This window comes from Phodopus roborovskii, unplaced genomic scaffold, assembly GCF_943737965.1.
Source record: "Phodopus roborovskii unplaced genomic scaffold, PHOROB, whole genome shotgun sequence".
NCBI lineage: Eukaryota > Metazoa > Chordata > Mammalia > Rodentia > Cricetidae > Phodopus > Phodopus roborovskii.
In genome coordinates, this window is record NW_026126599.1 from 10,591,160 (window position 1) to 10,735,338 (window position 144,179).

The following is a 144,179-nucleotide window of genomic DNA, read 5'->3' on the forward strand; positions in this document are numbered from 1 at the left end:
GGTCCCTCCACACTTTCACACTATGTATTTTGGTCTCTCTCCTCCTTACCCTCCTCCATTTCCCTCCCAACTTCCCCAGCTCCCCCTCCTCCCAATATGTCCCACCACCCTATACAGTAGTTTTGATCTTGTTTAGTGTCTCACCACGCCTCACCGGGGGCCCTCTGTGGGTTGAGTTTGTAATGAATCATCAGAGCTGGGTGGGCTCATCAGTGGACACACAACTGGACAGCAGCAAGCCTCCACCTCCTCAATCAGAACTTGTCCATTGCTGTTAAGATGGTCCAAATGTTCTCCCAGAGCCAGCACACACAGCTGCTGTGAGTTCAGGGTCCCCATGTCCTCGCCTGACCTTAGAAGTTGGTATATTACAGCCCCTGTCTCCAACACTTGTCCCCCCCCCTCCACAATGTTCCCTAAGCCTCAAGAGCGTAGTATAAGTGTCTTAGGTTTTTCTTACATTCAAGGACTAGTTTAAACCAAACAGATAAAGGAAAGGGAAAGGGAGACTTTGTTAGGTAACCCAGAGGGCTAACGCCATTAAGCAAGTCCCATTGAATAACTGATAGAACATATTTGCTTAATTAATATAACAGGCTCGGATGAAAATCTTGCTAAGATTAGACACTGATATGCCTTTCACTGCTGTTCTGCCTTTTCCATCCACCAGCCACCTCCAAAGTTGTATGGCCATACTTCAAGCTTTCTTGTGGTTGTGGGCTTAGCTGAGATTTAGAAATTATTTATGAAACTTAAACACTTGCTCCAGGTAGCAAATGTATGATGTTGCATTTTTTTTTTTATTTATTCATGATCCCACTGCTGTCCTTAAAAACTTCCCCTGAATTATTCAATTCACTTCCAATTTCAATCAGCCTCATATAAATGATTGAGTAATGTATGTCTGAGGAGGGTGTAGCCACTTAAGCATGGCAGGCATGGAGGCCACAGCAGAGGGGTGGCTCTGTCATCAGATCTCAGGATTACAGCTGAAGTGAAACCCGGATTAACACTGTGACCATTCATAAAAAAAAAAACTATAAACATTGTCTTTAAAAAGCATGAACACACATCCTTATATACACTTATAGGGATAAAAGCATAAATCAAATTATCTTTGGTATGCTACAAACTACATAATATCTTTAAAAATAAGGCAATTACAGCAAGAGTGTTGATAACAGGTCATTACAAGGTAATTTTGGGAACCTAGCTTAAAAAATCATAGCTCTCTGGGTGGTGGTGGGGGACACCTTTAATCCTAATGCTTAGGAGGTAAGAGGCAGGTGGATCTCTATGAGTTCCAGGCCAGCCTGGCTGAGTTCCAGGACAATCATGGCTACACAGAGAAACTATATTGAAAAACCAAAAACAAAATAAAACAATCATTTTAAATTTTTCATACAGAACATTTCTAATCTAATTGCCCGCACTTCAGAGAGGCAGGTGTTTGGGACCAACGATAGAAGGCATAAAAGCCACATGCCAAGAGGCCCAGACACCACCGCTCTTCACTGCCAGCATGCATGCTCCAGCTGTCTGAAAATCAGAAACGAGACTCCAAACATCTGGTTTTCACTAGATGGTTAAACCAAAGTTTAAACGTGAAAATGGCCAACACAATGAACTAATACAGCTAATAGCAGTCATCACAGTGGCCGAGTGAAAACCAGCCAAAAATCCAGTGCACACACGGGCTCCAATACTGCCTGCAAGCGTCTTCCTGCCATTTAGCACCCAGATGTCTACCTGGAGATGCACTAACGGACTCCACTCACGAAAAATAAAACATGCTACCAAGGAGTGCTCCTCCTCACAGCACACACTTGGCCTTTCAAAGACAAAGTCAAAATCTTACAAGCATGCCATTCGTGTTTGAAATAGAAGAGGGTAAACCGCCAGACTCTAAGAAAACAGGGTGTTCCAGAGCTGTGGAACATAACAAAACATGGCTGGTTTGTTTCTAGTTTTGTTGTCAAGAAGGAGTTCGGCTCATCCATCAAAAAAAAAGCAATTACCAAGCCCTACAGCTGCTGAGCGTTCCCCAGCCTGTCACTGCCTTATCACCAATCCTTCCAGGAATGTCACCGTAGGGAAAACTTGGTGGCTCAGACCACAGTGGACACAGATGGCATAACCCCGATTCTCACCAAGCTCGTAAAGGAGGCGTCCTGCAGTCACGTGCTTTGGAAGCATGTGACGGCCGCATGGCAGACCTCCAAGTCCATGTGATGATTTCACATTTCTGTTGTCTTCCATGCTTTCTATTTGACGATGACACATTAGCAAAGTTCTGCCCCAAGAGACTGGAGAGAGACCCAGCACAAGGAAGGGAGGGAGGGAGGGAGGGAAGAAGGAAGGAAGGAAGGAAGGAAGGAAGGAAGGAAGGAAGGAAGGAAGGGAAAGAGACTCTTATTCTCTCCATGTGCACGCTTTCAAAGCCACATTTCCTCCAGCCACAACCTGCAGCCCAGAGACTGACAGTGCTCGTTCGAGAGGCAGCGCCACTGCCTGGCAAAACCCTGCAACTGCTCTTCCCTTGATTGGTAGCCATGGGGTGAGGACGAGGGGCTAATTTGTGAGGGTCTTGCTAATAAGTCACTGTATTTTAACTTATGCCTCACTAATTATGGTTTTGTCTGAAATTGATAGGATGCTGGGGAAAAAACAGAAAAGCCTTTTAAAATGTTTGTTTTTATTATTTAAATTGTGTGTATGAAATTTGTGTGTGTGTGTGTGTGTGTGTATTGTGGTGTGTGGTGTGTGTGGGGGTGGTGTGTGTGTGTGTGTGTGTGTGTGTCTTCATGTGGGTCTGTGAACCCTCAGAAGCCAGTCAGGGTGTCAAATTTCCACTCCCCCTGGAGCTGACCGATGTTGGTGCTGGGAACAGAACTCAGGGGCCTCTGGAAGAGAACTGTGTGCTCTTCTCTGCGCACCAATTCTACAACCCAGAAAGGCCTTTTTTAGATTGGGGTTTCCTCCATAGCTTACTAAAACCCTCTTTAAATGGTACATAACATCACAGCCCCTCAATTATTTGAAAGTAGGGGGAAGCTCTAGAGTCATATGAACTTCATTCTAGGAAACTGGGTTGAGGATTCATGGTCTACAAAACTCTCTCTTGCCTGTGTCCTGATTCCCCAGAGGCTTACAGGACACGGTGCACCAACATACAACATACTTACCTCTTGGAATCTCACTGTAGATAATGATAAATTATTATTATGTATTTACCTCTAACTGTCTCATTCTAAAAACTCAGCTGAAGCATCTCACTATGAATTCATCATAAATATCCCACCACCTCAAACCCACACTGAGCTCATCTAGTGTCCAGAACTCTCAAGATTTAGTTTAGCTCAAAAGATTTTACTAAACTTCTAGAATATTCTGTTCCCTCCAATTTCTGTCCTCCTACGCACAGCACTGCAAGAAACCGGGTTCTATATTTAGATTATTTCAAAGAGAAAGGAATGGCTTCCCCATGTCTTGTTCAGCACCAAAGGGCTCTGCTGGGCTGGTTCCTGGTGCTCTTTGCTATACTCAAAAAATGGCCTGATGGAATTGTTTACATCTTTCAGTGTTTTCACAGACATCAGGCCATAGATTTTAAACACACTAAGGGTAGATTGATATGGAAATGACCAGCCTGGCAGTGGTATCTCACACCTTTAATCCCAGCACTCAGGAGGCAGAGGCAGGCAGATCTCTGTGAGTTCAAGGCCAGCCTGGTCTACAGAGTAAGTTCCAGGGGTGCACAGAGAAAACCTGTCTCAAAAAAAAAAAAAAAAAAAAAGACAGAAAAGCTATCAGGCTCATGTGGAAATGACCCAACAGAACACAGAGGCCTTACTCTGTTATGTTACGGAAGCCCCTCCTCCCATCTCTCCCTCCCTTTTCCTATCCCCTTCCCTCTTTTGGTTTTTTAAGACAGAGTTTCTCTGTGCAGCCCTGGCTGTTCTGGAACTCACTTTGTAGACCAGGCTGGCCTTGAACTCAGAGATCTGACTGCCTTTGCCTCCTGAGTGTTAGGATAAAAGCCATGAACCACCACCGCTTAAGCCAAGGCTTCTGAGTCCCAGGGAATGCATTGGGGCTGACAATCCACTCTATATTCAATCAGATCTGTCTTAACAAGACCTAATATGGCCTGCAGCACCTGGAAACATTATTCTCTTATTAAAATTACCTCTTTTCCTCTCTGAAATGCCCATCCCAGGCAACTGTAGGAAAAGATACACTGAGTTTATGATATACATTCCCCATTAACACTTTCAACCCTCTCAAATGTCTTCAGTCTTGGACTGTATTAGGGTCATTAAAGAGTGGGCACAAACCCAGGGACAGTGTGAGGCCTACACACTGTCTCAGGACAAGAGTCACAGAATCAGATTGTGAACTGTGTCAAACTCACTTTGTGTTCCTGTGGACCAGACGTGACCCTCAAACTAGCAACAAATTGTCACTGATGGTAAGATTGCTGGTAACCTCAAAGGTCTGACTCAGAAAAGGGCCTGGGAATTGTACTCAGGAATGACATGTGTACATGTAGCTTGAGTTTTCTTGTCCCACCAAGTCCTGCCACCCTTCTCTGCCCCAAAGAAACACACAAGATGCTATATTCATTATAAAACTGTTGGTCAATGAGTAGGGCTTCTTATTGGCTAGCTCTATCTTAATTATTAACCCATTTCTATACATCTGTGTGTTTCTACTTGGTCTTGGCTTACCAGAGAATGCCCTAACTTGTCACTCCTTTGGCACTATATGGGGTCTCTCTGTGGCATCTCTCTGTGGTGCCTCTCTACCTACCTTTCCCAGAATTCTCGTCTCTTACTCCTGCCTTTCTTCCTGCTTCTATTGGCCAAACAGATCTACTCCAAGAACACAAGAAGCCTCAGGTAAAAAGAGCAGGAAAAAAAAAACAGGAAAAGAGACATTGAACCCCATGAGCTTCAGGGGACTTGTTGGCTAAGGATGAGGGAGGCCCTTCATGGCCTTCCTGCACACAGCTCAGGAGAGAGAAGGGAAAGGGTTCAATAACTGGCATATGTTTACATTTTCTGTGTTACGTTCCTGTTCTCCCTTAGCAAAGTAATGATAAATATTTAAATATATACTGAAAATTATAAAACAAATAACAAAATTGCAGCATACTTGAGAAATGGAAAAACACTCAGAAATTTTCACCCTACTAGGAAATATCTATGATTATAGTGTTTTTATTTTCTTTTTTATGCACATTGAACCAAAGTCATGTGTATATAAAATTGTGATTCCTGTTTTTCAGTGACTACGTCCCAATAGGGTTTTTTTTTTTTCCTATGTTACAATTACCTTCAAAAGCATCCCTTTTGGTGACTAGGGAATAAACCCAAGGGATGTATCCAGCCCCCGAGTTTTCAAAACTCATGGCTTTCCACCCTTAGAAATAAGCCTACAAGCAAGAACCTATGTGCAGAAGGGTTTCTTTCCCACCCTACACTGGAAGGACAAACCCCCAGCAGCAGGACAGCAGGACACAGGGTGTCCCCACACTTGCTGATTTTCCTGGATACCTTTCTTGCTTTTCCAAAGTCCCCCAAGCATGTTGAGTATACCTTTTTGGTTTTCTGGTTTTTTGTTTTTCTAGAACAAGAACTGTTTTCATTTTTCTTCAGATTCAGTAGGCAACTTCTTCCCATTTAGTATTTCCTTCAGAGGCTAGCCTGTTCTCTGGTGTTTATCAGTTATATTCCTCACACTGCTGCATGTTCTTTGGCCTTCCTCAATTGAAGCAGTGTTCACGTGATTCCTTTGCATCATTCGCAGCAGGTGAATCTACCTACATTTTGTTTTCTAATCAGAGGGGATTGCTTTTATAGAGCAAAATTCCTTGATTACCTCAGCCCTTGGAAGGGATCCGACCTCCGAATCTCATCAGCTTGAAATCCTATTTTCTTTCCCTTTTTTTTTTGGGGGGGGGGGAGGTGGCATTTCGAGACAGGGTTTTTCTGTGGCTTTGAAGCCTGCCCTGGAACTAGCTCTTGTAGACCAGGCTGGTCTCGAACTCCCAAGTGCTATGATCAAAGGTGAGCACCACTACCACCACCACCACCACCCAGCTCTCTTCACCTTTTCTTGGATTCAGTCACGCTGGTTGTGTTTTTGTTGTTACTCATTTTTAGTCACATGGAAGTTGGGACTATCCCATTAGGCATCGCCCTCCAGATCAGCTACTTTTCTGTCACTGTAATAAAATACTAGGACCAAAAACAACTTATGGAAGAAAGTTTACTTTGCCTTATGGTTGAGAAAGGGGAAGAGTCCATTGTGGGAGGGAGGCATGGCGGCAGACAGCAGGCATGGTTGGTGGTAGGGATAGGAAGCTGGGAGCTCAGGTCTTGAACTGCTAATGTGAGGCAGAGAGCAAACTACATGTGATGAAGGTTTTTGTTGTGTTTCGAAGACAGGGATTTTTGAGTGTGTGTGTGTGTGTCTGTGTGTCTGTGTGTGTGTGTAACAGCCCTAGCCGTCCTCCAATTAGCTCTGTAGACCAGGTTGGCTTTGAACTCACAGAGATCTGCCTGTCTCTGCCTCCCAAGTGCTGGGATTAAAGGCATGGGCTACCACAGCCAGGTGTGATAAAGGTTTTAAGTACCCCCAGTGACATAGTTCCTCCAGCAAAGCCACACCTCCTAAAACTCCCAGACATTTTCAGATGGGGACCAACTGTTCAAATGTTCAAGACTATGCTGAACATTTCTCATTCAAACCATCACACACTTAATAAATATTTTCCAAATTTCAAGCCAGTTATGTCATAAATAGTGTTGAATGACTCCATCAGACTACGTTGTACTATTTCTCTTTTCATACTCCTGAACTACATGACTTTAAACTCTTAGAAAGAAGGAGAAGGAGAAGGAGAAGACAACAAATGACTCAGACCATCAGTATCCTACATTTAAGAATATCTACTTGTCTTGTCTTCTGGAGCTATGGTCTTCCCAGCTCTTCTCAGCTCATGCACATTCCCTAGGAGTGCTTCTACAGAATTCTACACCCAGAATGACCTTTTGAAACTGCATGAATCTGCTACTGTCAATGAAAACTAGACACTCATGCCAAGGTCTTCAAGCAAGCCAGGCATGTGGCCATATCCCGAGAAACATCAGCATCACCCTGGAAGGTCAGTGTCTAAGCCACTCAGCAGCTCCAGGATTTCAGAATTTACTTCTGGACCATTCTGGGCAGGGCAGTGGTGGTGCCTGCCTTTAATCCTAGCATTTGGGAGGTAGAGGCAGGAGGGTCTACAGAGCTAGTTCCAGGACAGCTAAGGCTGTTACACCAAGAAACCCTGTCTTTCCAAAACACAAACAAACAAAATGTTTTTTTTTAATGCATTCTGGCCAGGTGGTGGCACATGCCTTTAATCCCAGCACTTGGGAGGCAGAGGCAGACAGATCTTTGTGTTCCAGGCCAGCCTGGTCTACAGAGTGAGTTCCAGGACAGCCAGGGCTGTTATGTAAAGAAACAATGTCTCAAAATAAATAAATAGAAGATAGATAGACAGACAGACAAATAGATGGATGATAGACATAAACTTGCTTTCTCAGCCAAAATGATAAGGTTCTGTTTCAGCTCTGTCTCCTCTCAGCGGTGGATCTCTGGACATGCTATTTACAAGAATCTCAGCATCTCCCACCAACACATTGGACTCAATACTGACTAGGTCACAATGAGAATTAAGTGAGTTGAAGCCTATGAGCATGAAGTAGGATATCTAATCCATGACAGGGTTCTCTTTCTTAATGAGTGCCTTTATTAGTGGGGCATGTTTTAGGTTTAGAGACAGAGGTATTTTAAGTTCCTCTGATTCAACTCAATAAGGATCAACAGTCAGGATATAATTACAACTTTAAAATCCTAGCAAAGAGAGGTATTCTACCTGGTATTCTTTGCGGAATAGAGCCCTTACTTAGGTGTTTTCAGTTTAACTCCTATGTTAGCCACTTTATGTTACTGTAATGCAATGCCTGAGGCTGGATAATCTTATACAGAAGACTTTATTAAACTAAACATTCCTGAGGCTGAGGGGCTGGTGATTACCTTCTAGTTCCTAGATAGTACAGCGCTTCACGTGGCAAGAAACCAGTAACCCCGATCCCCTCTCTCCCTCTTCTTATAAAGTCCCCAAAACTCAATTATGAGGACTCCACATAAAGACCATATTTAATTCTCATCACTTTTCACAGGCCCTATCCCTCAACACCACCAATTAAGTTTTTTCACCATCATAACAGAGATTAAATTTCAGCATATAAATCCTTGAGAAACCACAGCAACTGGGTAGCAATAAAAGTGCCTTTTAGTATTCAGTGGACGATTTTCTCAAAGAGATTTCCCCAGACAATCGGCACAGCTCCAAAGCAAATGGCAGATGCACACAGCTGTAAACATCAGCATCGTGCTGCCTGTGCCAGAAGGGGAGAACAACAGCCCTTTGTGCTCATCACCCAGACTGCTTGGGCTCCCAAAAGCCACTCTGCTACTCCATCCATTCTGACTGCTGTCAAAGGTCCACATCCTTGGAGATGTCCAGCGCAGCCAGCTATGGACTTCAGCTTCAAGATGCATCAGGTGGCTTCGTCTCACTAGTGCCTCACTAGTGCTACAGATTTCCTGGACAACCTGGGAGTCTGGTACACAATCAGCATCCATTCACTCAAATGGTATTTAGTATGTGTGGATGTGTAATGTGCTCACTTTGCAATGGAGCAGTCTGCAGAAGGCAGCTCATAAAGTGATGGGGAATGTCCTTCTGTATGATGTGAATATATGTGTCACGTATTGGTTGACGAATAAATGCTGATTGGCCTACAGTAGCCAGACATGAAGTATAGGAGGAGTGAGTAGAGTAGGAAAATGCTGGGAAAAAGAAGGAGAGTGTGAGTCGCAAGAGGAGATGCCAAGTATCCTCCAAGGGGTAACATGCAGGAGCATTATGGGTAAGCCACAGCCTCGTGGCAATACATAGTTTAATAGAGATGGGTTAATAATTAAGAGAGAGCTAGCCAATAAAAAGCCTGAGCCATCGGCCAAACAGTTTGTAATTAATGTAAGCCTCTGTGTGTTTATTTGGGACTAAAGAGCTGAGGGGACCAGGTGGGACAGAAACTCCATCTACAGTAAAGCTTTTGTAAAATATTAGTTTTAGGTGTTAGAGAGCTGGCTCAACTGAGGGGACCAGGTGGGACAGAAACTCCATCTACAGTAAAGCTTTTGTAAAATATTAGTTTTAGGTGTTAGAGAGCTGGCTCAGAGGTTAAGGGACCTGGCTGATCTTCCAGAGGACCTGAGTTTGATTTCCAGCAACCATATGGCAGTTCACAACCATCTGTAACTCTAGTTACAGGTGATCTGACGCCCCTTCTGGCTTCCTTGGGCACTGCATGAATATGGTATACAGACATACATACAGGCAAAACAAACATACATATAAAATAGAAACAGGTATTTTTAAAGATACTCATTTTAAAGGAATCAGTTTCCCTGTCTTTTAATTGTGCTTTTCCCCCAAATACTGTTCTGCCTGGGAACATTTTTTTCCAGCATTTTAACCCCAGCCCTCAGGAGGAAGAGGCAGATGAATCTCTGTAAGTTCAACAGCCAAGTAAAGATGCTCACACAAATGGCATTCACAAATATAACTTAGGATCCTTCATTAATCATTAGCCCTACACTGAGATTACACAAATAACTAACAGGTATCTTATTCTGCATCAGTCCACTCTAGTTATGATTTTATCACCTTTCTCTATTGCCTATGTTACTGTACAGATGGTGGGGGAAGCCCAGAAACAGCTCTTTGGGACACCTCATGGCCCTTGGGGGACAAACAAGCTTCAGGCAAGAAGAAACTTCCACCTTTCCAGAATACATTTTAGTTTGCAAATATATGACCATCCTACTTAGTAAAGATATCCCCCTTCTCTCTGGCAACAGGGAGATACATTCAGATGTGGACACACACAAAACAAGGTAATTGCCATCTAGAAATATGATGGGTAGACAGGCAGCCAAATGTTCTCCATGCAATGATCTCAGAAACAGCAAACAAGTCATCATGATAATGATGATGGGTAGAATGACAAAAATTTAACACTCAGCATGGGGTTCTTTAATTTTACTGTATCTGTCTGCATTTTCTGCTACAAAATGAATCAATTGTTTAAAGTCTCATCTCCAAGACAGAGTGGAGACATCAAGGGATACCACACCAAGAGGAAATGTTCTCTGGAACAAAACAAAACAAGCTTCATTTTTCCGTGTGTCACATTGTAACATTATGAACAATTTATACGTTTAATATTGTTTTTGTCAACAGAGCTGATCAAAACCCACTACCACTGGGAATGCCAAACAATACTGTAAAGTTACAAGCCAAACCTGGGGACAGGCTCCCTGGTGAGACCAAAAGAATGCCTGGCCTGGTGAGGCTGTCTGAGACCAGTTGTGAGCTTGGCACTTCTAGAGGCAACCATTCCCTCTGTGCTGTCCTTGGACCTTGGAAAAACAAAGCCTGCCTTGATTTTACCTGCATCCAAACACTGGGATGGAGACCCCATGCAGAGCAGACCTCATTAGCAGGGTCTCCTGTTCACAAAGCATTTCGTTATCTTCTGTCTCTCCCTGTGAAGTTTGTGGGCATCCTAGCTTCATTTCTGTCCCTGTGATAAAATGCCTAACAAAAGGCAACTCGGGGAAGGAAACAGCTTCTTTTGGCTCACAGTTCCATTATTGTGAGGAAGTTAAAGCAGCAGGAGCTTAAAGAGCTGCTGGAGACCAATCCACAGGCAAGAGCAGAGAGAGATGAATGGTGCTCTGCTCACCTTCGCCCTCCCCCACTAATACACCAGGGGAGCCCAGCCCAGGAAGTGGCATTGCCTTCAGGGTGGGTCTTTCCACCCCAGTTAAGGAACTCCCTTACCGGCATGTCCACAAGGTCACCCTATCTAGGGCGTCCCTAGCTGACATTCCCTTCCCAAGTGACTCTGCACTACCTCAAGTTGACAATTAAAACTAAGCCTTACAGCAGGCACACTAATGCCCCTTTCAGCCTCCTGCACTGTCAGAACCATCACTCTCACACTAGGGCAGAGGACTGTGAACACACCCTGGCAGGTGTAGCAGGCATCCACGCAAGGGCAGCTGCTGGAAAGAAGAGGGATGGCTCTCCAATCCCCACTGTCTGCTCCAAAAGACCACCAAAAGATGGGTTTATCCCTGGGCCGTTGTTTAAGCAAGTGCTCTGCCACTTAGCTACAGGCCAGTTCCACACCTGAGGTTTCCACAGCACAGTTTCTCCTGGTATTCCTTTCTCTACCCACCCCTCGTTATTTACACTCCACCTCACAAGGTACTAATGTTTGTCCCTGTAAGCCATCTACCACCCACAACCCTGCAAGCCCAAACAACAAACCAGAGCAGAAAAATGGGAGGACCTGCATTGGGGAGGATTTCTAGGGAGAGTTACACAAGGGACAAGGGGCTAGAGCTGCAACCTGGCAAAGAAAGCCCGAGGCATGGAAGAGAGCTTTAAAAAAAAAAAAAAAAAAAAAGCTCTGGACAGAAGGTGATGAGCAAACAGGAAGAGGCACCATGGTGCACTCAGAGAAAAGTCTGGCCACAGCAGAGGCTTCGTGCAGGGCCATGGAGGACAAGGAGAAAATGGAGAAAGGCTGGCATGAGCGTGGGAGTGACTCTCCCCATCAGAGGGGCAGATGCAGCCCCCCATCCCCACCCCCCACCCCCAGCAGAGAACTGGGTTGTCTGCACTTGCTCAGCTTGCTCCATGGCATCAGGTAGTGCCTGGGCATGGGTCCTGCTATCAGCCAGCTGAGCCTGCATTTCCTCCGAGGACTCTGTCAGGCCTGCTTCTCCTATTATAGGTTTGTGTTGAGTGTGCTTTTCGGCACAGCTGTTTCCTTCATAGAATATTCCTCTGTGGCTGCAGCCCTTGTGGGCTTGCAGAAGCATCTGCTCCATTTCTGCGAGATCAGCTTTTCCGAAGAAACTGATGCCAGAGTTGACTCCAGCACTTTCTCGCGTCCCCCTTTGGAGAGAGAGCAGGTGCCTTACTTTTTACTAACCTAATGCTTGCTTAGAGTCTTCGAGATGACTCTCAGAAACCTTGGCAGCAGCAACTGTGTAACTGTGAAGTATGAGAGGAGTATCTGGAAAACAAACAAAATACTACTGTTTCCAGGAACATAGCAACGGTAGGTTTGTATATTCCCACAAGTGCAAGTGAATTGTGGGTTATATAACAGAGACTGCCTGATCCTGGGATGCGTTAGTAAAGTTCTCAGAGACACGCTAAGCAGTAATCAAAACAATTTAACTTACGGATTAATAAATAACAACAAAGGTGTTACAAGGAGAGAAACCATACCCCAGAATCCAAAATAAAACAGGCAACAGAGAAACTCAAATACATGCTCCTGCTTCCCCCACCCCTGTCACCTGCCCTTCAGCTCCTTTTGTTCACAGTCACTGCCGGTGATTAACACTGACAATCAATTCTAGGATCTAGCATCTCCTAGCACAGAAACCTCTGAACACATCTGTGTGGGAGTTTGTAGAGTTGGTTCGCTGACAAGAGAAGACCCACCCTAAATGTGATGGCTCCATTCCACGGGCTAGGGTCCAGGACTGAATAGAAAGAAGAAAGTGGGTGTTGGAGAGATGGCTGGGCGGTTAAGAGCGCCAGCGCTCCTGCAGAGGACCTGCATTCAGTTCCTAGCACCCACGGGCTACTCACAACCAGGTGTAACTACAGTTCCGGGGAAATCAGATGCCCTCTTCTGGCCTCTGTAGGCACTGCATGCTTGTGGTGTGCAGACAAAAATGCATGCCATAGACAGACAGATAAATAGATCTAAGAGGAAGACATTGAACTGGGCAGAACTGGTCTCTCTCTGCTTCCTGACTAGGGACACAGCTGCCTCACACTTCCACCCCTGTGTATGCCCTGGTGACCTACTTAATAAAATCTGGCCTCATATCAAATGGACCACAGAATTAATCCTTCACTATGGAGGCTAGATAGCAGTACAGAGGCAGCTGTCCTAGAATACAATACTGCAGAGTCCCCTCAAACAAATGGACAACAAAGAGGCTTATATGACTGCTATCATCTTAACAAAATTGACTGTATGTCTTCCCCACCCCAACAACCATTTCCCAGCATTCCAGGCCCTGCAACTATGGATTTAGATATTCACATGTATTTGGTGTTTTCTTCTGCATTTTCATCCTAAGGAATAAATGTGTTAGAAAATCATTGCCCTCTCCCTCCCTAAACGAATGCTTTCTAAAAATCTGGTACATCTAACTTATTCCTGAGAGTCATTTTATGTTGTTTCTTTTAATTGTATTTGTTTATTGCCCATGTGTGGTACAGGCTTGCATGTGAAAGTCAGAGACAGTATGTGGGAATGGGTTCTCTCCTTCTCCCAAGTAGGTCCTGAGGAACAAATGCAGATCATTGGCCTTGGGATCACACACTTTGATGCATTAAGCCATCTCACTGTCCTCCTGAGGGTTATTTTAAAGCAGAAAATGAGACTTACATTCCTTATGCTCCAAAGATGAAGCTATTTCAGTCACATTTGGCATCTAGCTATGTCAGAATCAGAGTAGAGAATCAAAAACTGAAAATTGTAACAATTTCTGAGCACACTGGGAAGCAGGGTCACCAATAGGTGCCTCGTTTGTCACTTATTTCCAGGATGTCCCTGGTCTTGTTCGCCTTTTATCCTCTAATGAAGGAATAGTCTGCTACATTTGGGACAAGACAGGCTAGCCTGAAATGCATAGGACCACAGAAATGATTTTTGACCTTGTCCTGGCAAGCTTGTCAACTTGACAGAAGCTAGAGTCATCTGAGAGGAGAAGACCTTAACTAAGATCTAGCTGAAGGCAAGCCAATAGGGCATTTTCTTATTTAGTGATTGATGGGGGAGGACCCAGCCCACAGTGGGTGGTACCACCTCTGGACCTTATAGAACCACCTGGGTTCTATAAGAAAATAGACTGAGCAAGCCATGAGGAACAAGTCAGTGAGCAGCACCCCTCCATGGCCTCTGCATCAGCTCCTGCCTCCTGGTTCCTGCTCTGTTGGCGTTCCTGTCCTGACTTCCTTCAGTGATGACCTACAATGTGTTAAATATAATTGAAGTAAACTCTTTCTCCCCAAGCCACTTTTGGTCATGGTGTTGCATCACAGCAACAGAAATCCTAAAAGGCAAGCAAGCCTAGCAGAGAGGAGTCTGTCCAAGATCCATGCATTTAGTCAAGACAGTGGTACCTGGAGGCAGCCCCAGTTCCGCTCTCTCCACTCAGGACACATCACTGAGTGTTGTGAGAAACAAACACCATGACATGTGTTCTAGGCCCAGCATGGCACTGAGAAAAGTGGCTTCCCTTCCTGTAGGGGTCCTGACCACGTGGATGGCGTAAGATCCTTCTGACTAAGTATACCAAGCAGAGGACTTCAGAACCCAATGGTCCCACCACAGGACAGCCCACTTGCTTTCCATTCTTCAAAAGCTACCCATCCTGGTTAAATCTTAGTTCCTGCCAAAGATACATATCTTTACACCATTCTCAAACCCGACATCCTCTTCAGAATAAACGGCCCCATTATTTGGACACACAGAGATAAGACACACCCCACCATCATCGGGAGATCTAGCATCCTGTTTCATTTTAACATGCATTAAGCTGCTGTTGTCAAACATTTCCCTTGGTGTTTTCTACAAGCAAATGATCATCCTCCCCACTGAGAGATGAGAAAAGATGAAACACAAAATGATTAGTTCAATATCACAGGTGCCACACATCAGCTCCAAAAATGTCTTCATTTTCCTGCTCTCCGTGGTACGTTAAAGACAAAGGAAAAACTAAACACCATAACTCCAGGATAAGCTAAGAAGCAATTTCCAGAGGGGGCAAGTAGAACCTTCCTGGCTCTGTCTCTCTGTCTCTCTCTGTCTCTCTCTGTCTGTCTCTCTCTCTCTCTCACACACACACACACACACATACAATTATATGAATTATCTTTTCTTCAAAATGTTGATTATTTGTGTATTGAGAGGGCAGGGAGATTCCAGACATACAAAACAGAAATTCACCCCAAAACTCACGGATTCTCCTAATTACCTTCCTCTGCTTCTGTATTTACAGTACCAAGTCCTACACCCTGCAAAGGCAGGGACATGGGTCACAAGAATAACATAGGAATGACATGGGCATTCACAGGAATGAAGGCTACTGCCCAAGCCTGTTCATGGTTATTCTCAAGGCAAACTGTACAGATAAGCTGAGAAAAATGTCACTGAGAAAACTTCTTTAGAGTCCCCATCCTGAGGGTCCCTGGGTTTCCAATCCCCAGGGAATCAAAGTTATACATCTGAGGCCACGTACTTTGTATGTGTGGTCTGATGTTCTTTGTTTCAGCAACTTGTGTGTACACATGCACGTGCACAAGGTGTGTGTGGGTATGCACACATGTGAGCACATGCAGGTGAAGTCCAGACATCAACCATGTGCTCTCTATCACTCTCCATCTTATTCTTTGAGACAAGGTCTCTTGCAGAACCTGGAGCTTACCAGGTCAGATAGACTGGCTAGCCAGTGAGCCCAAAGGCCCTTCTGTCTCCACCTGCCCCCAATGCTGGCATTACAGATGTGCACCCCACTCTTAGTGTTGGTGCTAGAGATACTAACACAGGTCCCCATGCCTATATGGCTGGCTGAGCCATCTCCCCAGCCTCTCTTAACAACTTTCTAATCACTAATCTTATGTTCCTACCTTCTACTCCATATCTGGCCCCAAAGCTCTGTGCCCATCCCCTGTGTCTTATCTATCAATATCTATACATCAACACTGAGATAATAGCTTTCAATTACATCAGAAGATCGATTATGAAAGCTTGCAAGTAAGGAAGGGCTGGTCATTATGAACTCAACATCCTGGAATCAACTCCCTGGTACTAAAGAAAACATGTGTTCCAGCAATCTTTGAAAATTAAAGTACCACACAGCTGGCAGCCTAGCTAAGCAGCAAGCTCACTCGACTAGAATGTACCTTATAACACTTTCGTCCTTTGCTTTCTGCTGCTGTGCTGAGACACTCACCAAACCCAGGGAGGAAAGGGTTCATTTCAGCTTATACTTACAGTCTATCATCAAGGGAAGGCAAGACAGGAATTCACAGCAGAGACCACAGTTGCCTTCCTTACACATCTCAGGCCCATCTGCCTAGGGATGGTGTTGCCCAGAGTGGGCTGGATCCTCCTACATCAATCAGCAGTCAAGAAGATTCCCCATAGCCAGGCTCACTCACAGGCCAGGCCATCCCACAAAACAAGGTCCCTTCCTATCTAGGTGTGTCAGGTTGACAATCAAGCATGGAATTACAGGGACTAGCCAGAAAGTTCATTTAAGAGTTTCCATTCTCTTGGTGGCAAACACATTTATCCCAGTAGTCAGGGGCAGAGGCAGGCAGATCTCTGTGAGTTCAAGACCAACCTAGCCTACAGAGTGAGTGAGCCCAGGACAACTAGGGCTGTTATACAAAGAAACCCTGTTGAACACTGCCCCCCCCAAAAAAGTTTCCATTTTCTTCCCTAATTTTACTATCAGAAAGATCAAACTACCCCAAGCCTATAGAAGCTTCTACACATCTGTTAAATTCTTTTCAAACCACCTAAACTGCCAATAGAAGCCATGCACCAAACTCCTAATTCTATCCTCCATCTCCTATGACCAGAGCTTAACAAAAAGCTTCCTTCCCTGAATTAGGTCCCAGCAAGGCAGAACTGCCCTGCAGAGCATTCAAACTGCACTGCAGGAAAAGACACACATAGGAGGCACTGGCTACTCACATGAACATCTCAATTATCTTTTAAATTGTATCTTCCTTAAAACTTGGATGCATTCCTGATAGGTAATTTGACTACTTACATTATCATTTTCTAGCATATGGTAATAAAGTGTCTTTTTCCAACAATCGGTTTAGTTCAACAAATTTCCAATTTAGATGGGAATAAAATGTCATATGGAAGGAATGCTTTTGTCCAATTCTCACAGAATGCCATATGGGCTAACCATCCCCAACTCCCGGAAGCGTTTCTCAACATCTCAAACTCTCTGTGGCCGTGGCTGCTCACTATAGCTTCCCCTCTTGGTTTAGTAGGTTTTGTTTAAAGAATTCTGCCCCTGCCACCCATGTGGCTTTGTTCCCTGAGGTTTGGGCTTTTTTTTTTTTCTTCATCAGTTTCTGTTTTTGAGACAGAGGTAAAGCAACTCAACCTAAAGTTACTATATAGCACAGCTTGCCTCCAACTGGCAGCAATCCTCCTGCCTCTGCTTCTAAGTGCTGGTTCTGCAGGTGTGATCCACCAGGCCAGCTTGCCCCATTTCTGTCAATGGATGTGACTACAATAACAAGAGAACCTTTTGTTGCAGTAGAAGATTAATTACCACTAAGAAAGAGATGTCTACTACATCTTTAAAATCATTAACAAAACATGAAGCATGAACTTGAGTTGCAATTGCCACCTGAATGAGTTCACACTTGTTTAAAAAAAAAAAAAAAAAAAAAAAAGACAAAGTGAAAGAAGCTTTCTCGGGAGAATTCATTTTTTGTTTGTTTGTTTGTTTGTTTTTTGTTGGTGGCTTATTGACCAAATGATACAAGTTACAAAAATAAATAAATAAAAACAGTGGTAGCTATTTGCTGAGATACCAGGAAGTGGGAAGGATTCAAGAGGTAACTGCAGACAGAATAACAAATCAAAGGGGAGTGTATGTGAACTCACCTTGCCGCCCCAAACAAGCCTCCAGGTCACTGGTGACAATCTGGTCTAGCAGACAATCCAGCTGTGGAAAAATGAGGAAGAAAGAGAGAAAACACAGGAGAAAGGGTCAGCAATCAATAGCGTTGCGGTAATGCATAGTGTTGGAATGGAGTCTATGCTGAGCCCTGTGCAGTAATACACAAACTCCTCCCTTGGATGCCATCCTGTGAGGCACCCTATGGGCTAAGCCTAGGATCTGGGGGCTACTTAATCTTATTTTCCGATTAATCCTCTGTGGATTACAGAACTGCAATTTCTCTCTGTCTTCATCCCTTGAGTGGTTAATGATCTGAAAAGTGATCATAAAAACCCCCCACAGAAATGAGTATTTGAAGAAGTTGACATCCTTTCTGTCAGGGGAAAGATACCTCTGATGCATGGTGATTGTGTCCACATTTATTTTCTTCTGGATTTATTTTATGTTACTTTTGGAGAAGTTAAGAACCAATCAAACTATGAACCCTACATCCTTTAAAAAGCTATTTTAAAAAAAATACTTTTCTTTTTCCCAATTGTACAAGAATATTCACTGTTAAGTAGTGGAAAAGACACAAAATTCCTACCAAAATCCTACTGGGGTAGATGTCACAAAATTTTTGCTATTCTTGGGTTGAGTGACACAAGATTCAATTTCAACCATTTTCACCTGAAAAATGGAAAATTCAAAATTCTTCTGGAAAACAAGGCAAATTTGGAGGGTTGCTATTATAAACAATTAAATATTCAAAACTATTAATTGTTCAAAATCAATCAATTGTCTCCTCATTGTCAATGGTTTAGATGTTTGACCCATCACCAATGGTGCCCAAAAGATAATAAATGAATAAATGCAGCTTTTCAGTTCTTTCTCTCCATCCACAGGAGAGAATGCCTTCCCAGCTTCCTCCTTGCAGTGCAGGAGGTCTCCCTCAGAGCAAAGCTGTGGCCAGGAGGACAGGCCTGGGGGAGGCAGGGCCTGGGGAAAGAAGTGCCAGGCTGAGAATGGACACCTGGGGATGGAAACAGGGAGCAGGTGCCCACGTGGGGACCACACACACCACACTGAGGAGATTAAGCAGGTTCAAAGCCAAGTCCAGATGGAATGAAAAGTATTCACTACTGCCTGATAATATATTAATAGCCTATCTATCTTAAGAGCTACCACTTTGACACCCACCACGCCACTCTTAACCTAACCCATAGTATACACAGCACTGTTCAACGCAAAGCCAACAGATGAGAAGCCGTGTGATTCCCTAGGCACCAGAAAGTCAGCAGCCTGGTCCTCCAGTTTCATCTCCATGATTTTCACGACGTTTGCATGGAAGAGCACCCTCCTGCCAAATAAACCCACTGATCCCTCCAGCACCAGTCTTCTTCTGCCCCTGATTTCTAAGCTGATAAAATATAAGATCAGAATACAATGCCCAAATTGCCACTGAAACTCTGCAGAGCAGTGAAGGAGTCTAAGTTGTCGAGCCAAGGAAAACCAATCATTTCTTTCACATTCAATCAGAATTCTCAAAGAGGTTCATTAAAGGAGATGCACTGTAAAAGTGGTATTCAGAGGCACTCCCTCTACAGTGTCCCTGGACCGGCTTTACCTCAAAATAAATGCTTTGTGATCTACACTGACCACGCAAAGCTGGAAGTAAGTCTATCAATGACAACAATGGTTGAGGGGCAGCCCTAATGATCAAAGAGAAAGCGGGTATTGTTGATATTGTTGACCACAAAGAGCAACCAGAAATGAAACAGTTCTGACCCATCTGGAATTACACAACTCATGGCCAAGAGATGATCAAAAGTGATTGTTTACTAATAAAGAAATAGGGACTCAGAAGATAGCTCAGTTGTTAAAGGACTTGTCACACAGAGCAATACGACCTAAGAAATCCCTATCACCCACATAAAGAGTTGGGTGTAGCTGTGACCCATAAGCTAGGGAAACCAAGATGGGTGGAGCCTGAGCTCACTGGCCAGCCAGCCTTGCATAATTGGTACATGATGGGTTCCAGTAAGAGACCCTTTCACAAAATGCAAGATGGATGACTCCTGTAGAATAACACCACAGGTTGATCTCTGGCACACATATATGTTTCATGAAAACATGTATGTAACAGTAGGGACGAGGTTAAGCTGGTCTGTGAAGATTATATATGCATAGCTGAAAGCCAGACTAAATAAGGGCATTCTGTGGAAGACCACAGGCTGCCTAAGAAGCAACTGGTCAACCTCATACAGAGAAACCTGGGCACTGGGAATTACCACTGTGGCCAGAGTGGCATCTACAGAACATAAGCAGAAACAGAACATGGAAGCTGAGACTCATATAGAAAAGGAGATGGGCTTTGCACATTGGTAAACAACCAAAAACAGGTGTCTACACACACAAAACAAAACACTGAAGGAATTTCCAGGTGCCAACCCTAAGCTTGATTCTTATGCTCTGTCTTGGGGATTTTATTGCTGTGAAGAGACCATAACCAAAAAGCAAGCTGGGGAGAAAAGGGTTCATCACCGTAGGAAGTCAGGACAGGGCAGGAAACTGGAGGCAGGAGCTGATACAGAGGCTACAGGGAAATGCTGCTTACTGGCTTGCTCCTCGTGGTTTGCTCAGCCTGCTTTCTTATAAAACTGAGGTCATAGGCTAGACCCTCCCGCACCGATCACTAATTGAGAAAATGCCTTACAGCTGGATCTCGTGGAGACATTTCCTCAACTGAGGCTCCTTTTACTCTGATGACTCTAGCTTATGTCAAGTTGACACATTAAACCAGTGAGTACATGCTCCAAGGATGTATATTCTTGTTCTCTGAGTGTCCCTGGAGTGCAGGCACAAAAAAAAAAAAAAAAAAAAAAAAAAAAAAAAAAACAGTATGGACTTAGTGTATGGAATCTACCAGGGAGATGGTCGCAGGAGTCACAGATGGGACCACCACTAGTTCCCATAATCTTCATAATAACCCTGGGATTTCAGAAGACCAAAAGGAAAATCAATGGCTTGTCTCCCTGCTGAAGGAAGAACACAAACCCACAGCTTGCTAATACGAAGAGCTTCCAACCTCCCTTGCAGGTAGCTGCCCATAGCTCAGCCTCCAGCTCCAGCCCAGCCATACCACTCCCTTGGGAAGTCATTCACAGGCTTGCTCCAAGTGAATCAAACTCCTGAGAACATGCTAGCAGCAACAGCTGCACAAACCCCTGCCTTTCCTCCTGTCTTCTCCTGGTGTGCTCTGTCCTTCATCCTCTAAGCATCACCTGTCAAAGCCCTTTTTGTCCACCTCAGCCCTGATCCACAGGACTGCCCACTTCCTCCACTAGATTGCTTAGTAATGAGGACAAGGACACTGTGCCTGTCCCCAGTTGTGGATGTCTCACCAGAGCAACAGGTCGTGTGCTTTCGGGGAAGCAATGTGAACAAATGTCTTAGGATTAATGAATGCAGTGCTAGAGATGACATCAGAATTTCATGTCCACTATGGTATGGTTCCAACCTAAAATCTACTATAAAAGTCACCAATACAATAACCATTCACACAAACATGGCTACTGAGTACCTGAAATGGAACTTTCTTAGCATAAAATACAGGATTTTGAAACAGAGACAGGCAGTTCTCTGAGTTCAAGGTCAGCCTGCTCTACAGATCAAGTTCTAAGAATCCCAGGCTACAAAGAGAAACCCTGTCTTGAAAAAACAAAAAATAAAGTACAGGATTTGAGGGCTATGAGATGGCTCAGCAGGTAAAGAAGATTGCTACCAAGTTTGACAACCTGAGTTATTTTTCTTGGAACCTAACTGACATGCGTACCACAAAAAATTATCATATTATTAATACATCAGATGAAATGAATTCCACTGTCACTAATCCTGTTTGGTATTACTTTTCCAGGCAAATTCCAGAAAGCATTACACATGTGGCCTACATTATTCTGTTTCTGTTACTCTATGGCTAAAGGCATTCTCATCTATGTGTGGGTCTTAAAAGCTTTGTTTTACATAAATAGATTAATAAAAAAGTTTTATTTTTTCTATTTTCACATTTTTTCTGAGAATTTCATACATGAGTATTGCATTTATAGCATTTCTACCTCACCTTCTCCCCTCCAGCTCTTCCTGTGTCTCATGCCTGTCCCACTCCTTCTCAAATTCACAACCTCTTTTTAATTATCATTGTTATACACACACAAAAGAAATAAAGGATATAGAACTTAATCAATTCTTTTTGTTTCAGGAGTGTCCAACCTTTTGACTTTGAGGCACAATGTCACCTGTAAAGTATATGCTTCAGGACAACACAATCAAATTACAAAAAAAAAAAAAAAAAAAAAAAAAAAGTCTCGGTGTTTTAAGTAAGTTTGCAATGTTGAGCCATATTCATAGCTAGATTTGGCCACATGCACCAGCTACAAGCTATGGGTTGGACACTTCTGTAAGTAGCCAGCCTCTAGCATTTTGCTTTAGCAACAGAAAGCTAGCATACTCAATGATGAAAATGATTTTTTACAGAATAATTGTAATATCATGTAATGTACACATCATAAAATCCATCACATCATAAAGACCACCATTGGGGGGTCTGTTGTTGGGGGAGGGGTCATTCTGAGAAAGGGTCTTGTAATATCAAGTGCTGTGATCTTCCAGGCCAGAAAACAAGCCACAGATGAAGAGAGGTTCATAAGGAAGTCCAGTGAATTTGGTAAAGGTCTTTCTGAATGAATGGTGATGGGTGATGGACAATGGATGTACGATTAATTGTAGAGGATGGATGACAGGTGACTGATGATAAGTAATAATAATGATGATGAATTGTGGGTGTCAGATAACAGATGACTGATGATGGGTGATGGTGATGATGAATTGTGGTTGATGGATACAGGTAACAAGTGGTGGGTGATGATGATGGATGGATGGATGATGAATTATGAATGCTGGATGACAGGTGACTGGTGATAGGTGATGGACAATGGGCAGATAATGAACTGTGGATAGTGGATGGCAGGTAACTGATGATGGGTGATGATGATGATGTATTATGAATTGTGGATCATGGATACAGGTAATAGGTGATGGGTGATAATGATGATGGATGATGAACTGTGGATCATGGATGACAGATGACTGGTGATGGGTGATGATGATGATGGATGGATGATGAATTGTGGATGACAGATGACAGATGATGGATAACAGATGAAAAGTGACTGATGATGGATAACGATGGGAAGATAAGAAGACATTCAAGTTCCAATATAAAGTAAAACTTGGTTAGGCAAAAGGAGACCCTTCTCGGTTCTTTGCAAGAGACCCCCCACCTCAGGAATTGTTTAAAGGCTTTCAGCTGCTGATAAAACTGCCAATCAGACAGTCTGGTGGCTCATCTTGTCCTTCCCAACCTGCTTTGCTTCTTGTGAGTTATTTCCCAAGTCTGGGTTTGTTTGTATACTATTTTAAAACTTCTACTTGAGAGAGATGCTAAGGAGTTTGTACAGGAAGGTCCCCAGCAAAGCTGGTGCTCTCTGTTCCCATTACTATTTTTTAATGAGTATCTTTCTGTGATTGTTTTCCTTCCTTCTTCCTTGGCAGCCTGCCTCCCAGATGTGGACTAGCTACAGGCAACTTCCTGTACAAAACTTGTGCCAGTACTGCATTCTCTCCAGATCACACTAAGATCCAAAAAGAAGTCCCCGAGACACTACACAACATGGGGCTGGTCTCCAGGAATCCTCATTGTGTCAGTAACTCCATGTGGTCTCAGGCGACTGGGAAGAGATCTCAATAGTTAAAAGCACTGGCTGCTCTTCTAGAGGACCTGAATTCGATTCCCAGCACTCATGAAGCAGCTCACAGACATTTTTAACTCCAGTTCCAGGGAATCTGACACCCTCTTCTGGCCCTCATAGGCACTGTGTACACATGGTATACAGACATACATGCAGGCAAAAGCTCACACCCATAAAATAATTTTTAAAAAGAAAAGGCTATTTTATAAGGTAACATCTACATATAACTTAGCAAATGGAACAGTTTCAAGGATCATAGAGACTTGGGTTTCTGTAACTGGGGCTAAGAGGGTGTCAAGAGAATTATCCCTATTTTAAAAAGAATCCAAGGGGCAGGAGAGATGGCTCATCGATTAAGAGCACTGACCTCCCTCCAGAGGACCAGGGTTCAATTCCCAGCACTTACAGCTGCTCCGTGGGATCTGACACCCTCACACCAATGTATATAATATTAAATTAATTACTGGGGGCTGGAGAGATGATTCAGTGATTTTAAGAGCACTGGTTGTCCTTCCAGAGGACCCGGGTGCAATTCCCAGCACCCACATGGCAGCTCACACCATTATACCAATGCACACAAAATTAAATTAAATTTAAAAATCCAAGTGTGTGTGTGTGTGTGTGTGTGTGTGTGTGAGAGAGAGAGAGAGAGAGAGAGAGAGAGAGAGAGAGAGAGGGAGGGAGGGAGAGAGAGAGACCACATAAATACACGGCCAGTGCTCCTCCCAGGGTCCCCCAAAGTAAGTCCAGGTGAGAGACCAGAAGAAGCCCAAGATTCACCAGCTCCCCAGCTTCCAGGCCTCTGCCAGCAGGTGTAAAGGGCTACAGTGGTTTCTAGCCAGCATTTGAGTCTCCAGAAAATGCTAAACAGAACAATTATCTATTCCAGCAGCCCTCTCAACACTGTTCTTATCTCTGATTCACAAACCACCATCCCTGCTGTTCCCTCTCATTTGGAAGCAGCAATTCATTATATTTTTTTAAGTGTTTATGTGTGTGCACGCCGGTGTATGAGAGAGAGCGCACACATGAGCCTAGTTTTTTTTTATGCATCCTCCCCCGCGATTTCAGCTCTGACAGCCTAGTTCCATGCCAATTATGTAATAGCCAAAGCAGGGAGTTTAACCGAGTACCGAAAAGCCCCGTAGTAGCTCTTATATAAGCTCACATGAAGCCTCTGTGAGCTGGCCCCAAGGTGTGGAAATGTGGGCATATGAAAGATGCCAGCTTCCCCTCTGTCCTTAATAATACCAAAAAGGCTTTTTGCACTTGGTTGACTAGTTCACACTCTGATATAGTACAAGAAAATGTCAATTCAGTGGGAAGAACAATCCTTGGTGAAACTTGATTTTTTTTTTTTTTAATCATGCAAACAAAAAGGAGCGCTGAACTTTCGGGGCTCCCTCCACACAACGCACTGAGCCCCACTAAGGCTCCCATGGGTGTCCTCTGTTCAACTAAGGGTCTCTGGACCACATCAGCTTTTCTTTGCAGGAAAAATAAGCAAGAAAATTACTTAAATGAAAATAGACACAGGCTGAAATCCATTAGCTTCTCTCTGGTCCAACACAAGTTTCTCTCCCTATATTCCACCTGCACGGCTGAGTTACCTGGAACTCACCCGCGGAGCTGCACCTTAGGCTGTATGGTTATTAAATGAAGCGAAGCCCACCAACAGTCTGGCCCCTAACTCCACATGACCATCACCAGAAAGCTGTCAACATAACAAACATTGTCACCCTGAACCAGTGAGAACGGAATATAAGGGGATGGAAAAACATCAAATTGCCTAGACATTCGCGCATCCTATGCTTTCCACTTTCATCTTTTCACCCAGAAAATATATATATATGAGGATATCTTTAATAACTATCAACTCACAATTAGCCACTTCCACGTGACGGCAAAATAAAAATACTTGATAGTTTAAAAGCCAAAAAGGCTGTGGGGGGGGGGGGATCTATTTCTTTAAATCTCTTTCCATTGTTAGTCAGAGATGTCCCACTGGTTTTTATAACAGACTTCATAAAAACCTGTTCGTGTTTTAACCCGTGAAATTCTGCCTTACAGATTTTTTTTAAAGGACCTCGTGTCGCCTTTAAATGATATCCAAGCCATCACATGCCTATCCTGAAGGAAAGTTTTGAGCTAAGACAGAAATCATGGTTCTGACTTCCTGCGCTCCAACATTCTCTGGTAACCGCTCTTAACTTTACCAACCAGCAAATATTTTGTTAAGCACTTACATAACAAAGAGTGCAGGCGCCTCTGGCAGGCGGCCAAGCGTACTTCTCTGGGTGTTTGTATTTAAAATAGAACGGTAGTAACATCACATGCAAGCCTGTAGTTCCCCCCTGTATAGCCTCAGAATGAAGGGGGTTAAAAAAAAAAAATGGATGTAGCAAGCCTTACCATTCTAGAGCTCCAAGGAAATAACACATTGGTGCTAAATTAAGACGAAGACACGGACCGAATTATCCCAAGCTGGGGGGGGAGGGGGGAGGGAGCTCGCTTCGGCTAACCCGCTGTCGCCTCTGAAACACGGTGCTCAACCTGGCATCCCTGGGAGGTGCGAGTGGGCTGCAGCCTCTCTCCGGCGGAGCAGAGGATGTGGGCAGCGGAGAGCTGGTGCTCTGATGCCAGAGAAGCCAGCAAAAGGCGCCGCCTCCGCCCCGCTCTGCACCTGTCTCCAGCCGGATCGGGACACGCGGACAGGAGTCGCTCACCTGGGTCTGGAGGAGCCAAGAAGGATGTGCCGAGAGGCCAGGGCAGCCTCCGGGAGCATCCCGGGCCGGGCTACCTCCACACGCAGCTCCTTCGCAGCTGGAGTTTGCAACGCGCCCACGCGTCCAGACTCCTGACCCACCCGGGTCGTCTTGCAACTTGACAGAGAGCGGGCAGAGGTGGCGCAGGTGGAGAGCTTGGGGCACCGAGGTACCTGGGGCCGTGGCCGCAGCCAGCCCTCCGCCCGCGCACTTCACCGCTGGGCACCGCCCAGGCCGCCCGGCTCCGATCGGAGGGATGGCCGAGGCTGAGGACGCCTCGCCGGACAAAGACGCTCTCCCGCCCACCAGCCAGCGAGGTGCGGTCCACGGTGACAGCAGCCCCGCTGCAGCGGCCCAAGCGCGCACCCCCTCCCGGCCGCCCGGAGATGCTCACCAGCCCCGGCGCCTCCTCTCGGCCGGAGCCCCGCCGGGGGAGCCGAGCGCCCTCTGCCAGCCGGACGCGGGCTTGCAGCTCACAGGGCCACAGTGGCCCGGAGCATCCAACCTCAGACCCCAGGGAAAAGATAGATAGCCTGAGGTCACCGACTTAGGGTCCAGACTCCCACGTGTGGGATCTGCTGTGGTCCACTCTAATTGTGTACAGCAGGAAGAACAGATCCAGCGAGAGAACTTGAGAGGGATGAAAGGGAGACCAAAGTGGTTTCTAAAAGGGTTTGGTGTTTGTGTGATTGCATGCGTGTTGGGGTGGAGAGGGGAGTCAGGGGAGCGGTTTCTTTTTATTTTGAGACTGTGTCTTGCTATATAGCCCTGGCTGGCTTGGAACTCACAAAACATCTTCCTACCTCTGCCTGCGGGCTGGGGTTAAAGGCGTAGACCACCACCCACTCGCACCTGAAAGGGTTGTTGGGAAAGCAGATGGCTCTTGTCTCAAAGCAAGCTTATTTCTGCTTTGTAATTGACAGCTTCTCTCAGAAGTGAGCATGAACGCAGGACTTCGCAGTGGCCCTTGCGGATCGCCTGAAAGCGGCGCTCCTGCGAAGCCTGAAGACGAACCTGGGTTTCAGTGGCCTCTGGTTCACAAGGCTTGGGGCAGAGTGAGAATAACATTACTGGCGCTGCTGGCCGGAGGGGTAGGCTTACTAGCTTAGTGGCTTGTTTACTCTCTTGGGAGTCAGGAGTGTAGGAAAGTGGGCTCCCTCCCCCACCCCCCCCCAGCACTGCTGTCCTGAGCAACATTTTATAGCAGCTGTATTGTTGTACTAACTGGACTATGTAGTGAAGAGCAATCTGGAAAGAGCACTTTTCACACGGCTGTCTTTTTAAATTACTCTGTGTGGCCTCCCTTTTCTTCTGGAAGAATCCAGGGCACATTTTATCGCTTTCCTCCTGTCACCTTCGGGTGTTAACAAGCAGTTTGACTTTTCGTTATTACAAAGTCCAGTCCAATATAAATCAAACTTTAATCTCATTTCATTTAAGCCTTCCCCATTCCCCTCCCCTGGCTCACAAACTCCCAGCCTGACCTATGTAAATAGAACAGCCTCCTTCGCTCCCTTCACTTTCCAATTAGGGTGTTCTGTGAAGCCTAATTGGGGGGGGGAAGGAATGGGGTCCTGACTCGACAGCTCCCTCCTCAGGCCACCCCCAATTTCTCCAGGGAAGCGTCCCGACAGGGCGACCCACCACGTCTCCTCCTCGTGGTATTCGTCAAACTAGGGAAGCTCTGATTAGCTTCTTCCTTGAGCCTTGTCAGGGGGCCATTTCCAGGTTCAGGAATATCCCCACACTCCAGATGACATGCAGTGGCTTCTCATCTCATTTCTCAGGCTCGTCTTCCAAGGACGAAGTGAGTGAGTCCTTCCCCCTTGCCTTGATGGCACCCTGTGGATCTCACAGCCAACTGCTGAGCCAACATTGGGCCCTCCTAGAAAGCCCCACACTATTGCAGCATGCACCTACCTGTCTCCATGGCAGCACAAGGCAAGGCACTGAGCTCATGGGAGTGCAAACAGCTAACAGCACATAGCCCTGAGTCCTCGGGGTCTGCCAGGAAACAGAGGGGATGCCAACGTTTTGGTGGCTTTCTCTTTGTTCCCCCTTTGATTCTCTTAGGTGGTTCCAAGTTGTTGAGTTGACAATGAAAATTAATGGTTACAGATGGTAACTCAGAAAGGGCATAGCCAATCCATACAGAACAAAAGTAGTCCTATTGAAATCTTCCATTTTTGGTTGGAGGAGCAGAAATGGAAAGCCAATTTGGCTTTGCTATTTGTTTGTTTGATTGATTGATTGATCGATGGATTGATTGGTTTGCTCTAAGTCTGACCCTGTCTGCATATCTTCTCAGAATTCCCAAACTACAAGTAGCTATTCCAAAATAAGCAGCATTTTAATACCTGTACACTTTAATTTAATTGGCATTTTCATATATTTTAATGCTGTAATGGAGAACTGTAAAACAGAAACAAATGTTCTTTTGTAGGGGAAGTGGGAATAAAATCAGCAGGTATCACAATGGAGGTCACCCACAACTCCTGGAACAGACCTTCCCGGAATGTGGATGCAGGTGGTTTGTTTTGGGAGGTAATCCCAGGAAGCAGGTGCCATGAAATTAAAACAGTAAGACAGTGTGGTGGTTTGAACAGATTCTTGTGTGTGAATGCTTGGCCCATAGGGAATGGCACTATTAGGAGGTGTGGTCTTGGGGTGGGTGTGGCTTTGTTGGAGTGTCCCAGTGGACTTTGAGGTCTTATACGCTCAGATCCCCCAATGTGACATGGGTGCTTCTGCTGCCTGTGGATCAAGATGTAAAATTCTCAGCACCATGTCTGCCTGTGTGCCACCATGTCCCACCATGTCCCACCATGATGATAATAAACTAAACCTGTGAACTGTAAGCCAGCCCCAACTAAATGTTTTCCTTTGTAAGAGTTGCAGTGGTCATGGGGTCTCTTCACAGCAATACAAACTAACATATAGAGGGTATGGTGGTTTGAATAAGAATGCCCGGATAACAGTTAGTGGAGTGTTGGGACGTGTCACTGGGGCGGTAGACTTTGAGGTTTCAAAAGCCCACCTCTCTCTCTCTTTCTCTCTCCCTCCCTCCCTCCCTCTCTCTCTCTCTCTCTCTCTCTCTCTCTCTCTCTCTCTCTCTTTCTCTCCTTCCTATAGATCAGGATGTAGAACTCTCAGATACTTTTCCAGACTATGTCTGCCTGCCTGCTACCATGCAACCCATCATGATGATGATAATGGACTGAACCTCTGAACTGTAAGGCAGCCCCTAATTAAATGCTTTCTTTTATAGGAGTTGCCATGGTCATGGTGTCTCTTCACAGCAATAGAACAGTGACTAAGACAGACAAAAGAAAATATGTAATACCCAGAGCACTGCTGAAGGTATAGGCTTACCCTCTAGATGCCACGAGGATACCTAAGAAGCTCATTAAAGGCCTCTTGGAATGGTTATCTCAAAATTATCAGGCTGAGCTTTGATTTTTCTCTCTGGTTCCTATTCTTTGTTGATTGGAACTGTCTTTGGGCCTTTAAGTCCCCAAGTATTTCGGGGCTTTAGATAGAAGACAGCCAACTTGAACCCAGCTCACTAGACACATCCATCAAAGCTGGAATGAGGACAGAGGGCCCAAGAAGATGTGGTACAGAAAGTATCAAAGGCTATGCCAGAGTCTGGGGGTATACCATAGGAACAAGGGCAGCCCAGCAGCTATGCCTAAATGAATAAAGAAAATGTGCTAGCCAGGCAGTGGTAGCTCACACCTTTAATCCCAGCACTCAGAAGGCAGAGGCAGGAGGATCTGTGTGAGTTCTAGGTCAGCCTGGTCTACAGAGTGAGTTCCAGGACATCCAGGACTGTTTCATAGAGAAACCCTATCTCAAAAAACCAAAGCAAAAGAAGAGGAGGAGAGAGGGAGGGGGGAAGGGAGGGAGGGGAAGGGAAGAGAAGGGAAAGGAAGGAAGGAAATTGCTGTATCACACAACATAATATAATTCAGCCTTCAGCAAAGAAATTCAGATGCATGTGGCTACATGGATGAACCTTAAGGATCTTACACCAGAGGACATAGTCCAGTCATCAGAAATGAAAAATGGAAACCAGGCATGGTGGCACACACCTTCATTCGAATGCTTGGGAGGCAGAGGCAGGTGGATCTCTGAGTTTGAGGTCAGCCTGGTCTACAGAGAGTTCCAGGACTGTCAGGGCTACACATAGAAATGATGTCTTGGGTGTGGGGGATGGAGTGCCTAGACTAGCCAAATACCTAATTAACAGAAATAGGATCATGATTGCAGGGGTGAGGTAGGGTGTGAGGAACCAAAAATCAAAGCTTCATGTGAGTAGAGAGAGTCTAACTCCTAAGATGAAAAAGTTTTAGTGTATAGACAAGGTGATGGGTGCACAGCGATGCAAATGTTCTTAACACTGCTGAGCCGTTCCCTTAACAATGGTTATAAAGTATAATGTGCATGCATGTTCTTTTATGTAATTATGAGTGAAGGTTCACACATGCCACACAGTGCATGTGTGGACATTATGGGGGTCTTGGGTAAGGGGTGGTGATCAAAAAATGACAGATATAGCAGGGATGCAAACATCTGATTAAAGAAACACCAGTCAAAGCAAGGGGGGAGTATGACATGCAAACAGCTTCCATCACAGAGACTGGAGGGGCCACGGGTGGGAGTTCACCAAAAGGCTCTAGGTTGGGCTTTTATAGGCTCCAAGTAACCTCCCTTTCCACTCACAGAGATCCACCTGCTTATGTCTCCAGAGTGCTGGGATCATCAAAGACATGTTCCACCAACACCCAGCGGAGTCGGTTTATGGGAATTGGGAATTGGGCATCATTGAGGAGGGCAGGCTTGCTGACTGAGCAGAGTTAAACTCTAACACACACCCCTTCTTCCCTCCTTAGCTGAGTAATCAGGAGAATACAATCTGGCACATCATCTAGATCATAGCTTCCCTTTATGCCATTACGTTCATCCTTTTCTCCACAAAAAAAATGCCTGAGGATTCATCTCCACGATTTATAATCTGTTTGTTTGAAAGCTTATCAGGCACATAACCCTGCCATATCTGCATTTGGCTATTGGTAATTTTTTACTCTAAATTTTTGGTGGGAGGCTGGGTTGTAGCTAGTGGAACAGCATGGGGGGGGGGGGAGTAGTACTTTAGCAGGCCGCCAGCAGGGTCCAGTGTTAGCCGATCATCTATCTGCTCCTGGACCTAAACTGACTTGGAAATGGAACCATTGGATTTTGTCTCTTACTTCCCTCTGGGATCTGTGTGGGCCCCAAGAACCCAAACTCCCAGCACACTTTACCCACTGATCCATCCCTCCAGCCCTGGTTTTTAAAATATACAGTCAGGATTTGAAAGAACATAAAGGACAAAGTGTACATCCTCAGAACTCCCTTGCATCTGGAATGCTGCATCAGATCCATGTTGTTTGCCAGGCCTCTCATCCTGGCCTGTGTAGGTTTGCAGAGGAGATACCCCTAGTCAACAACAGAGCAGCAGGGTTTCCAGCAAGGTCAGGTGTGTAGGGGCTCTGGTCCCCATCCCTCTGCCACCAGCAACCTGGCACTATCAAGAAGTCACATCACTTCACCCCAATCAAGGACAGCAGAACTCAACACCAGAAGCCAGCGATATACTTCGGAACCCTGACAGTGTTGCATAGCCACTGCCCTGATACCACTTGCCTTCTCCTACCAGGGTTTATCGGGTGCTGACCGCAGCTTTGAAATACTATCTGCGCCCCCTCTCTCCTGTGTGGACTCCATAGCAGGATGCTGCTGTTAAGCCCTCCTTGGGGTTTATCCTTGGTGTGGACCTACACGATCTTAAGCCTTATAGTCTTGCTATTCATTTGCAATTCATGATTAACAGCCTATAAAACCAGGAGAGAGCATTTCCGCTGGGCTCTGCCTCAATGATGCACACACTTAGGTTTCCCCTGAAGGGCTGATTCTCCTTACATTGGAGACAGCACTGCCTTTGGTTTCTGGTGGAAAATAATGCAAAAGTCATAAAATTCTGCCCCTAGGCAGAAGGCAAATTCTCCCCCCCCCCAGGCAATTATGTTTGCCACAGCCCACAGCCAAAGCACCAGGAAAATAAAAGTGGCTACACGTTTTTTTTCTTCTTTTTCTTTCTTTTTTTTTTCTTTTTTTCTTTTTTTTTTTTCTTTTTTTGAATGCCATTTGAATTAAAAATGAGTCCCTTGAGAATATGGTATTAATTTAAGGCTGTAAGTAAAGTACTACCCATCTAAGGATCTGTTCTTTTATATCCTTTTTTTATACCCTTATGGTAAAATAAAATACACTTATTATGGGAAAGCCTGACAGAAAGTGTATGTATATATTATAATAATGTGTAAAGCACAGAGGTCTTTAGAGGAAGCCTGACATATTTAACCTAGTTTTCCTAATGTCTCTGCTTCCCTAGTTTTTGTTTTGTGTTATAGTCTTACTTATGTTATAGAGCACATATACATAAATTTTCAAGCACAAACACATATGTATAGGAGAACCCTGAGAGAAACATTAGGGCATTATGATGAGGGAAAAGATGGAGAGGTGGCTCAGTGCTTAAGAGCACTGGCTGTTCTTGCAGAGGACCTGGGTTCAGTGCCCACCACCTACATAATGGCTCACAACCATCTGGAACTCTAGTTCTAGGGAATCTCACGCCATCTTCTGGCCTCCACTGGTACTGCATGCACATAGTGCATAGAGATGCTTGCTTATAAAACATCCATAAACATAAAAAAAAAAAAAAACTCTTTTTTAAAATCCCTTTTAGAAGATTACTTAAGTTAGCCAAGTGCTGGTAGCACATGCCTTTAATCCCAGCACTCAAGAGGCAGAGGCAGGAGGATCTCTGTTAGAAATCAGCCTGGTCAACAAAGCAAGTTCCAGGACAACCAAGGCTACACAGAGAAACCCTGTCTCCAAAAACCAAATAAGTAAATAAATAAATAATTTTGAAAAAAATAAAAACTTTCTTATGTAAATTAGACTATTATTATAACTAGTTCCAGGGCTATACTTTTCGTTTTATTTCAATGATTCTTAAATCTTGCTTGGTGTGATGTTCATTTTATAAATTAAAGTTGCCCAATTTTTCTGTTATTGTTATTCTTTTGAACTTAATCCATCCTCATCCTAAGACTTTACAAACTAATCAATTTCATTCTCTGTTTTTCTAAAACTTTTAAGATGTGTGGTCCTATAATCTGTCTAGAATTAAAAAAAAAAAAAAAGAGGCAGGTTAATCATTCAGTGTGATACAGATGAGAACTCTAATTCAATTCTAGTTCCAGTTTGAAACTCATTAAGCTTATGTGAGTAGGTACAATTTTCGCTAACATGTTTGTTTTTCTCTGTACATTTTTAATTAAATTAGCATAATGATTTCACTCTTACAATTCTGTTGGGTTTAACCAAGCTGAAATTAAGCTTCCTTTGCTGTCCAGCTCCTCTAGTGAATTTAAATTTACCGGAGCCTCTTAGTAATCCACATTGCTCTTCTTTATTAGCAAAATAATGTAGTTTCTTTAAAGACAAAAATTATTTCCAGCCTCTAGTTGATCATAAAATCCCCTGCTTGGTATCACCAAGTAGCTGAAGTGTAGCTCAGTGGCAAAGTGGCTGTCCAGCATGTTCAAGGCTCTGCATTTGATTTTGACATTAAAAATAATAATAAGGGCCAGGCAGTGGTGGTGTACACCTTAATCTCAGCACTTGGAAAGCAAAGGCAGGTGGATCTCAGTTCAAGGCCAGCCCCATCTACAAAGCAAGTTCCAGGACAGCCAAGAGAAACACTGTCTAATAATAATAATAATAACAACAACAACAACAATAGTGAGGGAAAACTAGGGGCTGGAGACATGGCTCGGCAGTTAGGAATGCTTACTGCTCTCATAGAAGACCTGGGTTTGGTTCCCAGCACCAACACAGTGGCTTATAGCCTCCTATAACTGTAGCTGCAGAGATTTTGATGCCCTCTTCTGGCCTCCAGAGGTTCTGCACACATGTGGTGCACATACTTGCAGGTAAGCATTCACACATATAAAGTAAAAAGACTTTGGGTTAGAGAGGGATGGTTTACTCATTAAGAGCACGCACTGCTCTTCCAGCGGGTTTCAGTTTGGCCTCTAGCATCCATTTCAGGTGGCTCACAGCTTCCTGTAACTTCAGGTCCAGGGACTACAACAATACCTCTGGCTTGTGCAAACACCTGCATTCTTGTGCACACGTGTGTGCATGCACACACATACACACATACACTTTTTTAAAAGATTTGTTTATTCTGTATACAGTGTTCTGCCTACATGTATGCCTGCATGCCAGAAAAAGGCACCTGATCCCATTATAGATGATAGTGAGCCACCATGTGGTTGCTGGGAATTGAACTCAGGACCTCTGGAAGAGCAGCCAATGCTTGTAACGCCTAAGCCATTTCTCCAGAACCCACTTTTTTAAAAGACAATAAAAAATTGTATGATCTGGACAGTGGGGATGCACGCTTTTAATCTCAGTACTGGGGAGGCAGAGGCAGGCGGATCTTTGTGAGTTCAAGGCCAGCCTGGTCTACAAGAGCTAGTTCCAAGACAGAGAAACCCTGTCTCTGGGGAAAAAAAACAATTGTATGACTGACACCCCCATACTGAAAGGGTGTTAGCATAGACAGGGTGTCTTGTGTCCTTTGGCATGCCCTTCCCTGATGTCTGTCCCTAGTAGAATTTGCTGGGAAAGCCCACAGCAGTATGTCTGTAGGACTTACACCACAATGTGAATTTGCTTACTTATTTCTTCATCCTGTTTGGCTAAGTTCACTTAATTCTAGTTGGCTAGCACCTGTCCTGGTACTCAGCACCATAAATATGGTTAGTTGTCAATCAACTGATTGTAGGGCTGTCCTGGGTGATGTTAAAGTGGGCCACCTAATTGCTAAGCTTTGCATCTCTTTCCAGAACAGTTTAGGACATGCCCAGCCTGCTTTCTTATATAACCCAGGACCACCAGCCCAGAGATGGCACCACTCACAGTGAGCTGGGCCCTCCCACATCAATAGCAATCAAGAAATGCCTCATCGGGATGTTTGCAGGCCAGTCTGATGAAGACAGTCCCTCAGCTGAGATTCCCTCATCCTATGTATGTCTAGTTTTACGTCAATTTAAAAGGCAGGCAGACATAAGTACATGCTGCTGTGTATAGACAGAGGCTTGGATTGTATGACTAACACTTCTGCATATACCTGATGAAACCTCAAATTCCACCTTCTATTTGTGAATCACCGCAATGCCTACCACATGTATACAACACACACACTACACATACACACATCCCACACACAAATACACATACAACACATACATATTCACATCACATTACACACACCACACGTACACCTCACATACACACACTACACACACAAATATACATCCTACACACATCACACACAAACCCACACAACACATACATACATACCACACACATCACACACACACACAAAACACATTATTCCCAACTCACACATCTAACACACACACATACACAACGGGTTAAGAGAACAAAATTCTACTAATGACATTTTCCCTCTAGGGTTTTGACGTCATCACTACCAAAAGAAAGTCTGCTACAGAGGCAGCAATGCAAAGGTTAAGTTATTAAACTGTTAAATTATTCATGATCTCCAATCATTGCAGAAGTATTTCCCAGGCTTCAGCATTCCTGAAGAAAATCCATGCATAAATTCTCTCGTTTTTAAAACAGCTCTTACTTTGTAGTCCTCACTGTCCTGGAACTCACAATGTAAATCAAGCTGGTCTCCAACTCACAGAGCTCCCAGCCTCAGCCTTCAAAGTGCAGAGACTAAAGGAGTGCACCACCATGCCCCAGCTGATTTTGAAATTTTTGGCATAGCTATTTCCAGTCTGCCCAGCAGAGGGCAACCTGCCCTCAGGACAGTGCAGGCAGACTGCTGGAGTCAGCGGTCACAAAGTGCAAATGTGGGTCCCTTATCCCCAGACAAGAAAAAAAAGTGTCCCTTTGTTGTGCAGGCTCTCTCCACTTGGCAATGCTTTTATTGCCAGCTAACATCACATCTTCTGGCACAAAGATGACTGCCTGCATGTCAGACTCTTAACATACTGGGGGTGGGCACGGTCTGGCCATGACCATTACACAGAAGGACAGGCCTTTTCTGGTGAAAGCATAACCCCAAGGCCCCCTCCCCCATCTCTCTCCAAACCCTGCTGCATCTCAGAAAGCCCACCAAATGATGACCCCCTCTCCCCGAGATGCTCAAGACCACTCCCACAGAGTATTTAAACTGCCCCCTCCCTCCCCCAGAAAACAGACTGTGTACTTTTCCAGTTTCTCTTTCCCATCTCCTCTCTCCGGGGCTAGAAAATCATTTGGGAGCACTGTATCCATTAAACATGGGCTTTTTCTAATTGGGTTTGATTCGGCCTGATTTGGATTGCTGCATCATCGGAGAGGCTTATGGGGTACAGAAACTTTTCAAGGCCCTCACCTCAGCCAGCCCCCTTAGGTACAGAACAGCATCAGGTGACCCAGACTCAACTCTGAGGGTGACCTGGCAGCATGAGGCTGCAAGCCCTGTGCTCAGCCCCCATCCTCCTATGGGATTTCTCTCACGGGATGAAACTTCAACCATTAAGGAAGGAAAAGTCCTGAGATGCTGGCCTTGCAGCCCAAGTGGGACCCAGTGAGAGAACAGAGTGCAGCCATCTGTGACTCTCTAAGCCTGGCCTAGGCCAGTCTCTCAACTTAGAGCTCCTAAGTCTGTAGTGTATTGACCCCTGCAGGCTTCCTACCTGCCCAGAGAAAGTGCCATGGTGTTACCCATAGGCAAAGGCAGAGGACAGATCACTTGTGACCTCTACAAGGTACTTCCAGGTTGTCTCCATCAAGGAAAGAATTCAGGGGACATGGAGGTAGGAATGTATTAGGCAAAGGTGTGTCGGCCCCTCAAGAAAGACTCAGACTGTGGGATTTTTGCACAGCTACGTCTACACACAATCCTTACTGGAAGGTATTGAAGAAGACAGGCTTTGAGACATTGTTGGGTGGGACTACACTCCAATCAGTACTGTTGGATTATGCATGCCCCTTGCTCCTGTACCGGTTTCCCTGCCATTAAACCTAAAGTTCAAGTCAGCACCCAAATATGGACTTGGGGGAGGGGCTATCAACCGGATGCTTTTATGTATTGTTCTAATCCCAACATGGATGCGTTGAATAAATACCCTCTCATTCGTGGCCATTGCTCGTCTCTTTAATTGGGGGCTCATGGCTGAGCCTAGCTTGTTGGGGCTGGTGGAGCTGGTATAGAAAGGGTGTTCTTTTTACTCAGATGCCCATCTGCTCTAAAGAATGAAATGGCCAGCTGTGTTAGTTGCTGCCAGCCTGCCTCAGCCTCAGAGGCAGTTCCAGGATCACCCGTCTCCAGGTGCCTTCCCAGGACGCATGCACCCCTTCAAAGTGCCCATCCGTCACAGTCCCCTCTACACTAACTCTGTTGCATGTGGCGTGTTCTCTTAGGGGTATACCTTGGCAGGTATCCAGTCACTGCTTTTTATCCTTCAGGCCATTCCTGTGGGTCTGTCCCTCCCTGAGTCATCAAACCGTGGGACGTCTTGACGACAACGGATGAAGCTTGGTTTCTTGCAGGCTTCCAATGAGTGGGTCTTGAAAATGCTCAACAATGCTGCGTTTGACTCTAGGAAGAGGCACAAACTAGCGGGTTGACTGATGTCTGTCAACCCAGTTAGGAAACATAGCTTTCATGAACAACAGGGTGATGGGTTCCTTAGCCCAGAGAGGCTGCTGTTCAGATAAGAGAAATCATGCAATGGACGATTGCAGTGCAATACCTCAAGCTCTGTGCAGGGGTAGTGAAAGGATGTGTCAATCCTGGAGTGATGGAAGTTTTGAAAACTGGGTAGTTAGTCAAAGCTTAAAATCTGGTGAAGTCTTTTGTTGTTGTTTGTTTTTGTTCATTGTTCTTTCTTTTACTTAGAGTCAAAACTAGTATTGTGTGGGGTGGTGGTGCACACCTTTAATCCCAGGGCTCAGGAGGCAGAAGCAGGCATATCTCTGTGAGTTCGTGGCCAGTCTGGTCTACAGAGTGAGTTCCAGGACAGCCAGAGCTGTTTCACAAAGAAACTCTGTCTCGGAAAACAAAAACAAACAAAACTAGTAACAAACAAGGGATCTTTATAGAATAAAAAAAGTTATTTTTAGCCAGGTGATGATGGCATATGTCTTTACTCCCAACATTCAGGAGGCAGAGACAGGCAGATCTCTGAGTTTGAGGCCAGCCTGATCTACTGAGCAAGTTCTGGACAGCCACCAAAGCTACAGAGAAACCCTGTCTCAAAAACATAGAGAGAGAGGGAGTCATGGGGCCACCAAGGGTGGTCGCACAGTGCTGGGGAGGCAGAGGCCACCCTGGTCTACATGGCTAGTTTCAGACCCATCAGAGCTACACAGTAAGACCCTGAGCAAAAACAAAAACAACAAACAAGCAAGGAAAACGAACCATGACAACTTCATGCTGTTTTCAAATCCCCCCAGTCCCTAATGTTATATTTTTGCACCACCATTAAAGAGTGAAGCGTTCTAGCAGGCTGAGAATGGCAAACACGGCACTGGCAAGCCTTGCATTCCTCCTTCCCTCTCCCTTGTGAACCACAGATTACATCCCTAAAGCTGGTCACAGAGATCTGTTCTTTTATTTGCCCACTTTCTTATGCCAGATATATTTCTAAGGCGAATCACCAAGATTCAGGTTATCACTGAAGTCCAGCAATCAAAAGCCTCCTTCGGCTGTCCTAATTAACATGAGCAATCCAAACATCCCACCGCATCCCAGCCAAGTCTAACAGACCTCCCATTTTTCCTCTTAAAAACCACACCTGTAAGATCAGTCTTTACTGTCTTCTGCCTGAGTCAGAAATCGGCCACTTTACTTTTCTTCCCTGCTTGCCAAACCTCTCCATGAAAATAGGTGTTTGGATGTGGTTTGTGCCTAATCTGGGGCCCAAGAGGGAGCACCCCTCCCCCCCACCCATGCTGTGTGCGGTTCCCTCCTAAGAGTGACTGACCACACTCCTACGGGAGAATAAAGCATCAAAGTCACACAATTTGTGGTAGCCAAACCAAAATGGGAAGAATGGAATCCAAGACTCCTGCATTTCTCTCTGCACTTTGTTTACATCACTGCACTACACAGCCTGAGCTTGTCATTTTATTCCAGGGTCAACAGACAACAGCTGGGACCTGCCCAGAGCTTTGTAAAGTGACTCTGCTGGTTTACAGAGCTCAGTTTCGACTGAGAATCAAAGTAACTGTTTTTCACTTCTTCTTAATCAGTCCAAGTGTGCTCTTGGTCCCCAGTAGTCACATGTGGCATGTGAAAACAGACAGCAGTGGGCTTGAACTGTGAAACACCACAATAGACAGGCATGTGTGAGTCTGAGAGCCTGCATCTCATGTTACCATTGTCTCTGAGGTTCACTGTCTAACCCTGAGCAGGACAATAGTCCCAGCTCGTCTACTATAGCTAATTAGCCACATCTGCTGATCAGTCATGTTCAGTGGGAGACCACACTTCAATTTGTGTGTCTTCCTAATTAAACTGCAAATGCTGACTGCTTCTTCCTCTTGACCTGAAAAGCTTAGATTTTATCACCAAGTCCCTAGGCTCCTGTTTTATCAAAATGGTTTTTTTAAGTCCTGACCCTAAGTAACCAGGCAGACTGGACAACAGAGATAACTTCTAAATAACTATCTCATTTCCTAATTGACAGTAACTGTCTCGGTGTGATGAGCTAGCAAGATCTGATGTGTATTACAAAAGTGACTAAGATTCTACACTGCAGTGGGACTAGAGCATGAAATGGCTCCTTCCCTTACACAGCAGCCACCAGCCTGTCATTCCTTAGTCTTTGAAATGAAAGACTCTACTTGACCTGTATATGCTTAAGGAGAAATTATAGTAATTGACTTAACACTTGGAGGCCAGACATAACAATTATGAAATACAATTTGGCTATCCAAGGTAGCATGTTAAAAATATCACTGTTTACAAAATAGTAATAATGTGGTGGTGGTGATGTTGCTGTTTACTGCCCTGCAATCTCCTAACACAGAGATAAGGACAAGACTGATAGAGCATAAGATGGGAAAACTGTACAGGACCTATAGGGTACCCTGGTTCAAACTTAGTTTGCAGAGGAGTAAACAAAGAGTACACAGCCATCAGACTTTCAGGTGTTGTCACTAAATTAGAAGGATTTCAAATTTGAAGCTTGAGCCACATGGTGAAACCAACTTCAACCAAACAAGGCTGTTTTTACAATGAACTCTTGGAGGGAACTAAAGTCTGTAACAAATTCTGTGTCTTCTCAGGAAAATTCTTTGTTCCTTCTGTTAAAACAAAGTCAGCATCTGTGGATATATGGAAATTGCTACCTGGCATGCAAGGAAGCTAAGCTGTCTGCTGGGAGCTCCCAGGAAGGTATTTGCTTTGCTGGGAAAAAGGATGCTCATTGTTCACAAATGGGTCTTCACTGGCTGAGCCTAAGACTCTGAAGTGGCATGGACAGCAACAGCTACAATGTGACAACTTTATAAGTTGTCTAGGGAACTGTCCCTCACAAGCTCATGTGTTGAAATGCTTGAATACCAGCCTGATAATGCTTGGGGAGGTTGTAAATTATTTTTAACTCCATTTCTTTTTCTGAGAATTTCATATGTGAGTGCTGCATTTACATCATTTTGACATCCAGTTTCTCATTCCCATCTCCCCAATCTATCAAGTTCACAACCTCTTCTTTAATCATTAGTCTCTCACACACACAAAAGCTCTGTTCATTTAGTCTTGCTCATATGTACATGTATTTAGTGCTGGCCACTTGGGATTGGATAACCTGCCTACCAGGGCCTTGGAAGACTGATTAGGTCCTCTTACCCACCTTTAAAGTAAGAGAAACTATGATGCAATAAGCAGCATGGTCTAAGGTAGTTTTTCATGGCAGCCTAAGCGAGTTAATACACAGCCGTTCTGTAGAGAAGATGGGCATCACTTTCTTCATTCAGCTACCTTATGTGAATGCAATGGCTACCCAGGGAGTTAGACAGAGAACATCTGTCTGGACTTGTCTCAGACACACCAGCCATGTTACAAATTGCCAATGACCTATAGACCTATAGACCTACAGTTCACCGCAAATGAGAACCATGAACCTCTAGTTGTATAACCAGAAGGAAGTGGATTCTGCCAACAACCAGGAATGCTGGAGGAGCTCCAAGCTCTATCTAAGAGCCAGCCTGGCCAATAGCCATGTTATGGCCTGTGTAACAGGTCCAGCTAAGCCATGCCTGAACTCCATAGCCGTGGAAACATAAGATAACGAAGGATTTTATGCCACAAAGTGTATGGCCATTGGCTACATAGCAAGAAGGCTAAATCATACCTGCTAATGGATTTTTGTATTCTTGTGTCAAACAAGGAAGTGAAGCAGGTGACATTCATGTGACTCCAAGCCAGGAACACTCATAGACATTCAGGAGTCCCACTGGACCAGAGAAAAGAAAGACAAGTTAGGATATATGGAACTCTCTGTCACCAGCAAACAAATTTTCTCTCAAGGTTTGATGGAGTAGAACCGTGGCATAATTTGAAAAACACTAGAACGCTGACCAAAAATTGGCTTTACCCTCTGTGCTAGCTGTCGATTTGACACAACCTACACTCGGCTGGAAAGAGGGAGCATCAACTGAGGAACTGCCTAAATCAGATTAAAGTGACAGTGCCAGTCCACTGTGGGTGATACCATCCCTAGGCAGATGAATAAAGGATGCTATAGAAAGATGCCTGAGCCTGGATCAGAGAGTGAGTTAGCAAGCACCATTCCTCCAGAGTTTATTTGAGCACATCCCTGGAGTTCCTGCCCTGGCTTCACTTACTGATAGATTGAGACCTGGAAGTGTAAGCCAAATAAACCCTTTCCTTCCCAAGATGATTTTGGTCAGTGTTTTTTTTTATCACAGCAATGGAAAAGCAAGCTAGTACACCTTGCTATCTTGAGATCTCAGACATCCATCTCCAGGAGGTATCTCTATGCAATAAGAAGAATCCTGGAATCATCTTTTAAAACACATATGTCTGAGCCCCACCCATGACTCTGCAGTTAAGTCTGTATTCTTATCAAAGACACTCATATCCAGAGACTAGCCATAGCAAAACATCACCCCAAATGCATCCCATAAAATGAGGTATCAGACACAGAAAGACAAACCCTGCACACTCTCACATGTGGAAGCTAAGAACTGCAGCTCACTACGATTATCAAGGGACAGGAGTGGGCACCAGGGAAGGGCAGGGATGGGGAAAGATGGCTGACAGGGGTTGGAAATAGTTGCATAGAAGAACCCTGAACATCCAGGAACACAGCAGACACTGTGGGGGACATGGGTAATTGAATATATCAAAACAAAAAACAGGATTTGTTTCTGTGTTCCCATGCTGTGTTGCTGCCGTGAGGACCAGCCTTCAGCAGCCCAGGAATTGATGGGGGAGCCTTGAAATCAGGCGGACTAATTGCTCAATTGACTTTTCTATCTGAGGGTGTAACATTTAATTCTCTGGGGCTGGCCAGCGGGGCAAACTGAACTCACTGGGGTTGGTGAAAAAGGAACACACACACACACACACACACACACACACACACCTACACACACACACACCTACCTTTAGGGTCTTTCTATCATATCTCTCTCTCTCTCTTTTTTTTTTTACCTCTATCCAGGTGTAGCCCTTCTGTGTATTCTTAATATATCCCTTACCGCTTATTTACACCAGCAAAATCTTTCAAGCAGCATAAAAATTATAATGTGGTGACATTCTATTTTTCAGGTGAATATAAGTAAAAAAAGAAATGCTTCCCATTTCCCTTACATGACTGGTTTACATATTACAGGTGAAAAACAAATTATCTCCAAAAACCCACATACATTCATGTCCAAGCAACCTCTTATAGATTAACAGATTAGGCATACAAGATACTTTTCTCAGCCAGTTCTTTTTCTGGCAGACTACATTTTTAGTTACAAGAAAAAAAAATCAATTGCTTGATTATTTATCTTAAAAGCAAGAGCTTCATCCCAGAAGCTTCCAGAATGACCTGCAGGCCCAGAGTCTCCTTTCACCGGCCCTTTGTTACTTCTTATATACTCTTTGGGTAGCAGCCTTGGGAATCTTGTAAGTTTCAGGAACTTCCCAAGCCTTGTAAATTTTGTTTACTTCCTCAGTCTGAAGTTGCCTCCCTCCTGACCAATTGTTTGAAGTAGGAGGCTACTGGTATACAACATCCCAATACAAAGGCATGATGTCAAAAGTTGTGGGTATGCTATTACTTTCATATGACCATGCTATACTGAATATCTATAAAATTGCATACTGTGCCCCATAATATGCACAACTATGTACCATTTTTTTAAACATCACTTTAAACCCATTCTAGATATAACTGAAATTATGCAATCAAGTGCTCACATTTTTTCTTCATTTTAGATATCACTAGAAAGATATCTTCTCACCTCTGAGGCCAGCTTGGTTTCCCAGTCCTATCCTAAAGCATCTCTGCCTCGATGTTCTTTATTGGAGGTTGTTGCCAGCTCTCCAGTCAATGTGCAGCCTGTTCACTTTGTCCCAGTGCAGGCACCATGGACATGCTGCCCTCTCCCTGCTCCAGGCACAGGCAATCCCTTCGGCTCCATGTCTTACTTAGGTTTCTCTTGCTCTTATAACACTATGACCAAAAACAACTTGGGAAGGAAAGGGCTTATTTCAGTTTACATTTCATCAGAAAGGAAAGTTAAGGCACTAACTAAAGCAGAGGCCACAGAGGAATGATGCTTAATGGCTTGCTCTCCTTGACTTGCTGGACCAGGGATGAATCACCTGAAGTTGGCTTGACCCTCTCACATCCATCACTAATTAAGAAAATGTAGTCCCAAGCTTTCCTACTGGTTAATCTCATGGGAATGTTTCCTTATAGAAGTTTCTTTCTTTTTTTTTTTTTTTTTTTTTTTTTTTTTCAGGTGACCCAGCCTGTGTTAACAAACAACCAAAATAAAACCCCCACCATATCCCATAAGCAAAAACACTGAGACAGAAGCTGCAGATAACCTGAGTGGAGATTTGAAGAGGGGGGTGACCTGGAGAAGCTTTCTGAGACTCAGTTTACCTTTGACAGCTCTACCCTCCCCTGACAAGACGGTGGTGTGAAAGGCTGCCAAGAATGCCAAAGTATCAATGATTCCTCACTCCACCTGGTGTCATTTTGTCAGGTCCTGGCCTTGCGGCCGGGACCATCTTCCAGGTCCCCTTTGTTACCACTACCCCTAACACATATATGTACTCCTCCCTCAGTGTACATAGTTCCTAGTGACAGTTGTTTCAGACATACCTGACTAGTTCCCACTGAGCCATCTCTCCAGCCCACTAATTTACATCTTGATGGATCTTTGGCTACTCATCTTTCTTAGCACAGTGCTAAATAGTTGGTATAGGAAAGATGACATGTTTAAGGGTAAACTGTAGAAATCATTACTTTGTGTTTTGGGTAAGTATTGACTTTTCAGATGATAAGGGCACTCCACGGAGAACACGTTTTCTGATGGTGATTTAAGGGAGGGGCACCTAGCATTTTATCTTTGAAAGTGGAGTACTTTCCGTTAAAATTGCCATTCTAGCCACAGATTATATATGACATATGTAATTCCTTTCATCACAGTCATCAAAGTACTGGTCAGGGCTAGAGCTATGGCTCAGTGGTGAAGAGCACTGACTGCTCTTGCAGAGGACCTGGGTTTGCTTCCCAGCATCCATATGGCAACTCACCACCATCTGTAACTCCAGGTCTAAGGGATCTTCTGCCCTCTTCTGGCCTCTGCAGGCACTGCATGCATGTGGTGCATAGATGTACATTCCTGCAAACCTTCATATAGAATTTTTTAAAAAGATGAAAAAAACCTTTAAAATGACTAGTCATCCTGCCGTTTATGTCTTTTACACTTCCCACCTCCATTTCATGTACCTTCCTAATACAGTGCAAGGAAGAGGATAACTAACAACCGGAACTGAGTCCTTGCTCACCCGGGTTGCACAGCTGCTGAGGGGCGCACCTACATCCCTGCCGCTCTTCTTGCTGGCTGGGCTGCTGCTCTTGTTCGTCTATTCTTGGGTTCCCAGAAGCGTCCCTGACATAGTCCCATTCAGCCCTATTTCTCTGTAATGCAGGAATAAACACCTATTTGTAGGCAAATTGGCATACTTCACTTCCTAAGTAAAATTATTTTCATTCACCTTCAAAAGAAACGTAGCATTTATGAATAAGTCAGCCCTTTATGTTACATTGTTTTTCTCTGATCTATTTCCTCCCCTCTGAGCCTCATCATCCTCCAGCCCCAGGCCCTCTGGAATGTGGTGAGTCACTAGGATCCAGACACTGAAACGTCTATCCTCAGCTCTGGCCGGGGATTGCTCTAGAACCACGGAACTTATTCATCAGTGGGGTTTTTTAAACATCCTTTCCCCAAGGATCTAAAAATATTGCTGTCCGCACAATCACCACTAGTGAAGCTTGCATCTACTTACCTTCTTCCTGACAGACAGGTGGCACTGCCCTGTTCAACCTTCATTTAATGCCTTGTGTAGTAGTACCAGGCACAACAGCACTCAGTACACGCAATAAATCCACCTGGAGTACATTGAAAAACTCTGGTTCTGCTAATCCAAGCATAAGTGGGGAGACCAGAGAAGGGGACTTGCTGCTGGGTCAGCTGTATAGCCCCAGCTGGTGTCCTACATTCTGCTGGCTGTCCTTGTGGATGTCCAGGCAATGTCTTTGCCAACCACACAACTGCCTTGTCTTCCTATCCCCCTTCACCTTAATAAACAAGACTTTAAAGAAATGAGAGACCAGGGAGTGGGTAAGCATCCACAAGGAAGTCACCATCAACATTAAAATGGCTCACATCAGATTCTCAGTGTCAGGAATTGAATATTCTCATAACGGTATAAATGTTCATGGACACTTATAGAGAAAATTTATAATTCAAACATTTAAGTCAATATTTAAATATGAATTTCTAGACAGTTAAAAATTAATGGTTATAAACTATTGTGTGTTCATTTTTCAATTAGTATCCCCAAACACCGCATTTCCTTTCTGTTGTCGTGGTTTAGTGGCTTACAATACTGGGTTCTAGTTCATTGATGAGATGATAAAGCTGGGACTTGGGTGGTGGTGGTGCACACCTTTAGCCCCACCACTCGGGAGGCAGAGGCAGGCAGATCTATGTGAGTTCAAGGCCTGGTCTACAAAGCTGGAACCTAAGAATACTGTTCTATCACTTCCATGGTCAAGGGCAGAAAAAAAGAAATCCACACATGCCTGATCCTGCTTCTACCTGCAAGCATCTGGTTTTCTCCTGTCCTGTATGGTTCAGGACCCCCTGCCTAGAGAATGATGCTGCCCACAATGGGCTGTGTCCTCTTACATCAATTAATAATCAAGACAACCCCCCCAAAGACAGGCCCAAAGACCAAATGCCATGTAGGCATTCCTGCAATTCAGACTAGGGTGATTCTACATTGTGTCAAGTTGGAGGTTAAAACTAACCAACACAGTACACTTACATGTTAATGGTTACATAGTGCTTCATTACACAGGCATAATATTTTTATTGACCTATATTCATTGTGTATAGTGATAGATTTAGTGAACATGTTTTCATTCAAATATATCCTGTTCCTTAATATATTCATTCACCACCACTACAGTCCCTTGTCTCATTCCTAATTTTAGCAGAAAGACTTGAATGTTTCCCCATTTTTATATAACATTGTAATTTTCTTAAATGTGGTTCTTATTATATTGAGGTATGCTCTTTCTATTCCTAGCTTCTTTGGAGTTTTTAGGATGAAGTGATGTTGGACTCTGTCAAAAGCTTCTTCTACATCTATTGATATGGTCATGTGACAGTCTGTTTATGTGGTGTGTTATAGTGACTGATTTGTGTGTGTATTGAACCATCCTGGCTTCCCAGGAATTAAGCCAACTTGATCTTAGTAAAGGATCTTTTCAATGTATTGCTGAATTTGGTTTTGTCAGCATTTTATTGAGAATTTTTATAACTATTCACCAGAGATATTGGCCTGCCATTTTTTCTTATGTGCCTTTATCTGGGCCAGAATTGGAGTAATACTTGCTTTGCAAATTGAGCCTGATAGTGATGTTTTCATTTCTGTTTTATAAAACAGTTTGAGGAGCACTGGTGTTACTTCTTCATGAAAAGTCTGGCAGAGCTCTCTGCTTTAGGTCCATCTTCCTTGAAACTCTCGCACCATAAAAGTGAAGTGGGGGAAGAAGAGAACTTGCAGGCTGAAGCACAAGGGAAGAAAGATGAGGCAGCAGCCAGGGGAAATCAGCCTGTGCACCCACGAAGGCTGAGGAACAGAAGTAAGGGATGCTGGAGGCAGGGATGCTGGAGGCCAGGATACTAGAGGCAGGGATGATGAAGGCCAGGATGCTGGAAAACGGGGTGCTAGAGTTGGGGATACTGGAGGTGGGGATGCTGGAGGCCAGGATACTGGAGGCGGGGATGCGCAAGACCAGGGTGCTACTGCAAACCTTAGGACTGTATGCTACTGTCAGGAATAAGTCTCAGCAAATCTGGAGCTTCATGTCTCTCCAGAATAACTCCTGCCTTCCTGAAAGCCAAAACAGTCCTGTTGGCCCTCTGCCCTCCACCTGGGGCATTCTGGACCAATTCTGTCCTCACCTGTGACCATATGTGACTTGTATAAAATAAATTATCTTTCAGTCTCAGGTGAAGAACAGGAAAAAAACACTGACTGGTAGAATTCAGCTGCATCTTTCCAGGCCTAGGTGACTTTTTTTTAGTCAGGAGACTATTTTTTGTTATCTTCATATCATTCTCTTTATTTAATTTTGATAGGTTGCATGTGTGCAAAAATGTACCCATTTCTTCAAATTTTTCTAATTTATGGGAATAGAAGTTTTCAAAATATAATCTTCTGAATTTCATTTGTGTATGTTGTAATGTCTCTTTAGTCACTAAGTTAACTAATTTGGATCTTCTTTCTCATTCTTTCGGTCACTTTAGACAAGGGCTTGCCAGTTTATGCTTCATTGATTCTCAGTATTGCTGCAGTCACTTAACCCTTCTCTGGTGTTTATTATTTCTTTCAGTGTTCTGATCCCAGGTTTAGCTGAGACTTAATTTTTCTAGGACCCTGAGAAGCATCATGAAGTTACTTGTTTGAGCTTAGTATTTATTTATTTGTTTGATTTTGTTTTTCAGAGACAGGGTTTCTCTGTGTAGCCCTGGCTATTCTGGAACTCACTCTGTAAACCAGACTGGCCTTGAACTCAGAGATCCACCTGCCTCTGCCTCTGAGTGCGGGAATTAAAGGCTACCCCTGTTGTTCTTTCGTTACAGTTATAGGAGTAAAAGCTGGAGAAGGGTGGAAGTAAATGGTCCCGAGTGAGGGTCCCGAGTAAGTGGGGTCCCGAGTGAGGGTCCCAAGGTAAGGGACCACGTGAGAGAGCATAGCAGGTTCCATAGCAGGTGAGGGTGACTGAGGCCGTGAGGCGGAAGTAATAACATGCCAGGCAGATAGAGCTTGAATGAGGAGTTTATTTAGAAAGGGGAATGAGGGAGAAGGGAAGAGATATAGAGGCACCGGAAATAGAAGACGGGGGGGGGGAGATAAACGGGGGGGGTAACTAATGGCCAACTGAAAGCAGGAGAGAGAGAGAGAGAGCGCGCGTGCGCAAAAATGAGAAAGCAAACGAGCACATAAGTGGGCAGGGGTCTGACTTTTAAAGGGGTCCTTTACACCTGCCTGCAACCTAGTACTCATGGAACCCTGGGCTGACCAGAGTACTGCCTATGTGCATTCTGCCAGGTGACTGGGGCAGGCCAGTGTAATGCCTGAATCCTTACAACACCACCTGGCTGACCTGGCTCTGAGTCTTGAACTTTTTTTTTTCCTTAAGATTTATGTATATGAGTGCTCTATCTGCATGTGTGTGTGCAAACCAGAAGAGGGCATCAGATCCCATTATAAATGGTTGTGAGCCTCCATGTGGATGCTGGGAATTGATCTCAGGTACTATGGAAGAGCAACTAGTTCTCTTAACTTCTGAGCTATCTCTCCAGTCCCTAATTTTGTTTTATTTTATTAATTAATTTTTAAAAATTTATTTATTGGTTTTTCCAGATAAGGTTTCTCTGTGTAGCCCTGGCTGTCCTGGAACTTGCTCTGTTGACCAGACTGTCCTCGAATTCACGAAGATCCACCTGCCTCTGCTTCAGCAGTGATGGGATTGAAGATGTGTGCCACCAACTCCCAACTTGGTCTGGTGTTTTAATGCAAACATTTCTAGCTCCAAATTCACTCTTAGAAGTACTTCTGTTGGGGGCTGGAGAGATAGATGGGTCAGAGATTAAGAGCACTGGCTGTTCTTGTAGAGGTCATGAGTTCAATTCCCAGCAACCACCTGGTGGCTCACAACCATCTGTAATGAAATCTGGTGCCTCTTCTGACCTGCAGGCATACATGCAAGCAGAACCCTGATACATAATAAATAAAGAAATCTTAAAAAAAGAAGTACTTCTGTTGTTCCTACAGATTCCGGCCTATTTTATGTTTTCATTGTCTCTCAGATCTAGGATGCCCTTCCTAATAGTGGATGTCTTGATCCCCATGAGTGGTTTCCCTGGCTGTTCTTTCTGTTGCTGTCTTATGACCAGACAGGATACAAGAATTATCTCAATTTTGCACTTGTTAAGACTCTCTAAGGACAGCCAGGGCTACACAGGGAACCCCTGTCTCAAAAGAAGAAGAAGAAAGAAAAAAAAACCTCTCTCTGTAGTCTATACTTCTCTGTGTTAGGGTACTTTTAATTACTGGTTCTGCCTCGTTGCTTGCTATAAGTCTATGTAAGTTGTTTACCTTCTTGATTTAACTTTAACAAGTCACGTGTGTTCAGTAATTTATGTATTCCTTCTAAATTATCCACCTGTTATAGGTTTTCAACATATCCCCTAATGATTTTCAGATTTCATGGGAGCTTTTTAGCATTATCTCTCTTTTCAGCTCCAATTTTGTGAATTTTGGTCTTTTCTCTCTTTTGGTTAGTATGGATAAGAGTTTGTCAATTTTGCCTAGCTTCTCTAAGAACGAACTCTTTAGTTCTGTGTATTGTTCATTCAGTCTCCATTTTTAAAGATCTATTTTATTATTGTTTTAGTGTGTGTGTGTGTGTGTGTGTGTGTAGGTATGTGCACCTGAGTACAGATGCCTACAGAGTCCAGACATCAAATTCCCTGGAGCTGGAGTTACAGGCAGTTGTGAGCCACCCAACATGGACATTCTTAGGCACTGTACCATCTCTCCAGCCCCTTGTTTATTTAATTTTACAAGAATCTTTGTGATGAATTGTTCTTGCTTGCGTTATGTCCCCACTACTACTCAGAAGGAAATCCAACTGCAACAACATGTAAGGATTTCACAGCAGTTCTAGTGTTAATGTGGAGTGGAAAGCACTTGTCCATGTCTCTTAAATCCCCAGGAAGATTCAGACAGTGGCACTAGGGTACTAATTGGAAAATGGAGTTTATTTATCGTTGGAGCTAAAGACATTAATGATTAATAAATAAGCAGTAAAACAGAGAGGGGCTAGAGATAGAGAGGAAAAGAAGGGGAAAGAACATGAGTAATATACTGGAAAATCATCAAGAAATTATTATAGAGCAGGTGAAGAGAAAGGCAAAGCAATTCAAGCAACAAAAATGGTAAAGCAAAACAACTAAAACAATGTAAAAAGCATAAGTAAATAAATAAAAATTATAAAAGAAGTAAGATGAGATTGAAGACGTAGAGGGAGCAGGGGATAAGTGTGCCATGCTAATAAAGGTACCTCCATGTGCCAGAGCATAAATAAGGAATATGGGTTAACTTAGAATATAAGAGCTAGAGCTGTGCAATGGTCATGCACACCTTTAGTCCCAGCACTCAGGAGGCAGAAGCAGGCAGATCTCTGTGAGTTCGAGACCAGCCTGGTCTACAAGAGCTAGTTCCAGGACAGTCTCCAAAGCCACAGAGAAACCATGTCTTGAAAAATCAAAAATAAATAAATAAATAAAATGTAAGTGCTAGTTAGTAATAATAAGCCCAAGCTATTGACTGAGCATTTATAAATAATATTAAGTCTCTGTGTGGTAATTCAGAAGCAGCTGCTGGGTCAGGGAGCAGGCAGTTAGGAGAAAAAAAATGTCCCTTTACACTTCAACTGTTGTGTTATTCCTAGCAGTGGCCTTATTGGAGGACTGGGTTTCAAAACCCTATAAGGAGCTGGGTAGTGGCCCATACCTTTAATCCCAATACTCGGGAGACAGAGGCAAGTGAATCTTAGTGAGTTTGAGGCCAGCCTGGTCTACAAAGCTACACAGAAACACTGTCTCGAAAACAAAAAGTCTATAAGGGCATAAAACAGACAGGAGTTCAGTGGGTGATAATTTGTGAATTTCTTATGGAAAAATTAGGATTCTAACATATAACATATAACATAGGATTCTAACATATAAACAGACTTGGTGCTAGAGAGATGGCTCAGCAGTTGAGAACACTGGCTGTTCTTCCAGGAAACCATGGTTGGATTCCTAGCATCTATATGGCAGTACACCATCTGTGACTCCAGTTCTAGGGGATCTTATGCCCTCTTCTGAACTTCTTGAGCCCCAGATATCCATATGGTACACAGATACACATGCAGGTGAAACATATATAAAACATAAGATGATAAAATAAACAGACTTAAAGCTTGCCAGAATAATCTCCTCTGCCACGCCCAACATTAATAAAAGTATATGTCATCTGCAGATTAAAAGCAGGACTCTGGTAGAAAGCGCTAAATAAATTTCCATAGTAGCTTGATTGAGAAACAATCTGCAGTGATTTATCTGGGGCAAACTAAACCTAAGAGAAAACCCCCATCTCTATAATGTCAAAACCATCTTTTAAACCCTGTGCTGTGCCTGTAGACATCAGTAAAAATCTTCAGATTAAAAAAACATCCACATTAGTACCTAAACAGTAAAGGTAAAACATGATGTGCCAGGTGCAAGAGAGATGGCCCAGTGGTTAAGGCACTGGATGCTCTTACAGAGAACCTGGGTTCTGTTCCCAGCTCCCACACGGCAGCTAACAACCATCTGTAACTCTGGTTCCAGGGGATCCGATGTCCTCTTTTGGCCTCCACAGACACTACACACAGGTGGAGCACACACATTCACACAAGCCAAACACTCATACACATATAATAAAAATAAATCAATCTTAAAAATACAAAACTAAACTTTCTCTCGGTCTATTAAAAAAAAATGTCATGTTCCTCTTTGACAATGTTTTAAGGTGTTTCTAGCCTGTAATGCCTGACACGAAGGGATGGAGTTATTCTTTGAGCCCATTCACTTCTTTTCGATACTATATATATATATATATTTATATATATACATATATATATACACACACACATATATATATAAATATATATATATATATATCCAAGTCCATTTAAATGAAAACAAACATTTATAGACAATATTTGGGAATTTGGCCATTGTTCTTCCCAAAGTGCTTCCTGCTGGTAAGGGGCACTGTCATGGGGGATTCTAAGAAGATGCAGAAATCCTGGCTGTAGTCTGTAAGGCCGCTTTGTCCAGCTGTTTTGAATGTAGGATCACCTGGTACTCTGTTTCAGGTGGTCTGGCTTGATCAAACCACTGGGGAAAAGGATTTCTATTTTTGTTTCCACAGAAAATGAAAAGCTGTGGATTCCTTCCAGACTAATGTGGTTTGATCAAGCCAGACTGCCTTTTCAATACTCTTTATGCCATGGCTATTCAACTCTCCACCCAATGTTGACCTCACACCTCCGGCCACCCTGTAGGTCTTCTGTCCTTTACACCATCTAAATCTTCAGAGCCCTGGGCACCTTCGGGTTTTATGGAGCACTTTCTGGTGTGTCTTCTCATTTGGATTAGTTCCTTTAGCATCCCTGATCCCTTTCCCACTGGACAGGGAGGTCCTGAGAGGCCCACATGCCCGTGGCTCACTTTTGTCTTGTCTCCTTCCTTTATGATTTCACAGTCAGTCTCCAGGAGACTACTTTACACTGATGTCTATGTGTTGGCTGCTTCCTCCATGTGCTCCCCTAAAGCAGATCCCACACATACTGGAGCATTTTTATTAAGTATTGCTGGCATCTAAGAGCTGAGTCACACACCATTACTATGCGTGTCTGGCTCTCAGAGAAGAATAGCAGACGGAAAAATAAATCATACCGGGAGTCCGGCGGTGGTTGTGCCAGCCTTTAATAGCAACACTCGGGAAGCAGAGGCAGGCAGATAGATCTCTGTGAGTTCAAAGCCAGCCTGGTCTACAAAAGCTAGTTCCAGGACAGGTGCCAAAGCAATACAGAGAAACCATGTCTGGAGAAACAAAACAAACGAAGAAGAAGAAGAAGAAGAAGAAGAAGAAGAAGAAGAAGAAGAAGAAGAAGAAGAAGAAGAAGAAGAAGAAAGATTTTATAAGGTATTGTGAGCATGCAGTTTTCCAAACTTTAAGAAATTAAATAGTTCCATTGGGCAACAGTGACCACTACATGCCTTTTGCCTCCTAATGACATGGGAATAGGGCATGCTTCTCCCCTGAAAAACACTAGAATAACACAATAAATACATTGAAATAGGATCCACACAAGAGCAGAGGCAGAAATTAGTTGAGTAAGATTTTAGAATCGTGATCCCACAATGGCCCTTGAAGGCCGAAGAGAACAGATCAATGCCCAACCAAAGAATGAAAAGTGTTCCAAGAAAATGGCTCCTGAGCCCGGGGCTGGGACAAGTCTGAGTCTTTGAACTTCTGTTATGAGACTGGCCAAGGGAGGGACTACTTTAAACCGAGGAAACAGGAAGTCCATAGATAAAAATTTGTTTTGTTTTTTAGGAGGATGGTTGTTCTAGAAGCATTCTTCCAGGAAACCAGTCCTTTCCTACCTAGAGGTTCAAGCTTCCTGAGAAAAACATAAATAGCCTCCTCTCTCTCTCTCTCTCTCTCTCTCTCTCTCTCTCTCTCTCTCTCTCTCTCTCTCTCTCTCTCTCATAATGTGGAGGCTCGTTTAGTCACTAAAAAGCTGCAGAAATGGGGCTGTCCACCCCCCTCCCCCCACACCTTGCTATCGGTACAGGAAGAGTATGAGTAACTTTGAAGAGAGCCTGGAGAGAGACAAGGGGCAGAAATAAAGGAAGGAGGCAGGGTGGCCGGGTATGTACCATTGCAGCTGGGCATCAGGCAGGGTGCCATTCTCCTCGAAGAAGGTGGCTCAGTTTCAGCCAATGATTAAGTGGGAATAAACCATTTTCAAATCTCTCCCTTTCCCTTTGGGAGGTAGCTAGAACGGGATGGTTTTAGTGAACCACAGCACCTCCTGGTGGTGACCTGCTGAAGTGCAACCCCTGTGGAGTTACATGCCGCCTGCAAGGCAGAAGGGAAAAGAAGTACAACTTCTCTGGTTGGGACACTCTGTATTTTCCTAAATAACAGACTGCACCTCCAAAGGCACTGGCTTCAGCTTTCTTTCAAAGTTACTTTCCCCATTGGTTCAGCTCCATCCTCCCCTTGGATACAGGCTCCTTCACGGGAGAGCCCCCCACCCCTACCCCTCTTCATACCCTGCCCTCATGCAAACTGATTCCCTTCTCCTGGAAGCAACACAGGCTCCCTCGCTCAGCTTCCTTCTCCTTAGCCCCTACTAGCAGCGTGGGGGAACAGCTAACAGAAACCAGGATGAGCCTTGGCTGTATTCTGGATTACTATGCAATGGGATTTTGTTCTAGAGTCCAGAGTTCTAGAGTCTAGACCCCAATATGGCCCAGACAAGAGTGGGTATACAGGTAAACAGCAGGGGTAGATGTGATCAGTGAACAGAAAATTCCTAAGAGAAAGTATCTGAAGTGGGATTGACTTAATAAGATTCACCAGGAAGAAGGGAAGACGGGAGCCTCCTCAGACATCAGATGGAAGCATGGTAACTGGAGTGTGTGTGCTGTGGGGGGAGGGGCCCCAACTGACCCTTCAGGGCTCTCTAATAGAATTAGATTTCACAAAGATGGGCTTTGTTATACCCAGGGCGGGGTCCTCTGTTATCCAACCAAACCTGCTTTGCCCGCTCACGTGAGTGGTCTTCCAAAGAGTTTATTCATGGGGGAGTGAAATCCCCCAACACAAATATGGGCTCCCCTGAAAACACGCTTGAAGGGGCTTATGGGGTAGAGAAACAAGCTCTCTGAGCACACAGAGAAATGGTTGGAGGGAAGAAACGTGACGTTGTCTGTCATGTGACTGGAGGGGAGAGATATGATGTCATCTGCCACGTGGGCAGCTAAACTTCATGGCTCTTGAGGAAACATGTGGTCAGAAACTGACCATGTTGGTGTAAAGTGTGGGTGGGGTTTTGGTCCTCTGGTGTGAAAGGGTGACACATGGGACACCTGTGTGGGTCCCAATGAGGGTTTGGTGGCTTTGGTGAGTTTGAGATCAACAAAACTATCGATAAGGCCCTAAGACATAATCCACAAGGAGATCTCTTCAAAGTTTCACTACAAAGTACTGCTCGGACCAAATGGAACATACGGAATTAATCCAGACAATTCTGAGTGTCACTATGGGAGGCAGCTGAAGATGGGGTCTCTGTAAACCCCACCTCCAGGCAGCAGCTCTGGCCAGGATGGGAAAGAAGGAAAGAAGGTGATCGCCTGGGGGTGGAGATGTTCTGGAGAACTCTCCAGAGTATTTTGTCCCTAAAGCAGCTTGCTTTCTGGAGAATTTCTGAGAAATGACATGATTGTTAACAAAATAGCTCTCGCATGTCACTGTTGATGGCCAGTATAAACACCATATCCTTGGATCAAAGAAACCACCCATCAAAGAAAGTGGACAAGGCCAGGAATTCCATCTTTCGGACTGTTAGGTAAGGGCTGTTTCTTTAAATGCTGAGGATTAAAAAAAAAAAAAATGACAGCACTGCAGAGGTCTGAGTGAAGCATCTCCTATGCCCCAACACACTATGCCCTAAACCCTTGTGCTGAGAGAAGCATCTCCTATGCCCCGACACACTATGCGCTAAACCCTTGTGCTGAGTGAAGCATCTCCTATGCCCCGACACACTATGCGCTAAACCCTTGTGAATTCTGTGTGGTTTGGACCTGGAAACAATCCTGTGAGGTCAGTACTATTGTCAGCATTTGAAAGATGAGGAAACAAAGGAAACAGCTCAGAGAGGCCATTAACTTGCCTAAAGGCCACAGTGACTGTGCCCTGGGCTCTGTGCTGGCCTCCTTCCTGGACTGTATAGGATGCCATACTTCCTGGCACTTGTGGGTTCCCAGGCTCTTTTCAAAGTGCTCTGCAGGTGTCCCCTCACTGCTCATAACAACACACCCACACCAGAGGAGGACACACAGCAGGGATACCAGGTCACAACAGAGGCTCAGCCAGCCACCCAGGACAGCGAACAAGTACCAAGGGCCAGAATGGGGCCTGGAGACAGGCAACTCCTGCTCTGAGGCCAAAACCTTCCCAAGCCCGGGCCCCAGGTGGCTCTCAGTCTTGCCCATGTAGCTTCTATACAAATAACCTCACAAATTGACTTGTGTGGGTGTTTTGTTTTTAAGTCAGTTTCTTTTGAGTGGTTTTGGTTCTTCATTGTTTTGTATTTGACAGGGTCTCACTGTGCATCCCTAGCTGTCCTGGAACTCACTCTGTAGGTCAGGCTGGCCTTGAACTAAGAAATCCACCTGCCTCTGCCTCTCAAATGCCCAGGGTTAAAGCTTTATACCGCTCTGCACAGTCTAACACAATAATTGAAGGCAATGGTGTGAATGAAGGATGTTGTGGCAAGGAATGCCCACATAAGAACCAGATTTGTCTTTACCACCACTGGTAATGTTACTAGCAATCACATGCCAGAAAAAGAAGGGCTGCAAATGGGAGGATTTGGGTCACAAAATCAGAGGAAAGAGAGACCAGAAAAGAAAAGCAAGGAAAGCTTTGGAGACAAGGAGAGACACAAGCTGATACGGTGCCCAGTGCTCCCCATCCATGATGATACAGTGCCCAGTGTTCCACACCCATGGTGATACAATGCCCAGTGCTCCCCACCCATGGTGATACAGTGCCCAGTGCTCCCCACCCATGAAGATACAGTGCCCAGTGCTCCCCACCCATGGGGATACAGTGTTTGGTGCTCCACACCCATGATGATACAGTGGCCAGTGCTCCCCACCCATGGTGATACAGTGCCCAGTGCTCCCCACCCATGGGAGATACAGTGCCCAGTGCTCCCCACCCATGGTGATACAGTGCCCAGTACTCCCCTATCCAATGATGATACAGTGCCCAGTACTCCCCACCCATGAAGATACAGTGCTTGGTGCTCCCCACCCATGGTGATACAGTGCCCAGTGCTCACCTATCCAATGATATAGTGCTTAGTACTCCACACTCATGATGAATGAGTACCTGATCCTCCCCTGCTCAAGATCACATAGTACCGTATACTCCCACACACCAAACACACACAAAATCACTTGAGTGTGTTTGAATCTGGCCTCCTTTAAGGGAAGGGTGGCCACTAGCTGACTCTACTCTCTACCTTTTTGCACTCTTATGGCTCAATGGACTCCGTGTCTATCGGCTCTTGTAAGAAGTGCTGAAAATGGACATGCCTTTCATCCCAGCACTCAGGAGGCAGAGGCAGGCAGGTCACTGTGAGTTCGAGGCCAGCATGGTCTACAGAGTGAGTTCCAGGACTACTCAGAGAAACCCTGTCTTGAAAAAACAGCAACAAAAAAGTGCTAAAATGAATAATTGCATGTCAAATATAATTAGTCACTTTTTAAAATTTGAGACACAGGGGGGCTGGAGAGATGGCTCAGAGGTTAAGAGCACTGGTTACTCTTCCAAAGGTCCTGAGTTCAATTCCCAGCAACCACATGGTGGCTCACAGCCATCTGTAATCTGGTCTGGTGCCCTCTTCTGGTGTTGAAGCAGACATGTAAGCAGAGCATTGTAAACACAATAAATAAATCTTTAAAAAAAAAATTTGAGACACAGGCTCACCATGTAGCCCAAGCTAGCCTCTTCCTTCTTTTTAGCCTCCAGATTATCTGGGATTACATAAAGTTTATTGTACACTAAATAAATATTTTGAAGACCTTATACTGCATAAGAATTATTGTCTGGGGCTAGAGAGATGGCTCAGTGGTTAAGAACACTGTGTGCTCTTCCAGAGGACCCAGGTTCAATTCCCAGTACCCACACGGCAGCTCTGTAACTCCAGTTTCAGGGGACCTGACAGTATTGCATATGAAAACAAAAATAACTGTTTGTTCTTGGCTGAGCAGTCAGCCCTCCTTAAACCCTCCCTAACCCCATGGTAGAAAATGAAAATTCTACCTAGAGGCCATTCCCTGGCAGTTCATTTTAATTGAATGCTAGAGGGTTAGAACAGGTTGGAACAGAATGCTTTAGGACACACACACACACACACACACACACACACACACACACACACACACTACAGCTGGGGCAGGGAGGGAGGGAGAGGGGGAGAGCTTTACACAATGAAGTTTATTTCCAGCTTGTGTTACGTGCGCTATAAGGACCTGGTGGGAAAGTGTGACCATCCACAGACCAGCATGGGAGTCACTTCCCAGATATTGGTAGAATGGGAACTGAATGAGGAATAGACTCTTGTGTCACCTTCTGCCCACATTTCTTGGGCATAAAAAAAAGCAAGTCACAGGATGTGTACAACTTTAAACGAGGCAATAAAATGCAAATTTAGACTGTGCCTAGAAAAAGAGAATTCATTCACTCACGTCCAACCCTAATGACTGGGACATCCCGTAAATGTCACTGGAGAAAGGAAATGGGAGCAGAGCACAGAAGTGTGTGATCACCCCCCCAAAAAAAAGGGTCTCTTTAACTCTGTGACCTCAAATGAAGACTGACATGAAGATTTTCCCAAGAACAATGGCAGGTGTTAAAAAAGCGTCAGCCAGGAGGTACTGAGCCCCAGTACCCTAGGGCCCTGGGTAAGCCAGCCAAAGTCCACCGCCTGAACAACCAACCTCTAACAAGGTCCCCTGGAGTGACCAAATGAGGCCACCTCTCCCTTGTAACAAGTCAAATGCTGTCTTTCTAAAGTTCACATTTTGAAAGACGTCCCCCTCCCTCCCCAGTCCTGTGGTTGGAGCCCCAAACTTCGTGAGGTCTGGAGTTACTCCATTCACGAATGAATCGCTGCCTGCTCAGATGAACACTATAGAAGGGTGAGAGTGAGTGTGTGTGTGAGCATGAGGGAGACACTGCGGGGAACTGGAGGCTATGCATGAGTACTGATGAGACAAAGAAAACATGGACATACCGATTTAAGAACTAGACACTGAGCTCCGATGTCCCAAAGCGCTGGAGTTGACGTACTCAAGCTGTAGGCAAAGAGAATATTTGAAATTGTCTTGCTCACAGTTCTCATGATTCTTTTTTCTTTTCTTTTAATTTTTAGATTGATTTATTTTACTTCTTGGGTATGAATCTTTTGCCTGCGTGCAGGTATGTACACCACATGAGTATCTGTTGGATTCCATGGAACTCGGGTTATGGATAGTTGTGAGCCACCATGTGGGTATGGGGATCCTCTGGAAGAGTAGTCGATACTTTTAATGACTGAGCCATCTCTCCAGTCCCCAAACCCCCATGATTCTTAATGGTAAGAGCTGGAAGGCTGGCTAAGTGGTTAAGGGTACTGGCTGCTTTTGCCAATGACTTGGGTTTGATTTCCAGCACCCACATGGTGGCTCACAAGCATCCCTAACTCCAGTTCCAGAGGACACAATGCCCTCTTCTGGCTTCTGAAGGTACCAGACATGCAAGTGGGACACACACATACATGCAGGCAAAACACTTTTTTGAAAAGTAGTCCTGTAACTGGACAGTAGTAGCACATGCTCAAGAGGCAGAAGCCAGCCTGGTCTACAAAGTCAGTTCTAGGGCAGGCAGAGCTGTTACACAAAGGGTGTCAAGACTTCCTTTGATCTTTAGCTCACTGATTCTACACGCAGCTACCAAGCCAACAGGGCCTGCTACTCCTGATAGATTTTAACCACTGCATTTGGTAAAAACAGTAGACAGAGCCAGGACTACTGGGAGGGAAAGGAAGCTGATGTTAAGGCAACATTCTAGCATCTTCCCCTGGGGGCACTCCCGAAAGCTGATGTCCAGGCACTGGGCTTCTCTATACAGGGGAAGCCCTGTAGTGTGTGACAGTCATTCATGCCAAGCCCCCCCGCCGTGGCTCTGTGACCCCCTGAGAAAGGAGAATACACACTTGAGCTGGCAGGGTGAGGATGGATGCAATGCACAGCTGAGCCCAAGAAGCGGCTGCCTGCCAGAGTGAGCTGCTCCCTTCCCTCTGCTCTTTGGCCAAAGCTTTGCTTCTCACAGTGAGGTACACATTCATCAGGGCCCCACTGGGAGAGAAAGAGCCTGAGAGCACACTGAGGAAGTGCTGGCCACACAGCTTTGTCAGTAGGGCAGGAAGATAGAGACACCATGAAAGGCCATAATGTCACTCCCCTGAAATTCAGGCTGCCTAGAAAAGTCTGTGCTAAGTGAATCAAAGCTTCTGCAGCCTGCTTTTCCTCCCATCTTGCTAACCAGTAAAAGTCCCCGGCCACACCCCCACCCTAGCCAATACCCAGTGACCAGCTCACCTGCCTCAAATCTTTACAAAGTAACCGATGTTTATACTTTCTTAGAAAAACATTGCAGTGTGTGCCTAAACTACTAAAAGTACACATTTTTTAAAAAGTCACTTTTAAATGCTGACTTCCTGTTTGGGGTTTAACTGTGGTCCTGGAGACTAAACCTCTGGCCTCACACATGGCAGTATACCGAATTCCAGGCCAGCCTAGGCTGCACTGTGAGATCCTGTCTCAAAAACCAAACCAAGTTCAGAAGCGTCACGTTAATGGCTGCCATTTGAAAATAAGGTTTGATTGTCCTCTGGCGAATGTCCTCATGATGCATGCATCAGTTACTGATACTTGTTTTGGGAATTCAAGTGAACAGCTGTTGTATTCAGTCAAGCTCACACTGAAAATATTCTTCTATCAGTAGCGTTTGCTTCTAGCATTTGGATTCTCCTTCCAAAGGTGTAGCTGGCCGTGATGAGCTCAAGACATGCCATGCCAAAATATGGCAGCCTGGTGTGCAAGAAGACAAAAGCAGAAATACCAGTGTCAGTTCCCTTCAGGAAGGGGATTACTCTGGGGAAGAGGCTGTGGGAGCAGCTGATTGTCCAGCTTGGTCTTAGGAAGCATGAGGCCCCAGGTTCAATCCTGAACAATCAACTAACCAGGGAAGGACGTCTGATGCCCATGAGAGGTACAGTTTCTGGAGTTCCTGGAGTCACAAGGTCCCTGAGAAGAGTCTGCATAAGTGGGCTTTGATCCTTATCAATACGAGATGGCACTTTGTTATCCCATTGCAAATCCCACGACAACTTCCTTCTTCATCTAGCCAAACCAGAAAGGAGTTGAGCACACCTCTTCTCTCTGGCTGCAAGACTCCATTGCAAGGGCCCCTGAGCCACATGACACATGGCATCTGCTTTATCTGGTATTTCTAGGAGACACCATGTTACAGCAAACTTCCTGCTCCTCTGGTTCTTATAACCTTTCCTCCCCTCTTCTGTAGTGATCCCTGAGCCTTAGGTGCAGGAGCTGTGTTGTTTATGGGACCAGCTGGGGCAGTACATACACAATACATACACATATATACATACATACATAATACATAATACATGAATATATATACATACACACACACACACAAAATTAAAGAAAAAAGATCACGAATTTGAGAGAGCACAGGAGTTGCCTGGGAAGGCTTAAAGAGAGGAAAGAGAAGGAGAGAAGGGGAAACAATGTAATTTTATTATAATTTCAAAAGGTAAATTATTATTTTAAAATCTGTTTTGTTGCCTTTGATAAAAAGAAAGCAGGCCGGGGCATGCCTTTAATCCTAACACTTGGGAGGCAGAAGCAAGACTGTCTCTATGAGTTTGAGGCCAGTCTGGTCTACCACAGAGAGTTCTGGGTCAGCCAGGGCTACACAGTGAGACCCTGTCCCAAACAACAACACAAGACACTGAAAACCCTAGCATTAAAAACACATAGGTCAACTCTGTTCATTGGGTCTTCATTCGCAGCACAGGAAGTTTCTATTAAATGGATTTGTGAGCTTCCCCTTACTGTGGGAGCCTCTGCCATGATTCTAAGCTGGTAAGAGAGGACATGGATGAGATTGATGGACATTTCCACACTTGGTGGCTACCCAAAACCATGTTCTCCAGAGGGTGTCTATGGCACACTGTTCTGGTGAATCAGTAGAGAGACTATTCCCAGGAGACAATGGGGCCGGAAGTGATGTGACGTTTGTACGTGATGAGGTACTCATTTCTCAAATAAAAAAAATCTGTGAAGAGAAGAATTATGACTACTATTTACAACAACTTTTCATAAACATCCCCAAATTCCAGGCACAGGACAAAAGACATGACTCACCCTTCATGGACAGCGGCACAGCCAGGGAAGTGGCCCTGGGGAGGATTGCTTCCGTAATAATGCCTGAGGATGGCTCTCAAGAGGTCTGTAGGAAGCTGATAATAGGGCATTTTGCTGGAGGGTCGCTGGTGAAAATCTAAGTTTTGAAGAGCATTTCCTTAGTTAAAAATGTCTCGTTTCCAGATCTTGACTTGAATTTTTACAGGTCTGTGGCTGGAAAGATGTGTTCGCCATTGTGTCTCAAAATGGGATAGTCCTTGAGAGTGTGGCTCGGAGTCTCCTGTTGCCTCTCTCTCTCTCTCTCTCTCTCTCTCTCTCTCTCTCTCTCTCTCTCTCTCTCTCTCTCTCATGTCATCCTGTGGCTGCCATAATCCTAGCTGCAAGAGGCCTTCCCATGGTTACAGGTATCTGCACATATCTACGCTTGTCAAAAGGCTATACCCCAGCCTCTTTAGTCCCACTTAGTCTGAGGTGGGGTTAAGAGTCTGACTCTTTTTTGTTTGTTTGTTTGTTTGTGTTTGTTTTTTGTTTTTTGAGACAGGGGTTTCTCTGTATTGCTTTGAAGCCTGTCCTGGAACTAGCTCTTGTAGCTCAGGCTGGTCTCAAACTCACAGAGACCTACCTGCCTCCTGAGTGCTGGGATTAAAGGCGAGCGCCACCAATGCCCGGCTAAGAGTCTGACTCTTACAAACATTCCAAAATGTTCCTCAGATCTTCAGAACAAGTCCAGAAATGTTGAAATTTAGTCAGCTTCTCATATTTTCAAAAAGTAGAAAGTAAGTGTTGGTGTGCAGAAATCTCAGACCCTTGCACATTGCTGATGGGAATATAAAACAGTGCAATCCTTCTAATGTTGTGACCCAGGAACTCCCATTCTGGATATACACTGAACGTGTCAGAAAGCAAGATCTTAAAGAGAGATTTGCTTATTCATGTTCATCATAACTAAGAGGCAAAAGCACCCCAAGTATCTATTGATGGATTATTGCATATAGTGTGTATGTGCAGTGGAATATGACACTGCCTTGAAAAGGAGGTGACAAATGGATGAGATGTGACAACATCATTCTGTTTGAAATAAGGCTTTCACAAAAGACAAATCACTGCCAATGGGTACAGGACCTTCATTTACAGCAGAGTAGAATGGTGGGTGCCTGGGCAGGGAATAGAGGGAACGGGGAGTGGTTGTTTAGTGGTACAGATATTCATAAGATGAAGTGCTTTGGAGACGGGTGGTAGTGATGGCCGTACAGCCCTAGGAACTAGTTAATAGCAGTGAACTACATACTTAGAAGAGGTGAGCATGGCAAACTGTAGCTGGTGCACACCTGTGATCCCAACACTGAGGAGGTGAGCTAGGAGGGCCATGAATTCAAGGCCATCCACAACTCTAATCTGAATTCAAAATCAGCCTATATGGGGCCTTGTCTTGAAGAAACATCAAAAGGTAAACAGTGTCGTATGTATTCAACACCACTGAAAACGGTTATTTTAAAATCAAATGGAAAGGATGTCACACAAAGAATAAATTGCTAACCATGTGTCTTTGTTTTTCAGGGAGGAGATGGAAAAATCTGGGTCTAAATTATCTTGAGGGAGCTAGGACTCATACAGACTGAGAAATCAGCATGGTTGGCCAAGTGATGCACAGGGCAGATCCGAATCTAGTAGCTGACATGTCAGTGATCCATATTCCAGGACAGCTTTTAAAGAGCCCAAGATCAGGGCTGGAGAGATGGCTTAGAACTCAAAAGCACTGGCTGCTCACTCCTCCAAAGGATCCGGGTTCAATACCCAGAACCCACATGATGGCTCATTGACTGTGACTCCAGTTCCAGGGGACCTGACACCCTCACACAGGCATGCATGCAGGCAAAACCCCAATGTGCATAAAATAAAAGTTAGAAAATTAGCAAAAGAAATTAGTAACTTAAGACATTGGTCACTTCAAATTTATTACTAGTTTCCTCATGCTGTTATGAATACATGTTTATCCTTAGACAAAATAGGCTACAGCAGCAATGCATTATGGCTTACTTTAAATCTCACAATGAGATGATGGAGTGGTTGAAAGCGCCTGCTGTTCTTGCAGAGGAGCCAAGTGTTATTCCCAACACCCAAGTTCATCAGTTTACAATGCCCTGTAACTCCAGATCCCAGGGATCTGAAGCCCCTTTCTGGACCACATACATATGTGTGCTCTCCTGTGTGTGTGTGTGTGTGTGTGTGTGTGTGTGTGTGTGAGAGAGAGAGAGAGAGAGAGAGAGAGAGAGAGAGAGAGAGAGAGAGAGCTAGGTTTCAAGTTGATTCGGACATTCTAGCTCTACTCTGCCCCTCCCCCCGAAAATCTTCTAGAAACTTCCCATGCTCCAGAGCCTTGACACCTGACCAAACAGAGAGAAGGTTGTGATGGTACCCAGTGAAAGTCTGAAGCGTTCTGGCTTCACAACTGACCCAAAGTCATACCCAGGCTCCCTATGACCTCTACAAAATCTCCTACCAACTGTCCATGACTTAACCTCCTTTAACATTTACTGAGGATGACACTCCCCAGTGGAGGGGTGACACACACTCCACTAGGGGCCGTCAGAGGTCCGGAGACAGATTCACCAGCTAAGCCTCCAGGCTTTCTTTCCTCCAGTCTGATTTTCAGGAAGTTTTCTTCTGAATCTTTGAGCACTTCCTGTGCCCTTACCTCAGTCACATGTTTGGCTCAGCAGAATTTTTTTTTCCCTATAGGGCGTATATGGGACTCCTAGAGGAAACAGGACAGACATAAATATACTTTTTTGTTGAGGCTATAGGACCTGGGAACAATAGCCCACTGCTAACAGGGACAACAACTGAGAAAGGGGTGACTTTTTCTGCATGAATGTGACAATTATATTCTTCGTGCACACTCCATAGCTGTTCCCAATGAGCTAAAATCCCGTCTGCAATCCACAATCACTTCCTGACCTATCTACTTCAGGATGGGTGAGGGGGCCTGGCAAGGCCTTAGCTACAGCCTCTCTCTGACTTGTCTTCTCCAAGGGGAATATCTCTCTGCCAGAACACAAGGTAGGCCAACGGAGACTCTATATAGAGATGTGAAAAGGCTCCCAGGGCTGGGGTCGCCTTTGGTCATGGGATCAAGATTTTACTCTGGAAGCAAAGCCACCTCCTCAGATCTCTTCCAGGGTGTTCAGCATCCTCCCTGAGGCCACATCCTCCTGTAATGATTACAACAGTCCAGATTCAACTCACCTCTTTATCTGCTCTGTGGGAACTTCAGAATAAGAGATTTTTCTATTTTTTTTTAATTCCCAGTCCACACAATTTTCATTCTCAGATGGCCCTGGGTTCTGATATGTGAAGAGAAAAGTGCAAGACTTGGAAAGGGAGTTCGGTTCAGCCCAAGAACAAGAGAAGCAAGTATGTGGCCTGTAACTCTTGTTTCTGTGGAATCTGAGGCGCTAAGCTAAGCCTCACCCTCTGTCTTCCTCACCCTCTGGTCACCCTGGGTTTTTGTTTTATTTTGTTTGGTTTTTCTGAGACCATGTCTTGCTGTGCAGCCAAACCCAGCCTTGAACCGACCATCCTCCTGCCTCAGCCTGCTGAGTTCGGGATTACAGGCTGTGCTACCTTGCCCAGCTCAATGCTGGCCTCACTTCCAGAGGCGGCTCATTTTGAAGGAACAGTGTTGGGAGACATTGGTTTCTGGATATGCTACCAGTGTTCCTTCCCCAGGAGAGAATGAACAAAATGGAGGTATATGCACCTCGGACCTGGTTTCTTGCAGGCTAGAGGAAGCCAACTCTTGAGGTGGGCCTGGGTTTCAGGAAGTTACTGGAAGGTGCCACTGGGCATACCTGAGAGAAAGGGAAGGCAGAAGGAGGAATAGTATCAAAACTGGGAGCTCTGGAGTGGGCTAGCCTTTTAAAGTTGCCCTGGTCTAGGGCCTTGGGGGGGGGAGAATGGGGGGGATGAGTGGGATGCTTTTGCGGCTTTCCATCCCATTACACACTAAGCTGAGCCTCCTCGTTCCTCAGGTCCTGAGGATGTGAGAACATGGCTGTGTGGAGACCGGACCTTGAGGGAAGCGATTTAGGTCAACTGAAGCAGTAGGGATGGGTTCAGTTCCAACCTGACCATTGTATGAGGGAAGAGAGCCAGCAGGGGGCTGGGGAGAGGTTGTGAGGAAGGGCTATGTGAGGATGCAGTGAGAAGAAGGCTTGCTGGGAGGGACGCCTCCTGAGACCTGTTCTGCTGACACCCTGGCCTCAGACTTGCAGCTCCCAACAGCCTGCCTGTAGAGTGTCCAGCTGTGCAGCCAGGGCCAGTGTATGAATGAGTCACCCTTGGGGAAGTGATTGTTTGGGGTGAAGCACCTCCCTTAACGGAGACATTGATTTCATAGATAGGCCTGGATGAGAGTAGAGCAGCCATGGCTGAGGCTGCTCAGTCACACACAGGCTCTTCCAGGCTCGGGACCCCGTGAGAGCAGGGGAGAGTTGGGAGGTGTATGAGGAAGATAAAGACAGTGCGAAATCATCTCAAGTCTTTAAAATCTCTATAAAAATGACCTTCATAAAGGTCCTGGACAGATGGTGGTGGTACACACCTTTAATCTCAGGCCTCGGAGCCAGAGGTAGGTGGATCTCTGTGAGTTCAAAGCCAGCCTGGTGGACAGAGTGAATTCCAGGACAGCTAGGATGAAAACACTAAAACCAAAACCACAAAAATAGACCACTCCCCCCCACCCCAAAAAAAAGTTTTCTGAATGAACCCTACAGATGGTTCCACTGAAGCCTTGGTATGGGGGTGAAAACAAACCTTCTTCTAAATAGAGGCAACCTGGACTCAGAATGGTGGTCCCCCACTGGTAGCTCCAAATCACCTTAATTGGCTAATGCCACCTTCACAGTTGCCACACTGCAATGGACATAAGTACAACTTTAATAAAAGGCCTGCTGTATTTCTCTTTTTCCATAACAAGTTGCCATCAAGGACTTTGCCCCCAGTAGCCATAGCAACTACAGTAGAATATTACAGTGCTATTCAGGTCTATGGTGATGGCCAAGGAGATAACAGGCATTCACTGGAGGTGGAGAAAGGAAGGGCCAGGACAACCTCATCTGTAAGTGATCTAGGGGAGATGTCAGATTACACAGGAGGTTGAAGACTGTCTGGGACAGGCCTTTGTGGTTGCACAGCTGTATGGGGGGGTCACCCACACTTCTGTAAATAACCCTTCATTCAGGCTGTCTCTTAGAAACCTCCGTGAACTCACTGGGTCCATCAAGGTGGACTTTAACGAGGTTGCACTTTGGTTTGCTGTTGGTACGCATCTTCGGCAAATAGGCATCACCCCAGGGAAAGTCCTGCAATAAGAGCTAGCATTCTGTGGCCTGTTTACAGGGTGCAGACTTGGCATTCTTACCCACAAACTGTGACTCTGCACTGTGAGGAAAGCCCACGGGATCACATTGCACAAGGCTGCATTGCACAAGCCACTCCAGAAAGCAATCAGGAAGCTTCCCTTTGTGAAGGACAAAACAGAGTCCTTACCCCAGCACTGGAACAGCCCAAGAAGAAATTCCTGAGAGTAACCTGTCATAGACGACAGCATGGGGAAGACTGGGGACTCATGGAAGCCAAAACTCTGGAGCTCTGTTCAGTTTGCAGGCAGTCCCCCACCCCCCAGTCCCCCACCCTTCACCCCTCCACCCCCCCCATCCACCCACCCCGGGGAAAATCTCTGCTCTCTGCTGTTCAGCAAATTCTCCTCACCACACAGTTTTCTTCTCTCTAAAGTGAGGGAGGGGCCTTCTAGAATCTTGAGTTTCCATTTCTGGAGACTTCTGAGCGGATGGAGTGGTTCAAACCCTAGTGGGTTGCTATTCAGCAACCTGACTTCCTTCAGCCAAGGGAGCATGCCTGGAAAAGCCTGTGTGTTACATCGGCTCCGGAGAAGGGTTACCCTGTTAATGACCCATAAAAGTCACTGAAGACCTCACCTGTTCTCCCCTTTTCCGTCTGGGCCACAGGCACAACTCCAGGCCCTTTTTTTTCTCCCCATTAATAAACATGCAATTCTCCATGTGTCCCTGTTCAATTTATTGCAGGGGATTTCTAGAAACTTCAGCGCCGGTAACTCCACCCCGACATGCAGACCCGCACCTTCCTTTCTCCCTCCTCTCACTCTTCTTCGGGTCCTTTAATCCCATCATGTTATCTGGGCATCCTTGGGACCAGTGTATAACGGGAGGAGCCAGAGGTTCCATCCACAGAGAACAGGGCTGTATATTAGTTACAAAACAGACCCATTTGCAGAAGCGGTCAAGGGCACAGGGGAGAACAACCTTCAAGTCTACCTCCCACGGAGTAGGGCTCGGGAGCTATTCATGGGCTAAGGCCCAATAAAGCGGTTGTCGGTTAGGAAGGAATGGGTGAACTGTGCGTGTGTTGTCCGTGCCATCGCCCGTTACCAGCTACTATGCAGAGGTATCATTAAAAACTGAGGCAAGTGTCTTACAGTAGGTGGGATGGGAAAAGGCTCACAACTGGCTGGTGGGAAGGGGTAGTAAGCCTGTGTCCGGGACTGAGCAGGAAGGCATGCCCTGTCTCACACCATCCCTTCTTCTTCATGAGAACAGAACATGGCTGGACACAATGTAAAAAGCATTACTACTGTAGGGGCTGGGGAATATAGCTCACTGGTAGAACGCTTGCCTAGCATACAGGAGGCTCTGGGATCAATTGCATAGAAATTAAAATTATAAAGCAGAGGGGTCGTGGCTGGAGAAGTGGCTCACTGGTTAAGAGTAATGGCTGTTCTTGCAGAACCTCAGTTTAGTTCCCAGCACCCAAATGACAGCTTACGACCATCTGTAACTCCAGTTGCAGGGGATGTGGCGCCCTCTTCTGGCCTCTGCAAGTATTGCATTGTGTGGTGCACAGACATACGTGTAGGCAAATAGTCATACACATAAAATATGTTTTTAAGAGAGGAAGCAGAAAAGCTGCTGCACAAACACTGACCCCTGCCACACTCCCTGGCTGGAGGAGAGTTGCAGGGCAGGTTGCCTTCTGGAGCCTTGAACCAGGTATCAGCTTGAAGCTGTCTATGGTGAGCAGGGCCCACAGGGTGTGACAGAAGGAAGCACCTCCACCCCAGGGCACCCAGACATCATTTTCCATGGCAACATCTCTTGCATAATATAATGCATCAATGGCATCTTGATAGAAAGATAGTAGAGCCATGTGTTGGTGGCATATGCCTTGTTCCAGCACTCGGGAGGCAGAGGCAGGCCAGATCTCTGTGAGTTTGAGTTCAGCCTGGTCTATAGAACAAGTTCCAGGACAGGCTCCAAAGCTACAGAGAAACTCTGTCTTGGGGAAAAAAAATAAAGATAGTGGAAACAAGAGCCAGCAGAAACACACCTACACAAACTTCTAGAAAAGCTTATCAAGTATAAGCTGTAAACCAGTTGTTTCTGATACGTTTACAAATCAAAAAAAAAAAAATGCACAAAGAAAAGCATGTCCTGCTGTGGCCCAGTCATCTTGGAACCTGAATTTTTCCTATCTCCCTCCTTGTCTTCTTTTCCCCTCCCTTATCCATGGCCCCTCCCACCCCCCATCATAAGATGGTTATAAACATTCCTTAGTCTATAGTCACATGACTTCCAGCATCTATAAACAGAAAGTGTGCTCTACTCATCTCTTTTTAGTGTAGAGCATCCAGGCATACATCTCCGCACACATGCTCAGCAAGAATTACCGCACCCACCCATTGCTAAATAACCTAAAGGAGAGAAAGGTTGGCTTAGACCACTAACAACCAGACCCCCAGGATTAGAGGTGAAGGCCTGACTCTACAAACAAAGTGAGAGCTTCGAGGCGAAAGCAAATGTGTACATGGTGTGAGTAAGTGGGGACAGAGGAAGGAACCTGTCTGTCAAAGCTTCCTCCCAGGTTTCCAGGCTGTGCAGTTTGTTGGCAAATTTTTCTAATTGTTTCTTTGGGTTTTTTTGTGTTTTGTTTTTGTTGGTTTTTTTAAGACAGGGTTTCTCTGTGTAGCTCTGGATGTCCTAGAACTCGCTCTGTAGACCTGTCTGGCCTCAAACTCACAGAGATCTGCCTCCTGTGTGCTTGTATTAAAGGTGTGCACCACCACAGCCTGGCTGTTCTTTTGGTTAATTAACAATAACCATCCCATTCTTCTCTGCCAAGGCGGAAGTTTCTAGAGTAAGATAAGCACGTGTTTCTAGTGTGTGGTTAGTGCAAAACAGAACACTCCTCTGGCGGTGTTTTCTAGGGTCTATGTTATATTTTAGGAGGAAGTGCCACATGTCACAAGCTACTGTCAGGCCTTCAATCTGGTGACAAGTTTAACTCCATGGGAATAATCAGCTAGTTGTGGGTTTGTTTTCTGTTTGTTTGTTTCAGGGGGTGTGATGGGGTCAAGTTCTAAATTTTGACTATTGAAGGGCAAGAACACACACCCAAAAGCTTGAGGAAGGACTGAGAGAGTGATTCAGCCAGTAAAGCATTTCCCCAGGAAGCATGAGGGTCTTCATCTGATTCCCAGAACATACACATGGTGGTTGGCGGGGCGGGGCAGGGGAGGGGGGCACCTGTAATCCCAGCACTGAGAAGGTGAAGGCAGATGGCTCCCTGGGACTTACTGGCCAGGCAGTCTAGCCTAATAGTGAGCTCTAGACCAATGAGAGACCTTAACTCAAAGCAGGTAGTCAAGCATTCCTGAGGAAAGCACCTGAGGTTGTCTTCTGGCCTCCACATGAATGTTCATATACACACATGTGTTCTCTCACACACAAACACACACACAGAAACACTGGTGGTTTGAAAGAAAATGGTTCCCAAAGGGGGTGGCACTATTAGGAGGTGTGGCCTTGTAGGGGGAAGCGTGTCACTGTGGGGGTGGGCTTTGAGGTGTCTTTTGCTCAAGCTTCCCTCAGTGTGACTTCAGTTGACTTCCTGTAGGGTGTAGCACTGTCAACTCCAGCACCATGTCTGCCTGCACACCACCATGCTCCCCTTCATGATGATAATACTTCTGAAACTGTAAGTGAGCCACCCTCAACTACATGTTTTCTTTATAGGAGTTGCTGTCTGTGGTCATGGTGTCTCTTCATAGCAATATAAACCTAACTAAACTAACACACACACACACACACACACACACACACATTTTTTCTAGAGCTTGGGGAAGAAGAATACAGAAGCAACATGTGGTGGGAAGGGAGAGACAGTTGGCTCAGGCTCAGAGTGGCACACTGCTCTCCTAGATGACCAAGTTAGGTCCCAGCACCCAGCACCTGGAAGTTCAGCTCCAAAGGATCCAGTGTCCTCTTTTGACCTCCACAGGTCCCTGCACTCATGTGTGCGCACCCCTCCCCACCGCCACATAGGCACAAAGTTAAAAATAAAATCTTGTTTAAACCGGTGGGAAATTAAAGAGGAGGAACAGAGATGGGTGTCTTTCTGGAACTGCAAGAGTTGTACAGAGGCTGGCATTCAAATAATCTGCCTCATCAACTTCCTTTACCCATGAGGATTATCACAGGGAGAACAGGGAGGGTCATTTTAGTAGCTGAACCCTGAGTCACCCCTGGTAATAACCCACAATAAATACCTGCAGTGATTCCGGGTCCAGTTTCCCCATGCACAATGGCTTGGTAGAAGTGTTAATTATACAGTCAGTAGCTGAATTTGAAAGAGAGGTCATAGGAAAGAGTCACTCAGTTCTTTTTCTTACATTCACTGCTTAGTGAACAACACCTTTTTGGAAGCCGATCCCCATGAAACCAGTGTGGGTATGAGTTAAGACAGGCCTGGACTCCTTAACATACCCAGTCCCTGAGCATTGAAGTTATCCTTTCTTCCTTTTATAATCACAGATAATAGCTTTGGGAATTCCTGATATTTATTAAGACCCTTCACTTCTCACCTCTCCCTACACACTTTGCTGGTATGAGGTATTTAACCCACCTTTCCCGTGAAATAAGTAACTTTACCAGGCATGTTGGCTTTCTGGAGTGTTTCTAAACTTGAGTGTTTCTAAAAAAAAAAAAAAAAAAAATTGGTACAAACCTCAGATTTTGTGATATGAAATGCCTAGAATGATACTAGATGACCTAATGTATCATCTCATGGCTGGGATTTACTAAAAATTCTTTTTAAAGATTTGTTCATATGAGTGTTCTGCCTGGATGGGTGTCTGTGCCTTCCGCCACCATTCCTGAAGTTTCCCTCTCGGCAGAGAAACCCAACAGAAACAGCCTGCTTCACATTTGAGGCAGGCTGTCTTCTGGCAACAGTGCAAAGAATGAATTATCGTGGTGTGGTGCCAGACTGAAAGGTAACACCAGGTATAAAGGGTTAGAGCAGTCAGGCGTTGTCTTAAAGCTAAAGAATCAGGCTTGTCCACGCAGTGGAGAGGGATGAACAGGAGAGACAGACATGAAGCATGAGCAGATGGTATCTTTGCCTTCTGTTATAACTACAAAGCTGAGGCCAGGAGATCACACACACACACACACACACACACACACACCCTGGGAAGCTCAGGGGAATGGTGCTGGAATCTGGTGCAGCCTTCTGGTTACATCCTAACAAAGCTGAAGACATCACATAATAATACAGAGAAAGCGTGCTAGCCTAGGCCTCTTTTCTGCCCAGCTCTTAGAACCTCATCTAACCCTAACTAGCCATGTAACATTAACACATGAATATGGGAAATAAGTTCCCTTCACCTGGAAGGTGGGGTTGAGCCCATTCTCTCTCTCCCATTCTCTCTCTCTCTTTTCCTCACAGCCATTTCCATGACACACACACACACACCCCAATAAAACCTGCCTTGCCATCATTGACAAGTGTGTTGAATTTTTTCTTTAGCCAAGCTGAAACTGGAAGTCCATTCACACATCTTTTGGGAATAAAAAGAAGAAACAAGGGCTGGTGAGATGGCCCAGAGGGTAAAGGGTCTTGCTGCCAAGCCGCTGCCAAGCTCAAAGACCCAAGTTCAATCCCTGAGACCCACACAACAGAAGGAGAGAACCAACTCCTGAAAGCTGTCTTCTGGCTCCCACATATGATATGCCATGGCATGTGCCCCCACAACATAGTAAATAAGTAAATAAATAAATGAAAAATAATACAAAACAGCAGCAGCGAGTCCAAATGAATACATCTGTAGAGAGAATGCATCTGAGGAAGAAGCAATGGGTGGATCAGAGTGGGCTAGAAGGTTCTGGACATTGGCCAGGGATACAGGGCAGCAGCACAATAGTCAAAGACATAAATATTTGAAAAATAGACAGGAAAGAAAAGGTCACTAACAGAGTCTGACTTAGGTATATTCTAAATAGACATTCCCTTGAAGTCCACAGGGCCTGATACCAAAATCCATCATGTTCTAGCCCCTTTTCTGAAATGGTGCGGTATTTATTACAGCACAGCCTCCAGCCCTCCCACATACCTTCAATCATCTCTGGTTAACTTAACATGTCCGACACAACACACAGGCTGTGTGCTCATGTGACAAAAAACAACAAACAAACAAAAAACAGTACGTGCTCAATGCAGATAAATGTTTTTATTAGTATTTTTTTAAACAAAGGTAGGTTCATTTCTTCACATTTTATTATTACATTTCAAAAGCAAAAATACAATTGTGTGCTCTGAATATCAATGTCAGATACAGTCCCATATGTCCTCCAGTCCCACCCAACCCCCTCCCTTGCTAAAACGATCACAGCACACTCCTGTGACTCTGACCTTTCCCAAAGGCTCTTCCACATAGGTCATCCACAAAGTGACAGGCAGAAGAAGTCACAGGATATGCTATCACATTAATAACTCCAGGGTGACTGAACCTTCTGTCCTTGAATACCCAGTGAGGTCACTGACCACAACACCTCCCGCCCAGGCCCAATATGTCTTTGTGTTGCCTTGAGCTTGGGGTCAGAGGATGATCTGAGATCTCTAGGAGATTAACAAAATGGAAGGGATGATAGGCAACACAATTTCCCTTGATTCTGAAACAAGCCTGTAGTGAGATATTCACTTTATCCGCATAGGTGGCACTGACCATGCCCATTGGGGGGTGGAGACAGGGGCAGAAGTAACCTGGGGGAACCAGGTCTGAGGAGGAGCCTGGGAGCGCTCTCTTACTTGCAGCATGCGGACAGGAGAGCATCCAGAGGCATCCTTGGGAGCAGGAACCTGCTGGTATTCATCTGTCTATGTTGTAAGTTATTTCTCCCTGAATAAACATTTATTCGGCCTATTTGTTTCTCCTGGTCCTTATTAAACCATGATACAAGCCAAAGCTTAATATGAAGGCGATCTAACGGGAACAAGAGACAGACAGAATCTGGTTTTAGGAGTAAAGGTTACATCAGACAGGGTGTCTCATCTGTCTCCTTTCCTTGAAAAGAAAAATCAAGATCTAGAGACAGAAAGACAGACTTCTGCATTCCCCAAAGCCCTCTCACTGCAGCCAGTCTGTTTTAGTGACCTGAAGGCATGAGCACTGACAGAAATGTATACTTTACATAGTTGGGCAGCTTTAAGATAGTTTCTTTCTTTTCTTCTTTTTGATTTGGAATTTCAAGACAGGGTTTCTCTGTGTAGCAGCTCTGCCCATCCTGAAACTCACTCTGTAGACCAGGCTGGCCTTGAACTCAGAGATCCACCTGCTTCTGCCTCCTGAGTGCTGGGACTAAAGGTGTGTGCCATCACCCTTTGACCAGACAGATAGTTTCTAACCTGAAAAACAACAACAACAAACAAAACAAAACCCAGATTGGATCAAGGCCGGCCATCAGCACATTAGCATAGTCCTGTACTTGGGGCTGGCATTCACAGCACAGGACAGTGGTTGGGGTCTGGGCTGCCACAAGCGAAGGACAGAGCTCTGGGATTAGATAGCTGAATATCAGGACCTCAGCCCAGACTATAGGTCCCCTGGGGTTTCATGGTTTATGCACCTCTGGCTATTCCATTCCCCACCCCCAGGCTACTCAGAGGTGAATTTGTGAATGACAGGACCTGTGGGGGAATAGCCTGAGGAGTGGGGACACCAGAATCCTCAGGAGAAACGGGGTGTGGGTTCTGCAGGTATTAGAGAGCAGAGTGAGGTTTGAAAAGGGAGAGGGGAGGAAGGAGGGAGTAAAGCAGGGCAGGGCTGGAGAGGCCTGGAGGGCAGGAGAGAGGGGAGGGGAGGGGAGATTGTGGTCCAGGTCTGTCTTGCCGGGAGGGTGGTGCTGACAGAACAGGGCCTTCCTTCAGCCATGGAGCCACTGAAGGGTGGTGAACAATCTGATTGTGTGATTTCTACCCCATAGCCTAGGGCCCCTAGGAGTCAGTTCCAGGAAGCCCAGAGTGCTTCCACCCTGCCCACCCGTGGAAGTGAGGGAGGGTGGGGATTCTGTCCCTACGTCCTACCCCAGAGTCTGCTGGGGAGAATTCTCACCAGAAGTATTCTTGCCCTCATCAAGGACCAGAAGGGGATTTTGCTTCTCATAAAACCTGACCTATCAGAAACTTCTTTGTAGCTGACACAGCTTATGTTCATTTTTCCCCTAAGAAATCCCCAGTTATCTACCCATATTTAAAATACCACAGTGAAATACAAAGGAAATTCAAGTTGATAGATCATGGCCAGAAAAATAAATTATTATATAGCACTAAGCAGTGGATCAACACAAAGGCAAACTATAACATAATTAAAACTCAATTTGTTCTTTAAACACTACAAACTTGCTAGGCTGTGGTGGCATACATCTTTAATTCCAGCACTTGAGAGGTATAGACAGGAGGATCTCTGTGAGTTCGAGACCAGCCTGGTCTACAGAGTGAGTTCCAGGACAGACAGAGCTATACAGAGAAATGTTGTCTTGAAAAACAAAAAACAAACAAACAACAAGAAATGCTATAAACTTTAAAAACATTTTTTTTCCTTTTGTTGAAAACAGATTATTTTCTCACAAAATATACCCTGATTACAGTTTCCCCTCCCTCTACTCCAGGCTGAAGCTTTTAAAGCCTTCTGCTAAAAGAACACAAACACTCACAAACTCACACACACACATTCACACTCTCACACACACTTTCACACTCACACTCTCTCACACATACACTAATGATTATAGTTGCATAGTAATGAAATAAGGACAGAATATGAGACAGCTTGAAATTCGGAGGTTTCTGTTAAAACAAAAATTGTTTTTAAAAATCCTACCAGTTGGAATCCAACAGCATTCTCCAACTTGTCATGCAGAGATATGGCATCACCCGTTACAATGGAATTCTTACCTATTTCTCAATTTAGCAGCTTCAGCCTTCACCATGGTCAACACATTGGGTAACACTGTGGGCTTGTCCAAGAAGCCCAAAAAAGGTGACTGTTTTTACACTGTCAAACATCCAATCCTGAGCCAAGTTGTGTGCAAAGCTCTCTGCTCATCCAGGCCTTCTGCAAAGGGGTCTGCATGACGAGGGAGCTTACAGAACAAGAGGCATTAACAGCAGAGGTTCCAAGTCATTTTTCAATTTTGTTTGCTCAGTGTCCACTGTGATTTTTGAATACAGTAGATACTTTTTGTTTATTCAACACCTGGTGAATTAAAACCATCAAAGTAAGCCAGGCAGTGGTGGCACACACCTTTGGTCCTAGTAATCGGGAGGCAGAGACAAGTGCCAGCCGGGTCTACAAGAGCTAGTTCCAGGGCAGGCTCCAAAGCAATACAGAGAAACCCTGTCTCGAAAAAACAAACAAACAAACAAACAAACAAAATCAAAGTGTGCCATCTGAGTTGTGTGTGCGATCCTATTGGACATCTCTGATTAGGGTTTGTTTCTATGGTCGATTTTGTGTCAGATCCTATGACACCTGCTGATCACAGTACTTGGACAAGATATGAACATGCCTCTATAAACTAAGCTGTTAAAAATGCCATTATCTTCTGCTCCCCAGCCCCAATAGTTATTAGGGAATCTGCTGATGTTGGCAAATTGCTGTGTCCTGAGAGCAGAGACATGTTGCAGAATATTTGTTTACCTATGCAAAGATGTGTTACATTTAATTATGTAAAAATGTGTTGCTGTTTTACCTTGCCTGCCAAAGGCACCTGATCAGTCTAATAAAAAGTTGAATGGCCAATAGCAAAAGAGGAGATATAGGCAGAACTTCCAGGCAGGGAGAGTAAGTAGGAGGAAGAATTTAGGTTGGAGGAGAAAGAAAAGGAGATGACAGGGAGGAGCCAGGGGCCAGACAGACAGACATGGAGGAAACAGAAAAGTAGGACATATAGAATGAACGAAAGGTTAAAAAGCCCCAAGGCAAAAGGTAGAAGAAAAGAAACAGGTTAAATTAAAAGAGCTAGTGGGACAACATTCATAATTAATAGTAAGTCTCCGCGCCAAAGAAAATTGCATCTCCATAGATGCCTCCAAAATAATGCTGATAAGGCAGGCTGAACCCAAACTTGTCCATCGCCACAGAAGTATGCTACAGCTGGGAGAAGCACCTGTAACTCCAAGAATTGTAGTCATCCCTGGAAATGAGGTCCACATCACTGAACACATTTGGTAGTCATATTCCTTTAAAATCTCCCAAAAGCCTACACTGAGGCACTTAGTGAGATTGAACACAATGTCTCCAGCCTGGTTGATGACATAGACACCAGTCAAGCTGCTGGTGCTGCAAAACTGGGTATAAATAGTACAGCCAGTATTTGAGATGCTCCTTTCTGTTATGGGATGGGATGATGATAACCAGCTTGTAAGGAGAGACCGAGGTCCTTGGGGGTGTGTCAGACGCCCATCTTTATCTTCTGGTTCTGCCTTGTCAAAAGCTCCAGGTCCAACTGTATGTTAAAGTCAATCAGCATGGAGCCAACAAGCATCGGGGACTCCTCCGGACAAGCAGGCAATGATTGGACCAAAGTCAGGTTGCTCGAGGAGTCAGATCCTGGTGGGGATGGGAGGAGATGCTGGAAGGAGGTGTAAGCTGGAGCTCCTGGGAGGGCTATGAGCTGGTGGCATCATGAAGCAGCTGGGGGACATGCACCTGCCAGGACAGGCACTTCAGGTCATAACCATACAGGTAACAGATGTGAGTCACTCCAAGACACAGTGCGCACAGGGCCAGGAGCAGGCCACAGCCCTGACGCAGGGTCACCAGGAACTTCAAGTACTGCCATCTGGGAACTCATCTTCCAGCAGCTGCTCCTGGGCCACCAGTGAAGAACAGGGAGCCTCCACTGCTGTTCCAGGATTTAGACTGACTCCAGGCACCTGCAAGTGGGTGGGTCTGCCCTCTGGGCATTTTATATACATACATGATTGATGTTATGAACCTATCTCTTATCAACATGAAAGGGAAATAGCATCTGGAAACTATGAATAGGTCAATTGGAAGCTCCCAAGGGTGGGGCTGTCTTTGTGAGAATGGGGGGGGATGGTGGTGACATGGCTGCCTTATTTCCTTAACTCTGGGGGAGTACAACAGCCAGGGCACATGCAGTGAAACCTGAGTAATGATGCAAGCGACTGCTGGTGGAAGTAGCTGTGACAATGGAAAGACCAGAGGATTTTGAACCCAACTCATCTTTGGAAGCAGCCTCGTAGAAAGAGGGAGAGAGAGAAAGAAAGAGAAGAAAGGAAAAAAAGAAGGAAGAAAAGAAAGAAAGAAGGAAGGAAAGCAGAGAGGCAGATGCCTAGAGAGAGAGATGGGTGAGGAAGAGGAAGAAGAAAGCAGGCAGGGCACCGCCCCTTTAAGGGAGGGGCACAGCGCATGTGCACAGAGACCACACAGCAGGCCAGGGTACAGCCTGCCTAATGAGCATGTGCACAGGGGTGATGCACTCTGTCAGGTCTCCAAGGGGTGGGCCAGGTGTGTCTGAATGCTAACACTCACTATGTAGACCACACTGGCCTGGAATTCACTATGTAAACCATGATGGCCTGGAATTCACTATGTAGATAAATCACACTGGCTTGGAATTCAGAGATCAAACTGCCTCTGCCTGTCTCCTGTGGGCTGGGATTAAAGGCACCTGCTACACGCCTAAAACTTCCTGTTAGGAAAACAGAGGGAGGTGGTGGCAGGGGGTGCCTGGGTTCTGACAAGCACTCTACAGCTTGTTTTCTGATGTGAGTGCAGGAGATTGGCTGAGTGTCACCAGCTTGAGTCATTTTAAAGGCAAAGTCTAGGGGCTAGACTAGAAGAGCAGCTCTCAACCTGTGGGTCGTGAACTTTTTGGGGGGTCAAAGACCCTTTCACGGGGGTTTCCTAAGACCATGGGAAAACACAGACATTTACATTACAATTCACAACAGTAGCAAAATTAGAGATTTGAAGTAGCAACGAATATAATTATTGCTGGGGGTCACCACAACATGAGGAACTGTGTTAAAGGATCAAAGCTTTAGGAGTGTTGAGAACCACTGGTGTAGAGTTTCAGTGTGCCTGGCTTTAAACACATTGATCCAACAGTCTAAAATATCACCCTAGTTCCTCCTGGTGTATTTTACAGTCTTTTAATAGAGTTTTCTAGAGAAGGGACTCCCAGTTGCTGGTCAGAAATTAGCATTCATCCTGACTTACCTTGGGCTCTCTGTGATATCGTCAGGGAATTACTGATGCAAACTTAAAGCTGGAGCTGTGGATTTCCTACTTTGGTCCAGCTTAGGTTTTTTATTTGTAAAGCCTTTTAATGAATATGAATGCATTGCATATAGCTGTTTATTGTTTATGCCCATTTCTTCTTCATTGAACTTTTATTTTATGGGTAAAAGTGTTTTGCCTGCAGGGACGTTTGTGCTCGGTAAGCATGTCCGTCTGGTGCCTGCAGAGTCCAGATGAGGGCACTGGATCCCCTGGGTGCTCTAATCAAACCTGGGACCTCTCCAACGACAGACAGCAAGTGCTTTCAACCACTGAACCGTCTCCCAAGTCATCTCTTTCATTAAGCTTTTTTCTGACTACAAGACACAGAACATTACATTGTCTATTGCATTTAATAGGAAAATAAAAACTTACCATCTACTCAGATGTGGTTGCTATTAACATTTTTTATATTGCTCTATGGGCTTCTCTAGTTTTAAGATTTTTTTAAATTGTATTTTATGTGTGTGAGAGAGAGACTGCAAGTATGAGTGTATGTATGTGCACATTTCCGGAAGAAGGCATTTGGCTGTATTGGAACCAGAGTTACAGATGGTTGTGAGCCTTATTATAGATGCTAAGAACCAAACCCAGTTCCTCTGTAAGAGCAGCAAGTGCTCTTTACTGCTGAGCTATCTCTCCAACACCAACTTTATGGACTTTTCCATACATTCACATGTATACTTATTCTAAGAAATTGGGACATAGTGTGTGCTTTTAATTGACTGTTTTTCTCCACATAATATCATCACATGGAACTTTTCCCTTGTAATTAAAAACAAATAAATAAATAGAATAATCTTTTTAAACATAAAACTATATGTATATACTATTCTACCACTATTTTGTGTAGGCATGTATACATATATTTCCAATTATGTACTTGATTGCTTTTAGGCATTCAGGTAGACTGTGTATATTATTTTAATGAAGCTTTCTATGTTGTTTTTCTAGCAGATATTTTCTAATTTGAGGGATTTTAAACTTTTAAATGATTATGTGGTATGCCTTATTTGAATGCATGTGTCTTTAAGTGCTGTATACTACACACACACACATAGGAGCCCTCAGAAATCAGAAGAGGGTGTAGAGCCCCTGAACTGCAATCACAGTCATAATCCACCCTATGGGTACTGGGAACTGAACCTGGGTCCTCTGGAAGGACAGTCAGTGCTCTTAACCACTGAGCCACCTCTCCAGCCCCTAAACTGAGGTTTACACTAGTGATGTACAACAGTGTATTGATCTCACCTCAATCTAGCCAGTGCATTCATTTCACTTCAACCTAACCAAATGAATTTTATCTTAAAAAGTAAAATACTTGCTGGACAGTGGTGGTGCACACCTTTAATCCTAGCACCTGGGAGACGGAGGCAGGCAGATCTATTAGTTTGAGGCTAGCTCGGTCTACAGAGCACAGAGTGAGTTCCAGGGCTGGCTCCACAGCTACTGGGAAAACCTGTCTCAAAAAAAAAAAGAAAAAAGAATAAAGTACTTGCTCATTTGCCCATCTGGAAGGTAAATGAAGACAAGCTGTCCTAGCAAGGTAAAAGATGGCATGTTTGTTAACTGTCCTAGTAGTGTGTGTGTTTGATTATGAATGAGTCTGAGCAGTTTTCCTCTTTCCTGGGGGAGAATGAAGTTTCAGTTAGAACTGCAGTCAGCTCAGTTTAGACTGGTTTATGACTGAATACTCTCTCTGATTATGAATGTACCATATGTTGACAGAGTTTCTCTTCTGCCTAGTCCCACCACCCTTCAGTCACAAATAAATACACAGATGCTATATATTAATTACAAACTGTTTGGTCCACTTAGGCTTCTTACTGGCTAGCTCTCTCTTAATTATTAACCCATAACTATGAATCTATTAATTTCTACATGGCCTTATCTTACCAGAGAATGCCCGGTGTCCTATTTTCCCTGTAGCTACATAGCGTCTCTCTGGTGGCTTCTCTCTGCAACCTCTCCCCTGAATTCTCATCCTCTGGTAGTCCCATGTATACTTCCTGCCTGGCTACTGGCTAATCAAGTGTTTTATTCATCAACCAATAAGAGAAACATCCCCCATCAACCATATACGAAATACAGGTCTGGTCCATCCTTGTTTCAGTAAAGCAGGGGAAGCATAAACCCAGGATCTCGGAAAAATTAACATATCCAGTGGTCCCCAGGGGCCTATTTAGTGTATATATAACTGTGTCATTTGTGGGTGTGAAACAAAACCCCCTCACTTCATTCATTTGGTGGAGAGTTGCTGTGGCCAGCCACTGTTGTAGATGTGAATGCAGTCAGCTTCCAGTCAGCTGTGTTCTTGGAGCATGCATTCTCCTGTGGCTACAGTGACCAAGAGAGGTAAACAAATAAACAAATCAAACATGTAGAAATGTGATGTGCCGAAGGAAAATGAATAGGTCACATTTATGCCAGAAAATAGCAGAAGATGGTCAGAGTCAGTTTCTCTAAGGTGACATCAGGCTAACACCTAAGACACGTGTTAGGCTTGAATGTGTCACCTGGAAGTTGTTCTGCTAGAAACAGTCTCCAGAGGCTTGTGTAATGAATGTATGTGGAGATGGGGCCTGCACTGGTTACATAGTTGGTTGTCAAGAGATACAGTCATTTGGGAAGAGGGAACCTCAATTGGGAAAATGCTTCCAATCAATCTGGCCTGTAGGCAAACTTATGGGAAATTTTCTTGATTGATTATTGATAGGGGAGGGCCCAGCTCATTGTGGATAGGGTAGATGGTCCTGGATTGTATAAGAAGCCAGGTGTGGTGGCCCTTGCCTTCATCCCAGCACTCAGGAGACAGAGACAGGCAGATCTGTGTGAGTTTGAAGCCAGTCTGGTCTACAGAGCAAGTTCCAGGACTGGCTCTAAAGCTACACAGAAACTCTATCTTCGGATATAAACAGAATACACAAAAACAAAAAGAATAGAGTTTTCCAGATGAGAAACTGCAGTGATGGGTCCCATTGGAAGTCTGGGACAGGGAGGAGTGGAGACAAAAATGAGTTCTCTAAGCCCCCACATAAGTGACTTTAGCTCAGTCTGCTAACTTTAAACTCCCTCCCTCAAGTAAACCCATTAAAAGATTAGACCAGGGCCTTCAGAGACAAAATACTTTCTTGGAACAGTGGCCACGTTGTTTTCTGTAAGTGACCCAAAACAGTGCTACATATAATTGATCAAAAAAGACCCAAACACTATGGAAAACCCACCATGAGACAGAGCCTCTTCTAGGAGTTTCCTGTTTACCCTGCTGTGGTGGCAGTAGATCACAGTGAATTCTCTGTACATATAAACCAATTAGAACTTCTGTCCTGTCTCAGAGGCCTTCCATTTGTTCTCTGAGGGCTCCCATCCTTAAGTGGTAGAACCCCCCCCAGTGGGTGGGGCTTACTAGGTCCAAAGTCCTGATTACTGAGAGGTCAGGCTATTGGTCTCTGCTTCTAGCCTCCCTCAACTCTGGGAAGCGGGAACAGAGAATAGGACTTCCATCTCTCAGGCATGCAGCCCTTAAGAATCAACACCCTCTGGTTCCTAGATACTAGACCCGTTTCTCTTTCATTTGGGCCACAAGGTGCTCCAGTGTCGTGTGTGTGTGTGTGTGTGTGTGTGTGTGTGTGTGTGTGTGTGTTTACCCAGTATACTCTATGTAAATAGCATTTCTAAGTACACCTCCCAACCCCTGAAATCAGAAACACTTCTTGTTTCCTTCCTTTTGGAGACGGGCTGCTCAGTGTAGCACTGGAAGATCTGGGTGTTGGGTGTAGGAGAAGAGGGCGGTTTTGAGGAATGGGATGTGGTCAGCAGGTTCTAGGTAGTCACAAGTAAGACTGTGGGGGGGGCGGAACCACTTAGTGTATGAAGCAAGCTCTCAGAAGAAACTGGAAAATACACCACCCCCACCCCACCCCCATACCCCCCCACCCCCACTCCCACGCCCTGAGCAGCAAGAAGGCAGGGCTGGTCCTAGAGTCTAAGCAGAATCTGTTTATCAGTTCCTAGGCAATGGAGCTCAGAACAGAGAAGTTACAACTTTCTTAACTAAACTAGATAACTCAGGTCTCTTTAGGCAAATCATTGACGGAGTCATATGCTCTGCTTACAAGTCTACAGTTTGCGCTCAGGAGAGAGCCCTATTGCACTCTTATCAGCTCTGTGTCTGTGTAAGGCTTGGTGTAACTGAGGCGGTCTCATCACATCTTAATCGATTTGATCCGAAATGAAAAGCCCGCTCTTTTTGTTTGCTGTTTGCCTTTACAGCAGGGGTTCTCCACCTCCCTAATGCTGCAACCCTTTAATGTTGTTCCTCATGTTGTGGTGACTCCCAACCATAACACTATTTTTATTGCTACTCTGTAACTGTAACTTTACTACTCTTACGGATCATAATGTGAATATCTGATAGGCAGGATGGTCTTAGGTAACCCGCAGGCTGAGAACCACAGCTTTTAGAGCATGGCACTGTCCCACACAGCACAGGCTCTTCTGTCCTTAGTGTGTCCACTCATGCATCAGAGGAGGACGCCACACCCCCTCCATCGGGAGCTTCTCCTGAACATCATGGAATGACACCATCCCTTCATTTCTTAACATGGATATAGCATTTGTATATTCAGGCCACTTTTTTTGTTGCTGTTAAATCATTCATTTGCATTTAGTTTCCTTCTTTTGGGTTGGTAGGGTAGGGTGTGGGCATGCCACAGCACCTGTTTGCGGTTCAGAGGACAAGTTATAAGAGTCAGTTCTCTCCTTCTACCATTTGGGTTCCAGGGTTTGAACTCAGATCATTGTAAGCCTTGGTGGCATGATCTTCATTCAATGAGCCTTCTTGTGGATCCTTTAGTCCATGTCTTTTCTCATGAGTCTGACATATTAAAATAGTATTGAAAAGAAAGACCCAATATGATGGAAAGGAGAAATACAAATATGCACACTGACATTAAATGACACTACTTGATGACAATTATTAGTACATTCACTTATATTAAAATTCCTAGGTCAGTGAATTAAAAAGTTAAAATTTCAAAGTTATCCTTAAGTTCCTGCCTATTGATCCATTTTATGTATTTATGTATGCATTTATTCGTGTGTTTTTAAATTGTTTTGAGACAAAGCTGAAGGGCAGGCTGGCCTTGAACTTGTGATCCTCCTGGCTGAGCACACTTGGCTTGATACACATTTTAGATACCAGGGACACCCGATAAGCAGGCAGTATTACTTCTTGGATACCCAGCCCTTATTTTCACCTCCCAACTCCGAAGGAAGGAAACCCCACACTGTGGGATTGAGGGCTCTCTGGTGATCTCCATGTACTACCAGTTTTCTCTTCCAACTGTTTTCATCTTCTCTTACCAAATAAAAGAAAAGTCCTTTGCTGTTTAACTATGGTATTCTGACTTCAGGTTCACCACTTGCCCAAGACAGCAACAGAGAACAACCAACAGTCCAGGAAGGTTCCTTTAAAATACGTACTCAAGTACTGAATAGTATTTGAAGAAAAGGAAAGGCCTTATATAACCATGGTCGCTGTACTCTCCATGGCCATATGAAGGCCTGGCTTTCTTGTTCATGGAAAAAAATGGGGGATAGCAAAACCATCACAGAGAGAGGATATTAGTTTGGCCCCATAAGATGCATGCCTCTTAAGTGCCTTTTTCTGCCTATTGATTTCCATGAGAAGAAAGGTCTGGAACATAAATGACATTAGAGCTAGTTGCCTAATCTCTCTTCCTGCTCCTCTGGAGCACCTGATAGGATTGCACTTCTCCATGTGGCCCTGTGACCTGTTCTAGTCAAATGGCATGTGAGACGTGGCTTCTATCTTCTCTGGGGAAACCTTTCAGATCTGGTACCAGCTCCATCAAGTCCACTCCCCTTGGCGGTGGCAGCTTTCAGGTGATGGCTCCATCAACCCTTGTCCTTGAGTGAAAATGGTGGACATGAAGTTTCCCATAATCAAGGGGGGACAGGCTGCTTGAGTCATGGTTGCTGTCCCAGGGTAGTAGATCTCGAAGCATGGTTGGCCTCGTTGGTTTTTACCTGAAAACACAAACTTCTGATTTGAACACGTCACTTCTTGGAGTTAAGATCATTGACCAGAGGTTGTAAATCAACCAAACTATGTAGAAAGTAGACTCAGCTAGCAGCAAATAGAAGTTGGTTTAGGCAGTTGTGAAACTGTCAAATGTACTATTGCAGTAGTCACTTCCTTGATGCCCCACGTCTGGGGCCACCTGACTGCCATCTCTCTGGTACAGCACAACCTTTGCTGCCTAGTCAGCTCTTCTCAGGGGCTCTTCCCACCCTGATGGTGTCCCAGATCCCACTTATTCCTTCACGTCTGGAGCTGGAGAGATGATGGCTCAGCAGTTAGGAGCATGTGCTGGTGTTACAGAGGACCCAAGTTCAATGCCCAGGACCTTGTCTTGCCTAGACTACAAAATGACCCATATTCCCAACTGCTAATCCTTTATCAATTACGGCTTTGGCCCACACCTGACCTAGACTTCTAGATAAGATTACCATGCTCAACCACAGGGTTGTCCCCACTTCCTGACACAACCAAAGGTCTTCCTTCTCCACCCCACTCCCAGGTCCCCAAACCACAGAACGTTTGGTTCTCTTTGCTTCTCTTCCTCAGGAAGTAATACCCTATGGGCTCCAAGAGTGTTACAGCTGTGTGTATTGGAGGCGGTGTGCTACTTTCCCCGATGTCTCCTGGGTTGCTATGTGTGTTTTGTGAGACTTACTGTATAACCTCTTGATGGAAGAAGAAAGGACATTCAGAGAGATTTTAAAATTCCCTCCGTGGGGGAGGGGTGACTGCAGAGATGGCTCACTGATTAAGAACACTTGTTGCTCTTCCACAGGACCTGGGTTCAGTTCCCAGCATCCACAGGGCAGCTCACATCTGCCTATAACTCCAGTTCCAGGGGATCTAGCAGCTTCTTTTGACCTCCGGAGAGGGTGCACATACACATAAAACAAAATAAACATTAACATAAAATGTAATATATATTTCTTTAGAATTTTCCCAAGGCCAAAACCTCCCCACTAGGAACTCTTTCCTTGTGCCGTTCCTGTGCCTTGCCTTATCACTCTCTTGCATTGTTTTGACAGATACTCGCTGGGTCCACCCGTATGCTACTGCAGCCCTAGCAAACCTTTTTTGTTGTTTTATTTTAATATGTTATAGATCTTATATACGATATATATTTATGTGTGTTTAATATGTATACATAATACATGCTATTTTTCTCTACTTTGGGCAGGAGTCTCGCTATGTAGTTCCGGCTGTTCTCGAACTCTTGATCCAGCTGTCAAGGCGATCCGCTTCAGTAAAACCCAGTTCTTACCCAGATACACTTGGCAGAACCTGCGCGAAGCTGCGGATCACCCAGCCTGCCGGGCTGCTGTGGGAGAGTCAGCCCGGCCTCCGGAGGCGGGCGCAAGAGAGTGACACTACGCTAGACCAATCCCTACAGGGGTGCCGGCCGCAGGACCCAATCGCAGGCGAGCAAGGGAAGGGTGACAGCTCAGGCCGAAGATTACCATCTCCCGGCTCCGGTGATGATGCTTGCTGGTCGAGTCACGACGAGGGCCCAAACACGGAGACTGCGGCGGCGTGGGGAGCAGCCGGGACTGAGTCCGGGGACGCTAGAGACCGGGAGGTGCGCTTATCTCGCTTTGCCTTCAAACAGGGCTCCAGTGTCCCGTCCCAAGGACGTCCCCCTGTTGCGATCCAGCTCCACTTCGCCGTCCCTTCTTCCCGCTGTCCCCGATAGGGAGCCGAGCTGGAAAGCCGTGGGGGGTGAGGGGGGACGCTGCGTTCCGCACGGATAACTGAGAACACAGTCCTGAAAATGGTCCTACCTGCGCCTTCCTAGGCAGGAAGACTGTAACCGAGGGGTGAGTTTTAAAATGACAACAGAAACTCCCCTTCCGATTGGGAGCTTCGTTTTACAAGGCCCTTAACCCGCAGCCAAATAATAACAGTTGCGTAACCTCTGGGTCGCGGACGAACTTCATTGTTTACCTTGTGGGAACCAGCCTGTGCAGTTTAGCTCAGCCTTGTGAGCATTGACTAAGCAGAACCGGGGAGAATTTAGTCCTGAGAGCTTAGTCAGCTCCTTGGAGAGAACGGGACCCTCTCCCAGCAAGGGCACTCTCTGATAAATCTGGGACTCTCTCTTTGCTTACTCAGGTTTGTGACACATTGTTCCAACTTCCCCATCTTTGAGAATTTAGCCTCTGGGATAAGGAATCAGCTGATGAGTTCTCTCCCCTGTTCCCCTCCCTCTAACAGACTCCATCTGCCCATCTGAGCAATATGAAGATTTCATTCATTGAGCCCGCCATTCTCCTAAACTCTTTTGCTATGACCCTGACCATCCCGCTAACAGCGCAGTATGTGTACCGGAGGATATGGGAAGAAAGCGGTAACTACACCTTTGCTTCCGGTAGCAATGTCTCTGAATGTCACCAAAACAAAAGCGACCCGATCTTTGCCTTCCGGGAGGTAAGAAATGAAAGCCTGCCACCAGTAGCCAACATGGAATGGAAACAGGTTCCAGACCTCAGGCTCTCCAGGGTGTGACAACCCGTAGCTACCCCTCCTCATATCACCCCCCCCCCCAAAAAAAACCCTCAAATCAAACGGTCTTCTCTCAGTTCCCATTTCAGTTAATGGTTCCTCCTAACACCTTTAATCACCCTCTTTGTAAAATCCTTCCCTGAGTGGGACCAACTCTTTTCTCCTTAGGAAATCTCACTACAACCGTATGTAACACTCTTTGGTCTCTTGAAACTAAAACAAATGTCTGAAAAATTGGACCAGGGCCTTTGTCACCCATGGGGGTGGGGCAGCATTTGCTGAGGTCAGGAGGCAGTGACATGAGATTAGTGTTGAGTCATGTGCCCGCTTCTGGACCAGGGAGTGCTCACAGTACCCTGAAAATGCATTATGGGGCCTCCCCTCAGTTCTGTATGTTTCTGCCAGGAATTATGGCTTCCATCATCCTGTTGGTGCCTGAGGGTGCCTGAGGCAGTCTTTGTCGAAAGTCTGCAGGGCCCAGGTCCAGAACGCAGGGGGTGACATCAGATATTTTCCTACAGTGCCACACTTACCAGCTCAGAACTGCCCTTGTTAGGGATATTTTGTGGACACGAAAGAGTAGCACTGCTTTCACAGTCACAGATGAACTAGCTGCCTTTCCTGATCTGAGGGTCTGTGCAGGCAAACGAGTCTGAGGTGGGGGCATTGCAGAGGGCCCTAAGGAAGGCCTGCAACCACCCAGCTGCCCTAAGGTTTCAGGTAGAAGCTGGATGGGGACCAGGTCCAGCTGCTTGACCAGGCTTGTCCTGACTTCCTCATGCTGTGGGAAAATTTTCTTGGAAGAAAGCATTTCTGACCAGTCACAGGGCCTGCACAGTCATAAAGAGAAGGGTTCAGGCCTCACTAAATGGTTTATCACTCTCCACTGAGTCTGCTCAGGCCTCAGGCTGGGGAAGGAGGGTTGTGAGTTCAAGGCCAGCCTGGGCTATCTTGTTTCAAGGTAACAACAATAAAGGGGGAGGCAGGATATATAGATGGATGGAAGAAACTGAGTATAAGGTCACATAACTATGATGTCTAAGTTGGAGTGAGAAGGTCCCAGGGACTCTTCATTTCTGTATGAGTCAGGGATTTTCCTTCACCCTTCCATAGGTGATAGGAGCAAGCCCCTTGTGGCAGGAGGATGAGCCTAGGGGACAGTGTTAGCCCCTCCAGACCCCCCCACTCCCATACACACTGCCTATAGCAATGTGGTTAGCCAAACTTTCTATTTGATTGTTTTTTCTTCCCTTTTTTGTTTTGTTTTCAATTGGACTGATATTCAGAGAATTGTCCTTATTCCAGGTCTTGTTCCCCAAAGTTGGTTCCCCAAGATCTTTGGTGCTTTCCCTAGGAGAAGGGAAGTGAACCCCAGCACTTAGTCCTACCATGCTGCCCACAGCTGGGACAGGACCAGACAAGGAGGGGGCTGACAGCATCACTTTTGCCTGGATTACTTCCTTCTGGCCACTTTCCTGATGCTGCTTTTGTGTGGCTTCTCTGAGAAACCCTCCTCCCTCTGAGTCTGAGAGTGTTGCCCCCTGCTCAGCATTTCCAACTCTAGCAGCCAGCTCTGTTGTGTGAGCCTGGACCCCCAATTTCCAAATGAGGGGGAGCTAGGGGTATGTGTCCTGGCCACTCTAAAAGTAAGGAGCCAGCCCTGGGAGAGGACTAGGAAAACAAATTTCTTACTACCTGGCCTCAACTGTTCATTGTGTATAAAAGAACATTGTACATCACGATGGTGAGCCCTGTTCTGCTCAGCTGTATTTGTCAGGCCTTCTTGTCCAAGTCTGTTTCTCTGTTGCTGTGATAAAACACTGACCAACACTGGGTGGTGATGGTGCATGTCTTTAATCCCAGCACTAGGGAGGCAGGTGGATCTCAGTGAGTTCAAGGCCAGCCTGGTCTACAGAGTGAGTTCCAGGACAACTGCCAAAGCAATACAGAGAAACCCTGTCTCAAAAAACAAACATACAAATGAACAAAAAAACAAAACCAACCAAACAAACAAACCACTGACCATAAACAAAAAGCAACTTGGAAGAGGAGAGGGCTTATTTGCTTATAGGTCAGAGACCATCACAGAGGTAAGCCAAGGCAGGAACCTGGAGTCTTATGGCTTGTTCAACTGCCTTTCTTACACAACCAAGACTGGCTTCCCAGGGATTGTTAAGAGCAGGTTTTCCTGTCTGCTGGCCTTGTCCCTCTGCTGTGCCAGCCCCAAATAACACAAGGCGATGCTGTATTTGATATAAATGCTGTTGGCCAGTTACTTGTTTCTTATCAGCTAGCTCCGTCTTAATTATTAACCCATTTCTATTAATCTAAGTATTTCCGCGTGGTCTTACCTTACCGGATAGAGGCCCCGGCATTCTTCTCTCTCCGTCCTCCATCTTCAATCTCCTCCCGACCACTTCCTCTCTCCTCCTAGTCTCCTAGTCCCACCTATCTTGCTTTCCTATTGGCCAACAGTGCTTTATTCATTAACCAATAAGAGAAACATATTTACAGAATGACATCTCCCATCATTTCCTCTTTTCTGTCTAAATAAAAAGAAGGGCTTTAACTTTAGCATAGCAAAATAAATCACACAACAGTTATCAAATAAGAATCACAGTTAACAATATTTAGTCCATTAACATTTAGCAAAATTTAAAGAAAATATTTTATCATCTATCTTATCTTTGTGAATCTAAAGTTCTATATGTAACTTAGCAAGATTTAAAGAAAATATTTTATCATCTATCTTTTTTTTGTGAATCTAAAGTTTTATATGTAACTTATCTTTAATCCTAAGGAAAACTATAACCATAACTGTCTTCAGCTCCCTCGAAGACCACAGAAGGATAATATATAAACGATAGAAATGACAGAGACACCCCACTTCTGACACCAGATATCGTGGTTTAATAAGGATCAGGATAAACAAATAGGCCGAATAGATGTTTATTCAGGGAGAAATAACTTACAACATAGACAGATGAACACCAGCAGGTTCTACCGGATGTTCTCCTCTTCGCATCTAGCCAGCAAGAGAGTATTCCCAACTCCTTCTCAGACCTAGTTCCCCAGGTCACTTCCGCCCCTGTCTCCACCCCCAATGGGCATGGTCAGTGCCACAGATGCAGACAAAGTGAATATTTCACTACACAGGGATGTGGGCTGGGCTCTACTCCACCAAATAACAATCAGGAAAACTGTCCCACAGACCGCGTCACAAGCCAATCTGATAGAGGCAATTCCTCAGCTGAGGCTCCCTCCTCCAAGCTGACTCTAGTTTGTATCAAGTTGACCACTGAAGCTGACTGATATACCCTGTGTGCTAGCAAGTAAGATACTATTTTACATTTCAGGGTGTGAAGAGAAGAAGAAACTTAACTAAACTTATAATAGTGGCACATGGCCTGTAATTCTAATGTCTAGGGGCAGAGGCAGGAAGATCATGAGTTCAAAGCCAGCCTGGGAAACATAGTGAGACCCTGTCTCAAAAATCCAAAGGCTGAGGCTATAATAATGAGAGAGAGCTTATTGTAGTGAACATCTGTAATCCAAGCACTTGGGAGAGAGAAGCAGAGGGTTACAAATTCAAGACAACCAAGGCAATATAAGGATACCGTGTCCTAACAAATTAAAAACTAATTAATTAAAGAATAAACTACACTCTCACTTATATTTTATAAGTCTAATTTTCCAACCTTTTAAAATTAACACACACACACACCTTACTTAGGGTTTTATTGCTGTGAAGAGACACCATGATCACAGCAACTCTTATAAAGGAAAACATTTTATTGGACTGGCTTACAGTTCAGAGGTTCAGTCCATTATCATCATTATCATCATGGTAGGAAGCATGCTAGCATGCCAGCAGACTCGGTGCTGGAGAGGTAGCTGAGAGTTCTGTATCTGGATCAGCCCGCAGCAGGACAAGACAGTGAACCACTAGGCCTGGCTTGGGCTTCCGAAACCTCAAAGCCTGCTCTTAATGACACACTTCTCCAACAAGGCTGTACATTACTAAAGATTAATGCAACTCCCTATGAGTCTATGGGGGCCATTTTCTTTCAAACCATCACACACACAGGTAATATTGCTGAGACTGGAGGATTACAACTAGTGGCCAGCCTAGGCTACCTAGCAAGACCTTGTCTCAAAACAAAACTTTATTTTTATCTACTTCTTCAAAGTTCCAAGCTCTCAGACAGAGCCTTGTGACTAGAAGGCCCACCTCTGTACCTTGTCACAGGCTTACTCTCCATGGAGACCCTTACACAGTGGTGTGATGGGAGATGGCATTCTGTAAATATGTTTCTCTTATTGGTTAATGAATAAAGCATTGTTGGCCAATAGGGAAGCAAGATAGGTGGGACGAGGAGAGATGGAGGATTCTGGGAAACATAGGAGGGAGTCTTGATGTGATCTCAGGAGGAGAGGATGCATGAGTCTGGCATTCTCAGTAAGATAAGAACATGTAGAAATACATGGCTAAGAAGTAAAGAAGTGGTGTGTGTGTTGGGAGGGGTAGTTTCTAGCCATGCATGTTGACTTTTGAGGAAGAAGGAGTTTTCTAACCACTAACTACATTTCCTTGTTACATGATTACCTCTTAAGAAGTAAATTTGTAACACCAATCTGTTTTGCAATTTTTAAAAAGATGTCTTTATTTTAAGCATATTAATATTTAGCCCGCATGTATGTGTACCACATAAGTGCAGTGCCCTCAGAAACTGGAAGAGGGCATCAAATCCCCTGAGACTGGAGTTACAGATGGTTGTGAGTCACGTGTGGGTGCTAGGAACTGAATCTGGGTCCTGTGAAAGAGCAGCTAGTGTTTTAACCACTGAGACATCTCTCTAACCTCACAGCTTGTTTCTTATGTCCTTATTATGACTCCAGGTGGAACTGTGATTTGAGTTTGGCTTGTTAAAAATTCTATTTAATCCCACCACTTGGGAGGCAGAGGCAGGTGGATCTCTGTGAGTTTGAGGCCAGCCTGGTTCCAGGACAGGCTCCAAAGCTACACAGAGAAACCCTGTCTCAAAAAACAAAACAAAACAACAACAAAAACCCAACTGTTTTATAGTAGACTGCAGAGGAGGATGTAGAAGGAAGCAGGAGAGAGACTTGGGTGGACCAATATAAAGCAAGAACCCCACTGGGAAAGCCTGTTTAAGAAGTTGGTTATCAGGAAATATTTACCTGATGGCTACTCTAAGGACACAAAGATGTGTGCATAGAACAGGCAGGGCTGAGCACTGACTGTGGCCCGGGGCTGGTGCCAGGCAGCTCATATGTCTCTCAAATGTAACCCTCCCAGTAGCCTGCAAAATAAGGTTCTATTCCCTCCTGTCAGAAGAAGCAGCCACAGATGCAATAATTTGATAATATCTTCTATGGCCAGTAAGTGGCAGAGGCCTTATCTTCTTCAACCATGTGTTTATTAGGTACCCACAAAGAGCCTGCCTTATGCCCAGTACTGTTCTCCGAGCTAGTGACAATGAGTGTAAGAAAATAAAGGTGTAGCCCAGGCTATCCTGGAACTTGCTCAGTAGACCAGGCTGACCTTGAACTCAAGAAACCCGCTTGCTTCAGCCTCTCGAGTGTTGGAACTAAAGGTATGTGCCACCACTGCCTGGCTACATTTAATGTTTTTTTTTTGTGTGTGTGTGTGGTTCATTAATTATTGGACTGCTTTCTGACAATATGGGTCTTTTGCTCTTAACACATGCTATGTACCATTGAAATATTGCCAGTGTGCCCTGTGCATGAGTTGGACAATAGTGAGACATGGCAAACACAATGTGTCTTTAAGAGAAACTTTTAAATTATTTTTTATGTGTATGGCTGTTTTGCAAGCATGTATGTATGTGCACCATGTGCATGCCTGGTGCCTCTGGAGGTCAGAAGAAGACATTAGATCACCTAGAACTGGGGTAACAGACAGTTATGAGTCACCACATGGGTGATGGGATCCAAACCTGGGTCCTTTGCAAGAGCAGCCAGTGCTCCTAACAACTGAACCATATCTCCAGCTCCACAGACCTCTTTAAATAGCCTCAAGTTCTTCCCACCTAATGGTTGCCATAATGCCTGTCACAACTCCCAAGTGTGTGCTCTTGTGTATACATGTCCTCTTGTCTGTCATCATTATATTCTCAGTGCACAGACTGCAACTATCTTGCGCAATGCAAGACTCCCCCCCCCCAGGATGTATCTAGTTTCTTCTTTAGTAAATGAAGGGATCCATTCTCACTAGTCTGTCTGTGCACACAGAGATTAAAAGGGAGCAGAGCTCTGCTTAGCTAGAATCTACCAAGCAAGTGCATATGAACTGTTTGCTTCCCTCCTGGAGCTTCGGCAGGAAGACCCATCACAGCAAGGTTCATCACCCAGAGTGCAGAACAGGAGTCACAATGGTCTCTCAGTGCAAATGGTTCACAGGGTGGGGGAGGAATAATACCATTCCCTTGCTAGCCCCAGAGTCTGTGATGTGCATGTCCTTTGTATAAACAGACACACCAATGCATACATTTTTCTTCCTATAGCCTGAGCCTCTACCATGAATGGCGTGCAGGTATCATGACTAAGTGTGGGTGTATAACCTTCTGACATATGCTTTATGAACTACATGAAAACTTCATTGGTACTGCCCCCCCATACCCGAGGCCTCCCACTCACCATCAGCGGCAATATCAAGGAATACGGCACTGCAGTCTTTTTTGATGATCATCCTATCTGTAAACATTTTGTCTTCTTTGTCCTTGCAGGAAGTTCAGAAAAAGACATCTCTCTTCAACCTGCAGATGGAAATAAGTGGGTTAATTCCTGGTCTGGTGTCTACCTTCATGCTTTTATCAAGCAGTGATAACCATGGACGGAAACTCCCCATGGTCTTGTCATCTCTTGGCTCTCTAGGAACCAACCTTTGGCTGTGTGTGCTGTCCTACTTTGGTTTTCCTCTCCAGTTTCTGATTGCATCCACCTTCATTGGTGCCCTCTTTGGGAATTACACCACGTTTTGGGGCGCTTGTGTTGCCTACATTGTGGATCAATGTAAAGACTACAAGCAGAAAATCATTCGAATAGCCATCCTGGATTTAATGCTCGGAGTTGTTAGTGGGCTAACAGGACTGTCATCTGGCTATTTTATCCGAGAACTGGGCTTTGTGTGGTCCTACTTCATCATTGCTGTAGTTCTTACAGTCAACCTGACCTACATTTCATTTTTCCTCAGCGATCCCATAAAGGAGTCTTCCTCTCAGATTGTCACTATGTCCTGTAGCGAAAGCCTCAAGGATCTATTTTGCGGGACTTACATGCTTTTTAAAAATGGCTCCGGTAAGCGGCGGTCTTTGCTCTGTCTGCTGATTTTTACCATGGTCATATATTTTTTTGTGGTAATCGGCACTTCCCCAATTTTTACACTTTATGAGCTGGCCTTTCCACTCTGCTGGAATGAGGTTTATATAGGCTATGGGACAGCTTTGGGCAGTGTCTCCTTCTTGAGTAGTTTCATAGGCATATGGCTGTTTTCTTATTGCTTGGAGGACATTTACATCGTTTTCATTGGCATTCTTACCACCATGGTGGGAATGACGCTGGTTGCTTTCACCAGGACCACGCTGATGATGCTTTTAGGTGAGTTACAAATGTGTTTTCTTTTTCTATGAAGTGGTAGGAGGGGATTATACTTAATACAGAGCTCTCCGGGAATCCATTCTATGTCCATTTAAAGTAGATGGCTAGCTTGCCAGAAGCCAATAATTAAAATGGCAGACTTACCAAAATATGATGAATACATGGAATCATCATGATTTTCAAAATTTGCTGATTTGCCAGAAATGTTGAGGGACATTCTCGATGTGATTCAGTTCTTGAGTGGCTTTTACTGAAACAAGTGCTCTTAGAATGCTGCATTGGAACGGGTGATGGAACCATAATGTGGAATCTTGGTCTAAGTCAGCTGTTTCTACCATGGAGGTTATTGCCACTTGCTGGAGAAATAGTTTGAAGAATCAGGATTAGGCTCAACTTCCTCCTATATCACTGAGTGACCTTGGCAGTTCATTCCTCCGAACCCTTTATTGTTTCTTTGTGTGATGGGCACAGAAAAGCTTCCTTCAGAGGGTTTCATAATGAGTCTTGGAGAACTAGAAAGCACTTTGCATTGTGCCTTTTAGACAGTAGAAGCCACATCCCTGTTTCACAAGACCACATTAAGTCAATGTATGCAAATACTGTAAATAAACTATTTGCAAAAACAAATGCCATTATTTTATGGCATGGTTAAAGATGATTCTATTAAGAAGCATAACTGAAAGCTGGAGGTGGTGGCACATGCCTTTAATCCCAGCACTTGGGAGGCAGAGGCAGAGGAATCTCTGAGTCTGAGGTCAGTCTGGTCTACAAAAGGAATTCCAGGTTAACTAGGACAATTACAATGAGACCATATATGTATGTATGTATGTATGTATGTATGTATATGATGTATAGTCATACACATAATATTTTAATATATATTAAATATATTTATCATATGTGTATACCATGATCTACATATCACATATATATCATAATTTAAGAACAGAGGCAATTGTGTTCATGAAGTTTCCAGCCAAAAAAGGAACCAACAAAACAATATAGAGCCAGTTTACCTATAAAGGGATTCTTACAGTAAGGTAAATGAGAGCACCAAGAATGTAAAGTCCAAAGAACAAAGACCATTTAAAAGGTTGGAAAGATAGCCAAGCGGTTAAGAGCAGGTACTGCCCAAGGAGCATAGTTCAGTTTCCTGGCTCACAACCACCCTAACTCTAGCTTCAGGGGATCTAGCACTCTCTTCTGGCTTCCATGGGCATACATATATACATATATACACACACGCACACAGCATAACAAAAATTAAAATAATACTTTTTTTAAATGGGTAAAAGCTAAATAACTTATTACGTCATTATGTCATTAGGAGAATAGACAAACGGATCTCATCTGGACCACAGGCAGACCTAATACACCTAGACCAAAACATCCATGAATACTATTTGTAGGAGCAAAACCAGAATTCTAGAATAAAGCAAGCTTCAAATGGCCAGTCAATAGTCCATTAATTTACTAGGAAAAACTGCAGAGTGGCTGGATCTTCAACTGCAGTGAGTCAGGCTGCTCATAGGACGAGATGTTTAGACAAGTGAATGTCCTGGCTTACCTTGATTTGATTGATTATCTGTTCATCTCACAGTCAGGATATCATTCTTTTTCACCATGATGCCATTCTCTGTCCTGAGGTCCATGTTGTCAAAGGTGGTCCACTCCACTGAACAAGGTGAGTTTGCTGTAAAGACTATAACAGACGTACCGACGTCTGTACAATGGGTGCTGGCAGCTTTAGAATCGCCCACAACCCCTTCAGGGTTCCCTTTGGAAGGAAATACTAGATTTTGGTAGAAAAGTTTTAACCTCAGGCAGAGGGGGCCATGCTTACGGGCCTGTCCAGCCCAGCAGACTTACCCGGTTCATGGATTGAGGAAAGCAATAGATAGGAAACAAGAGAGAGTAGGGAGGGCATCCAGTGAATACTGGGATCAGTCCCAAGTTTATTGCTCTAAGTTTGCATATACCCTGGTCCAAAGAGGGGAGGGCAAAAGACTTCCTTACCAGGAAAGAAGGAACAAGCAAATGTAATTACCACCTTAAAACCCAAAACACCAACTGACCATATTCTAAACAAAATATCTTACTGTTTAAGCAAGATTTCCATTAGATACACCTTATGCCAAATATCCTGTTGTCAAGGCAAGACACACAATAGCCACACCTTAGACCAAACATCCTGTGGCTCAACCTTGAAGGAGCAATAATAAGCTTGAGCTCTCTGATTTATCTCAAGATGGAATGGAGTCACTTCTTTAAGCCTCCACAGGGGCTCTGATTTAGAGGGCTTCTCTGACTTTGTCCTGGCTGGAAGAAGAAAGGGCTCTCCCCACTGGGAACCTCCAGCTCTCCTATCCCTTCTAGCTGCATTCTGGCTAGCTGGGCTACTCTGGATCATGTCTACTGAGTGCCTGGATGATTCTCTTCCATGGACTGTGTCCAGCCCCCATGTACTCCCTCCCCACCAAAGTGGGGATCCAGTGGGTGACTTCATGGGCAGGTCTGTCCTGACCTTGGACAGTACAGTACCCAGGTGTCTATACCTACCAGCAATGTGCCATCCGAATTCCATCCCCCATCCCTTCTCAAGGATGTGAGAAGATGGATCATCCGAGGATCACATGCTGTTTCCTTTCTTTCTTCCTCCCACCTTCCCCCCTTCCTTCCTTCCTTCCTTCCTTTCATTTGTTTTCTTTTGTTTGGGGCAGTTTTCTTTTTTGGGGGGTGGGGGTTGGGGGTTCACAATAGGGTTTCTCTGTGTATATGTAGCCCTGGCTGGTCTTGAACTCACAAATTCTGTCTGCCTCTGCCTCCCCAGTGCCAGAATTAAGGGCATTCGCCACTACCAACCAGCTCTGAGGCTGTTTACAATTCTCTCGGTTCACTTTTGACTGTTTTGTGAGTCGGTCTTTCTCTCCCCCCCCCCCCCAGGTGCATTGTTTGGTTGCATAGCTTTCTTAGAGACATTCAGTGGAGTTGCTGCGTCCTCAGCTTACAATGGTATTTATTCGGCCACCGTTGCTTGGTACCCTGGCTTCATTTTTCTGCTGTCTGCTGGCCTCCTCACCCTCCCAGCCATCAGTCTATGGTAGGTATTGTATCATCTTATCCAAAGGCATGTGGCTAAAAAAGTCTTCTAACTCTACATGCAAGGTGACAGATTCTTGCCATTTGCCTAGGAGGGTGCTTTTCTAGAGAACTGTTGGTCAGGAATACATCTGTCAACAATTTGAGAACTTAGAATGAGATAGTGTCATTGGCCATTGAGAACTAGGGGGACTGGCCTTGGGTCACAGATGAATGGAAGTCATTTTATGGGTGTGTGTATGTGTGTGTGTGTGTGTGGTGTGTAGACAGAGTTTCTCTGTAGCTTTGGAGCCTGTCTTGGAACTCACTCTGTAGACCAGGCTGGACACAAATTCACAGAGATCAGCCTGCCTCTGCTTCTTGAGTGCTGGGATTAAAGGCATGCACCACCACCACTCAGCTTTATGGACACTCTTAAAAATAGTATCTTGAGGGTGTAGGAGAGAGAAAAAAAACTCATTTATCTTATTAATCTTAAAACATTATGTATAATGTGTCAGTGAAGTTCAAAATGCTGGGATATGCCTTTTACACACAGCTTGTATAATTTATTAAAAGCCATATTTGGGTAAAAGCAACAGAATCTAGGTTTTACTTATGTATCTTTTAACCCCTTCCAAATATTTGTTTGATTTTGTAGGGTTGTCAAGTGCATTGGCTGGGAAGAGGGAAGCTACACTCTCTTTGTCCCTGAAGAGCCCAGTGAGCACACATCAGAATGACGACAGTCAGCAGTAATGCCCGCGTCATTTGCACAACTCCTGAAGAACACACATCTCATAATCAGTATGTCATTAGCAATCTGTGTTACCAGGTCCATTCTCTTAAACTGAGTGAGCTGTGAGGCTGTGCCTGGCTCTGCTGTTTCTGGGGCCACTCATCACACTGTTCTTCAGTACACCAAAGATCAGGCCCCAGCACCCTCCTCACCCTCCATGGGCAGAGAAACAAAGTGGAGAGCAAAGGAGGGCTTGGGAAAGCGCAATAAGACTTAAAGCAATAACCTCACTGACATGTTCCTGTCTCATGTGGAAGCCAAGGAGTCCCAACCTCAGTCTGTCTGTCTGCACAATGGGCTTCTGACTGCTCAGGGATTTTGATGACATAATGAAGAATTTTTATGCTGAATAATCACTGGTATGAAAACAATGTTCCAGGCATTTATAATTCCTCCTATACTTGACTGCTTCCGTAAGACCTATCAAGGCTCTACTGATGAATGCAAAAATCCTTGAAGAGAAGCACTTTTTAAAATAAGTATTTTTCACTTTTCCTAATATTTTACTCAGTGACAAGCTTGTTGATTTTTTTGTATGTAATGGGGGAGTACATATCCAGATTATAAATAAAACTGTCTTAGATTTTAAAACTGGACAGACAGCTCATGTATAAAGTCAGTCATACCTTGCAGTCTGCTCTCATTCCCTGGATCTGCAGAAGAGCTATCATGGTTCACAAACCCTGGCTGGCTTTCCCACCTCTGATCATCCTACCTTCCTCTCGCTCAGGCTCCACACTGTGCTGAGAAGAACGTTTCTAAGATACAGATCTTTCCTAGCTAGAACCCTTTGGTGACTGCTGCTCATAGGAAAATAATCAGGCAAGCATGTGACCAGCCTGATCCTGCCCTATCCCCAGGTCACAACACATTTCACCCACGTCCCCCAAACACCATGTCTCCACTGTTCAGTTCGTGTGTTCTCTCATGTTTCACTAAAATCGCCTTGTGTCAGCCAAAATACTGCTTTCCCGATGTAGCAGGGGTTCTTGACATTCGTCACCTATCCCTCAATCTCTGTGGGGCTTCTACAGCCCTTTGTATAAACAAGAATTCCATCTAGCATTTTCCACTGGGATTTTTTAAATATTTATTTTGTGTGCATGAATGTTGTGCTGCACCGTATGTCTGTACGCCCTATGCATGCTGAGCCCATAGGGTCCAGAAGAGGGCACTGCGCCTCTGGAACTGGAGTTATAGATGCTTGTGAGCCATCATGTGGGTGCTAGGATTGAACCTAGGCTCCCTGCAAAAGCAGCCAGAGCTCTTAACCACTGGGCCCAAGATTATATTTGCTTGCTTCCCCCCACAGGTCTTCCTGAGGACAGGGACAGTCTTTTTGTTCATTGCATTCAGTAAATGTAGAACTAAATTAGATGAGTACAATTTCTTTACTTTTACTTGTAAGGGTTTAAAGTTACAGCTTCAATGGCTTATGAAGTAACCACCCATGGTTACTAAGCTAAACCTGCAAACAGATTGAAAAGTGTTGGGCTGTGTACCTGTCAAGTTGACTGAACTTGTTGCCATGGGTTATTCAATACCTTCCCCCCCCCCTTTTTTTTTCTTTTTTCTGTGTGCAGGTACATGTATATGTGTTTGTGCAGGTACATGTATATGTGTTCGTGCCTGTGGAGGCCACAAAATAGCTTCAGCTGGTCCTCAGTCCCCACCCACTCTTATTTTTTGAGAATGTTCTCTGTCTGGTCTGGGGCTCTCCCAGGAGCCAGGGCTGGTAGACTAATGAGTCTCCACCTCCCCAGAGCTGGGGTTCCAAGTCACATTGCCACAGCTGGCTTTCTATGAGCTCTGAGAGACTGAACTCAGGGCTTCCTGTTTGCAAGACAGGCACTTTTAATGACTGAGTTGCCTCCCCAGGCCCTTTACCATATTCCATTTTTCTTTTTCATTTAACTTCTTTATTGATGTTTTGGGAGTTTCACATCATGCATCCCAACTCCACTCACCTCCCAGGCCCCCCATATCCTCCTCTCACCCCTGCAGCTCACCCCACAAAAGAAAACAAAACAAAGCATGCAAACAAAAACAAGAAACAACAGCAAAAAACCTCTTCCATTCTCCTTCTCTCCTGCCTCTCCAACACCTCTTCTTTCACCCTGGTTCTTTACCTTATTTCAAAGTTATGTGTGAAGATGCAGATGCCATGATGTTCTCTATAATCTGAAAAAAAGCACTTTATGATTTGTGAAGTCCATTCTCTATCAAGGTATTGTATTCTTAGTAACCCTGTAAAATGGATCTTCATTTCCTACACATGACAGACGAGGAAGGGAAGTCTCAGGGACATTTGGATGGACTTTGGTCACTCTACAATAGCAGTGTGTGCAGGTGGACACTAAGATGAACACTAAGAAGCGTCATCACTGCCAGGGTGTACATGCTCATATTCAAAAGCAAGAACTGCACAATGAACAAACGGCACTGAAAACCACATCAGCAGGGATAGGGCGTGCTCAGGGGCAGGGCACTTGTCTACCAGGTGCAAGGCCCTATACTTAATCCCAACACTGCAAATGGGCAAAAATGCATCCATACTGTCTTATCTGTCTTCACCTGTACACTCTACAGTGACTACCTGTTTTCTATACTAGAAAGGATGATCCTTTTGTCTTTTAAATCATAACTCTCACCTTTATTTTTTAAAATTTATTTCTATTTTATGTGTGCATTGGTGTTTTGTCTGTGGGAGGATGTCAGATACCCAGAATTGGAGTTACAGACAGTTGTGAGCTGTCATGTGTGTTCTGGGAATTGAACCCAGGTCCTCTGGAAAAGCAGCCAGTGCTCTTAATTGATGAACCAACATCCAACCCCTGCCCCCAGAATGATCTTAATTTAGCTAAGGGTCAATAGATAGCTTCTTGGCTGAGTAGAAGCCTATTTCAAGCATAGCAATTTAAGGGACTCGACTGCTAGCCCAGAGTCAAAAACAGATCACGAGTAAATACAGGCACCTCCAATGTGTCTGTCTGAAGAGGTCATTAAATATGATGCAGAGGAGGTTAGAGAGATAAGGAAGTTGATGGAATGGGGGGAATATACTCAGAAACGAAGTTATCTTTGAAAGTAGAAGAATTGGAGTGGGGTTGTTAATGGAGCTGGGAAACACGAGAGGGCAATGGGAAGAAAGACAAATGTGTTTTTTCCCATTTATACACTCTAGATTCACACTTGAAAAAGATGAACTATTTGAAGGCAGGCAGGGGGGAGGAGAGGGCAAAACAAGTGTGTGAAGGATTGAATAGGAGCACATTGAAGCACTGTATCAAATGTCATGATCAAACCTACCATCTTAAAACACGTTAATAAATAAATAATACAAATTTTACAAGGAGCAGGGTGGTGACGGAGGCACATGCATTTAATCCTAGCACTGGGGAGGCAGAGGCTGGTGGATCTTTGAGTTCAAGGTCAGCCTGGTCTACAGAGTTGAGTCCCAGGACATCCAGGACTACACAGAGAAACCCTGTCTCAAAAACAGGGGCAAAAGAGACGGCTCAGCAATTAAGAGGACCTGGGTTCAATTCCCAGCACCCTATGTTCACCACCCTGTGTTCACAACCATCTGTAATTGGGTACAGGGGATCCAGCACCCTCTTCTGGCCTCCTCGGGTACTATACACACATGGTGCACACACATACATTAAAAATAAATCTTTTAAAAAATTAATTTTTAAGAAAGCCATCATAATATCCATGGTACAACCCGATTATTTAAAGAGATAATTCTGATCTTTACAGAATCCAGGAAACAAAAGAAGAAACTGCTCCTTTGGCTCAGCAGTATAGAAAAAGGTGAGCTGGTTCACATGTCCTGAATAAAATCTTGTCATGGAGGAACATCCATCTCTCTACAGCATTGTTTTAGCTCAGTGGCTTGTTACCTGTGGTCAAAGTCCAAAACTATTAGTGTCTTGCCTTGAGACCCAGCCATAAGATTTTATTATAAGACACTACAGCAATTGCTTTAGTTTATATCAGCTGTTAACCAGACCTTTTACTTTGTAAATTAATAATCACCTTTTAATTCATAAATTATCACGGGCATGGGGGAAACAGTAAGAGTTAGGTAACATGAAGTTTCAGGCATCCACTAGAGGTCCTGGGATGGGTCTCCATGAACCAAGAAACTGATGGATTGGTGAATGAGCTTGCTAATCAGGGTGGATTGTCTGGGCTTGGAGTTCTTCTAGAGAAATGCCTGTATACTAGAATTATGAGACATGCAACAGTGGGGGAGAAGAGCGGTAAGGGGGGAGATGGAGACAGTCCACTTGTTTTTTTGCTCTGGATATTTGAATTCAGTAGATCCACAATGGGATCTTGCAATCTACTTTAGAAGCTAACCCAGAGCTGGCAAGATAGCTCCTCAGATAAAGGTGTTCGACACCAAGATCATTGAATAACCTGAAGTTCAATCCCATGAACAAAAATGGTAGGAGAGAACCCACTCCGACAAGCTGTCTTCTAACCTTAACAGAGATGCTATAGTACATAATCATAATCAATAACCATATAATCAATAGTAATAAACTTATATTTTTTTATTGAAAACTTCCTCCCTAAACATAGTCTCCACCCTCATCTCCCTACCTAATCAGCTTCAGGCTTTTTTGTTTGCTCTTAAACCCTTGTCCAGCTACTCTTAGGAGTGGTGCTTGCCCTGGAGTGTGGTGATCCTTGCAGGGGTCACACGTTTAAAGAAAGGGAATCCCTCTCCCAGCAGCTATTAAATGTGAATAGCTCCTAAGCTAGTGGTGAGATCCTGGGCCCACACCCTACCTACCTCCATGCCAGAATTTTGTCTAGCTTGAACTTGTACAGGCCCATGCAGGCCTCAGAGTTCCTGGGCACAACCACACTGTTGTATCTACAGTTTGCTTCCTTGAAGTTGCCAGAGGTGGTTGGCACGGCCCCCAATAAAAATAAGGGGGGGGTGTGGACACCCACCATACAGGGATAAATGAAAAGTCAGTAAAGAGATCCGCCTGCCTCTGCCTCCCAAGTGCTGCGATTAAAGATGTGCTTCCCCACCGCCCAGCCTTTATCCCTGTTCTTCCTTTATCCCTAGTGTTACGAATTTTAATCACACACTAATACTGTGATCAAAGCCTGGAGTCCTCCCTCCCCCAACCTCAAATCCCAAAAGGAGAGAGCCTGTGAGTTAATGATGAGCTCCCATGGAAATCCCTCAGGAGCAATTGACACTCTCAGCCTCTTCCACCTGGCTGTTCATCTGTCCTTTGGGATATCTTTCTTAGCAAATGACAGTGTTGTGAGCTATGTTTGCAAATCACTGAACCCGAGAGGGGCATAGGAAACTATATGCAACCTATCTGACATTAGTACAACACACAATGGAGTCCTCATGATCGATGCCTGTGGAGACAGTGTTGTAGGACAGAGCCCTTACCTGGCCCTGCAAATACTCAAAGCAGAGTAGAGTGAGTAGAGTTACAGGACAGCCTGCCAGTGTCTGCTGGAGAATCCCTTGGTGTTGGAGGTACTAAGTGAGCACACAGAGCCCTTTCTCAGCAGATTTAGAAACTTCCTATAAAGGGCCTCGAACATGCAGATTGGTAATTTGGAAGCCGGACAGTGGCAAGGAAACATTAAACAATTCTCATACTCCATGGGAGCATCAAAGGGGAAACTGCAGGGGAATATGCAAGTTTCAAGGGACCCATATGATTTCCCAACTGCAAACAAGTGGGGTCCAGATTAGGAAGCACCAATACGCTTTGCTTTCTCGGGACACCGAATACTACCCCTTTAATATAAATGATGAGTCTCACAGTGGAGTAGTAAGACAGGTAGTGGCTGTGGTGGTGGCTCATACCTTTAATCCCAGCACTCAGGAGGCAAAGGCAGGTAGATCTCTGAGTTCAAGGCCAGCCTGGTCAACAGAGTGAGTTCCAGAACAGCCAGGGCTACACAGAGAAAACCTGTCTCAAAAACAAACAAAAAATAAGAAATTCTTTGTGTCATTTGATCAGAAACTAAGGTCAAATGCAGTGTAGATGTCCAGCTGCATTCCCCACTTTATCCATCAAAGCCAGTAGCAGCCGAGACTAAAAGTTGACACCCATGCTATCTGCAGATATTGTATTCCTAAAAAGTCAGTGATCACAATACTCCAGAACTAGTAAAAAATGATCCATTTACTAATGTTGTGAAAACTTTTAGCTTTGGGGTTTTTGTTTTGTCTTGACACAGAGTCTCACTATATACCTCTGGCTGGCCTAAAACTCAGAGATCTGCCTGCTTCTGTCTCCCCAGTGGTGGGATTAAAGGCATGCACTACCAGTAGATTTTATAGACCAGGTCCATGAACAATATTTTTAAGAACCATCATGTTGAAATATAAATCAAGTAGCATGGAACTGTCCATGGATGTATAACAGGAATATTCTAATAACTTAAAACATCTCTGTATTGTGATGTTTAACTTAAAAATAAGAGGCATACTCTTCTTCAATAGAACATTGCTTGGTAATCTAAAATACAAAGTAAATCTATGAAACGCCAGAGTTCAATCTACAAACCTTGGTTTCTGTAACTAATTTCTCACATTAAAAAAAAGATCAAAATCTCCAAACTTTACACTTTCCAACATGAAAGAATACTTAGTATACCTGTAAGATGCAAGTGCCACCCTATAGAGCACGGCCTGGCCTCTGCACTCAGCCCTAGGTACTATCGCCAAACCCATCACAGATGCTGTCATGAAGAAGGCGCCTGGGAATTCTATAAGCTCAAATACCAATGACAAGCCAGGTGTGATGACTCCCACCTTTAATCCCAGCACTCAGGAGGCAGAGGAAGAACTCTGTGAGCTTGAGGCGAGCCTGGTCTACAGATCAAGTTCCAGGCCAGCCTGAGCTGGATAAGAGAGAGACTCTGTCTCAAAACAAAACAACAAAAGAACCTTAAAAAAACCCCAAAAATCCTAATGATGGTTATCTGAAACTAAGTTTACAGAAGAGGAGAAAGCTGTGGTGTTTGTAACGTTTAGGAGAAACAGGAACCAGGGCTTTGCTGTAACCTCAGAGCTCAGAAACCACCTCCAGGCTTTCAACTGACTCACAATCCAAAACTAAAGACCCAAACACTTCCAAGTGTCCTTGTTAGTTCTTTAATGCTGTGTACATCAGACCGTAGCAAAGGCAACAACAATGCACTTCCATGTTCCCGCACAGCAACACCCTGCATCACAGCAAGCCCAGCTTATACTCCACCATCAAGTGTGGCTCGCCCATTAGTTCACTTTGTGATGGATCTGAAAAGAAACAAAAACAGACATCATAAAGGACTCTTCAGACACAGACAGTAAGTTCAGGGGTCATCATATCAGAACCTGTGCCCACTAAAACCAACCCAATGTGACAATAAGCAGCCTGTCTGACAGAGAAATGACTGCAGAGGGGCCAAGGGAACTTGGGATGAGCAGTAAAACAATTCTGTATCTTGATTGAGGAGACCCAGCTACGTGTATTTATAAAGGACGGAACTGTCCACCTAAAAACAGATACATCCAAGAGCATATAAATCGTATCACAATTTGGTTCTTTAAAATGAACCTCAGGAGAGATGGCTCAGTGGTTAAAAGTACTAGCTGCCCTTCCAGAGGACCCAGGTTCAATTCTCAGCACACCTACATGGAAGCTCACGGCTGTCTGTGACTTCAGTTACAAGGGATCTGATACCCTCCTCACACAAGACATGCATGCAGGCAAAATAGCAATGCACATAAAATGTCTTTTTTTTTTTTTTTTTTCCAGACAGGATCTCTTTGTGTAACCTAGCTGTCTTGGAACTAGTTCTATAGACCAGGTTGGCCTTGAACTCAGACTTTCTCCTGCCTCTGTCTCCCTAGTGCTAAGATTAAAGGTGTACACCACCACTGCCCTTCAATAAATAAATCTAAAAAAGAAGAAAGTTTTTTCCCCGAAGTTCTGATGTTTGATGGCTTCTCATCTAAGACCAATTTACATTGCAAACACATTTTTTGTTGTTTTCTTTTTCTTTTTTTTCTTTTTTGATTTTTCGAGACAGGGTTTCTCTGTAGTTTTGGGTCCTGTCCTGGAACTAGCTCTTGTAGACCAGGCTGGTCTCAAACTCATAAAGATCAGTTGATGTCTACCTCCCGAGTGCTGGAATTAAAGACTTGTGCCACCGCCACCTGGCCATTTTTTTTTTTTTTTTTTGATTTTTTAAATGATTTATTTTTACTTTATGTGCATTGGTATTATGCCTGCATGAATGTCTGTGAGACAGATTCCCTGGAACTGGAGTTACAGATAGTTGTGAGCGGCCATGTGGGTGCTGGGAATTGAACTCGGGTCCTCTGGAAGAGCAAGCAGCCAGTGCTCTTAACCACTGAGCCTTTCTCTAGCTTTTGCAAAAGCATTTTATCCTTTCTATTGTTTGCACCATCACAGACACGAAGACAGAAACCAGAATTCCAAAGCAAGAGCATGTTAAACCCTGCCACCTCAGGTAGAGACTTTGTAAGACAAGCCCCATCAAGCCCTGGAAATCTCGCCTTCCTCAACTCTGACCCAGCCCAGTGCACCAAATCAGTGGTGTGCACAAGAAACTCAGGGTGCTGGAGCACAGGTGGCTTGTGGGAGCAAAGGAGGCTTGAGGGCACATAGAGAATCTGCTGAAGTGCTGTTTTAGGTTTTGACCACAGAGTACACTACTAGGTAACTCTTTCAGCTCTGACTCACCAAGAATTTATTATCACTCTCACCAAAACAGGAAGCACCCAGCAGCAAGGAATCAGCTCCCAAGTTAGGAAGTGTGCCCTGAGCTCCCAGGGGACAAGAGAAGTCTCTGCTGGAACCTAAGCTCACTCACCACAAGTAAGGAGGTGAGGGCACCTTGGAAAGCCCAGTTTTAACTTTCCTGGTGTGCTCATAAAACGTGCAGAACCAAGTTAGCCAACACTCCAAGACCAAGCTGCAGTCTGGGCAGCATGCAAATGAACGTGGTGTGTGGAGAGGTCACTCACCGATGAACAAGACCCCATCTATGCACACACAGTTCCCAACTGAGGAACGCCACTCCAAGTGCACCACAGCAGCCTCACCATGGCAGACACGAGCTCCCTTGACAGGGGAACTAACTCTGTAGCTAACTTCTACCTTACAGAGATGCAGAGAATGAACACAAAAGAGATGCGCGCAAGCTCATTTCATGATCTTGTGAGGCATGAAATTATGTCACATCAGAGCTCTGCCTAAGATGACTACCCGGCTTTGAGGGCATTCTGGGTAAGCATCCAATGTCTGTGTGTGGCCCGCAGGTACTGCTTTATCTGGCCCGGCTGGCTTTTCAACCTCACCTTACTCCATGTTGTATCCTACTGGTTCCCATCACTCTTAAGAGCCAGCCCCACACACTGTGAACCTTGAAACAAGTGCCACTAAGCCACACTACCAATTGCACACCAACCTTCAGGCTGACAATGGCCTTTGTGCTCAACACATGGAACACAACACTGCTGTGACCCGAGGCGACGATCACAACTCAGAGCTTCAAGTGTTCCTCTGTGCGGTGAGACAAGGCCACTGAGCCTCTCTAAAGCCTGCAGCAGCCCCCAAAGCCAGAGATGCCCACAATTAAGCATCCCTAATGCCTAATTTAAGACTGAGGAGCCCTTCTGAAACAAAACAGCAAATACACGAGCATCATCCGACCCTCTCTTCACTGCAAGAAGTACAGTTCAGGGACCAACAGAGTGCTGACATCTGGACATCTGCCATGGGAAGGCTCCGGGCTCTTCCACCATCCAGAAACCCACGGCTTGCTCTAGCCCACCTATTCCAATCCCTTACAAGCCTTAAGTGTCAGACCCCAGACCTATTGTTTCTCTGGCCTCAAACAGCCTTCCCTCTTTTTTTTTGGGGGGGGGAGTTTGTTTTTGTTTTTAGAGACAGGGTTTCTCTGTTGCTTTGGAGGCTATCCTTGAACTCACTCTGTAGACCAGGCTGGCCTGGAACTCAGAGAGATCCACCTACCAAGTGCTGGTATTAAAGGCGTGCGCCACCAATGCCCGGCTAACTTAGTAACTTCTATCTAAAGCTAAGAATAAATGGACCAAACTGTAGTTCTAGGAGTCTGAGTGTGCTTTGGAACACTAGGTTTTCCAGCATTCATAAAGTCCCCTCACTAGACTTCTGCTGTGTCCACCACCAGGTATCAGCAAAGTAAATACAGTGTAGCTTTGCTGGTTTTCTACGTCCCCTGCACTGCTAGGGTGGACCAGGCAGAGGCTGTGCACAGGGTGGGTCTGGAAGAAGCATAGGATGCTCTCTGTGTGCAAGGCTCTTACTCAGAGGTCACACATCTCAGCCACAATACCGTTCCTGGGAGAATTTGGTGAACAATGGCAGGCTCTTCCTTCTCACTTCCCACCTCAGCACACAGATTACTGGATGGGGTGTTTTAAGTTATAAAAGACCTCTTTATCCAACTCCTTCTGTTATCTGAAAACCAGTCCCACAGACACACACGGCTTAGGACAGCACCAATATCAGCCTTTCCCAATAAACGCACACGGCACTGATGGAGTGCCCAGCCTGACTCAGGACAAAGAACAAGCAAATGCTAAACTGACCGAAATGCATAATCTCAGAACAACAAGCCACCTGAATTATTACCATTAAATCTTATCTCAGGGCTGTGAATAAATACAAACAACTCCAGCCAGTCTTTATTTCCCTAGGGACAACAACCATTGGCTGCTGTCACCTTAAACAGCACAGGGTTCTGTAAGTATTAGTGTCACTCACCATTAAGAATATCCTCAAAACCAATGGTCTCATCACTGCCCCTCAAAATATCCAGTGACAGGTTTGAGCTTGGAAGGAATGGAAGACGCTGAGCCTAGGGGAGAAAAGGGCAGCAGCGTTAGAAAAACCGAAGGGAAAGGCAGACTGTGTGTCATAACCCCATGCTCTTCTACTCATTATTTGAAAACTGTACAAAACTAAGTAAAACTGCAATCTAGCCAGTGAAAAAAAAATAAATCATACTTTAGGAGCAGACCAAGTTTTAAAGTGTGTTGGCACTGGAACAGTAAATTTTACTAACTTATTAATCTGCCATGTCTTCCTGTGTTTACTATCACTAACTAATCCACCATGTCTGCCTCTGTTTACTACCACTAACTAACCCACCATATCTATCAGTGTTTTGGGGCATTGCTTCTGTTCAGAAAAACTACAACACATACTGTGTGATTGTTGTGGGATATGTGTACACTGTGATGATGTATTGCTGTGATTGGTATAATAAAGAGCTGAATGGCCAATAGCTAGGCAGAAGATATAGGCAGAACTTCCAGACAGAGAAAGCTCCAGGAAGAGGAAAGGAGTCACCAGCTGGACAGGGGAAACAGGACACACAGGAGGAGAGGTAAAAGCCAAAAGCCACATGGCAGCACGTAGATGAACAAAAATGGGTTAATTTAAGTTATAAGAGCTAGTCAGAAACAAGCTAAGCAAAGGCCAAGCTTTCATAATTAATCTGTGTGGTTATTTGGAAGCTGGCTGGTAGGACAGAGAAAGACTCATTGCACATGATGAAAAACACATTCCCAGAGCCTAACACCATGCCTCACTCCAGCACTGGGAGACCAGGTTCCTGAGGAATCCCAGTCGAGTGAACATCACTCTACTGAGCAAGGGGGCACCTCATTTCCATGTAGTTCTGCACTGCTTAGAACAAAGGTAAAAGGTAAACTTTTCTCACACAGCGGTAACTGGTCATGCAGACCAAACTCATTCACGAGACTTTTAAGTCAGTATCACTTTAGCCACTGTGACCTCTTCTGCCATGCACCGAAGCAGGTGCAGACTGGTAACCAAATGAAAGCACAGGCTGTGCAGGCAGAAGCATCTGGATTCACATTCTGACTATCACTGACCCATACACAGCTTTGTGCCAGTCACCCGTCTCAAAGAGTGGACACAGACGGGGTGAGCTGCACAGCCTGCACCCAGCCACCACTGTCACAGTCGGCACTCACCACACTCAAATGTAGTCAACCTCAGTCTGCAGTCCTGCTGCAGATCATTTTACACTTTACCAAGAGTCTGAGGTGCTCAGCAACAAACGACGCTATAGCTGAAAGCCCTCGCCACCTGCAGAGGCGGTATAGACCTCCCCTCCCCACTCAGAGAAGGTGCTGTTCTCAATTGCCAAGAGCCCCAGGCTTTACATTGGTCTTTACAATGTGAAAAAATTTCTCCAGCTGTCGTTCAAAACCAAAAAAGAAGAAGCATGGTGAGGAGAGAAGAAAGAGAAGAAACAGAAATAGAAACAGGAACCTATAAATGGAGAAGAGGGTAAAGGGTCTGGGATGCAGTTAAGTCAGGGACAACCGTGGAAGAGAACCCAAAGTGGAGCTTGTAAAATACAAGGAAGGGGTCAGGGAAATGGGTCAGACAGAGCAAAGCTCTTCGACAAAATGGTATTTAAAAACCTAGGCCATCCACTTTACTAGCAATATGTAACTTACAAGGCAGACAGGAAATAAAGGGTGCTAACGGTTCTGTGGCAACCAGTTTCCCTGGAATCTTCAGAATAGCGCTGTGCTGTTCTCACTGTCCTTCCATTTCATACCAAGGAACTGAGAGATAGCTCAGCAGGGAAGAGCACTGGCTGCTCTCCCAGGGAAACCAGGTTCCCGGCACCTGTATGCAGGTTAAGAACAGTTCGTAACTGAGGTCCCAGGGGATCTGCTCTGTGATCACTACACACACACACAGTGCATAGACACATAAGCAAATACAGACACATACACACATACACACACACACACACACACACACACACACACACAAATGCACGCATGCACGAGAGTAGAACTAAAATAAGACTAAGTGAACCTTAAACAACAACAGATATGCTTCCGAATGTTACTCTTGAGTGTTTAGACTAGTTGGTACAGCCCACACCAACTCTCATTCTCATTTAAAGCCATTTTAGAGCCTTATTCTTGCAAAGTACTTAAAGTAGCTTGCAGAACCACAAGCCTATACAATCAATGGCATTCACAGCACTGAGCGCAAGACTATAAAGTTTAGCTAGGCCAGAGAAAGGGAGCAGGAAACCAACGTATGAAAGCCTAAAGCAGGCAGCAAGAAGCCAATGCAGCAGGAGCTGGGTTTTATATGGAGGGCAGAGGAATGTATACAGTAAGATCTGTTTTACAGCACTCTGGGTGCAGGGCAGAGGGCTGAGAGAAGCCAGGGCGAGAATCCCTGCAGTACAACAGAAAGGCAGCTCTAGTAAAGACCAGACGTCTGGGGGTGGGGGGGGGGACAAGGCACCCAGCGAAGCGACCAAGGATAATGATCCAATGTCTGCCGCCCATAAAGACGTGAGGAATAACGAGTTCTTCTACGTGACTCATGTGAAACCCGAGGGGTCTGTGGGCCTTCCAACCAGAAAAACCTCTAGGTTCCCAGATCAGGAGAACTACTCTAAGTCAACAGCATGCGAGTAACAGAGAGACTGGCAGCAAACAGTGAGGCAAGAGCAGAGAAGGGCGCTAACCAAACTCCCGTTTCAGTGAGCAGACTAAAGGAACCACACAACAGCTGCAAATGGGTTTCGGAGAGGAAGGGGACAAAGGTTTGAGGGCTTGAAATTACAGGGAAAAGGAAGGAGTTTTGTGTGTCGAATGCTACAGTGTTCAAGTAAAATGGGGTAAGAAAACGTCTACATTATTCGGAAGCAAACGCCCCCATACGCCAGGAACTGAAGACACTGGCACAGAGGAAGAGGAAGCAAAGAAACAGATGAAGGAAAAAAGGGCTTTCAGCAGCTGAATCTGTAGACGCCCACGAGAGAGAAAAGACGACATGTGGGTGAGGTGTGGGGGCCCATTCCCTTGACCACTGCACACAGCAGGCATAGGCACGCAGATCTCTGGGAGTCCAAGGCCAGCAAGGTCTACAAAGCAAATTCCAGGCCAGTTAGAGCTGCATAGTGAGACCCTATCTTAAAACTAATTAATAACTGGGGATTGGTACAACTTTTAAGGTGGGATTTGAATATATGTAACTGCCATTGGTGAGCCAAAGCAAGAAGAGAAAACAAAGGTGTCTGCTGCTACAGATAGGACTGTTAACAATGGCTAGTTGTTCCCAGAAGTAGTGTGATGCAATGGAATACCAGAACACAGGCAGGGGACAGTTCTCACAGGCAGAAAGACGTCTGCACACTGCTACTCCTTAAGCAATAGGTTCACCCAGCTGTATATCCACGGTAACCCACTGAGGCAGAGAAACACAAAGGTAGTCAGCCACGTTTTCAGACACCGTGTCTATAACATAAAGCCACCTCCTTCAACAACCTTTCCTCTATGAAGCAGAAGCAGGGTCACTTGCTACAGAGCAGGCTGCAAGGGAACAAGGGACGTAACAGCCACCATGAAAACACTGGCAGCCCACGTGGGACAGAGCAGACTCACCTGCTGCACTGCCTTGAACTCCATCTGTAACTTCAGGGGAGCAAACAGACCCTGGATGTTCCTCAGGGTGGAGAAGTTCATCTTGTCCTGGTTGAGCTGGAACTAGAGAAGAGGGAGCAACTCTAACCCAAGTGCTTGTTACAAATGCACCAGCACTGTTCTGAAAGCACAACACTGGCATCATTGAGGCTGAGTCAATACCTATGACTGATGCACAGTGTATTTGCTAATTTCTCCTGGATAAATTCTGTAACATTTATGCAGTACATCAGTGTGTGTGGTGCATGCATGTATGGTATACATCTGTGTTCATGTACATGTGAGCCCACACAATGCGGCCAGAGGTCAACACCAGTCTCTTAGTCAATAGTTCCCACTCATATTTTTTGAGACATGGTCTCTTCACAGAACACAGAGCCCAGATTCAGATTCAGCTAGGCTGGCCAGTAAGAACCAGGGATCTGCCTGTCTTCCCACCGCATACAACAATGGTACCCCAAAGGTCTTCTAACGTGACTCAAAAGAAGTGCCACACCTACTTTTATTTTTCAAGCAGAGGATAAAACGGAAGACACAGGTAACATACTCACATTTTTTTCTGATAATTCAAGAGGGTGACTGGGCAAAAGTTCATTTTTCACACAAGAAAATCTAAAGGGGGAAAACCAAAATATTTACCAGGAGATCACACATCACTCTCTACCACAGGTCAAAGGTGTACATGTAACTGTAGAGCACCGGGGCGTGGTCTAGGTTCAGTGGGTGAGCACTAGCAAGCATGAGGCCTGGGGCACGATCCCCAACACCCCAAGACTCATTAGACAACAGTAGTGTGTGACGGAGTTTTTTGGAGGTGAGAACCTTGTTGTCATCACAGAGACAGGTGGATGTCTGTGAGTTCGAGGCCAGCCTGGTCTACTGAATGAGTTCTAGGACAACCTCCAAAACTACAGAGAAACCCTGACTCAAAAACAAAACAAAACAAAAGAATAGATAGCAGTGCCACTGAAAATCCAATATATCTTACACATTTTTACCATTAAACTATTTCCACTGAGTTTCATTTTTGTCTTGATATCTTTCATGGATTCTCATGGAAATCTAATGAAGAATTTGAAATTGTTTTAAAAGAATTTACTAAGCATGTGTTTGTTATCACTGCCACTCTGATAGAATACTTTTCTTAGGACAGAACAGCTAAAGCTCTTCAATATGTATAGTTCCTCTTCTAAAGATGTGTCAAACCACATGCTTAAGGAGCCACAGCTAGAAGCACACCAACAGTCACTGTCATGTAAGTACTGTCTGAGCCAGGGGCTGGGGGGGAGGGAACCTTAGAGAACCTGCAATGGCCATTTGCTGGGTACTGTCTGTGAAGAGCATCATCGGAGAGCTAGACCATGAGAACAGTCCTTCGGATGCAGCTGTACTGGCTAACTGGGAAGAAGTTACATCTCACATGGAAGCAAAAACTCACCAGGCCTTGGTTGGCAGCTAGCCTATTAATTTTCTTTAAAGACACTTATTTTGTCTGTGTTTGCCTGCGTATATGTATGTGCACCTTGTGTATACCTGGTTCCCACAGAGGCCAGAAGAGTGTACCTGTTCCCTGGAAATGGAGTTACGGATGGTTACAAGCCTCCATGTGGTGCTAGGAGCTGTCCTCTGTAAGAGTAAGTGCTCTTAATTGCTGAGCCATCTCTCCAGCCCTTTCCTATTAATTTTACTACAAATCAAATTACACCTCCAATTCAAGAGATGTCCTGTGTCTTTTACTGCAAATCCAAATGGGATTATGTATGTTCCCAGACTTAGCACTGGAAGGGCATTTCACTGCAGGAAAAGTCAGCACTCACATTTAGATGTAAACTCTTTAGATAAAACTTAGGGGTATTTATGGGAAGCCATACTGATCTCGTACAACTGAACAGAAATGCGATATGCCAAGGACAGACTACTGGAAACACATCTGAACACAAAGGAAATTACAGAAGCAGGCATGCCCGGGAGCTGGAAGACAGCAGCAGTAGCAGCCAACACTTGGTGCTCAATAACAGCAGGTACCACTTAGGTGTCCTCAGGGATGACCCCTTCCCCCTCACAGTAAGAGATGCACTGCAAGTCCTGTCATACATGACAACACTGAGACAGCAAGTAAACAACCTGTCACGAGACATGCTTCCAGAGGACAGCAGAGCTGGGACCCAAGCCAGGCCACACAAAGCACCTTCCCCTCTCTCCTCCTTTCCTTGTCTTTTGTTGAAAATAGACTTACTTCATACAATATATTCTGATACCATTTCCCCTCCCCTAAACCCTCCCACACCCCCCTCTCCTCCCTGCCCATCCAAATCTACACCCTTTCTTTCTCATTAGAAAACAGGTAACTAAGAATAATACATAGAAATATATAAACCAGAATTGGACAAAAAACAGGAAAAAAAAAAAAAAAGAGCCAAAGAGAAAGCATAAGGCACATGCAGACACAAGACACATTTGCACACACAGAAATCCCATAAAAAACAGAAACCATAATATATAAGCAAAAAGCCTGTAAGAAAAGAGAGAGAAAGCCCAGACAAAGCATTAAGAAGTAAACACACAAAACCCCTCCAAAGTTATGAGTCTTTGTGTTTTCTGTCTATGGCTGGACACGAGTGGTTTGTATACATACTCCTATTCCCACTCCCACTGGGACCCCATGCAGGCTCTCCATACTGATGATCTCTGGGAGTTCTTACGTGCTTCAGTCCTGCTGTGTATAGAAGGCTACTTTCCTTGCTGTACTCCATAGTTTCTTAAGAGAAACTTGTGTGTGAGTGTGTGCATGCACATACATACACACAGGTAGTGCACATGTAGGCCAGAAGTTGGCATTAATGATTCCTTTGTTGCTCTCCACCTTATATTCTGAGGCAGGGTCTCTCACTGGACAAGAGATCATCAGTTGGCTAGGCTGACCTTGCTTTCACATGGGCACTGGGGATCCAAGCCTGGTAAAGTGTTAATCATCCTAACTGCTACATTCTAGTGTCTCCCAAAGGAAAGTTAATTATTCCAGCAGTTAGTAGCACAGGGAAGTCAATGGCTCTCTGAGTTATGAGCAGTAAGACTCCCACTAAATCAAGAATTTGGGCTACCTATCTCAGTGATAGAGCACTGGCCTCCCAGGGTGTGACATCTTAGGTTCAGCCCCCAGTGCTAGCCCCTCACCAGAAAACCCCAGAGTCCGACCAATCACCCTACAAGGTGCAAGCACTAAGAGGACGCCCTGCTCTTACTCTGCTGAGACACTTATCCCAGTGCAAGGAACACGTGGGCCTCTTCCTGACCACACTCCATTTGAGCGAATAACTCACCACGGCCTAAATCCAACACACCTTTCAAAAAGAGGACCTTGAAGAAAACCCACAAGAAGCATGTCATTAAGGTAAGGCACAGCCACAATTCCCCACATACCCTTTCCGGAGAAGGTCATGGCTCTCGAAGGGCCCACTCGCTGAGAGCTCTGTCACTGGAATACTGTCCTTCAGCTGTGACCCAAGGCCTCTGGCATTCTACAACACAAAGTCAGCATGGCAGTTAAAGAAGACACAAGATAAGGGCTGTGCCCTCAAGGAGCCTGGGATCTACACAGACAGAGACTAAGTACTGTGGCAGCCAGCACACAAGGTACAGTGAGTAAAACCACATTTGGGAGAGAAGGACTCCCCCACTCTGACTTCTGAATGTGTCAGCAGGGAAAGCATTTTATGAAAACATATGAATATACAAACTACAACCAGTCTGAAATGAGTGACTACCTAATAATGAAGTGGCAAAATTCAAAGATGGACTGTCATATATATATAAAAAAGAAAAAAACCTGAGTAAACTGACAAGTTTTGGAAGGTCTATGGTAAGAGCAATAAGATTCATTCACTGGAAAGAGACCTCCCTTAGGTTTACTGCAAAGAAATGCAAGATTTAACACAATGAAAAGGGCCGAGGATGGAACACTGGGGAATACCAATCCTTTAGGACAGATCTACAAACAATAAAAGACATGGAATTAAGACATGGCACCTAGGAAAATGAGGTCATAGGAACTCAGAGAAAGAGGGAGCAGTTGTTTATTATAAGTAAAAATAAATGCAGCTAATTGAGATGCCATAAAAAGCTGGACGGTGGTGGCACATGCCTTTAATCCCAGGACTCAGGAAGCAGAGACAGGCTGATCTCTGTGAGTTCAAGGCCAGCCTGGTTTATAGACTCCAAAGCTATGAGAGAGAGAGAAAGGTAAACCTCTGGAACTTACACTGTCATCTTATATCTAACATCCCATCATCTTGAGTACAGAAAAGAGCAAGCCCATGGGTAACCTAGTATCTAATACTAGTCTAGAACTATTGTGAGAAAGTAGCTTTTTAAAAATATATTATTTAGTTCATCTGTGTATTTTACTTGGTAGCTTGCAGCTGTGTGTGTGTCTGTCACCAGCATTGCTTGAACCTCACCAACTTCCCAATTCTGCATAGCAAGGATTCTCTAAAAACACAACCTCTCCAACCAAAAATGCTTAAAAAAAAAAAAAAAACCTTCTATGCTTATTAACATCTGAAAAATGAAGTTCAGGGCCCTGAGTCCACAAATCAAAGCCTACACTGTTCCCATTCCTTCTCACAGGATGCCACGGTGGATGAGGAGGAGAATCTGCAATCTAACATAGACTGTCACCTACTCTGTGACTTCCAGAACTAACCCCATAGGACTATAGCTTTCCCAATGCTAATTGGCATCACCACCCTACATTCTCCGCCTGTGGGCTGCTTTACTGAAAAGTGACAAAGCAAAATTTCTCTGTGCACGCTAGTGCTGTGCTAGTCCTTCTGTAAAAATACCAGGACTCCTTAAGGTTCTAGTCCAGTGTCAGATAAAATAAGTCCACTAAGAACTAAAACCATTCTCATTTCTGAGTGTTCCTCACACTCCTTTACAATGGATAACGTTATCTGTCAACACAAAAGTAGATGGGCTGGCTACAAGGAGTGCTTGTATCAGGTCGGTGCCATGGTGACTCAGGAGTTCTGCTCAAAGAGAAACAGAAAGTGGGAAAGGAGGAGAGGCCAAACGCGGGGAGCGAGGGAGTCCAAGCACTAACCAATGCAGACAAGCCTGGAGCAACAACAGGGTTACTGCGCCGCAACACACGGCACAGGGAGAGATGTTTGTAAACCGAGGCTGAGTTGTATTGATGCAACCTGCGGTCATGGCCAGAACTTGGGGCCGTAGGTTCCAATCACCCGAGGGAGAGAGTGGCGGTATCCCAACACCCACACAAGGCTCGGCTTTCAGAAGTGTCCTGCGCGTCCCCGCTAACAAGGGGAAGGGGCGCGCAGGCCTGGAATGCCCCGGGGACCGAAGCGCGCGGTCCTAGGGGAACCAGCACTACCCGAGAGCGCGCAGCCGGGGTCATGGCCACGCCGAACACCCGCCGGGATCGCGCAGCCATGGCCGTGCCCGCGCCACGGACACCCGCCGCGACTACAGTCATTCGCGCTCACTCACCATCTTGGAAACCGCTCTGCCAAAGCCTCTGAGCCCGCAATAGTCGGCCGGCCAGGCTGTTCACTTCCGTTTCCGGGGACGAGCCCACCCACATCCGCCGGAAGTGCGTCCGTCCGGCCAGGAAGGAAAGAGGGCGTGGGAGGGGTAGGGAGTCTCTCTGTGCCGGGGCTCCCACGCTTGCGATCCCGGGGGAGCGAGGGCTAAGGAGGCAGCCAGGGTGTGCGCTGGGTCTGGACTCGCGTGGACGGTTATAGAGAGGCGTGTGAAGATGCGTAGACTTCCCACAGCCCATGCCAGGAGGTCTAGAGCGTGATTTGCATAAAGTTCTGCTGACGAAGCAAAACTCGGACAAGAGGCTTTTACATCTTTCTAAGTCGAAGATCCAAGACTTGGTGTATGTAGAACCCCAAAGAAAGAACGAGCTAGTTTGATCACTGACCTACAGCCGCAGACGGACTCCAGGGTGGTGTCGGTGTTATCGAACTTGGGGGAAGGTCATAACCTCGGTCCCAAGTCAAGTCCCGCCATCCGTCCTCACTAAACCAATTGAAATAGGAAGGCAATTGAAAGGACAGTGTGTGTGGCCGCACAAGGAAGTTGACAAAGATTTAGGGGCTCCCTGGGACTAAATCCTTTTTTCAATAAGATGGATGTATGTGTGTAGCAATTTAAGACAATGCCATCACAACTAACGTACATTAGCTACGATGCTGCACATGAGTCATTTCCCTAAATCTTTCCATTAAACTTAGTAATTTCTTAAAAATGTGTTTTGTTTGACTGTATATGTGTGCCCGGTGCCCTCACACTCCTTTAAGAGGGTTAGACGTATTTGCCAACACACGTCTGGGAATCCTGGAACTGGAATTTCAGATAGATGGTTGTGAGTCACCCTGAGGGTGCTGGGAACGGAAACAAGCCCTCTGTGAGAGCAACAGGTGCTCTTACCACTGAGCCACCCTCCCATGACCCTTGGCTCACATTTTGAGAGTACAGTACAGCATGGAGGACCAGGCTAGAACAAGTCTCTCTTTGGGAAGAATGAGGCGGCTGGCCACTTTGGTTCTGCAGGCAGAAGTGCAGAGATGAACACCGGTGTCCTTTTGCTTTCACCGGTGTCCTTTGGTATTTTGTCTGGGGCTGGAGCCCGTGAGATGGTGGCTCCCCCATTCAGGGCTCCCCCATTCAGGGTACATAATTTTTAGTTAAAACTATGGAAATGACCTCATAGATATGCCCAGACTATTTCTCCTAGGTCAGTGATTCTCAACCTTCCTATGTTGTGGTGACCGTCCACCTCCCCCATCATAAAATTGTTTTGTTACTTCTTCATAACTGCATTTTTGCTACTGTTATGACTTGTAGGGTAGATATCTGATATGTGACTCACCCAATGAGGTTGAGATCCACAGGTTGAGAACCACTGTTAGGTGACTAAATCCTCTCAAATTGGAAAGCAAGATTAACCATTGTGGGGCTGGATGGGCTGCATGGTTAAGAGGACTTGTTGCACTTCCAGAAGACCAAGGTTCCTTTCCCATGGAGCCACCCATGTCAGTGGCTCATAGACGCCTGTAACTCCAGTTCCCAGGAATTTTATGCCCTCTTCCGGCGTTGGCAGGTACTACACTCATATACACAGACAAATACGAATAAAAATCTATTTTAAACAGGCTGACCATCACAATACCAGTACTGCTTTGATCTCATGAGCTTTCTTTGTTAAGTGTTCACTACACTACCCTGCATTTAAGATATCTGTTTAGGAGACTGGAGAGATGGCTTAGCGGTTAAGAACACTGGCTGCTTTCTCAGAGGTCTTGAGTTCAAGTCCCAGCAACTACATGGTGGCTCACAACCATCTGTAATGAGATCTGGTGCCCTCTTCTGGCATGCAGGCATACATACATGCAGTATACTGTATACATAATAGATAAATCTTTTTAAAAAACAATATTTACATGTCTGTCTCCCTAGGAAAATTCTATCATCTTATGTATAAGAAAATTCCTTTTATTCTTATAGTTTCATCATCCAGTACTAAAAGAAAAAAAAAATGCTCAGCAAGTGTCAGGCTTGAATGTATATTACTCGGTGTGTGTGGTCAACAAACATAAAATGACCATGTTTTTGAAACAGGGTTTCAGTAGCTCATGCTGCCCACAAGCTCACTACGTATCTGAGCATGAATGTACACTCTTAGTCCTCCTGAGTCTGGGGTTATAGGCATGGGTCATAGTGCCCTAAATTTTTCTTAAGCTATAGTTTCAGGGCAGGAGAAATGAATGATATATGACAGCCATTGCTGCTTGACAAAGTTCCAGCATTTTAACCACATTGCAGACCACATTTCTCCAGCACCTTTTTACTTTCCTTTCTAATGATTCTCAATGTTAATGCCTTTCCCTTTGGGAAATTTTGTGCAGGCTTCGGTGAAGGATAAAAATGGGTACAATGGTAGCCTCTCTAAACAAAATAATTCTTTGGGAAAAAAGTCCCCACCACAGCTGAACCAGGAGTCCCATTGTGCCTTCCTAATTACACCAAGAACAAATATTAGAGATTTACTAGACACACCTGATCCCAAGGATGAAGTGCCTACAATTCAGTCCCAGAGCTTGAGACCATTAAGGGCATGAGTTCAGTTAATAAATATAGAGAAATCAGAATGTAACAGAAAAGAGTAAGACATCAGGACCTTTCCTTTTGGGAGCATATGAGGGGAACAGACCCATATAGTAAGACTAGGAAACTGTAGTATGTTGTCTACTCCCCAGAAGTCCTTTTCCATGGTCAGGCATTCGGATAAGGGTCTCCATTCCTTGAGGAATGTTCCTGCTTGTAAAGCAGTCATTCTTGTCCATAGCAAGAGGAACTTATGGCTGTTGTCTATTGTCAAGGTCAAGGCTAGCTTCCTGGATCTCTCATCTCAAGCCACACCCCAGCTCTCTTGCCCCTTTTCTCCCATTTAATCCTATGTGCAATAAAAGGCAGAGACTTTGTTCTAGTAAATGCTGCTAGGAGCCATCTGATTCACCCTCAGATTGTGTCCCTCTGCTCCTTCTCCTCAGTGCCTCACCCATGGACTCCACACATCCTCTTTAGGACCTGAACCCCTGAAAAGCAGGTCTTTGGTAGAATGACCCCAAAGTTAAGAGCATTGGCTACTCTTCCCAAAGATCTGTGTTCACTTTCTAGCACCCACATGGTGGCTCACAAATATCTGTAAATCCAGTTCCAGGGGAGCCTAATACCCTCTTTTGGCCACTACAGGTACTGCAGACATGGTGTAGACATAAGTGCAGGCCAAACACTAGAACACAAAATTTTCAAAAACTGTTTAAATTATTGAAAAGTTGCAGTTTTAAGCGTTGTTTTACTAGATTGGATTGATTGAGAAGGGAAAGATATTAATGAAATCCTCATACTGACAACTCAAAATAACCCTAGGTATTGGGAAGAGACCACCAGAAGATATATAAGGACTGGGATAGAGAGTACTTGCCACCAAAATTATTCTACAACTTCAGAAACTGTATGGCCATGGCTGTGGCTATGGATAATACATTTTTCAATTTCCTTTGTCTCCATTCTTAATAACTTGTAGTTAGCACACAAAGTACTAGGTTTCATTGTGCCATTTTCATGGTATGCAGTGACACTTTGTTCTTATTTGTGCTCCTCTCCCAGCCCCCAGGCATCCATGGATTTTGGTGGTGTTTTTTTTTTTAACTTTCTTTTTGTATTAATTAATTACATCCCAATTGCAACCTGCCCTTTCTCCTCTCCCCCAACTCCCCTTCCCACCTCCCTTCTGCACTCCCCCATCTCTCCTCTGTATCTACTCAGAAAAGGTCAGGCTTTCCATAAGCATCAGCAAAGCGTAGCAGACTGGCTCTTGGGAACCTATTTTAATGCTGTTGTGCCTTGCCCAGCCTGAATATAGGGGGAGGTGTCTGGTCTTGATAAGCCATGGCTGTGTCATCCCCAAGCTAGCCCACAAGGACCTTCATAAACTCTTACCTCCAGATCCTTCATGCCATAGTGTCCTCATACCTTACTTTCAGATCTTGGCTAGATATAACTTTTCTTTTTTCAGTTCATTGTTTGCACGTGCAGGTCTAACACTTCTCTTTTACATACCCTACTGCCAAATGAGCCCGCTCTAATCCTTTGACTATCAGCTTAGTGTTTCCTTAAGTCATAGCTATTACATGCTGGCAGAGCACAGGACGGTTTTATCACATTGTATTTGGGAAGAAATACAGTGGGGTATTTGACATGTCTGTTTCCTCACCTCTACCATGAGACAGACAATGGCAGCATCTGTCTCAAACAGCTATTGAGTAGCCTGTACAATACATTCTAGCACTATGAAAGCTAGTCTGCCGGAAGGAAGCCTCCAGCTTGGTTTCTCACCAAAGTGTATGGTGTCTTCAAGCAACAGGCTCTCATTGTCTTGTTCTGGTGGACAACCAAGAGGAATGGAAAGGCCATGTATTGTTTTTGGGGTGTGCATCTGGAACCTCCTTTTTGAACAATGCAAAAAAGGTATCCTACACTTGTCAGTGGGATTTTTTTAATGGCCATGGTTTCTAAGAGCAGCCTTATCCAGCCATGCAGGATATCCCCCAAACTCTTTGGTTTGCTTATTTGTTTATGCTTATTCTTTTTAATTGACCTACAAAATAATAGGTTTTTGTATGGCTACAAAATAATAGGTTTTTCATACAGCCTTTGTTTTGGTTGACCCCAACCCCATCCTCCTACCTCCTACCTATATAAACATTTCTACCTCTGCTCTCCTATTACCTGTGTTCTACCATCCCCCCTCTTTTAGGATCCCCACTCCAATGGCCTCTTTCTGGCTTCCATGACTCTACCACTATTCTAAGTTAAACATATATATCTGAAAATTCAAAACTAGAATCCACTGAGAGTGTGTTTGTCTTTTGGGGCCTGGGTTACCTTACTTGGCACAATATTTTTTTAGCTCCATATATTTAAACTGCATATTTCATAACCCCATTTTTCTTTTCAGCTAGATTAAAATCGCATTGTGCATATGTGTCTTGCTTTCATTATCCAGTCATCAGTTGACAGACTTGTAGGCTCTTAACCAACAAGCCTTCTCTCCATCCCTTTTTTCTAGATTTTTGAGGAATCGACCCACTGATTTGCATAGTGGCTGTACCACTTTAAACTCACCAACAGTAATTATGGTGTTTCCACATCCTCGCCACCATTTGCTTGTTTGGTTGTTTGAGACAGGGTCTCACCATGTAGCCCTGGTTATCCTGGAATTCAATATGGAGACCAGGCTGACCTCAGACACATAGAGATCTATCTACCTCTGCCTCCTGAGTGCTGGCCATGACACCCTGAATGTCATTTGTTTGTTTTCCTAAGCTTAGCTGTTCTAACTTAGGTGGTTCTAACTTAATTAGATTCTCAAGTAGTTTAAACATGCATTTCTCTGGTGGCTAGTGACTTTGAACCCTTTTAAAATTTTCATTGGTCACTTAACTCCTTCTTTTGAGAATCCTCTATTTGGGTCTATAAACTTTGTTGTTTTTAATAGGTTTTCTCTGTAACACAATAATAGGTTTCTCTCCTGATGCTGTAAAATAGATCAAGCCAAATAGAAAAAGTAAAAGAACAGGTATATTTGAACAAAACAACTCCTGGGTGACTTCTCCAGCTGGAGAGATAGAGGCAGAAGAAGTCATGCTCCTGAACTAAAACAGGGAGCATATGAACCCTGTAGGCGAGGGGTGATGATGTGTCCTTCACAAGCTGGGTTTGTGCCTAAGTATTGTAAAAGGCTGGCAGTTTTAGTCGGGGTCTTGGGCTACGGGCAATTTCGGGGAGGAACTGCCACAGCCGCCAAGAATGCAGAACTGGGCTCTTTGGTGCCTATCCTTTGTTGGAGATTCTCTGAGATGGTGGGGTTTGGAGTGAGAGCAATGGGGCTTTCCAGATCAAGCAGGAGTTCCAGCCAGGCAGTTGTTTTTTAATATCAAATGCTAGCTGAATTTAAAGCAGCTTCACATGTCAGCTGACTCAGGCCTGTGTCTCCGCATCTGTGATAGTTGTGTCTTTCAAGCTTCACATTTTTGGTTTTTTGTCCAATATAGAATTGTGTCATTGTGACTTCATTTTTATTCTTTAGAATTATTATTGTCACAGAGTAAATTTTTCCAATATAAGCTGGCATCTTTTTCCTCTTATGACTTGCTTATACCCTCTGAGCATTGACTCTTCTTTGTTAAGTTGGAGATAGTTGGATTTTGGTTTTGTCCTGGGATTGAACTCATGATCTCAAGCATGCTAGACAGGTCCTGAGCTGTATCCGAAGTCCCCTCAGTGGTAAAGAGCTATGAAGGTGGGTATAGCCAAACCTATCAGTATTTTGCTTCATAAACTTTCAAAGGTTCACATTTCCTGTCTGTGCTACACTACTATGACAGTATTTATGCACATAAGGTTACATACACGGGGTGAGATCGAGGCCCAGTTCTTCTGACTCTCTCACATGAATTATTCTAGTGTGCCCTCTATTGGGAAAGCTGCTGGTCCCTCTACTCACCTGCAATTCCAGTTTTGCCAAACATTGATTCCCAGCATCTTTCTTTTCAGTCGGTCAGTTGGTCAATCTCTGGGTGAAATTTTATGCTGTCTGAGTAAATATAACTTTATAATATCCCCTCCCCGCATATCTGCTGGGGTGAGATTTGGCTTTCTTAGATGTCTGATGGACTATCTTGGGGACTTGGGTTTTTTCATATAAATGTTGTATCAGTTACTAAAATTATTTGGATTTGAGTTGAATCTGTAGAACTTGGGGGAAACTGACGTCCTTAGAATGGAACCTCTCTGTTCATGTAATGTGTTTCTCTGTAGGGCCCTGCATGGACCCCGGAGGCACCTTGAACAAGCCTGACGCTGTTGACCAGAACTCCTTGCCCCAAACCTGTTGTTGGTACTCTTCCCGTTTTGATATCACACACCTTGTGACTACACCCACCTCATAGGGAGGAACTAAGCCTAAAATTCCTATAATTTTCCACTGTGCTATTAAGTCAGTATTTAAGCTCGTTCCATCCCCTCAATAAACAGCATTCATCCGACATTGCCATTGAACGAATGACCTGCTGTCTTGTCTCTTTATTTCAATCTCTAGGTCTTCGCTCGATTCGTGGAACAGATCACAGCATGGGCACTACACTTCTCCACCTGCTAGTGTGACTTTATATGCATTTCAGTAAATTTTGTAGAGTTCTATATGATGTTCTCAAAACAGTCTTGTTAGATTATTCCTAGGCACCTTACACTGTTTTTTAAATGGTACTTTTTTTTTCTTTTTTGAGACAGGATTTCTCTGAATTGCTTTGGAGCCTGTCCTGGAACTAGATCTGTAGACCAGGCTAGCCTTGAACTCACAGAGATCCAACTACCTATGCCTCTCAAGTGCTGGGATTAAAGTCGTGTGCCACCAATACCTGACCTAAATGGTACCCTTTTAAAATTGAAATTGAAATTTGCATATCTTTTAGCTGATATACAGAAACAAAGCTGACCTTTATTCATTCATCATTTGTGTAGCCGAGTTCTCTCTCTTGATCCCTCATCCGCCCCTCCCGTGTATGTGGGGATGGGCATATGCATGCATGTGGTGTGCACATGATGCATGTGGGCACCAGGGCCTGTGGAGGCTGAAGCTTGCCATCAGACGTCTTCCTCGGTTTCCCTCCACTGTATTCCCTGAGGCAGAGTCTCTCCTTTGAACCAGGAGCTCAGCTGGTTCAGCTAGCCAGCTAGTGCTGGGGATTCCTCAGTCTTTACCCCCTCAGTGCTGGGGTTCCACATGTGTCTTACCACGCATGCTCAGCATTTGCACAGGTCATGGGGGTCCAGACTCCCGCCATCACGTTCAATCAGTAAATGTTTTACTGCCTGAGCAGTTTTCTATATAGACGATTTTTAAAGTAAATAATGATGGTTTGTTTTGTTTTTCTTTTCAAGTCTTACAATCCCTCCTACTTTGTCATTGCATTCAGCATTCTGCAATGCCCACACCTTCAGCACTAAGCTGTTGGGAGTGGTGAGAGCTGATGTCCTCATCTTGTTTCTCGTTTTCTGGCTTTTTTGTTTGCTTGTTTGTTTTGTTTTGTTTTGGTTTGGTTTGTTTGTTAAGGAAATGCTTCTAGCTGGTTTGTGAAGCATTACAAGCATGGGAGATGTTTTTAAAGATACACTTTATTATGTAGGCTAAGAAACCAGCCCCCATCTTTGTTTGACTAAGATACTTTTGATTGTTTTATTTTAAACAGCTTGTGGGGTTTTCCTAGATAAAAAAAAAAAAACAAAACAAAAACAAAAAACAAACCAAAAAAAAACTTGTTTTTAAATGACCATATGTTTTTCCTCTTTAAGTTATTAATGTTCATTTTCAAATACTACAGTAATCTTCCACTCCTGAAGCAAGCCTTATTGATCTCTCTCTCTCTCTTTCACACACACACACACAAACACACACACAAGAGTGAGAGAGAATTGGTACTATTTTAAGCCTTTGAATCAATAATCACAATTGTGTTGAACTGTTCTCTTGTCCTATGAAGGTCCACAACGCTTCACTGAGTGGCTCAGCAGGTGTGCCTCTTTTCACAAACTCTGAGAGAGTCTAGGGCTAAAATTTTCTGTTCCTGGAATCTTGGTAAACTTGCCTATAAAATTGCCTCCACCTGTGTTTCCTTTGTAGCACACCTTTTAACCACTGATAATACTTTGTTGTTAGTAATTGGGATGATAAACTACTCAACAGGTGTGTGGGGTAGTTCTTCTAAGGCTATAAAGCCTATGAAGATTGTATGACCAGGCAGTTTTGTCGGGTTCCATGCCGGAGCTGATACTTTCAAGTTCAGAGTTTTAATTTCTCTAGTCAGTTTTGTTAGGATTGTATGTTTCCGGGGATCTGTTTTCCTCAGTTTTGAAGTTTATTAGCAAATTGTTCATAATGTTTTCTTCTGTGTGATTAATCCTATTATTTACTTACATTTCCTTTTCCAGTCTGACAAGTGCATGTGTGTGCTTTCCTTCATCAATAGGTTTTAGTTTTATTTCATTATTATTATTGGTCTTTTGAGACAGGATTTCTTTACATAGCACTGGTTGACTTGGAACTCATTACATAATTAAGGACCAGGCTGGCCTTGAACTCACAGAGAGCCACCTGCCTCTGCCTCCCAAGTGCAGGGATTAAAGGTGATCCCTAGAGGCAGGCAGATCTCAGTGAGTTCAAGGCCAGCCTGATCTACAAAGTGAGTTCCAGGACAACCAGTAATGTTACATAGAGAAAGCCTGTCTTGAAAAACCATTAAAAAAAAAAAAAAAAAAAAAAAAAAAGAAAGAAAGAAAGAAAGGAAGGAAGGAAGGAATGAATAAATAAATAAATAAATAAATAAATAAATAAATAAATAAAAAGAAAGAAAGAAAAGGAAACAAAGACATCCCTGAGTCTTGGGAGAGGGGTGGTGGTGTGTGTGTATGTGTGTTTCCCATTTAGTGCTAAGTATTCTACTCTCTTATTCTTTGCATGTTGAAAAGTTGTGGAATCACTGTGTTAATCAGTGTCTTAGTTGCTATTCTATTGCTGTGAAGAGACACCATGAGCAAGGGAACTTATAAAGGAAAGCATTTAATTGGGGGCTTGCTTACAATTTCAGAAGGTTAGTCCTGATCACCATGAGAGAGAAGGAGTATTGGGGTAAACAGGCAGGCATGGTGCTGGAGCAGCAGCGGAGAGCCTACATCTAATCTGCAAGTTGCAGTCAGAGAGAGGGTCTGGGCCTGGGGCGTCTATTGAAACTTTAAGGCCCATCCCCCAGTGACACACCTCCTTCAATAAGGGCACACCTCCTAAGCTTTGCCAAACAGTTCCACTAACTGGGGACCAAATATTCAAATATATGAGCTTATGGGAGGCATTTGCATTCAAACCATCACAATTGCCATTTATGATAAGGGTTGAAAGATGCACTCACCTATGAGTATAATGATAATATTTAGGATTTGATTTAATAGTATGTCCATTTAGCAGAATAATAGTAGTAAGGTCTTCACTAGGGCCTTTGCCTACCCAGCTTATGGGTTCTTGGCTCTGTTAATGGTGCTAGGCCTGAATTCTATCCGAGTGAGTCTTAAATCCAAATGTGAAAATTGCTTACTCCCACAACACCTGTGCCATTATTGCACCAGTGGGCATACCTAGCCTAGCCCATCATGTAGCATCTGCACTATGATCTGTTCCACAAATCCCACAAAGGCCTAGAGATTGAAATACGACAAGACAGTGGGTCATTCGTTCATTGGCAATGTTGGAATGCCGAATGCCATTAATTGAGGGGATGGAGTGGGCTTATATACTGACTCACAGCACAGTGGAAATAACAGGATTTTCAGGCTTAGCTCTTCCCCACCAGGTGTGTGTTAGCAAAACAGGAAGAGTACGAATGGCAACTCCAGGGTGCAGGAAGAGTACCAATAGCAGCTCTGGGGAAGAAGTTACGGCCAACAGCTTCAGGCTTGCTCAAGGTTCCTCAGGGGTCCATGCAGGGCCCTACATGTCATTATTGTAGTTTGCAGGATTCACAGCAGGGTAAGACTGATGATCATTTTTCTCTTCTGGTAAGCAAGCATAGAACCTTCCAGTGCCATTAAAGCCAGCCAGTAGGGAAAGAAGCTTACAGGTCAGTGTGAGCTTCGTTTCCCCATGTTCTATGAGTTAAGTGTGTGGTAGCTCCGGCAATAGGTCTTGCCATTGTAGAGTAATAAAATAAGCCACTCAAAGATGGAAAATACGGAGAGAGTCTGGATACTGATTGTTATTGTGTTATCTTTGAATTTTTTCATTGCTGGGGGAAGAAGCAACAACTTTTGAGAGATACTTGATTATAAATGCTGCTGGATTAATCCAATTTACACATTTTGAGAGTGCTTTGACTTCTAAACTTAAGTATAAGGACAGGTTACTTGGGAAAAGAGTTTCTTTTCCTATTTCCACAAAAGATGAAAAGCTGTGGATTCCTTCCAGACCTCTATGGTCAGCTAGTGGCAAGCTTCATTCTCTGACCCCCAGAACTTTATTTGTTCAAGAAAGATATCACCTCACCATTGAGTTCTGGAAAACAACCAAAATTACTGGCAATATCTGTAATGTCTGGAAGGGTTTATGGGATCAACAACTCCAAAAAGTAAAAAAGAAAAAAAAACATCTATAGTATCTTATTACTGGGATAGATAGTTGTCTCCCTGCTACAAGGTAACTCCATTTACTTAAATTCTTCTCATATGCATATATGTATGTATTTGTGGAAGCTGGGAGTTAATCTTTTGAACATGGTGACTGTGACTCATAATTGCCATTTGAACAAAAGCTAAGGGCCTTCATAGTGACAGGAGCGTTGCTCTTTTGTTATTTCTCTTGCTGACATTCTCATGTTTTTGTCATTCATTCAGAAGATGTGTTTTAAGTAGACATGGTGAGAATGCATTATCTTGTTAGTATAAAGTCATTCTAGTGCAGTAACATAGTTAATTCTAGTAGTTACCAGCTGGAGAGGGTCTGGTTTACATACATGCATAGAACTTCTCTTTGGTTTCAATGCCCAGGAAAGAGGCATTAAAAGCTCAGCAGTTTCACTAAGAAGTTCAAAGCGCTTGACTCCACACACTCATCTGTATTTCATCTACACGCCACATTCAAATGATTTGCACTTGGCATTTGAAGAATCGCTCTAAAGCAGTGGTTCTCTACCTGCCTAATGCTGTAACCCTTTAATACAGTTCTTCATGTTGTGGTGACCCCCAACCATAAAATTAGTTTCATTGCTACTTCATAACTGTAATTTTTCTACTGCTATGAATAACAATGTAAACATCTGTGTTTTCTAACAGTCTTAGGTGACTCCTGTGAAAAGGCTGTTCAACCCCCAAGAGGATTATAACCCATAGGTTGAGAACTGCTGCTTTAGAGGGAGGTTAATACTCACTACATTTTATATTTATGCAAATAAGCTTATTTTTTCATAGCATTAATCAATAGTCCCATTCTTTGCTGCTGAATAATTACTTTGTTCTTTGGATTTACCAATATTTTTGACTAAAGTTCTAGGATGTTAGCTTTCAGGGGTGCAGTGCTTGCAGACATATTTCCTGTCCTCTTGGAATTCCAGTTTTGAGGGGAAACACACCCATCAATTAACCAAGTGTCTTTGTTTCTTTTCTTGTTGCTCTAATTAAAACACTTTGTCAAAAGCAATTTAGGGACGGAAGGATTTATCTGGGGTCATAGTTCCTGATTAGAAATAAAAATAGAACAGTGTTCAAGCCATCAGTTGTGTATGTCAAACAGGAATGATGAACAACCTCTATCAAATACCTACGGAAACAGCAGGGGGTGTTCCTTCTGCAGCCTACACATGGCCTGCAGACTTGTCTAGAGTTTTAAAACCTGTTAATACAATCTAACTGATACAGTGAGTGGTTGGGAAATTCAAGTTTAGTCTGTACTTGCTAAGATCCAACATTCATGATGAATTGGACCATGGGAGAGGGAGGAACAGGAGAGAAAGGGAAAGGCAGAAAGAGGGAGGGAGAGAGGGAAATCCCTGAAGCTGGTTGGCCAGCCTGGTCAATTAGTGAGTGCCAAGTTCAGTAAAAGACCCTTTCCAAAAAGATTAGATGGGGCACAATCAATGACATCAGGTGTCAAGCTCTGGCCTCCATGTGCTCACACATGCATGTATACCCCTCATACAATCAGACACATGTGCACATGTACACACACACACACACACACACACACACACACAAAGACACACACCCCTTAAGAAACAACAACAGGCCTGAGGAGATGGCTCAGCAGGTAAAGCACCTGTTGTGCAAACATGAGGAGCTGAGCTGAAATTCCCCAGGACTCACATAGAGCCGGACACAGAAGTATAAATCTGTGATCCCAGCATGCCTAGGTGAAGCTGGAGGCAGAGACAGGATTCCTAGATACTCATGGGCCAGTTAGCTTGGTATACATAGAGGCAAACAAGAGACTTTTCTCACACAGGTGGAAGTCAAGAGTGAATGCCCGAGGTTGCCCTCTGACCTCCACATGAGCTCATGTCTGTGTTCACATGAACATGTAGGCATCTGTACTCTCCCCACAAACCATACACATCCACATACATTCCATACATAATAAACACACACACATACCATATACATACAAACACATAACACAAATACACACACTGATCTTTCAAAAATCAGACAAACAAGAAAAAGAAAATAAAAATCCCAAATAGGAACCTGGCCTGTTGCTCAGAGATAAAATGAGCCCTGCTTGTGACTCCCCTCCCCACACCCCCAGATAAACTTAAAAGATGAATTGGTTTCCATTGCCACTACCAGGCCTTCCTCTTGTTCACTAGAAGGAATCCCAAATCAAAGTTTTCATGGAAAGACAATATGCTAAGGGAGTGGTCTGTGTGGGTCAGCCAGATGCTATAATGAAGATGTGGTAACTTAGACATCATGCCATCTTCCTTGGAATGACGCCATGGTTGAGAAGATCCACCCCCCCAAAAATGCAAAGCTATCCTCTTCCCTCCACCTCCCTGGACTTGATTGATACAGCCTAGCCATCAATATGTCACACACATTAAACATAATTACTGTAGTCACATTAAGTGAGACAGAGTTCCCAGCAAGCACCCCTACAGCCATTATGTCGCCATGAAGAGGGAGGCTGCATTTCCTTCTCTTTCTATAGTCTCTGGTATTAAAGTGGGGGCTCTCCACTAGAGCTTAAGGCTGTTTTACACTGGAAGTACATCCGGTCTAAGTGCATCAAATGCCTTCCTTTCCTTGGCCATGGACAAACCCCGTCACAGAGCGACGTGATAAATCAGGATATCAGTCCTTCGTGCTGAGATCTCAGTAAGTCCTGTACTTCAGAGCCGCTGACCTCAGAGGAGTTCTCAAAAAGAAACATGGTTTATTTTTCTCTTAGACACAGCCAGATTTCCTTGTCAGCTTAGATGCACATGAGAAAAAAAATGAGTCATTCATGTTTCCATATTTAGTTTGTAGAAACAAAGTGGTGGGTCATGGAGCCTGTCAGGGACGACCCAGATATAGCTTTATCTAGATAACATGTGTATTAAAAGAGCCAGAACTTCTATTTCTGAGCTGGAGATGTGGGGTGGGGGCTGCAGCTGTCTAGCCACTCATGATTTGGCAGATCAGGATGTGACCAGTCACAAACAACCTTCCCACAGAGATATCACCCAGTGGCTTGTGGGTCAGTCTCCCTCACCTAGAATTATCCAAGCCTGGGGCCAGAGCTCAGGAGAAACTATGGAATCAACATTGAAACGAACTAAAGACTCAGCCGGATTGCTGAGGATTAAGTGAAGTGCCCCGGAAATCATATTAAAGCATATATATATATATATATATATATATATATATGACACATGGGATACATTTTTTAATAAGAAGAATCTGAGAATATTCACTTTGCTGATCCAAAAGCCAAGTTTGTATCCAAAGAAAACAATTCTAGAAGTCGATCTGGTATAATTCATCCACTCATGGCATTTAGTTATGTTTTTTTTTGTTTGTTTGTTTTTTTGTTTCTGCATCTCCCTATATAAAGCAGTCATCTCATACTCTCTGACACTGTTTTGTTTTGAGACTTAGTCTCACCATGTAACCCTGGCTGGCCTGGAACTTGCTATGTAGAGCAGGCTGGCCTTGAATTTTGAGATCCATCTGCCTCTCCCTCCCCAGTGCTGGGAGCTCTCAGCCAGGCTTATTAAAGACCCTATTAAAGCCAGTTCATCTGAGTGGGTGCAGCTGAGGGAAGCGTTTCAGTTAGCAAGGCATACAGAAGCTGTGCAGCTGGTGAATTCTCATAGCTGAACTTAATAATCAGAGGGTTCCCTTCCCCCATCATTTTGGATAAGGCTTGCCCATGCCAGTAGCGCCAATCATATGCTACCTTCTAACTGTTCAGGATAGCATGTTTCCCAGCTCTGTGAATACAAGAAACCTTTGTCTTGGTGGGAGTGGGGTGATAGAAACTTCTAGGCCCCTTCAATAACCATCTGAATCCCTTAAAGTGAAAGTACTTGTTATTTGCTGTTAGCAAATAAAACAAACAGCATTTGTTTGATCTCTAGGAAGCCCTTTCTTGTTAAGGTAATGGTCTGTCTGACTTTCATGTTTCAGTATTCATTGTAGTTTTGTTTTAAACTATTAAAGTTTTTCAGCACTTCAGATAAACATGGCTGGCTTTGTTAAAGATTCAAAATAAATTTCCCACAAAGCAGCAAAATGTGGCAAAGATAATATACCTCATGGGGTCTGCCTGTTCCCAAACACAATTCTCAGGGGGCCCCTTTGGACAACAGCCTCATCGTTCTTGTTCTGAGAAGTTTCCGGAAGCCCCCAACCCTAACCCACACACCCTTTCTTGAAACTAGCAAACTGGGGGGGGGGGAAGTCACCACCAAAGTGGAAAATCTCAGGGAGGCATGTTTAGTCCAGTGTTCCAAGATACATTGAGGCTAACCTTGCAAAGGCATTCAGACAGAGAGCCTGCTGGGAGAATTATGATAAAAAACAAATATGTTTCTGCATGGACCTGCTGTCAAACAACTGCTCTTAATTCAGTTTGAGAACTATCTAGAAGAGCACATTGAAAGCACCATATCTTTTCAGGCTACAGAACTGTGGCTGTAATCTTTTCCAACTAAGACTTCCATTCTGAAAAAAAAATATAATTAGAGATTGTGGGTAGAAAGGTCATTGGCAGTTATGACCACTTACTGCTGTTGCAGAGGACCTGGGTTGGGTTCCTAGCACCCATATGGCAAGCTGACAACCGTCTGTCACTCCAGTTCCAGGGGATACAATACCCTCTTCTGGCCACACACACACACACACACACACACACACACACACACACACATACACACACACACACACACAGGCAAACACTCATGCATATCAAATTTTAAAGTAAAATCTGAAAAATAAAATACATCAATAGCTTTCCGTTCTTGACTCTTTTCCAGGCTTACTACCGAGAATTTGAGAATGTTCATTTGCGTTTCCATTTTATTCTTTCTTCCTATTGCAATACATTTCCTCCTTCTAGAATGGAGTTCCTTTTCCTGTGTGTGTGTGTGGGGGGGGAGTGTGTGTGTGAGAGAGGGTGGTGGTTGGGCTGGTGTGGGGGTGGGGGAGTAGGTGGGTAGGGATTCCTGAAATGTTCCTGAAGTTCTCAAAAACGACGGTAGGTGGCGATGAAAAGCCGTGCCTCTAGGATGCTTGTCTTTCTGAATGTCCTAAATCAAGTGTTGATGGAAGAGAGAGAGAATGCTGCCGAGGACAGAAAGACAGACTGTAAATCCATATCAGCTGTCTATTCCTCCCCTATGTCCCCACACATGTCACTAGGACTTAGCTTCGTTCTTTCAGACGGGAAACAACGCTTCCCCCCAATCCGAGAATTCTACTGCAATGAAAGAAACAAAGGAAACCTTGCAAAGGATTTTATTAGCGCCAAGCCAGTGGTGTTACAACACGCCGGCCAATGCTGCTCGCTGAAACAAAACGAAGATGTATGTACACCTGTGATTCAGCGGCATATAAAATATTCAGACTTTACAAGAACTCATTTACAGATTCAGTCCTAGCCTCGTGTTCCTGAAAGGAAATATTGCCCAACGGGAATAAAGAGATAGTTTCTAATATTTTTCTCAAAGGGAACAGTTAGTCCAGTGGATTATCCCAAGTGCTGTGATGGCACTTAGCTCAGGGTGCTCTGCGGTTGGCTGTCAGGAAGGGATGGAGAGTGGGTTTGCTGGGATGGGGGAGTTCGTTGCTGATTCTTTCCCAGGACCCCAAATCGACAATTGGCCAACTAAATGGAATTGTTGGAGAAGGTTGTGGGAATACGAAAAAGGGTTTAGAGAGCTGCAAGTTTAGACACGTCGTCGTTGTGGCTCTGGGCCAGTGTAATGTCAGTCTAGAGCGCAGCAACAGGGAAGTTAATTCAAGGCTGAGCGGCCTATAAACTGGAATTATGTAATATTGGAACTAGAGCCTGTGTGTTCTGACTGCTGTCCAAAAGCGAAAGTCCCCAGAACATTTCTGGAGGCGGCAGTGAATATCCTAGAACATGCTTAAAGGTGGGGGCAAATGTCTGAGAACATGTCTGGAAGTGGGGGCAAAGTGGGGGCAAAGTTCCCCAGAACATTTCTGGCGGCGGTGGTAAATTTCCTAGAACATGCTTGAAGGCAGGGGTGAATGTCCCAGAACATGTCTGGAGGCAGGGGCTAATGTCCTAGAACATGCTTGAAGGTGGGGGCTAATGTCCTAGCATATGTCTGGAGGCAGGCTTCTGAAACATTCAGAACACAGAGGCCCAGGCATCTCTCCAGAAAAGCTCATTCCAACATTTCTTACAGTGTTAGAGGATCCTGGGTGTACAGACATACTTGTGAAGTCCTGAGAATTCTACACAAGATCTGTAAATGTTTGTCTTTCCATCTGGACAATGACTTTTGATTTTCATGTGAACACACATGCACCCTTTTTTATTAGTTTCAGGTTTAAAGAGAAACCAAACCAAAATCATAGAAATTTCCCATTTGCCTCCTGGTTTCTCAAATTCCAATTCCCCTCCACAACTGGGGGGAAAAATTTTTTTTCTTTTTTGAAACAAGGCCCAGGCTGGCCTCAAACTCACAACCCTCACTGCTCCATCTTCAAGTCCTGAGACTGCTGGTGCCACCACACCTCATGCCAGGTCCCCACTTTGAGCATCTTACATCAAGGTAGCCCATTTGTCACAGCTGCTAAGAAGGCTCAGGTGGAGGAGCTCTGGCTCATACTAAAGGGCTTCCAGGAAGGCTGGAAGATGGCTCAGTCAGTGAACTCTTGTCGTTCAAGCCCCGAGACTTGGCTGGTCCGGCAGAGCTTATATAAATAAAAGGTCCTCACACAGCAATGCTCATCTGTAATCCCAGCACAGGGGAAACACAGACAGAGGTCTGTGGGTGAGGCCAGCAGCCTAGCTGAACCCGAAAGTTCCAAGTTCAGTGAGAGACCCTGTCTCAAAAACAAACATGGAAGTGACTAAGGAAGACACTAAGGATGCCAGTCTCTGACCTCCATTCATGGACACCCACGGCCACACGTTTACATGCACAACAGCACACACACACACACACACACACACACACACACACACACACACCAGATCTTTGTGGGTTCATTGGCATCAGACTGTGTTGTCTGACCACTTCTTCCTGGAAGGGACCTCTGGGAAGAACACAGAGTCAAAGGAGGAAGATCACTTTTCTGTCTGCTTCAAGGATAATTCTGTTTGAAGAATGGAGCCCAGGGAGCAGTCCAGGATGCCTGGACAAACTGAGTTACTGAGCAGAATCTGCTGCTGGGTAAGATGGGCTCAGGAGTACATTCCAGAAGCATAGTTTCTCTTTGCTTTGCATCAAGTCCTGGTTGGATTTGGGAGCCTGACTTCGTTGTCCAAAGAGTGGACTCATTAACTCCGCATACAGGAGACTTAGGGAGCCCCTTCAGGGAGGAGATAAATCCCTAACACTTTCAGCTTCAAAGGGCATTCCCAGGCACTTGGTTCGTTTTTATTTTCCATTCACAGCTATCTACATGCCCTATACCATGGCCCTCATGTGACATTTTGGTAGGCAGAATTTTTTAAAAGCCTAAAGAACAAAGCATGGCTGTCGCTTGATCCCATACTGGCAATTAAGCCATCACCCTAAATAACAGAGAATGTGTTGTACACTCCTGGGGTTCCTGGTTCTCACACAAGTTTCTGCTTGGCTTGTTCCATGAAACAAAACAAAACAAAAACAAACTTTCCCAAACCTTTTAAGAACACAGCACTCCATTCTCCAATATTAGAATGCTCTCCTGCATTTAGATTTGGGGTTCAGACAAGTGAGGGACCAGTTGGCAGGGTGCCCCTTCTGTTTTGTAGCGACCTAACCATCAAATATGAAAGGATTAGGTGAGTTGTGATTCCATTATGAAATATTACGCAGACATTAATCCCCGAAGTGTAAAGAGTCTGTGGCAACCAGGAAGTGTCTGGGTTATAATTAGTGTTGCATGAACACAGAAGGACAGCATACACTCTGGGTCCACCCATGCCACTTAGGGCTCTTGATGCACCCCAAACAAGTACCAGTCAATCACCCCAAGCATGGACACCCACACAGCTGAGGAATCACCTCCCTCTTCCCCTCCTACATTCTTCAAACAATGACTGTGGAGAATTGATGCATCAGGACCCCAGCTCCCTTGACCTAGGGAAGGGTAACTTTGAGGTGTGAGTTTTGCTCAATGTCCCTAGAATTTCTTGGGGGAAATCACTCAACAAATGCACTCTTTATTTACAACCTTCTCTTCTCTGTATTGCTGGCCTGGAATTCCAGTAGTATCTGTGCTTCCTGTTAAGTATCTTGTAGGGTCGGGTGCTGGGAAAATGCAAGGCCTGAGATACTGACTCCAGGGTAGAGATTATCCCTGCTTGCCATACAGATAATGTGTTTGTACGGAGGTGGGGAGACACACACAGCAAGATGGGAGGTGAGTGAGGATGCAGACAATGAGTGGTACCCTAAATTGCCTGTAAAGTTGTTTCATCATTTTAAGGTATTTGTGTTTGATATTTTAAGTGACAGCACAAGCATCTTTTCTCCCCAATCCACATGCACAGAAAGCTGCAAACAAGTAAGAGATAATGCTTTTGGAAGGGTGCCAAGAGGGCTCCGTGGGTTAAGGTGCTTTCTGCACAATCCCAAGGACCTAAGTTCAACTCCTAGAACCCTCAAAAACCTGGATGTTATAAAAAGGAGTTCTTAATTGGTCTAGATAATAAAAGGCCAGAGTCAGATATAGAGGGAAATGTTGAGAGATCAGAGAGAAGGAGCAAGCCCCAGTGCACCTTACCTCCTTAGCATCTCAGCAGACAAGAGCGATTTCCTGTTTGTCCCTGCTTTTATACTGTTACTGTATAGCTACATCACTTCCTGCCTGTCTGTACAGACCTCCAGACCTCTATGGTTAGCTAGTGGCAAGATCCATTCTCTGACCCCCCAGACAGGCTTTATTTGTGCAGGAAAGATATCACCACAGGATGTAGCCCAATCCCAGAGTTCTATTGGGTTACTTGAAATAGAGACAATAGATGTGGTAGAACAGACTGGAGGGCCCAGTTTCCCTGGGTTATGCAGATGACAGAAATAACCAGAGATCCCATTTCAATAGGATGCCCATTCTAAAAAGTTGTTATCTGACCTACACACAAACACCTGCATTCACACACACACACACACACACACACACACACACACACACACACACAATAACAAAGAAAAACTCTTATATGTAGCTTTTTGAGAGATGAGAAACTCATAGAGTAGTCAATGGCCTGGAAGAGAGGAAAGTGCAGGGACAGTGAAGTCCCAATGGGCATGTGACCTTGCAGAGGCTAGACTGCCACTCAGACCAAATCCAAAGTCTGCAGTTTGTAGTGTCCAGAGTAAAACAAAAAGATTGAAATGCCTGTTTCTAAGAAGTACAGTTAAACACAGCACAGGCTACATTCTTTCCCATTTCCTGTCAAATCCCCGATTCTTTTACACAAGGGCAGGATCTTTTCTGTTTTTAAAAACATGATTTACAGTTTATGTGCTAAGCAATTCTCGGGTTCACTGGTATGTTTTCTCTGTCAGACCTATTTTTAAACTAAAGAGGTGAGTTTAGTTATCTTGTTTCCAGGAACAGTCTAGCAGGCTTAGCGACTTATATTTTATTAGGACATAACCTTTACTTTTGAACTCTGGGCTAAAAAGAAAATCTATAAATGCATAATTACTCTCACTGCCAAGGGAATTTAATCACAAATCTAAACAACTTCTAGATGTGAAACCATCCTGGGCAAGCATATGGCCTCACAGATAAAGTTATACATGAGTACTATGTTTATGTCATTTCCACTCCTCCCTCTCCCCAGCCAACTCCTCACATGACTGTCTCCCTGCTCCCTCTCAAATTCATGACCACTCCTTCTAAATTATTGCTAGACACATTCACACAAATTATATATGTGTGTGTGTGTGCATAACACACACACACACACACAAACACACACACACACGAGGCCATTCAGTGTTGCTTGCCTGTGCATGTGTTTAGCAAACTGAGCTGAGTAGCACATTGCTTTTTGAAACAGGAGTGGATAGTTACTGTATCCAAGTGGAAAAGTGATTTTATTTGAAAGGCCAATTACCTCAATCTACAAGTTTTTCCTCTCTAGGAGGCACAGAGGGGGCAAAGTAACTTTCTAGCAATGAAATGGGGGAGGGAAGTCCCTTCCTTCCTTCTTTCCTTCCTTCCCTGTTTCCATCACAGCAAAACTGATAAGAGTTGGGTAATAGCGTGGAGAAGGAACTCATAGTTTAGACTCAAGTCCTGGATAGGCTGCTTTGACTGGGAGGTTTTGCTGAGTTACTGCACTTCTTTGTGCTTGACTTGCCATCCTGTGGAAAAGGGAAATGCCCAAGAGAGACAGCATTCCTCACATCTAACAATGGAAAGCAGTCAAACGTCCACCAGCAACTGTGTGGCTGAATTACACAGCAGAGAAAATGAGTGAACTGTAGCTACATGAGACAGAGTGAGGGAATCTAAGGAATAGATGGCTAACTGAATGAATAAGTTTCAGAATAAAAGTGAATAGTCGTCATTTTAGGTATGAAATGGAAGAAACAAGGAAATAAAAAATTCTGCATAGCTAGGTATGTCTTTAATCCCAGCATTCATGAGGCAGAGGCAGGCAGATCTCTGTGAGTTTGAGGCCAGCCTGGTCTACAAAGCAAGTTCCAGGATTGTTACACCAAGAAACCCTGTCTCAAAAAACCAAAAATAAAATAAAATAGGATTCTACATAATAGCTCTGTGTGTTGGAGAGTCAGGGAAGGGGCACTATATTTATGTGGGTTAGGGTTAATGTTCTAGTTCTTGAGTTCATTTTATTATTCAAAATGTATGTATGTAGGGGCTGGAGAGATTGCCCTTGTAGAAAAACTAGGTTCAGTTTCCAGCACTCACAATTTCCAGACTGTAACTCCAGTTCGGGGGGGGGGGGGGGAGAAGGGAGTGGGTGGTGGGTGGGAGGGGGTGGGGTGTCTAATGCCCTCTTTTGGTTCTCTTGGGTACTGCATATACATATACATGCATACACACAGGCATTTAGGTAGGCACACAAACACACACACACAAACCACACACATAAAATAAATAAAGAAATCTAAAAATTTGGATAAATAAAAGATGGATGAAAGAGAGCTGCGTTTGGGACAAGGACCTGAACCAGAGGTTCTGATGAACTCAGTGGTAGTGCAACTAAAGTTGAGGGAAACAGAATTGGCAACTTAGTATCCATCACTTAATACAAGACAAAGAACTTTCAGTGTGAATTCCAGTGAGAGAAGTTATTCTGGTGGCTGTGTCCAATAAGTACAAGTTTATACTAGGTGTGTGTGTGTGTGTGTGTGTGTGTGTGTGTGTGCGTGTGCATGTGCATGAGTGTGGCTATTAAGAAGAACAGAAGTCCCATATGACCTTGAATCATTGATGCTTAGACAGTCAGTGCAGCATGGTGTGGTGATGTAGATGACAGTGGCCATTAGAGGGCTACAGTCCAAGCTCCCATTCCCAGGCACGTGACCAGCTCAGGATCTTGCTGAGAAATGGATGGTGTGAAAGTGTTAGAAATAAACAGGTGTGCTGTGACAGCTCTGAGTGTGAAGTTGACACAATCTAGACTCACCAGGAAAGAGAGTCCCAGTGAGGGACTGTCTACATTGGGTTGGTTGGCCTGTGGATAGTAGGTGGAGGGAATGTCATTACATTAATTGATGTGAGAAGACCACTGAGGGTGGC

At 44.6% G+C, this 144,179-nt stretch overlaps 2 protein-coding genes and 1 pseudogene across 4 annotated transcripts; 1 reads left to right on the top strand and 2 right to left on the bottom strand.

The window, feature by feature from the left end:
* Positions 1 to 26,827: 26,827 nt before the first annotated feature.
* LOC127237067 (beta-1,4-galactosyltransferase 1-like) lies at positions 26,828 to 86,484 on the bottom strand (annotated as a pseudogene).
* Positions 86,485 to 88,467: 1,983 nt separating this feature from the next.
* On the top strand, positions 88,468 to 101,650 carry Slc46a3 (solute carrier family 46 member 3). Of its 3 annotated transcripts, none has more exons than XM_051205161.1 (6): positions 88,468 to 88,615; positions 89,251 to 89,463; positions 96,309 to 97,179; positions 98,780 to 98,863; positions 100,123 to 100,279; positions 100,919 to 101,650. In XM_051205161.1, the coding sequence occupies exons 2-6, from the start codon at positions 89,275 to 89,277 to the stop codon at positions 100,998 to 101,000; spliced, it is 1,383 nt and encodes a 460-aa protein (XP_051061118.1). In that variant the 5' UTR covers positions 88,468 to 88,615; positions 89,251 to 89,274; the 3' UTR covers positions 101,001 to 101,650. The 3 variants fall into 3 exon arrangements, with proteins under 3 accessions (XP_051061118.1, XP_051061119.1, XP_051061117.1); XM_051205160.1 differs by having other exon boundaries at positions 88,479 to 88,853; XM_051205162.1 differs by lacking the exon at positions 98,780 to 98,863 and having other exon boundaries at positions 88,477 to 88,853.
* A 6,539-nt stretch (positions 101,651 to 108,189) lies between these two features.
* Pomp (proteasome maturation protein) lies at positions 108,190 to 121,217 on the bottom strand. The gene is made up of 6 exons (XM_051205261.1): positions 121,113 to 121,217; positions 119,025 to 119,122; positions 116,156 to 116,216; positions 115,566 to 115,667; positions 111,877 to 111,970; positions 108,190 to 108,356 (listed from the first exon to the last, which is right to left on the bottom strand). The coding sequence occupies exons 1-6, from the start codon at positions 121,113 to 121,115 to the stop codon at positions 108,289 to 108,291; spliced, it is 426 nt and encodes a 141-aa protein (XP_051061218.1). The 5' UTR covers positions 121,116 to 121,217; the 3' UTR covers positions 108,190 to 108,288.
* Positions 121,218 to 144,179: the final 22,962 nt, after the last annotated feature.

Excerpts from the sequence above, each read along its gene's own strand:
- Slc46a3 (XM_051205161.1), top strand. The coding sequence starts at position 89,275 with ATGAAGATTTCATTCATTGAGCCCGCCATTCTCCTAAACTCTTTTGCT. Across the intron at positions 97,180-98,779 it reads CACGCTGATGATGCTTTTAG|TCAGGATATCATTCTTTTTC; the intron begins GTGAGTTACAAA and ends TTCATCTCACAG. Across the intron at positions 98,864-100,122 it reads GGTCCACTCCACTGAACAAG|GTGCATTGTTTGGTTGCATA; the intron begins GTGAGTTTGCTG and ends CCCCCCCCCCAG.
- Pomp (XM_051205261.1), bottom strand. Across the intron at positions 115,668-116,155 it reads TTGAATTATCAGAAAAAAAT|TTCCAGCTCAACCAGGACAA; the intron begins GTGAGTATGTTA and ends CCTCTTCTCTAG. Across the intron at positions 108,357-111,876 it reads TTTTGAGGATATTCTTAATG|ATCCATCACAAAGTGAACTA; the intron begins GTGAGTGACACT and ends GTTTCTTTTCAG.